General features: G+C 34.4%; 1 protein-coding gene across 1 annotated transcript; it reads left to right on the top strand.

The window, feature by feature from the left end:
• Positions 1–83,459: 83,459 nt before the first annotated feature.
• EMB3113 (Ribosomal protein S5 family protein) lies at positions 83,460–130,127 on the top strand. The gene is made up of 2 exons (XM_089821238.1): positions 83,460–84,252; positions 129,567–130,127. The coding sequence occupies exons 1-2, from the start codon at positions 83,564–83,566 to the stop codon at positions 129,814–129,816; spliced, it is 939 nt and encodes a 312-aa protein (XP_089677364.1). The 5' UTR covers positions 83,460–83,563; the 3' UTR covers positions 129,817–130,127.
• The last annotated feature ends 14,052 nt before the right edge of the window (positions 130,128–144,179 follow it).

Raw genomic sequence — 144,179 nt, 5'->3', positions numbered from 1 at the left:
TATTTGTCGAGTCACAAATAGTGAATGTCGAGCAGCAGACACATTCAGAAGCCGAGCTACAAAATATAGAGAATGTTCATTCAGATTCTAACAATTGTCAACATGAAGGAAATGAAGAAATATCTGATGAAAATACACATGAAGATTCAGATTCTGAAAGAGACAACATGCAAACAAGGAAAGAACTAGTTTTTGTAAAGTATGTGAGAAGACATCATCCTGTAGATCAAATTATTGGAAATAAAGAGGTAGGACCAATGACATGGAATAGACTCAGATGTGAGACATGTCTGCTTAGCAAAATGGAACCAAAAATAGTAAGTGAAGCCATAAAAAATGATGATTGGTACAATGCTATGAAAGAAGAAATAGAACAATTTGAAAATAACAAGACATGGACCTTAGTCTCAAGAAAATCTGACAAGAATAAAATTGGAACCAAGTGGGTGTTTAGAAACAAGTTAGATGAGAATGGTGAAATCACAAGGAAGAAGGCAAGACTAGTCTGTAAAGGGTATGCACAAGAAGAAGGACTAGACTATGGAGAAACTTTTGCTTCAGTTGCCAGAATGGAAGGAGTAAGGACCTTACTAGCATATGTAGCCTTCAAAGGATTTAAAGTCTATCAAATGGATGTTAAGTCCGCATTTCTAAATGGTATAATTGAAGAGGAAGTCGACATAGAGAAACCAGAAGGATTTGTTGATGAAAATAACAAAAACAAGGTATGCAAATTGCATAAGGCTCTATATGGATTAAATCAAGCCCCTAGAGCTTGGTATGAGAGACTTCACAAGTATCTAGTGCAATAGGATTTTAAAGAAATAACAAAAACATGTACATCAAATCAGAAGAAGGTGAGGATATCCTTGTATATGAAATCTTTTTGGATGACATAATTTTTAGAGGAAAGGAAGCACTTTGCAAAAGTTTTGCTGACAAAATGAAACATGAGTTTGAGATGTCTATGTTTGGAGAAATCAAGTTCTTTTTTGGATTGCAAGTTCATCAACTAAAACATGGTATATTCATGACACAATCAAAGTACATCAAAGAGATACTCAAGATGTTTGGATTGGAAGACTCCAAAACTATCAGCACACCAATGGAAATAGGACATGAGTTATCCAAAAATGATGAATCAGCTGAAGTTAATCAAAAAATGTATAGATCCATGATTGGAAAGCTACAATATGTTGTACATAATAGACCAGACATAGCATTAGTAGTTTGAATAGTGGCTAGATTCTCTGCTAATCCTAAAGAAAATCATCTCATGGAAGTAAAAAGGATAATGAGGTATCTCAAAGGAATTGTTGATTTTGGCCTATATTACAAAAAGAATGAGAAGTTTGAGCTCAATGCATACACAGACACAGATTGGGTAGGCAACATTGATGATAGGAAAAGCGCAAGTGGAGGAGCATTATTCTTAGGTAAAAGGCTAGTTACTTGGACTAGCAAGAAACAAACATGCACATCTCAATCCACAATAGAAGTAGAATATATGGTAGCAGCAATCAATTGCACAAACATTGTGTGGCTCAAACATCTATTGAAAGGAATGAAAGAAGAGGTAACCAAACGTGTGATATTGTATTGTGATAATACAAGTGCTATAAACATATCCAAGAATCCAGTAATGCATGCAAAAATCAAACATATTGCAATCAAGTATCACTATGTCAGAGAATTGGTGGAAGACAAACAAGTGAAGATGGAGTACATTTACACAAAGGAAAAAATTGCAGATATCTTCACCAAACCATTGCCCAAGGATACTTATGAATATCTTAGAGGCAAGTTGGGGGTAAAGCCCCTAACTCAAGCAGTCCAAACCAACAAAGAAGCTGCACTGCATCAATAGGAGTAGATCATTGAAATATCAGAAGAATGATGTAAAGGATGACAACAAGAATAGAAATTCCAGATCAGTCACAAGCATGGTGATAGAGGAAAAAGACATAAGATGCAAAGCTTACACAAAGCATGTTGAAGATGCTACACCTTTGGCATTTATGTCAAAGAGGGAAATTTATGAGAAACTTATCAATAAAAGGTAAGAGGGAGATGTATGAGAATGTATGAGATCAGTAGTAGACCAAAAAGAGAGATGAAAGAGGGAGATTTTGAAGAGATAAGAAACTGATCAGCAAGCAGCTATGAAGGATTAGGAATATAGAGTAAGGATGCAACAGTCAAGAGGGAGAAGCAAAACAAAGAATTCAGTTTGCATTAGCAAAAGAGGGAGACATGATACAAAAAGGAAGATATATAATGACAACAAGTTTTCAGTTTGGTATATAATTTTGGTGGTAACTAAGTTGATCAGCTCAATCAATTGATCAGTTTGGTTTACCATCAATGCCAAAGAGGGAGATTTTTGGAAATGATTGAAAAGATCATTAATGAAGAATGATGGAACAGGTAAAGAATGTTTTCAATCATTTTTTTGTCATTGATGTCAAACTTGCTACTTACAGGAATGACAATTTCTTAAGTGATCCAAATACTATCAATTGGTTGATTGAGGAGGAGGCAATCAATAAGATGTAACTAGAGCACCTAGAGAAAGGTTAAAGTTATGATGTTGTAATGAAGTATAAGGATCAGCTAAGCCATTGATGAAATAGTGTATTGACGACATACTCTAAGACACAGGGAATGGACACACTAAGACACATCAAAGATGTAAGGTTTAACTAAGTCATTTGTAGAACCTAACTAAGTCCATTTGTGAGTGTCGAGCAAGCTAGTTAAAGCCAAGCAAGTTCAACTTCATTGTGTGTCGAGAAATCCTTTGGGTGTCGAGTAACACAAAAGGTGTTGAGCATCAATAAATGTAGTAGAAGCCGAGTAACACAAAAGGTGTCAAGCATTAGTAAATGTAGTAGAAGCTGAGTAACACAGAAGGTGTTAAGAATTAGTAAATGTAGTAGAAGCTGAGAAACACAGAAGGTGTCAAGCATCAATAAATATAGTAGAAACTGAGTAACACAGAAGGTGTTGAGCATCAGTAAACCAATGATGCCGAGTTGCTACATTATTGATAAGACAAAAAGATTCGCCAGATAGTAATGATAAGTTTGTTACATTGAATTTTTTGAATTAGTTGGATGATAAGGATGATGATTAGATGTCATAGAATTTCATGTAAACCATGCAAACCAATATTGAGTGAATACTTATGGACTTATCATGAAGTTTCTGAAAGAAACAATTTGGAGGGAAAATAATATTGTTCTCTCAAACCAAATCAAATTGATGAGCAAGAAGATTTGAGCTGGAAATAAAGAATAGAACTTCTTTATAAGGAGTTACAGATCAGAGATCAAAGTGTGGTCATGCGAAGAAGCCAAGAGAAGGCTAGTGTGAAGTGTCAAAAGGAGGACATAGTGAGGAGTAAGTACAAAGGATTAAGACTCTGAGTTGATCAAGTGACCATAGAGTGCATTGGCATAATGAGTGGAAGAACTCAAGGAGACAGATCTTGAAGGGTGGACAAGATGTCAACACTGCAAGGAAGCAAAGCCAAGCAAAGAAAAGAATTGAAGAGTGATCTAAAATTTGCAAGGTTAGAGTTGCAATCTTTATCAGGTCAAAACCTTTCTAATACTTTCTTACCATTGTATCAGACATTGAAATCCTACATTGCTAGGTTAGCTTAATAGCTAGGTGGGTAAGCCTCAAGAAAAGGATAGAAGATCCCCAGGAGAAGGATAAGAGATCCTCAGGAGAAGGATAGGAGATCCTTAGAGAGGGATAAAAGATTCTTTTGAGAAGGTGACTGTAAATCCCATGGACTTGGGTGGGCCTAACAGCTCTATGTAAATCCTTTAATAGGGTGGCATTATAAGTTGAATGTTCTTAAGTCCTCTAATAGGGCACACTCCTAACAGGGTGTAGAAATCCTTTAACAAGGTCACATATGATAGTGTGTAAAGCCTTTAACAGGATAAGCCTTTAATAGGGCAAACCATCAAAAGTGGTTGAAATCAATTGCGCAGTAATTTTGTGGGTGTCATCCCCACCCCAGTTTTACCTTCTTATTCCTAGAGGATTTCTGGGTCACCAAAATTCTTTGTGTTATTAGGTGATGCATGTTTAATTTTTATAATTGTTTAATGTTTAATTGCATGCATGATAATTTCAATTATATGCCATTAAGGATTTGACAGGAAAGTAAAAAGGCTAGTACTTCTGATTCACCCCTATTTTATTAAAAATTTGTATTGGACATTATTGGACCTTGAATAACTGATTCACCCCCCGTCTCAATTATTCTAAAAGAATTCTAACAGTAATACTCACTTGAAAAAGGAAGATGGTGAATATGGCCAATGTGAAACCCCCCAAGGCACTTTATAATGTAGTGTGAGTACAACAAAACAAAAAGATGTACAAGATCCCAAAATGCAATAAAGTGGCACATTATCTCAGTGTGTATGCAAAAATACCACAAAAGAATGTCAACAAAGATCAAAAGAGACATAAGGCTAATACAAGAGATAGTACAACCCATAAAAAATCATCTAAAGCAACTGATCTTCAGACTTAAAACAACCAAGATATCCACCAGAATGCAAATAAGCAAAAAACTAAATGGGATGTACCTAGAGCAAAATCTAGAAAATTGAATGTCTCAAGATAGTATTCTTGGAGTGCAAAATAGAACCACTGAGTTTAACTATGTGAACTAGCAACCAAGTACCATCAAAATTCCAAATATATTGTACCACCATGACATACTCGGAACCATATTTTTGGCAATATCTCGTTTACAAAAAATGGAGTCTAGATGAGCAAGTTACGGCCAAAAAACCACATGTAGGTCGAAACAGAGTTGGAAGGGAAAAATAAAAATATGCATTTCCTTGGGATCCATGCCAACATGCATCTAAAAGTGAGTCTACCAGCACCAAAAATACCTCAAGAAGCATGCCAACTTCATACAAATATTGTCTCAATTTTTGTTCAAAAAAATTCAACTCCCATTCCAAAAATCTCGATATGTGTATCAAAAAATCTTAATTTTTGCACCCAAAAAATTTGATTTCTATGCAAAAAATGTATAAATCACCACCTTGAGAAATGTTCCCAATCTCAGAGCAATATTTTTTTGCCTCAAAATCCAACTATGTTCAAATTAGACAAATTTTATATGTAAATAGGGGTTTTTGGGTGCTTGCAGCCCAACGGTGATGTCCATTTGGACTCAAAGTGGCCCAAAAATTAGTAACCCCCCAAACGAATATAAAAATCATCTAAAAATTAAAACCCTCTGAAAGAAAAAACATAGATCTAAAAGCCAAGCCAAACTTCTCATAAACAAAACATGGGCATGAAGATCTAGAGCTCTGATACCATGTTGAAGTTGATGATAGATCAACCCTACAGCTCCCAAGAATCACTTGCATGCAAACACTAGTCATGGAAAGAGAGAAGAGAAAGCTATGGAGGTTGGAATTCTCAGATCCACATATGAGACATTCTTGATGAGAAAAAAGAGAAATTGTTATTATCAAAAGTGAATTAATAAATGCAAAGAGATCAATCCTTATAAAAGGAGATCAAGACCCCAACAGGTAACTAACCTAGGTTGCATGATAATAATTAATAAAATAATTTATTATTAGATGCCCAAAGTTTAGCTTAAGTAAACTAGAGATAATAAGTGACTTGATAATTAAATCAATATGAATTAATTAATAAGAAAATACTTTATTACTCTAACATTCAGTGATGGATTACTAGTGTAGGAGCACCCCAACAGGCTCATGAACTCATGAAGATAATGTACCAAAATAATCATGTAGACAATGAACCAATAAGATCATGAAGACAATGTAAACACCCATGGAATTCCATGAGGTGAAATAAAGACATAACTCTCATTAATGTAATAGATTAGGGTATTAAGTCAATATGGCCCAAGATGTAAGACCATTGTGCTTATTGCATTATTATAAGACATCTTGGAAAGATGGCCATATGGTTCCATAAAAGTGTAGGATATGGCTGATCTAGGGTGTATTAGTCCTAAAATATCCTTTGTACTACATATATCAAGCTATAAAACCTTGGGAAGGTCAATTGCAAAAAGTTGAAAGCTTGACAATAAAGTTGCAAATATTGTCAAGTTGACAACTTTTAGCTAGATGAAAAATTAACTCCCAAATGGCCCCTTAATTTTAAAAATGGTTTATGACCATTTTTTGATGCCATTTTAAAATGTATTGGATCAAATCTAAGAGGGTGTGTAATTTTTTCATGTAGTTTGAGGTATTAGAACAAAAATACAATCAAAGTTTCTTTGCATTTCTCTATTTATTTTTGTTACTTCTAGAATGTATAGATTCATGGGAGTTTTAAACTAATGGGAACACTAAAGAGAATGTATTAACTTTCATTTGCATCAATTTGGAGGCTTTGAAACCAATTGGGCACTGAGATCTACTCAAATTTGTGAAAATAAGTCCAAACACTATGTCCATAACTGACATTTTCACCATTTGTTTTTAACGAACATTAGGGAAATATCAAGGTGGTCAATGCAAATTATATTTCTTCTATTAGAATTATTAGAATAACTGAGGGGGGTTGAATTAGTTATCCTCAAGTCCAGATGTACCAAAATCAACTTTTAACAGCTTCAAACAACTTGATCTAAGTTAAAAAACACACTCAGTCAATAAAGAAAATTATCAGTGGTTTAATATTCTTTAACTCTCTATTATGTATGTGTATTGGTTAAACATAAAATAAACAACTATAAAAATAGCATGCGTAAAGTAACATTCATACAAGTAAATGACACTAGGATTTACTATAGAAATCCAATTTGAGAAAAACCACCAAGTAACATACTACCACTTTTTCTCTCTTCTAAAGTGATCTCAATTAAGATCCACCCTTCTTAAAGGTTACAAAACACACTATTAAATGTCACCTTGTTAAAGGATTTAATCACCCTATTAGAAGTGGTTTGGTTAGAGGACTTTAGATCATTCCATTACAATGCCACCTTGATTAATGGATTTACAAAATGATTGTTAGGTCAACCTTGATAAAATTATTTTGACTTCCATAATGGTTAGAATGTAACAATAGGTTTGATCTATAAAATAGAACTTACTTTGTAGATTTAGATCTCCATTTTCTCATTTTTTGGTTCATCGATTGGCCTCCATTATCACCTCCATCATTGATCTTCTTGGCACCTCTTCAAGAAATCACACTTCACTACTCCCTTCACTTCTCCTCTACTACTCTAATCTTCATGGGTTCTCCTTAAGATCTCCAATAAACAACAAACCAACCTTTGAAAACATCTCTTATTCCTCCTTATAAAGATAATTTTGATCTTTTTCTACTTAAATATCATCATAGATCTTAGGGTTAGGTTATATTCATCAAATCCTTCCATCATTTTACTATCCTTCTTGTTACTTGAAACTTCTAGAAATTTCTCATCAAATCCTTTCCATATATTGGTTAACAAACTTTCATCATGTGTTAAATATGTCATCTCATCAATTCTTATCATCAATGTGTCTTGACTAATCCAAAAATTCTTTTTGTTGTAGGAAATCCCTTATTCTTTTGTCTAGTCATCATTGTATAGTTCAACATACACTATTCTATCTTTCTTGGTCATTATTGATACTCGACTTATACTATTTATTCAACTTCTTCTTAAGTTGCTTATTCTTTTGTTTCAACTCCTTCATTGACTGACCAATATTTATACTCGATCAAGCTTAGAGTCATACTCAACTTCTTGTCATCTCACTCATACATCAATTCACTTGTCTTCTTTACTTCATGCAATGATTAAACAACACATTGTCTTGTCAAGGACTAACTTATCAAGTATCAATTGTAGTTCCATGATGCTTAACTTCTCTTCTCAATAGCTTGACTAGCTCACCTTGTTAACTTCTCATTTCAAATCCTCTTCATAAATCAAATGATATGGCACTCTACACTGTTAGTAAATGTCTCTCTAGTAGATTTTATGTCAATTACAACATAATGATTGTTCCAATTTTAGTTTTGAACAATCCCTCTCTTTGGTAATGATGGAAACATCTCTAGTTACCATGCAAACCAAAAATATTCATTATGTCTTCTTTTGAACTTGTACTACCAAGTCCCTCTATGTATGTTCTCTCTTTCTTAGTTTCATTTTGATGCTTATCTATGTAATCTATAGATACTCCCTCTATGATATTGATTGTAGATATCTTCTTGCAATTCAACTTCTTTTTCTAGTTTCTAAATGACAACACCTCTAGCAAAACATGTCTCCCTCATTGACAATAATGCCAAAGACATCGACCATTCACATACATATCTTCTCTTTGCTTTAGGTATACATAACATCTTTATGTTACTACTCTGACTGATATAGAAATATCACTTCCACTTGTTTTCTTTGACTCCTTACAATTTCATCTACTCCATGCTTCATTCCATCTTTTCACAATCTTCAGGAAGATCTTAAAGTGTGACCTCCTGCATCAATCTATAAGATATTCTAATCATAATAAGTGATGCAATTGTGCATCTATTCTTAGTTTTACTTAGGTAGGGTAATGACCCCTAGCTTACCACTTAAATATTAAAAAACATCCTTAGGTAGTGCCTTTGTAAATATGTTAGCTATCTATTCTTTTTTTTTCACAAATTCTAGTGTGTCACTTCTTTATCTTGCATTATCTCTCTCAAATAATGATACTTTATCTCAATATTTTTAGTCTTTGTGTGCATCATAGGGTTATTGGATATGTTTATAGCACTTGTATTGTCAAAATAAATAACAACAAGTTGAGTAATTTCTTCCTTCGTACCTTTCAACAATTGCTTGATCCATACAATATTAGAATAATTGGCTGATGCAACAACATATTTAGCCTCTGTTGTAGATTTAGAAATATAGTTATGTTCTTTCTTGTCCATGAAATAAATCTTTTCCTAGAAAGAAAGCTCCTCCCCTTGTGCTCCTTCTATCATCAACATTTGCAGCCCAATCTACAATAGTGAAAACCTTCAACTCAAACTTGTCATTTTTCTTATACCATAATCGATAGTTTTATGTTCCTTTCATATATCTTAGTATCCTTTTCACTATCATCATATGATTTTCTCTAGGATTAGAAGAGAATCTAGCAATGATTCCAACTGCTAATGCAAAGTCTCGTCTGCTATCTACAACATATTGCAATTTTTTAATCATTGACCTATATAATGCTTGATTGACCTCAGCTGAATCATCATTCTTTGACATTTTATAACTAGTAACCATAGGTGTTCCAACTAGTCTTGAGTCTTCCATTCCAAAAGTCTTCAATATCTCCTTGATATTGTTTGATTGTGTGATGTATGTTCCACCTTTCATTTGATAAACTTGTAAATCAATAAAGAAATTTTACCTCTCCAAACATTGACATCCCAAATTCCTTCTTCATTTCATTAGCAAATGACTTACACGTTGAATATTTTCCTCTAAATATGATATCATCAACAAAAATTTCAGCTAGCAATATCTCACTTTCATATTCACTTTTCAAATATAGATTGCTATTGTCATTAGTTCTTTCAAAATTAATTTTCACTAAAAAATTGTGTAACCTTTCACACCATGCTCTAGGGGCTTGCTTCAAACAATATAATTCTTTGTGTAGCTTATATACCATATTCCTCTTGCTATGATCAACAAATCTAAAGCAAGCAAGGATGAATAACTAGGGCCAAAGGCTCACCCAGCTATCCAAACCACCTTGCAAGAGTTAACACAATGGAAGCAAACACAACGAACAACAATCAAAGGAGGAATAAGAGAGAGATAATTTTATTGATTCATCAAAACATCTTCATACATGCCCAGTCATAAGGCCTTATGGGTTACAGCCAATTACAAATACATTCACATTCAAAGATCCAACTACAAATTTGCACTTCCAATTTTACTCTGCCATCTACTTCCAAAAACTTCATCTTTCCAAAACTTTTTTCTTCCCCAAAAATTACCTAACTCTAAGCCTAAACACTCTATATATACTTTCCAAAATAGCTTAAAGAAGATTCTAGAACATATAAAGGCCACAAGTCAGCTCTTTACAATTATTAGCTACCTAACAGAAATTAAATGCAAGCAAAGTTGGCCCAAACTAGAACCAGACATAGGCAACTCAGCAAATAAAAACTAGCACTCAGCATCCACACAAGCTTGGCATCCAAAGGATTCACTTGGCAACAACTACAAACTCGGCACCCAAAGGAATACTTGACATCAACAAGAATTTGGCACCTAAAGAAAATCACTCAGCATCAATAGGAACTCAGCACCCAAAGGAATACTTGGCATCAATAGGAACTTGGCACCTAAAGAAAATCACTTGACATCAACAGGAACTTGGCACCTAAAGAAAATAACTCAACATCAACAAGAACTCGGTACCAACAGGATCTCAGCATCAACAGGAAAAATGAACAAAGAGTACAGGGTTGCAAGAAACCCAGGATGCTCCTACATTAGACAACCAGGATTGGAGAAATGATTCTCTTGAATCATGAAACTATCACAACCTGAGTTGCATCCAAATCAGATTGAGAAATCCATGTAGCATCTTCAGTAGGTCTATTCTTCCACTTCACAAAATACTCATAGTAATCCTTTTCTCTTGTGCTCTTACAAGTTCTTTGACTCAATATTTGTTCAACTTCTTCAATCTATTTCTTAGGGTAACCATCAGGTATAAAAACTTCATCATTTGACTCATGATACTTGTACAAATTAGCAACATTGAATATAGAAGATATATCCATGTCGTCAGATAACTCAACTTCATAAGCATTACCACTATCGAACTTCTTCAAGATCTTATGAGTTCCAAACTTCCTCATCTTTAGCTTACTATATGTTCTAACTAGGAATCTTCCTTTCTTCAAATGAACCATCACCTCATCACAAACTTCAAAATCATGATGCCCTCTAGACTTATCAACATTCTCTTTATACCTCTAATTACTTTGTTCCAACCTTAACTTCACTTCCTTATGCAAAGACTCCATAAAATCAGCAAATTCTTCTCCTATAGAAGTTCTCTTTTCTTCACCAGAAACATTTGTCAAATCTAATATACCTCTAGGATGCATTCCAGTAACAATCTAAAAAGGTATCTTCCCTGTACTCCTATTCACAAAATTTTTATATGCAAATTCAGCTTATGCCAATACCATCTCCCAATTACTTAGCTTATTCCCAACTAAACATCTCAGCAAATTACCCAAGCTTCTATTCACAACCTCTGTCTATCCATCTATCTATGGATGGAATGTAGCACTAAACTTTAATTTAGTACCCATCTTCTTCCACAAAATCTTCCAAAAATAACCAACAAACTTACTATTTGTATCAAAAATAATACTTCTTGGTAATCCATGCAATCTCACAATCTCTTTAAAGAAAATTTCAGCAACATGCTTAGCATCTGATGTCTTCTTACATGGTATGAAATGAGCCATCTTAGAAAATTTATCCACTACAACAAATATGGAATCATGCCCTTTCACTATCTTAGGTAATCCAAGAACAAAATCCATATTGATGTCAGTCCAAAGTTTATCAGGAACAGTAATAGGTGTATACAAATTAATATTTTGACTCACCCCTTTTGCAACTTGACAAACTCCACAACTCTTTACAAATTTTTAAACATCATTATACATTCATGGCCAATAATACTTCTCTTTTGGAAAACTCAATGTCTTATCAATTCCAAAATGTTCAACTAATCCACCACTATGATTTTCCTTAATCAGATTCAATCTCATAGAACTTCTAGGAATACACAACTAAATACCTTTAAACAACATACTTTCTTGAATGAAATACTCATCATACTTACTTATGTGATCTGTCAGATTTGGTGCTCTGCACTCTCTCCACGCCTCAAAAAAATCAAGATCAGCATCATACAACTCTTTTATTTCATCAAAACCAAGAATTTCAACCTTTATTTAAGTCAACAAAGAATGTCTTCTACTTGATGCATTAGCAACTCTATTAGTAACTCCACTCTTATGCTTAGTAACAAATGTGAAACTTAGCAAGTACTCAACCCACTTCATATGTCTTTGATTCAATTTATGTTGACTTCCCAAGTATTGTAAAGCTTTATGATCAGTATATAGTACAAACTCTTTAGGAATCAAATAATGTCTCCACTTCTTTAATGCTTGAACAATGGCATAAAACTCTTGATCATACACAAAATACTTTCTTTTAGCATTATTCAACTTTTCACTAAAGAAAGCATCAGGTTTACCTTCTTGACTTAATACAGCTCTATTGTGTTACCACTTTCATCACATTCAACTTGAAATACTTTGTTGAAATTAGGAAAAGATAATATAGGTAATTTAGTAACCTTTTGTTTCAAAGTCTCAAAACTCTTATCAACTCCATGTGTCCACTTGAATTCCTTTTTATCTCCCCTCATTGTTTCAATCATAGCATTACAAATAGAATTGAAATTCCTTATAAACTTTCTATAAAAACTAGTCAAACCATGAAATGATCTTACCTTGCCCAGATTCTCAGGTGTAGGCCATTCCAAAATTGATTTAACCTTCTCTGGATCCATCTTCAATCCATTAGCTGAAATCACAAATCCTAAATGCACAATCTCCTATTGCATAAAAGAACACTTTCTTAGATTAATCAACACATTTTCCTCTTTCAACCTCTTTAATACTTGTTTAATATGCTCAAGATGTTCTTCCTTAGTCTTACTAAATATCAGAATATCATCCAAATAAATAATCACAAACTTACCCAAAAAAAATTTAGAACTTCATTCATCAACCTCATGAAAGTACTAGGTGCATTAGTCAAACCAAAAGACATAACCAACCATTCATACAAACCATCTTTTGTCTTGAAAATAGTCTTCCATTCATCACCTTCTTTGATTCTTATCTAATGATAGCCACTCTTCAAATCAATCTTGGTCAAATACTTTGCTCCACTCAAACAATCCATTATGTCATCCATCCTCGGCATAGGAAACCTATATTTCATTGTGATTTTGTTAATAGCTTTGGAATTAGTACACATTCTCCATTCTCCATTCTTATTAGGTGTTAATATATTAGGTACAGCACATGGACTCAAACTTTCTCTAATCAAACCTTTCTACAACAACTCATGCACTTGTCTGTTAAGTTCTTCATTCTTTGTAGGTGTCAATCTATACGGTGCTTTGTTTGGAAAACTAGCTTTAGGAATCAGATCCATACAATGACTTATACTTCTTATTGGAGGTAAACCATCAAGAATATCATCAATAATAATGTCTTTATACTCATTTAGCAATTTTTTAATTTCTACGGGTACTCAACTATCACTATCTATTATCACTCGATCATTACTACCAACACTTGGTCCTCTAGGAACTGTAGCAAAACAAACTTGATTCTTCTTTACTTCCTTTTCAAATTGTTTCCCATTAACTATGCAAACTTTTATTGCAGTACAATTGACCCCATCTGGACTTCCAATCAAAGGCAACAATGTTTGCTTCTTCCCATTTACCCAAAGAGTATATTGGTTTAATCTTCAATCATGTATAGCATATCTATCATTTTGCCAAGGTCTACCCAAAAAAATATGACAACAATCCATGGGCATAATATCACACAAAACTTCATCAAAGTAATGTCCAATTTTGAACTTCATAAGGCATTGTTCACTTATCAATATCTTATGCTCATCTTTGATCCATGAAACATGATAAGGTTTAGGATGCTTCAGCTGCTACAATTGCAACATTGTAACCAGCTCTTCTGATGCCAAATTTGTAGAACTTCAACTGTCAATGATCACTTTGCAGCATTTTCCAACCATCTTAAATCTAGTCTTTAAAAGACTTCTCTTTAAAATAGGTCCCTCATCACTTTCCTTATTACATAATGTAATTCTGACCATCAAATTTTCTCTAGCCTTAGGTCCACTTGGTGAACCCTCATCATCTCCTTGAATCACCATTTATGTTACCTTGCCAACTTTTAGAGGATCTACATTCAAAATATCTATGTCCCTCTTTACCACATCTAAAACAATTACAATGAAATCCACCTCTAGAATAAGAATTACCTCTTCCTCGGTAAGATCCAGTACCTCCTTGGTAAGAATTACCACTTTTCCATTTGGTCTTGCCTTTGTCATCATTCTTCTATTCAAATTTTCCCTTATCCAGCATAAAATTGTCAGATCTGCCACCTTCACCATAAGATCTACCTCTGCCTCTTTGGAATCTACCACCTCTACCTCTTTGTCTTTGTTCATGCTTCTTTGCTAAGATCTCCTCAGCTTTCAAGGCATATTGATATGCTTCTTCCACACTTTCCAACTTCACAAAACTTATTTCATCTTGAGTTCTAGATCTCAATCCATTTATGTACCTTGCAATTTTCTCAACATCATCATCCACATGTCCAAATCTAATGTCCAATCTATAGAATTCCTTAGTATATTCTTTCATAGTCATGTCTTTTTGTTTCAAATTTTGCATCTTTCTCAACAAGCTAACCTGGTAATCAGTAGGAAGGAATTTGTTCTTTACCTTGTTCACCATCTTTGGCCAAGTTCTAATCTTCTCCTTGCCTCTCCTTTGTCTATCTGTTTGTAAATGTTTCCACCATAGGGATGCATGACCTTTCAACCTAGTGACCACAATCTTCACCTTTCTATTATTAGGAGTCTTTTCATACTCAAAGAACTTCTCCATATTAGAGATCCAATCCAACACAACATTGGTATCCAGTTTTCCATCATAAGGAACAACTTCTACAGCAGGCTTTGATTTTTCCCTAGACAACACTTGCAATAATCTTTTCGCATCTCGATCTTCTTCAGGTTCTAGATTATGGTTTGGTGTTGCTATGTCATCATCACTTACTTCATCAAGATGTGCTCCTCTCCTCTAGGCTATCTCCATATCATCTAATATGGCTGCAATTTGTCTCAACTGATCCAATATACCATCATCGACATTTCTTCTACCACAAACCATCTTTACAAATCGAGTTCCTCCAAGATCATAACCCTCTGCAAGTTATAGGTCAAATCTGCAAATCTGCCACCCTACAACCAAATCCAAACTATGGTTCTACATGATCCAATCTCCATAAGGAAAAACCTCAAGCTCTAATAAACTTTGCCCAACCAAGGTCTTGGTATAAATTGCCTCACACTTCGATGATCTACTTGTACATTTAGGAATAATGCACTCTGATACCAACTAACGTAGGCAAGGATGAATAACTAGAGCCAAAGGCTCATTGAGCTATCCAAACCACCCAACAAGAGTTAACAAAATGGAAGTAAACACAAGGAATGTCAACCAAAGGAGGAAGAAGAGAGAAATACTTTTACTGATTCATCAAAACATCTTCATACATGCCCAGCTGTAAGGCCTTCTGGGATACAACCAATTACAAATACATTCACATTCAAAGATCCAACTACAAATTCGCACTTTCAATTCTACTCTGCCATCTACTTCCAAAAACTTCTTCTTTCCAAAAATTTCTTCTTCCTCAAAACTTACCTAACTCTAACCCTAAACACTTTATATATACTTGCCAAAATAGCTTATAGAATATTCTAGAACATAGAAAGGCCAAAAGTTGGGTCTTTACAAATATTAGCTATCTAACAAAAATTAAATGCAAGCAAAGTTGGCCCAAACTAGAACTAGACACAGACAACTCAACAAATTAAAATTGGCCCTCGACATCCACATGAGCTTGGTATCCAAAGGATTCACTTGGCACCCAAAGGAATACTCGACATCAATAGGAATTCAGCACCTAAAGAAAATCACTCAACACTAATAGGAACTCAACACCCAAAGGAATACTCAGCAACTAAAGAAAATCACTCAACATCAATAGGAACTCAACACCTAAAGAAAATCACTCAGCATCAATAGGAACATGGCACCAATAGGAACTTGGCACCAACAGGAACTCAACATCAATAGGAAAAATGAAGAAAGAGTACAGGGTTGCAAGAAACCTGGGATGCTCCTGCATCAATGTCCTTCATGTTGTTCAATGTAGACTTCTTCCTCCAAGATTCCATTCAAAAATGTATTTTTGACATCCATTTTGTTTTCTTTGAATCCTTTGTAAGTAACATATGCAACTAAAGTTCTTACTCCTTCCAACCTTGCAACTGGGGAAAAATTATCACCTTAGTCAACTCCTCCTTCTTGTGCATATCTCTTACAAACTAGTCTTTCATCATTCCTTGTGACTTCACCATTCTCATTCAACTTGTTTCTAAATAACCACTTGGTTCCAATCACATTCTTATCCTTTAGCCTTGGTACCAGTGTCCACATCTTTTTTTTCTCCATTTGATAAATTTCTTCATTCATTGCCTTGATCCAATCTTCATTCTCCAAAGCATCTTTAACAAACTTGGCTTAAACTCACATAATAAACATGTATTAGTCTTCAATCTTCTTCTTTTCATGAATCCTGAATCTTTATTTCCAATGATTTGATCTAGTGTCTAATGTCTTCTTACATACTTTTCCAAGATAGGTTCGGATCTTTTTTCTGCTTGCTATGGTTTATTGGGTTTTGCTTGTTCTTCTTCCTCAGGTATTCCTAGCTACAACTCAGCCTTCTCTATCTAATAGTTGGTAGTCTTTGTCTATAACTTGACTCCTATCTAATGCTCAAAAAAACTCTTTTGTTGAACCTCAACAATTCATAGCTACTAATGCTTGACAATCACCTTCTATGGTTCAAGTAAGGTACTAGGTTCACCTTCATACATAGAGACAAAAAAAAATTTAGTCTCCAAGTTCTTTCTTGTATTCTTCTTCATTCTTTTATGAAAATTCATCAACTCTAACATTTGCACTTTCCACAATTTTTTTAGTGTTAGAATCAAATACTTATAAGACTTTCCTTTAGCAGAGTATCCTAGAAGTATACCTTCATTGCTCTTTACATAAAGTTATCCTTTTCTTGCATCTTTCAATATGTAAAACTTACCTCCAAAAATTTTGAAATAATTCACATTTGGTGCATAGCCATACCAAAGCTCAAAATGTGTTTATTTTGCACCTTTCTTCACTTGAACTCGATTCAGAGTATAGACTACAACATTTACAACTTCTATCCAATACTTCTATGAAACATTCTTCTCCATCATTAGTGTCCTTGCATAGTCCATGATTGATTTATTCCTTATTTCAACTATACCATTCTATGGTGGAGTCTTAGGTGCACTCATTTGGCTCTTGATTCCTTTGTCATTACACAATGTGTTGAACTCATCTGATATGAATTCACCTCCTCTATCCTTTTCAACTCTATCTAAATAGCACTTAAAATTTTGGAAAGCATCATGTTTCTCTTTAAGAAACATCACAATCATCATTCTAGAAAAATCATTTAAAAATAGCATGACATATTTATCACCATAATATCTTTGCACTCCAATAGGACCACATAAATCAATATGAACAAAATCTAAAATATCATCAAAAGAATAATTCTTGCTCATGAAACTAGACATTGTCATTTTACCCATTTGACATTGTTTGTACATCACCTTATCAGATTTTCTTAATCTTGGAAATCCTCTAACTCTTTTTATCTTACTAATGATTACCAATTTATCAAAGTTCACATGACATGGCCTCTTGTGCCATAACCAAACATCCTCAAATTGTTTAAATAGACAATTATGTTCAAATAGGTCTAGATGGAGCAATTTACCTCTTGTTTTATCTCTACTTCCAATTAGTGCACTAGTAGCATCATAGATATTTTCTTCCTTATTTTGGAAATCAACTTGGTAGTCTGACTAGTCAATTGTGTCACATTCAACAAGTTATGTTTCAAACCTTCAACCCAATATATATTTTCAAAATTGATCTTATCATTTAGTATAATTGATCCTTTACCTTTCACATAACATGGTGCATCATTTCCAAACTTAACACTACTTCTGTTATAATATTCTAACTTCTCAAACTTACTTGTATCACTAGTCATACAATGTGAGCAATAATTATGAATTATCCATCTTTCATTCTTACTCACATGTGAAATCAATAATCTTTTATTACAACATAAACAACTTCTTCATCGTGATCATCAAAATCACAATTAGATCCATCGTCTTCAATAATGTAACAAGATTTCTTACCTTTATATGTGTAGTCTTTGTTACCTCAGTTGTCTCTAATGTCTCTTCTTCCTTAGTACTTGAATTATTTCCTTTCATCCTTGTTATATTTGTTAGAACACCTTGCAGCAATATGACCAAATTTGTTATAGGTAAAATAGATAATAGGAAGTTTACCTTTGTATTTGTCTTTTCCTCTTGGTATCCTTCTAGCCAATAGTGCTTCAAGTTCATCAAGATCATCATCTGATTCACTGTCACTTTCCACATTTATGCTCTTATTTTTTCTCTTAGATCTATCAAGGGGTAGTTGATCTTTAAAGGCATATTCAATACCAACAGGGGAATCAAAATTTGACAACTTAAATGAAGTGAATCTACCAACTAGACTATCAAGGTCAGATCATTATCAAGTGTAGATCTCAACTCTTGAATTGTAGAAACTCTAATAGCATAGGTAGGTAGTAAAGTCCTTAGTACCTTACTTATCATAGTCTTATTAGATATCTCTCCTCCAACACCTCTAATAGAATTCACCTTCTCTTTGATTTGGCCAAAATGTTGTGTAATGGTCTCACCTTCCTTCATCCTCATATCATCAAATTTACCTCTCAAGCTTTCTATCTTAGTCCTCAATACATTTTTGTCTCCATCATGGATTTGAGTGAACTTATCCTACATTTTCTTTGTCATAGTGCAATCATTCACATCATCAAATTCAACATAACTTTGGTTTGTTGCAAGTTCAATCATCATTTGGTTATGCTCCTTCTTCTCCTTCATTTGCTCAATTGTCATAGGTCTAAGTATCACAATGTATTCATTGTTGAGATTGTATGATATACAATGTCCAATACCAAATAAGTGCAACCTCATCAAGCATTTCCATGCAAGGAAGTTCCCCTTGTTCAACGTGGGTATCTCTCTCTTGTACATCTTGATCTTTGACTATAAGTTCCTTCAAACTTTCCTTACAAGCACTGGACCTCTTATGCCAATTTTTAGAATGATTAGAATGAATAAGAGGGGGTGAATCAATTATCCTCAGGTCTAGATATACCAAAACCAACTTCAAATAACTTCAAACAACTTAATCTAATTCATAAATCCACTTGGTCAATATAGAAAATTATTAGTAGTTTAACATTCTTTAACTCTATGTTCAGTATATGTGTGTCGACTAATAGTAATATAAAGAACTATAAAAATAGCATACATAAAGTAACATTCACACAAGTAAATGAAACCAGGATTTAATGTAGAAACCCAATTTGAGAAAAAATACCAAGTAACATGTTACCACTTTTTTAATCTTCTAAAGTGAGCTTCATTAAGATCCAACCTTGTTAAAGGTTACAAAACACATTGTTAAATGTGGCCTTGTTAAAGAATTTAATCACCCTATTAGAAGTGGGTTGGTTAGATGAATTAAAACCATTCCATTAGAATATCACTTTGATTAAAGGATTTAAAAAATGATAGTTAGGTTAACCTTGATTAAAATATTTTGATTGCCACAATGGTTAGAATGTAACAGTAGATTTGATCTGTAAAACATAACTCACTTTATAAAGGTAGATCTCTATTTTCTCATTGGTTGGTTCATTGACTAGTCTCCATTATCATCTCCTTCACAAATCTACTTGGCACCTCTTCAAGAAATCACAACCTTAGAAAAAATCTCTTATGCCTCCTTAAATAGGTAATTTTGATCTGTTGCCACTTAAACATCACTGTAGATCTTAGGATTAGGTCAGATTCATCGAATCCTTCCATCATTTCATTCTCCTTCTACTTACTTGAAACTTCTAGAAACTTCTCATCAAATACTTGTCATAGATCGGTTAACAAACTTTCACCATGTGTTAAATATCCTAGACCATCAATTCTTATCATCCACATGTCTTGACTAATCCAAACATTCAACTGTGTCAACCTCAAACTTGATTCTTTTACAAACTGTAACTTCTGTTGTCTCTTGGAAATCATAAAGTTCCTCTACTCGATCATCATTGTGTAGCTCAACATATATTATTCTTTCTTGCTTGGTATTCACTATCTCCTGTGGTCATTATTGACACTTAGCTTATTTTATTTTTTTGGTTTCTTGTTTAGTTCCTTAATCTTCTAGTTCAGATCCTTCATTGACCAACCAATACTAATACTCTATCAAGCTTAGAGTTTTACTCAACTTCTTGTCATCTCACTCATACATCAATTCACTTATATTCTTTACTTCATGCAACAATTAAACAACACATTGTCAATCAATGACTAATTTATCAAGTGCCCATTGCAGTTCCATGATACTAAACTTCTCTTCTCAATAACTTAACTAGCTCACCTTGCTAACTCCTCTTTTCAAATCCTCTTCATCAATTGAATGGTATGGCACTCTACATTGTTAGTAAATTTCTCTCCAATAGGTTTGACATCAATGAAAACATAACAATTGTTCAAATTTAGTTTCCAACATTTGTTGTTCATTTGCAAAAAAAATTCAAAATCCTAAGATAACTTTGACTCCTAGGCAAGCATCCCATTGTGATTTCCTATACAGTATTAAGGGAAAGTTCTTGAAGAAGGATGTTGGGGTGGAACCAAGTATTAAAACCTTATAGTTAAGGTTTTAAAATGTACTCAACCCTTTGGAATGGTTGGATTGATTAGTGATCCAGAGTTCAAGACACTTGATTTTTAAATTAGGCTTAATTGGCTCAATTAGGCATGTGTGATCATCCTAAGTCGAAACCCTCAGATTTGAAGTCAAGGAATGAAACTTTGGGATTTAATGTAAATCATTAAATGGTATCTAAAACTTCCATCATTTTCCTAGGTCATTTGAGATATTGAGAACTTTTTTGGTAAAAACTCTTTGAGAGGGCAACAAGAGAAGTAAGTTGGTAATGAACCAAGTGTCCTTGGGATGATTGAGAAGAAAATTTTGTGGCTTGTAATAATTCAATTAGACCACTAATAGTCTAGAGCTTAGAATATTCCATCCTAATCATAGGTTAGAGTTGAGGCACAAACCAAATCTATTATTGTTCCTTAAGGATGATTAAACAAATGAGAACCTTTGTATGGATCTTGTCACAAAAATGTGACATGAATATACAAAAGTATTGAATGAGTCATAAAACCGCTTTGTAAATGGGAGGTCCTTATATTGGCCTTTTGAAGTTGGGATAATAATATAGGTCTCCAAGCTTCTTGTTGTGACTCTATATCGCTTACATTTGGTTGTTCCTTCAAGCAGATGTTTTAAGACTATTTTACTATTAGTATGTTGTTAACCTTATAGATCTAGGTTACAATTTTGTAAGGACCAACATCCTTTTTATTTCTTCTAATTAATATAAAAAATAAATTACTTAACAACCTTATAGAAGATCTTTCCTTACAAATTGAGGGTTATGACACAACCTTATCTTTAGCTACCTATTTGTCAAAATCTAATTTTGGTATAATGACAATATAATTTAAGGACATCTTACCTTAAGTTTGACTTGATGTTTAAGGATAGTGATACAAAATAATGATACCAATAAACTCAATGTTTGAGTTCATTTCCTTATGTGGGGCTGATAGTAATAGGGGAAGTAATTTTATATATATATATATATAGTTGTTAGATGTAATTTTTTGGGGAGGAAGCTTTTTTGTTGTTGATCTCGGATTGGTTTTGACAAGTAAGTGTCTATACACTTAAGTAATTTACTTAGTTCATGTCAAACAAGTAGCATATTTCAAGCATAACATGTATAAGTTAGAGCATACCAATTCAATAGTGAGTGTCGAGTCACTCAAGTACCAAGAAGATAGTATATGTTGAGTGATTTAGGAGCCGAGCAAACAATGCATGTTGAGTCATTCAAATGTTGTGTGATAGTATTGAATTCAATAAGTGCTGATCATTAGGGACTTCAGATGTTGAGTAACATAGTTTCATCATAGTTTTTTGTATTGGCGCAAACTACTACGTAAACCATTTTTGAGCTGACTTACAAATTGAATTATGATATTTTGGTAATAAGGATGAATCTTAAGTTGGAATCCATATGCATTACATGCACCCAATTAGGTAAAGGTAAGGTTTAAGTGGAAATATGGGTGAATCACAACCATTGATTCATACCTAACCCTAAGTCACCTAGGTCTTTTAAGGAGGAGAAACCCCAAACTTTCTATGAGCATGAAAGGGAATGAATGAATGATCAAGGAGAGTTTTGCATGTGCAAACTAAGAAATTCATGGTGACCAAGGTATTATGATTTGAATTGTATTGTAGAATCAGTTAAAGGAGAAGAGAGGAAGGAAATAGTGAACAGTAGAAAGACATCTAATCAAGAAGGACCAAGTATACATCAGTTTAGAGTTGATATGTCATCAAGCAACAAAATGCTAACTACAGGATCATTGCTAAGACATTCTAATAGGTGAATCAATTAAATCTCTTAACAAAGTAGTCCTAATAGGCTATATTGAAATCCTCTAACAAGGTTCTTACTTAATTTTGATTTGAAGTCCTTCAACAAGGCACACTTTTAATAGGGTGTTGAAATTATTTAACAAGGTAAGACCTGACAGTCTTTGTAAGCCTTTAACAAGGAAAACCTTTCATAAGGTAGATCATGGTTCATGATAAAAAATTGTAACCTTCATTGGATACACTTTATTAGTATAGTAATGAAGATTTGTGGGTGTCACCCCCACCCTAGTTTTACCTTCTCATTGGAGGGTTTCTGGGTAATCATATCTTGTGTCATATGTGTGAATGCTTACTTGTTTACATGCTTTAGATGTGCATGCTTTACATGGTATTTCAATTTATTTATTAAATATATGAGATGGATGTGTGGTGAATATTTTATAGGTCAAAATTTTGAAGCACTAATTCACCACCCACCCCCACCCCCCGCCCACCCCCACAAAAAAAATGGAAGTTTTGCTTTCCTATTGTAATTCAAAAAATTGGTATCAAAGCTTAGTTCTCTAAAAGAGAAGCTTTGTAACTTTGAGGAAAGATCTTGGAAATGGAAGTCTACAAGCTGGGAAAGATCATTGAGAATTAGGGAATTGAAACACAACTCATTCTACATCAGTTGAATGAAGTAAGAGATGATCTAAAGAAATCACTAAAGAGATAGAAGGAAATCACCATTGAGGAGAATGACACACAATACAGAGAGATGGACACTACTAAGCTTTTTGCAAATGGAGACTCCAATGAACTTGATGCATCAATTGTAGATCTAATGGAAAAGAACATAACCCAAGTTGAAGAAATTGGAAATCTCAAGATAGAACAAGAATCACAAGCCATATTACTATGTGAGGTGACCAAATAGAAAAAGAAAGTAGTGGAAGAAAAAGCCATAATTGAAGATGAAAAATGAGTTTTGACCAACAAATTGGAAGAGAGATCATTAGAGGTAACCAAGATTGCTAGCGTGCACATAGAATCTTTGGTTCAACTAATGAATGCCAACCATGAAATGAATACCAAAGACATTGAGATAACAACACTAAAGTTGTAGAATGAATAGTTGAGCAATGACCTAAAAAGGGAAAAGGAGTTTGTTGAAAGTTTCAATAAACTGAGTAAAGCCATCAAGTACTTTGAACAATTGATGAGATCATGTATATCTAACAATGATACATCTAGGCTAGGATACACAAGTACTAAAGAAGGACAATCATCCAAAAGTGTTGAAGAAAGGAGTAGCAATGGTAAGAATTCCAAACCTACTTGTCATAATTGCGGTAAGAAAGGACATACTGCCAATGTGTGTAGGAGCAAGACTGTAAATTGAAATGATAAGTAGAAGAGCATGGGTCACTGCCATAAGTGCAGCAAATAAGGTCATCAAGCACATGAATGCAGAACCATGACCATGAAAATTTAAAGGTTTGAAGGATATTGTTACAACTATCAGAAGTATGGACATAGAGCTTTTCAGTGCAGATCCAATCTAATATGGTCATCAAAAAAGAAAAACAAAGGTAAAGAACAATGACAACTTTTATAATTAGGACTATAATATAAGGTATAGTCTTCACTACTATCAAGAGTATCAACATATTCCTAAGAATTGTATTAGAACACACTTCAGGAATGACTACAAAAGGTGCTTGAGTCAAACCACATGTTTTAGTCATTTGAAGACTAGTCACATCAATCGATATTTTCCAACAAGGTCAAAAGCACCAAGTTGTGAGTTCAATAAAGGAAAAGGCAAGGTAGATATTGAAATTTTCAGAAATGAAATGAAAAAGACATGGAAGAGAAAGGAGGATTGCAGCACATCAAGTGGAGAAGGGATCACTTTACCCAATGGGTTAGGTCATCACACCTCATCAAACTAAGCAATCAAGAGGGATGTGGGAATAAAATTTAAAAGTTATACCATACATCAGTTCCAAAGGATTTAGTTCTAAAAAGGTTATAGAAGCATGAATAAAGATGCAAGGTGTTATTAGGAATCAAAGAAAAATCTTTAAGTTTTGTCAGTCTTTCATGTTATTGCCAAACATGAAAAGTTTCCTATGGTTGTCAAGTGAAATTCTAGTCGATGTTGAGCTAAAAAATTGGCTAGTTGATGTTGAGGGTGTAATGATGGCCAAGTGAATAGAAAGACAAGTGGATGTCAAGTGAGCTAGAAATTAGTTGATGCTAAGCTTACAGTTGTGTAAACACTCAACATTAATTGTAGTGTTTTAAAGTGGTATTTGATTGATTTCTACTCATTTAACATCATTCAAATTTGAGAGAGAGCAAGAAATGCTAAAGGTGATCTGGAAATTTTATCTGAAGTGGTTGCAAGAGATTTGATCAATTGTTTGACATCATTTCATCAGGATTTACAAGGTATTTATCATGTATCGAGCTATGTTGTTTCATAATTTGTAAACCCTAGATTTATATAATGGCATCTAGTTCTTCAAAAGAAAAAGGTGTAGAGGGAAAAGAGGTTTTAAATGTTCAGTTGGTTAGCAACAAGATAAAACAACCTATTTTCAAGGCCATTCCAGACATAGCATACAAACAAGATCCCTCTGGTGTGTTATCTATGATACCATCACAAGTTTTAATGATTTAAGATGTCAAAAAATGTTATAATTGTAAGATTGGTAATATTGGTGACATGGAAATTAGAGACTCATATGGAAAACAATGTGAAAATGGTGTGTTGAGGGAAGAATTCAAGATTGTAGAAAAGAAAGAGTTAACTTGTGCCCTAGATTTTCCTAACATTTTGAAAACTGAGTGGATCAGGATTGTTTTGAGTAGAATTCATGATAGCTTAGTGTGGTTAGATAATGGATCAATCAAAATCACAAAGAGGATAATTCATAGGGTAACATGGTATCCAACCCTATATCAACCAAAGACTATGAGAAGTGAGTCCAAAGAAGTTATTGAAAAGAACATGGGAGCTGTGTGGAACAAGAGAGGAATGACCATAGATCACAAATCCTCTAATAGCTTTTGTAGTAAGGGTAATTGCACATAAGTTTTATCAATCAAGTAGATTGAACAGTGTACCCTGCATTGCAATGGATATGGGCTACAAGATTGTGAAATAGGATCATACATATGATCTTGCTGAGCTGTAGCTACAACAATTAGTTGAAAACCTAGGAGCAATAAGGAAAACAAAGAGTGCTCAATATAAATTTAGATCTATTTTGGTATGTATCTTATTTTATTTACAGAACACATTTCCTACATTTGGTACTATTGCATGGAAGACAAATAGGTATGTTGCAGTTCAAATAGGACAGTTTATTGAATAGTTAGGTGAAAATTTTGAGCCAGTAATGACTAGTTATTTTGAGGATTTCAAACAATCCATGAAGAAGAGATTAAGAATTTTAGTATCATTAGTGGAAACATATTATGATGATGTTTGTTTCCTAGTTGATGGTGATCACACATTTGTTCAAGCAGCAATTCCTAGAGTGAGATGGCTAAGGAAATTAGGTTATGAGATTAATGTTGATGAGGCCTCCGCACCAATCACAACATTGCTTGCAGAAGAAACAGACAAAGATGCCAAATTTTTTGGTAACTATGAGTTGGCCAAATCAAAGATTAATATGGAGTTGAAGACTTCTTCTATGATTAGAAAGAAGGATAAATTGGTGAAGAATCTAAAAGAGAAATTTGGAGAAGGTGTCAAGGAGGAAGAAGAAGAGGAAGAGGATGAAGAGGAAGAAGACACTCAGATTCAAGCACCACTTGCAGTGACACAAGGACAGGGTGAAGATCAACAAGAGGAAGAAATAGAGATTGCAAAGGTGTTGAGGAAGAAGAAGTTGAGGAAGAACATATTCCTAGTGATTAGAAAAAGAGAAAGGCCAAGGCACAAATAGTGACAAGACCTAAAAATGTTGCTAAACCAAGCCAACCCAAACCTATAACACCTACCACAAGGGCCAATACATGTGCCATTACACAAAAGACTAAAGAGAAAGCCAAGCCTACAAATCAAGAAGGTGCAACATAGAAAATACCCAGAGGAAAATATATTTCTCAAGCTGAATCTGATGAGGAAAGAACTAAATCTGATGAAAATAGCCAATTCCAAGTGGTGAATCATAATCCATCTTTATATCTAGATAACTAATGTGAGAATGTTAGAAATAACATTGATTTATCAGGTTTCTCTCACATTTATTTTGAAAATCTTAGAAAAGTTTAGAAGAATCAAGTGGAGGAGGCAATATATGTCATGATGGCTACTTTCAAGAAGGCCCCTCTAGAAATTTCCAACTCCATTCTTAGTAGTTTATATGAAAGAATTGAGCAAAAATGGCACTATTTTTTAGATATAGAGAGGAAAATTAGAGAGACAACCCTCACTCAAGTTATACTAGAACTTAGCAAGGCACAAATAGGTAAAGCCATAAAGAAATATGTTGTTGGATTTGTTCCTAAATATAGGGCATTCAACATATTATAGAACAACATAGAGGATGTTGTAAAGAAGACCACATAGATGTGGAAAATCACATATGGGCTAGCCATAGTCAAAGAAGGTGAACAAGAACCTATTGAGGTCAAAAATGATGAAGATGATGACAATGAAGAAGGCAAAGTTGAGGGAGGCACTGATATGAACATAGATGATCAGGCAACAACTGAGGAAGAGCAACAACAAGAATAGAGTGTACAAATACACAAATTCTAAGTGTCAGCCCTCCATAGGTAATAAGTGTAAATACTAAAACTATTATAGTAAAGGATGTTTCAGATTCTACTACTTAGAACATCAATCCCCTAATAGAGGAATACTTGAAAAAGATACTTGATCAATCTACACTACAGGCCAAATTATGTGACAACCCTATATTGGTGAATATAGATGAAATTCAAAAATTAGTGACTATAACTACAAGGGAGGGGGTGAAAACACAAGAACTACCTACAATCACTCCTCAAGTCACTAGTGTATAACCTTCACAAACCTTGGTTAAAAATCAAAGGAAGGAGATAGTAGAATGCACTATCAATACACACAGTTGGCACTCTAGTCTTAGAAAATGCACCAAAAGTTGAAATAGAAAAGTTTGAGACAATTGGAGAGGAAAAAATGAAAACACAAGTCACTAATGAGACACAGAGTCAAATAGATTAGGTAGATTCACCTGTACCTCCAACACAACAACAAGGTGCAATGCAAATCAATAAGGTAGAAAAAGAAAAGCCTAAAGAGACTATTTTGACACCTAACCTGAAGGAGCTAGTAGAAATTCAAGCACTAGTAACTTTACCATAACCTAGTACTCTTTCCAGTCAAACTCTTCAGAGGCTGAGAACAAATGCAACATCTTTACAATTCTCAGTGTTGAGTCCAAGTTCATCTAAGGTAGAAGAGGTAATAAACTATGGAGATGTTATCCTAGATGAAGAAATTATATTGCCGAAGTTTGATCTTGCAGCAATAATAATTGAGCAAATGGGTATGCTTCAAGAAGCCCTAGCAAGAATGAAACATCAAGAACTACTCAAAAGTGAGCATAGGTAGAAGCAAGATTTTCTTGATATCAAAGATATCTTCTTGGATGCATTTAGTCTACCTACTCCAGACGAAACAAAGCCACTTATTGAACAATTGACTAACATAGTGGACAAAGTAAGTGATACAAATGTTGATACTAATGCAAAATTATTAGAATGGTCTAAGAAGAAATTTCAACATAAAGTGAATGAGAAGATATCCAATGATATAACACTTACACAAGTTGCATTGGCAACTAAGATAGAAAATGTGAAGAAGGTATTAGAGAATATTTTCTCTCTATACACCAAACTGTGTAATCTTGCACTCTTCACACAAGAAATAAGGAATCACATCCTAAGCTTGGAAAGTCAAATGCAGTCATCCAGAGCTAAATTGACCATGACTCTAGCTCAAAGTGAGAAACACTTCAGGACCCTATTGCAAACCCAGAGTCAGTAAGTACCACTATCTACAAATGAAGCCAACATATGGGCTAAACTGATAAGCATCTAGACTACATTGACTCCTCACATGGATATTCTACACAAGGAGTTAGGTTGCATAGAAGTTCTTATGAAGAAAGACCCCAATCTTTCTACATTAGATGGCCTAGTACACCTTGCTACCAAACTGGCCATCCAAATCAATTCTTTAGAGGTAGCTTGTGATAGTTGGGATGTCGCTCTTAAGATTATTCTTGAGGTCCATAAATCCTTTTTGGATAAACACACTATTAGTGTATAACTCATTGACATCAGTGTTGAAAAGAGGGAGTAAGAGTGATGGGGGAGTGAGAATGTATTTGAAATGCAAGTATAGGGGAGCAAGAAAGAGTATCAACAATTGAGGCAAATGCAAGAAAGAGTATCAACAATTGAGGTAAATCTACTCAACAGAAGAGATTTTGTTATAGAATAGAATAGATCAAACAAATTAGGGGGAGTACAATATTTTTGAGGTTTAAGTTGTTGCAAAAAATTTCTATTTTTGAAATTTTGTACAGAAGCTTACTAGTTATGTTATGTTATGTTATACTTGTAAGAATAAAAGTATTAGTACATGACCACGTGTTTTTGACACTAATGTCAAAGGGAGAGATTATTAATCTTAGATTAGTTTTGACAAGTGAGTGTCTATACACTTATATCATTTACTTAGTTCATTCCGAACAAGTAGCATATACTGAGCACAACATGTATAAGTTAGAGCATGCTGAGTCAACAATGAGTTCCAATTCACTCAAGTACCAAGTTGACAGTATTTGTCAAGTGATTCAGGAGTCAAGAGAATAGTGCATGTCAAGTGACAATATTAAAATTGGTATGTGTCAAGCATCAGGGACTTCAGATGCTGAGTAACACAGTTTTTCCATAGTTGTTTCTATTGGCACAAACTACTATGTAAACCATTTTTGAGTTGACTTATAGATTGAATTATGATATTAAGGTGATAAGGATGAATCTTAAATTGGAATCCATATGCATTACATGCACCCAATTAGGTAAAGGGAAGGTTTAAGTGACAATATGGGTGAATCACAGTCATTGATTCATACCTAACCCTAAGTCACCTAGGTCTTCTTAAAGAGAAAAAACCTTAAACTTTCTATGAGTGTGAAAGGGAATTAATGAATTATCAAGGAGAGTTTTGCATGTACAGACCATGACATGCATGGTGACCAAGGTATTATGATCTAAATTGCATTACATAATCAGTTAAAGGAGAACAGAGGAATGAAATAGTGAACAATAGAGAGGCATCTAATCAAGAAGGATCAAGTATACATCAGTTTAGAGGTGATATATCATCAAGCAACAAAGTGCTAACCACAGGATCAATGTTGATACATTCTAAATGGTGAATCAGTTAAATATCTTAATAGAGTAGTCCTAACAGGCTATATTGAAATCCTCTAACAAGGTGCTTACTTAATTGTGAGTTGAAGTCCTTTAACAAGGCACACTTTTAATAGGGTGTTGAAATCCATTGATAGGGTAAAACCTAACAATCTTTGCAAGCCTTTCATAGGGTAGATCATGGTTCATGATCAAACATTGTAACCTTCATTAGATACACTTTATTATTGCAGTAATGAAGATTTTTGGGTGTCACCCCCATCCCATTTTTACCTTCTAATTAGAAAGTTTCTGGGTAATCATATCTTGTGTCATATGTGTGAATGTTTACTTGTTTACATGCTTTAGATGTACATGCTTTACATGGTATTTTAGTTTACTTGTTAAATATGTCAGATGTATGTTTGGTGAATATTTTATGGGTCAAAATTTTGAAGCATTGATGCACACCCCTCTCCCCTCAGAATTTTACCTTTCCTATTGTAATTCCAACATTTTTGTATTCATTTTTTTAACACAATTTCTCCTTGTTATAAAAGGAGATATATTTTTAATTATAAGGAAAATGTTAGATAATGGGGGGTTAAATCAGTTATAACTAATTATCATATGTGCCTTAAAAATGCTGTCCACCAACTTAAACTTCTTAAACTTTTAGATCATTAACTCGATAACCAAATCTAACATTATAATTTCAAACTGATAAAAACTTTGCATCATACAGTTGAATTATAATTGCTTAATATACCAAGTATCAAAGTAAACGTCCAACTTATACTAAGTTACGATATTAAACATCGAACATGAAATAAGCATGCAACACAATAATATTTCATACATTTTGACACAAGTATTTAACATGGAAACCCTACAAAGGGAAAAAAACACCTGAGAATTGACAACCCAAATATTTTCACTCTTTTAAACTGAGCATTATTAGGATCTAACCTTGTTGATATTATATACATACTTTTAATGTGACCTTGTTAGAGTATATACACCAAAGATCATCTAGATCTTATCACTCCTTGACATTTCTAAAGGATGGCTTGCTCTAAGTGGCATACAAATGCACACATTAATGTTACCATATATGATCTCAAAATATTGTTAGGTCCACCCAGTTAAGAGATTATTCTTCTACAATAGTAAGAAAGTAACAATGAAATTATCTCTTAGGTTTTAGTACTATACCTTGCTTGTTCACATCTCTACTTTAGTCTATCTCTTTCTTTTGATCCCTTTCCGGCCAATTCTCACACTTCACACATCAACTTAGCACTCTCTTTACTTGATCTTGATGATACTATTATGTTTGGTCACTTTCTAACTATTTTCTTATTCTTCAACAATCACTAACATTAACAAAATCAACAACAAGAAACATCTTGTTCATTTATAAAACTTTTATTGCTCCAGAATATTCTAGGTTTTCTTGCTTAATCAAAGTCATCAAATCTTCATCAAGTATGAATTCATTGAATCTAGATCCTCAGGAAATATAATTCTACCTTGAAATTTGTGCTCCATTTCAAATTTATAAATCACATTCATCTTATTTTCTTTGAATTTCTCCAACAGTCAATCTCATAACTAACTTCATCCTTATCCTTGAAACTTCTCAAACTTTCTTAGTTTTCATCAAATGTCAGCCTTAGATTTAATATTTTCTAAACTTTTTTCTTCATGTTCATACTCGGTGGAAATTACAACTTGCTTGGTCAATAATAGACTTGGTTAACACCATGATTACTTGTTTAACACTAAACTTCTTCACTTCTTTATCAAGTGCTTAATGAAAACTGTAGTAGCTCAATTAATATTGTATTCCTTCATTCACTGACCAAATTCTTGGTTAAACATCTACATTAAGATCATGAAAATATTGAAACGAGATTGTTGAAATGAAGAAGATTGATGAAATATATCATGGAACAATTATTATTTTGTCACTGATGTCAAACCTACTACTTGTTGGTGAGACAATTGCTTACTTTGGTTTGAATGCTATCATTTGATTGATTGATGAAGAGGATTTGAAAAGAAAGGATAATAAGAGAGCCTAGAGAAAGGTTGAGTTATATGGTGTATAAAAGGATCCCAAACACCAAGCAAGACATTGATGATATAGTGTATTGTTTATCTACTTAAGGCTAAAGTGAAAGGATACTTGACAAAGACTAGAAGAAGGCTAAGTCAAGAAAAGTGTCTACCAAGCTTGACTAAGAAAGTCAGTGCAGGCCAAGAAAAAAGTTAGTTGAAGCCAAGCAGTAAGTTTAGTATGTGTTGAGAAAAGAGAAATCTAGTTGGTATCGAATGAAGAAAGTTTAGTATGTGTCAAGCACTAGTAAAGACCTAGTGTATGTCAAGAAACCCAATGTTGGTCGAGCATCAGAAGATAGTGTTTGCTAAGCAAAGAACTTGTTATTATTGAGTGCAACTAAAATGAGTTTAATCAAAGATTTGACAAACCCAAGCTGAAAAAGTTGATTTCTTGAATTGTGTGAAGTGTTTGGAAGATAACTATGATGAGCTAGTGGCACAAAATTCAAGATAAACTATTTTGAGGTGAATTTAAAAAGGATTGTAGAGGAAGTTTCTAGAGGGAATAAAATGGAAAGATGGGAAGATTTAATGAATCTAAGCTAACCCTAAAATGGATGATTGTGGTTAAGCAACAAAAGATATAAATTCTCTATATAAGGAGATAACAAGCCAGAAGCAACTGGTCATGTACAAGAACCTGAGAAAGATAAGAAGTATAGGGTGTTGCTTCATATGGTGGCCAAATAAAAGAGTCTACATATGGCATACTAAGCCATAAGGTTTAAGGAGATGAAGGATTGAAGGGTGAAAAAGCTATTAGAGATGAAAAGAATAAATGCAAAGTAGGATGAAGGACTGAATATGAGATCTATAATATGCAAGTGAGTTGTTTTATTATCAGATCAAGTCTTGTTGTTACTTTCTAACAATTGTATCAATCTAGATAAATTCTTTAGAATAAGGTTGACCTAATAGTCATTAGTAAATCCTTTAATAGGGTGACATTCTAATGGAATGTTCTAAAGTCCTCTAACAAGGCTCACTCCTAATAGGGTGATTGATATCCTTTAACTAGGTCACATTTAACAATGTGCATTGTAACCTTTAACAGGGTTGGCTCCTCACAAGGCTCACTTCAGAGAGTGAAAATTGGTAGCATGTTACTGGTGGTTTTTCCCAAATTGGTTTTCCACATAAAATATTTGTGTGAAAATGTGTGATTGATTTTGTGGTATTACATGTTTACATTTTTGCAAAGTTATTTTGACCTAGGACAACAATATGCAAAAGTTTAAGATATGTAATGATCAATGTATGCATAAGTATGAGTTGAAGTACTAAAAAAAATTATGTGTACATTTGGACCTTGTATAACTGATTCAGCAACCCCCCCCCCCCCCCCCAAGTTATTCTAAACATTCCAACAATTAGTATCAGAGCACCAAGTGCTTGTAAAAAAGTTTGAAGGTACTTAAAGTTAAAGATCAAGATGTATGGAAAGAAGGTGTCCAACCTAAACAAGGAAAACTTTCATGCATGGAAAATTTTGGCAAAGCTACATCTAGGAGGACTTGGATATTATGCATAGTCAACTATCACCACTGAGCATGTTGATCCAAATGCTAAACAATTGAAACAGAAGAAGGAACACAATTAAGGAATTTTGGAGATTGCATCTACCTTAAGCTAGTCAGAGTTTGATAATATGAAAGGATGTGATTCTGCTAAGAAGATGTGGAATTCCCTTTAGAAGATCTATGGAGGAGACAAAAATGTACTAAGAGCCAAAGCTAAAAGTCTTAGAGGAAAATTTGATGAAATGAGAATGCAAGAAGGTGAGACTATAGTCTAGTGTTGTGTAAGGATCAAACATGTTGTTAATAAAATTCAAGGATCTGATGGGTAGATTGAAGATGAGATTGTGATCAACAAAGTATTAAGAACCCTACTACCTATCTATGTTATTAGAGTCTCTACTTTGCAAGAATTGGGATGTACTCCTAGTAGTAATCTGACCCTTGAAGGACTAGTTGGTAGACTCATTTGTTTTGAACTTTCAAATTTTGATAATTTCAAATCTAAGAATTTTGAATTTTCTTTAAAAGATAAGTTGACACTAGAAGAAGCTAAAGATAAAGGTCAAACCTACTACTAGTGACAGTGATATAGATGATGAAGAAGTAGAAGAACTGGAAACATTAGAAGCATTGTTGGCTAGGAAATTTCACAAAGGAAAAGGTAAATTACCCATCATGTGCTTTAATTGCAATGAGGTTGGCCATATTAAAGCAAGATGTCCTAAGAAGTCAAATAGCAAGAATGAAGACAAATACAAAGGTAGAAAAGGTAGCAGTAGCAAAGGGTATAAGGATAAGGCAAAGATGGTTCGTTACATTGTTGAAGAAGAATCCAATGATGAATCTGATGATCATGATGATAAAGTTGTCTATGTTGCTTTGAAAGATGATTTTGATGAAGATGAGGCAACTAATTGATATCTTATGTGAACAAAAGTGGCAAATGGATCACTAACAATGGATGTTCACATCACATGACTGGAGACAAAAGTAAGCTCATTATCCTTGAGTATTACAATGGAAATAGTGTTAAGTTTGGTAATGATGCACCTTGTCTAATAAAAGGAAAAGGATCAATAAGATTGACAAACAAGATCATGTGTGACAATGATTACTATGTAGAAGGACTTAACTATAATCTATTGAGTGTGTCATAATTGAATAATTCAGGATGCAAAGTTGAATTTAATAACATGAAGGCTAAGATATATGAACATGATGGAAACTAATTAGAAGTGGATATTAGAGTAGAGATTTTTGATTTTATCTTGACATGAATGGTAGTACTTGTCTTGTTGTACAATTTGATGATGTGTGTTTATGACACAAAAGGTTATCTCATGTAAATTTTGACAATTTGGTCAATATTGGCAAGATGAAGAGAGACATAGGTTTGCCAAAACTGAAGAAACCTGATAATGTGATGTGCAAGCAATGTTAGTGAGGCAACATGACAAAGTCTAGTTTTAAAAGAATGACTCATACTTCAAAAGAAATTCTAGAATTAGTTCATACTAATTTATGTGGACCAATTGATATGAAAAGATACAAAGGTGACAATTACATTATCCTATTTGTTGATTTTTACTCAAGAATGATGACAGTAGTTTTTTTGAGAGAAAATTTTGATGCTTTTCAAATGTTTAAATTTTATCTAGCAAGAGTTGAAAAGGAAACTGGTAAAAGCTTGAAATGTCTGAGATCTAACAAAGGTGGAGAGTTTACATCAAATGAGTTTTAAAACTCTGCAATGACAAAGGAATCAAGAAAGAAACTTTTGCACCTAGGACCCCTCCACAAAATGGGATTGCTAAAAGGAGGAACAAATCTATAATGGATTGTGCTAGAACACTGATGATGGAAAAGAATGTTTCTTTGAAATACTAGAGAGAAGTTGTCAGTATAGTTGTCTATACCTTGAACTAAGTACAAATTATGAAAGGTACAAATTCTACACCTTTTGAGTTATGGTATGGATACTCACCTAGTGTCAAATATTTTAAAGTATTTGGAAGCAAGTGTTACATTCTAAGGATAATAGAAATGGTAAACCTGATGCAAAAAGTGAAGAAGCTATATTCTTGGGTTATTTCACAAGAAGTAAAGCTTATAAATGTTTAAATACTAACACTAACAAAGTTGTGGAAAGTGAAAATGTAAAGTTTGATGAATATAAAAAAGTACATGAAGATTAACCAAAGAAGGAAACTGAAAATTATAGAACCTTTATATACTAATATGAAGACATGTTTGTTGATGCTAATAATTCTACAAACCAAGTTGTTAATCAACAAGATTCAATGATTGTCGAGTCACATACAATGGATTTTGAATTGCATTCAGGAGCCAAGTTGCAATCAAAAGCTGAGGTACATTCTAATACTAAGATAGTTTACATGAAAGGAATGCTAAGTTACCTAATAGATAAGTGCGCAGGGAATTTGAAATTGAACTTCATGAAAGACCCATTGTAGAAAAGAGAAAAGAGCCAAGGTTGTCAAGGTATGTTAGAAGACATCACCCTATTGAATAAATAATTGGAGATAAAGAAGATAGGCCAATGACAAGGAATAGTTGAGAAATGATACATGTTCATGAAGTATGCATGAGCCTAAGTCAATGAATGATGCATTAGAAAATGAAGATTGGAATCAAGCCACGAAAGAAGAAATTGATCAGATTGAGAAGAACAAAACATAGACACTTGTACACAGACCTGAGAACAAGAATGTTATTGGAACAAGTGGGTGTACAAAAACAAATTGAATGAGAATGGTGAAGTTACAAGGAATAAGGAAAGGTTAGTTTATAAAGGATATACACAAGAAGAGGGAATTTTCTATAGAGAGACATTTTCCCTAGTTGCAAGATTGGAAGGAGTAAGAACTGTACTTACAAAGGTTTTAAAGTTTATCAAATGGATGTTAAGTCAACATTTCTAAATGGTATACTAGAAGAGGAGGTTTACATAGAACAACTTGAAGGATTTATTGATCCAAACAATAAGAACGTGGTGTATAGATTTCACAAAGCTTTATATGGTTTGAAGCAAGCTCCCAACACATGGTATGAAATATAACATAACTATCTTGTGAAGATTAGCTTTGAGAAGTTTGATGACAACAATAATTTATACTTGAAGACTAAAGGAGGTAAAGGAATCTTACTAGTTGAAATATTTGTTGATGATATCATATTTGAAGGACAAAATGCATTGTGTAAGACATTCTCAAATGAAATGATGAAAAAAATTGAGATGTCTATGTTTGGAGAAATAAAAAAAAATTGTTGGATTACAAGTATATCAAATGAAATATGGTATTTAAATCACTCAATCCAAGTATGTGAAGGAAATATTGAGAACTTTTGGTATGGAAGATTCAAAACCTATTAGTACTTCTATGGTGATAGGACACAAACTATCCAAAACTAATGATTTTGCTAAAGTAAATCAAACATTGTATAGGTCTATGACTAGAAAATTGAGATATGTATTTCATAGAAGACCTAGCATTACACTAGGTGTTGGGATTGTTGCAAGGTTTTCTGCAAATCCTAAGGAGAATTATTTAATGGTTGTTAGAAGGATTATGAGACTTGAAAGGAATAGAAGACTGTGGTCTATACTACAAGAAAAATGATAAGTTTGCATTGAGAGCCTATACACATGCTGATTGGGATAGAAAGATTGATGACAGAAAAAGTACAAGTAGTGGAGCATTTTTCATAGGAAAAAGATTAGTCTCTTGGACAAGCAAGAAACAAAATTGTATTTCATAGTCTGTTGTTGAATCTGAATATGTGATTGTTGCAGTAAATTGCACAAATGTTGTTGGATTAATAGTTAATCAAAGGAATGAAGGAAGAAATCATTGAACCTATGGTACTCTATTGTGACAATACAAGTGTTATAAACATATCTAAGAACCTTGTGATGCATACAAAGACAAAGCACATCACAATCCAGTACCATTACTTGAGAGAGTTGGTTCAAGACAAAGAAGTGAGAATGGAATATGTGAATATAAAAGAATAGATAGATGATATATTCACAAAGGCTTTACCTAAGGATGCAAATGAATATCTTGAAGTAAAGAAGGAGCTTAAAACAAAAGATTTACAGTCACATGCAAGGTGATAGAAGAAGAACTTGAATTGATTATGTCTATGTGTATATATGTCAAGTCTTTGGCATTATTTTCAAAGAGGGAGATATCAGAATGAGGGAGAATATACAGAGCATTGTACGAAGAGAATATACTGAAGGAGATATCAGAGAGATCATATTAGAGAAGGAAGGAGAAAGATTGTTAAAGAGGTACAAGACCAGATGAGGGAGAAATCAAAGTAGTATACAAAGGAAGGAACAAATATTGATAGAGGGAGAAATTTCAATAAAATGTGTTAAGTTTCTTTTTGGTATTGTTATTGGTATTGGTTTGCCATCAATGCAAAAGAGGGAGATTATTGATAGGAGATTGTTAAAATGAAGAAGATTGATTAAACCTATTATGGAACAATCATTATTTTGTCACTGATGTCAAACCTGATACTTTTTGGTGAGACAATTGCTTACTTTGGTTTGAATACTATCATTTGATTGATTGATGGAGAGGATTTGAAAAGAAATGTTAACAAGAGAACCTAGAGAAAGGTATATTTATATGGTGTATAAAAGGAGCACTAATACCAAGCAAGACATTAATGATATGGTGTATTATTTATCTACTTAAGACTATAATGAAAAGACACTTGAGCAAAGACGAGAAGAAGGCTAAATAAAGAAAAGTGTTTGCCAAGTTTGATCGAGAAAGTCAATGCAGGCTGAGAAGAAAGTTACTTGAAGTTGAGCAGAAAGTTTAGTATGTGTCAAGCAGAGAGAAATCTAGTTGGTGTCAAGTGAAGAAATTTTGGTATGTACCAAGCACCAATAAAGCATTAGTGTATGTCAAGCAACCTAGTGTTGATCAAGCATCAGAAGATGGTGTTTTCCAAGCAAACAACTTGTTATTGCCGAGTGGCAGTAAAATGAGTTTAATAGAAGACTTGATGAATCTAAGCTGACAAAGCTGATTTCTTGAATTGTGTGAAATGTGTGGAAGATAACTATGATGTGTTGGTGGCACAAAATTCAAGATAAACCATTTTGAGGTGAATTTAAAGAGGATTATAGAGGAAGTTTATAGAGAGAATAAAATGGAAAGATGGGAAGATTTAATGAATATGACCTAACCCTAAAATGGATAATTATGGTTAAGCATCAAAAGGTCTAAATTCTTTATATAAGGAGATAACATGCCAAAAGCAATTGGTCATGTGCAAGAACCTAAAAAAGACAAGAATTCTAGGGTGTTGCTTCATATGGTGGTCAAATAAAAGAGTTTGTAGATGGCATACTAAGCTTGAAGGCTTAAGGATATGAAGGCTTGAAGGGTGAACAAGCTATTAGAGATGAGGAGGATGAATACCAAGCAAAATGGAGGACTTAATGTGAGATTTGTAATCTGCAAGTGAGTTTTTTTATTATCAAATCAAGTCCTTTTGTTACTTTCTAACAATTGTATCAATTTGGATAAATCCTTTGGACTAAGGTTGACCTAACAGTCATTAGTAAATCCTTTAATAGGGTGACATTCTAATGTAATGTTCTAAAGTCCTCTAACAAGGCTCACTCCTAACAAGGTGATTGAAATCCTTTATCTAAGTCACACTTAACAGTGTGCATTTTAATCTTTAAAAATGGTTTGATCCTCATAGGGCTCACTTCAAAAGAGAGAAAATTGGTATCATGTTACTGGTGGTTTTTCTCAAATTGGGTTTCCACATAAAATCCTTGTGTCAAAATGTGTAATTGATTTTATGGTATTACATGTTTACATTTCTGCAAAGTTATTTTAACGTAGGACAACAATATGTAAAATTTTAAGATATTGAATGATCAATGTATGCATAAGTTGAAGTACTAAAAAGTTGTATTTATACATTTGGACCTTGGATAATTGATTCACCACCCCCTCCCAGTTATTCTAAACATTTCAATAGTAAAGAAATCAAACCAACATTATATTGTCAAAGTCTAACTTGTTCAAGTACCCATTGAATATCACACAGTTATCAACACTTACATCATCATATTTTCTCCAAGTCATTTTCATTAATCATATCCTCTCCATCAATTGAATGATATGTCACTCTGCTAAATTAGCATAATTTTTAACCAATTAAGCCTTGACATCAATGACAATATAACAACTGATACGACTCTTATACATATATTAACAACATTATTAGTTAGGGCTAACAATCTCCCCCTTTGGCATTGATGGTAACACATACACATAAAATATATTCCATTACATAGCATTATATCATGATATAATCAAATTTCGACATATATTTAGATTTCTAACTTCATTTAGGATATCTACAACAGGTTTAGCATCAAGTTCTTTCAAACAATTTCCCACTTTGATAATTTTTGCCCTTAGGGTGTACTCTACATTTTAGTAGCATCTCTTCATATCAGCTTGTAGAATTTGTAGAACTCCTCGCTGGAGTATACCAAAATTCATATGTCTCCCCTTTTACAACAATCTTCATGCTTCTTGTTTACATATTCTCTCCCTTTATATGCACTCTCCTCCTTATTGATTTTCTCCCTTTTGTATATAATTCTCTATGATTCTCCTCAAAGATTATCTCCCCCTTTGATAACAATGCCAAAGGTAACTATAAGTTCCAATGAGAAACTTATAAGAAGTGTAGTAATACCTTGTACCTTTCACATACTTATTACATCAGTATGATTACAATTACTTTCACAACTTCAAGAAATAGTCCCTAAAGAGTGGGCTCTTGCATCAACTTGAGAAACATATATCTAACTATCCATTAATTGATATAACATGCATCCTTTCTTAGTGAATCTTGGATAGGGAAAGGACCCCTAACTTACCTCTTATATACTCAAAAGCATTCTTAGGTAGTGACTTTGTGAATATATCTATAGTTTGATCCTTAGACCTCACATAATTCAACCTTACTTGTTTATCTTGTACTTTCTCTCTCAAGTAGTAATATTTGATAGATATATGATTGGTTTTTGTATGCATCACATGATTCTTGAATATGACTATTGCACTTGTCTTATCACAATAGATAGTAAGAAGATCAATTACTTCCTCTTGCATTCCTTCCAACAATTGTCTGATCCAAACAATATTTGAACAATTAATAGCAACAACAACATACTTAGCTTCAATTGTAGATTGTGATAGAGAGATATGTTTCTTTCTCAACCATGTAATTTGTATTTCTTCTAAGAATAAAGCTTTGTCACTAGTGATTTTTCTATCATCAACATTTCCTACCCAATTAGCATTAGTATAAACTTTAAATTCAAAATTATCTTCTCCTTCAAGTATCTAAATATCCTTTTAATTGTATTCATGTGTGTTTCCTTATGATTAGAGGAAAACCTTGAAAAAATACAAACTACATGTGCAATATCAAGTCTATTGTGCAATATATATTGCAACTTCCCCATCATTGATCACTAGTGTGTCTCATTCACTTCAATAGTAATGTCTTCTTTAGATAATTTACATCCAATGACCATAGGCATACCAACTAGCCTTGACTCTTCCATACCAAATGTCTTTAAGATCTCCTTAATGTACTTAGATTGAGTCACATATATACCAATATTTTTTTTGATGAACTTGCAAACAAATGAAAAACTTCATCTCACTAAACATAGAGATCTCAAAATCATTTATCATTTGATCAAAAAATGATTTTCATAATAAATCATTGCCACCAAATATTATATCATCTATAAATATTTCAGAAATCAATACCTTGTTTTTAGCTTCACTTTTCAAGTATAGGCTATTGTTCTCACAAATCCAATATTGATCAAATATGAATGTAGCCTTTCATACCATGCTCTCAGTGCTTTCTTCACTCCATACAATGTTTTTTTCAACTTGCATACCAAGTACTTCTGATTTGGCTCCATACATCATTCTAGTTTTTTAATGTATACTTGCATGCATTACATGATTCTTGGATGTGTTTATTGCACGTGTGTTATCACCAGTTACTTGCTCTTGCATTCCTTCCAACAATTTCCTAATCCAAACAATATTTGAACTTTTTATCCTTTTTCTTTGTTCAACTTCCATGCATCGCATAATTCTAGGATAAGTTTATTGCACTTATATTATCATAATAGATAGTAACATGATCGGTTACTTCCTCTTGCATTCCTTCCAAAAATTGCCTAATCCAAACAATATTTGAATAGTTAATAAAAATAACAACATACTTAGGTTTACTTGTAGATTGTGATATAGAGCTATGTTTCTTGATCAACCATGTAATCATTCTTTCTCCTAAAAAGAAAGCTCCACCACTAGTATTTTTTTGTCATCAACATTTCATGCCCAATCAACATCAGCATAAAATTTAAGTTTAAAATTAGCTTCTTTTTTGTACCACAATCCATAGTCTTTTGTTCCTTTTAGGTATATGAATGTCCTTTTAACTCCAGTCATGTGTGTTCTCTTAGGATTAGAGAAAAACCTTGCAACAATACTAATTGTATTTGCAATATCAAGTTATTGTGCACAACATATTGTAACTTTCCCATCATTAATTTTTATTATGTCTCGTTCACTTTAGCAGTAGTGTCTTCTTTAGATAATTTACATCTATTGACCATAGGCATACCAACTAGCCTCGACTCTTCCATACCAAATATCTTTAAGATCTCCTTAATATACATAGATTATGTCACATATATACAATCTTCTATTTGATGAAGTTACAAACCAATGAAAAATTGATATCACAAAACATAGAAATCTCATACTCCTTTCTCATTTGATCAAAAAATTATTTGCACAACAAATCATTGCCACTAAATATTATATCATCTGCAAATATTTTAGCAATTAATATCTTGTCTTCAACTTCACTTTTAGTATAGGTTATTGTTCTCACTTGTTCTCACAAATCCAATATTGATCAAATATGAATGTAGCCTTTCATACCATTCTCTCGGTGTTTTCTTCACTCCATATAGTGCTTTGTTCAACTTGCATACTAGATGCTTCTAATTTGGCTCCATAAATCCTTCTAATTATTTAATGTATACTTATTCTTCCATTATTCCATTTAGAAATGTATACTTAACATCCATTTGATATACCTTAATTTATTGTAAATCACTTATGCAAACAGAGTTCTGACTCTCTCCAATCTAGTTATAGGTGCAAAGGTCTCACCATAATCAATTCCTTCTTCTTGGGCATAACCTTTACAAATAAGTATGGCCTTGTTCCTCATAATTTCTCCATTACCATTTAATTTGTTTATGAAAATACACTTGGTTCCAATCACATTCGTGTTTGTGGGTCTCAGCACCAATGTCCATGCATTGTTCTTCTAAATCTAGTCTATCTCTTCATTCATAACATTGATGCATTCTTCATTATCAAGTGCAACTTTCATAGTTCTTGGCTCAAATATACAATCAAACATGTACTATCCTTCAACTTAATTCTTTTCGTGACTCCAACACTCTTATCTCGAATGATTTTCTCAAGTGAATGGTTCTTTCTCACATACTACTAAGGCAAGCTCTGCTCTATGATCTCCAATATTATCTTCACTTGATTGGTGCTTTGAATTCAACTCAGATTGTTTGTCTATGGCTAGGGTAATGTAGGCAAATGATCAATAGTTTTTTTCTATTTCTCAGATACTGCACTAGGTTCATCTTCATAAATATATACAAGATTTTTGTAATGATCAAGTTTTGTTTCTCTCTCCTCATCATTCTTATATGTGAACTAATCAATTCTAACATTTGCACTTTCAATCATAGTGACTGTTGCTTTGTTCAAATATTTGTAAACCTTTCTCTTAGTAGAGTAACCTAGGAAAATATCTTAATCACCTTTTAAATAAAATTTATCATTCCTTGCATCTTTATGAATATAACACCTACTTTTAGAAATTTTCAAATAAACTACATTCGATGTATAAGCATACCAGAGTTCATATGGTGTCTTGTTTGTTCCTTTTTTCAATTGAACTTGGTTGAGAATATATATTGCAGTGATTATGGCTTCTCTCCAAAACATTTGTACAACTCCCTTTTTGATTAGAAATTTTCTAGCATAATCAACAATTAATTTATTTCCTCTCTTTGTAATCCCATTCTATTGTGGTGCCCTCAATGAGATAACTACCTCTTAATTCCACCCTCAACACAAAAGTTAGTGAATTTAGTAGACATAAACTCACCACTTCTATCAAATCCCAAACATTTTAGTTGTTTACCAGTTTATTTTTCAACTCTAGATTTATACCACTTGAACATATCAAATGCATATGACTTCAACTTTATAAACATGACAATCATCACCTTATAATAATCATCAAAAAATAGTATGAAATACCTCTTTCCATAGTCACTCTCAACTCTCATTGGATGACACAAATCAGTATGAACTAACTCCAGAATATCATTACTCAAATGTGTCTTACTTGAAAAACTAGATTCGGTCATCTTATTGAGTGGACATTGTTTGCACATAGTATTCTTATTTTTATATAGATTTGATAAGCCTTTCACTTTCTTCTTAATTTCTACTTACTTTGACCATATTCTCAAAGTTAACATGACACAGTGCCTTATGCCATAACCACACATCTTCAAATTTTTCAAATAGACTTGTACTAATAGTAGGATCAAGGTAAAATACATTACCTCTTCTTTTCTCTCTAGTACCTATCAGATTTCCATCTCATAATAGATCTTAACTTTTTTGTTCTAAAATTCTAGCTTGTGACTTGTATTATTCAACTATGTAACACTCAATAGAATTAACTTTAGTCTTTGAACCCAATATGCATCCTTCCATATGATTGTATCATTTAGCTTAAATAAACCTCTATCTTTAATAGAACATGGAACATCATTTCCAAGTTTAATAGTTCCACCATCATATTCTACAAGCTTATCAAACTTACTAATATCAACAGTCATGTGATGCAAACATTTACTATCAACAACCCATTATCACTCTTACTAAAATGAGAATAAGGCCTTTTTGTTCCTCATAAATTTCCTCATTAGGATCTTATTTAACAACAACACATACCACAAAAACTCCTTCATTCTCATCATTAATGTCTAACTCGATGTGCTCCTCCTTAGCAATGTAGCATGACTTCTACCCTTTGTCCATGTATTCCTTGCTCTTTTTGTAATTGTTCTCCTTCTTATCATTTTGGTCACTCCTATTCTTTTTAGGAAATCTAGTAGTAATATAACCTACGTCATTGTATTTAAAACATATAAGAGGCAATTTACCTTTGAATTTTCCTTTACCTCTAACTAGCCTCCTTGCAAGAAGTGCTTCGATATCATCCATGTCATCCTTTGAATATGAATCACTTTCATCTTTACTTCTCTTAATTTTCTTTGAACTTCCAATCGCTAGTGATCATTGAAAACATTTCCAATCATAGGCACACTATTATCAAATTTACTTAATTCAAATGTAGTCAAACAACCAACTAAACCATCAAGAGTATGATCACTACTAGATATAGTTCTAAATTCTTGAATAGAAGATACTATTATAGCATAAATAGGCAATGGTTTTTTTAGAACTTTACTTACAACTTCTTCATTATTGATGACTCCAACAACAACTTTGATAGCACTCACAATTTTTTCGATTCAATTCTCATACTTAACAATGTTTTCTCCATTTGTCATGCTCATGTTATCATATTTGCCTCTAAGAATTTTTTCTTTGGATCTCAATATATTTTTATCTCCACCATGTACAAGTATCATCTTGTCCTACATTTCTTTAGCAGTACCATAGTCCTTAACATCATCAAACTCAACATCATTCAGTTCAGAAGCAATCTCAATCATCAAACTATTGTGTTCGTTCTTATGGTTCATCTCCTCTACTGTAATAGGAGGGTTTGGAGCATTTCATTAGTTGTCCAGATAAAGTAGAGCATTACATCCAATCCAAGATAAAGATAGCCTCAGTCTTCTTTTCCATGAAGATAATTTCTCCTTGATCAACTTTGGTAACTCTCTCTTATACATTTTTAGATATTTAGCTCAATTCCCTTCAAAATTCTTCCTTGAAGAACTCAACTGTGACACCAATTATTAGATAACTAGGGGGTATGAATGAGTTATAACCAGTTATCCTATAGGCCTTAAAAACAAATTTCACAAACTTAAACTTTCATATCATTAACTTGGTAACCATATCTAACATTATAATTCAAACTGATAAAAAATTTGCATCAAACAATCAACTTACTATTCCTTAATATATTGAGCATCAAATATCTAGCTTATACCTGTAGACACCTAAATTTGATTACATTGCTTTGGTAATCCTATTTATTTATCTATAAGGGCATCATTAATTAAATTCCTATTTAATTAATCCTTTGCCATCCCCTAGCTGATTAAATTAATTAATCATCTATAGTCCTAATTGATAAATCAAATAACCTATTATTTATCAATTAAATCCTATTCTTCTATCTAAATCCAAAGTCCCCATTTATTAAATAAACCTATTTGATAAATAAAACCCTCAAATCTAATAACCCCTAACCTATCCTAAATCCCCTTTTTAGCCTAATCCACCCCATCCACCCATACTAACTAAGCTTAGTCACTAACTCACCCACCCTCATGAATGCCATCCACTTGCAAATCTCTAACATCCCTAATCTAATCCTAAACCCAAGCCTAATCCACCCCCTAATGTTGTCACATTCCCTAAACAAGCTTAAGACTTTCTTAAGCCAAGGAAAGTCAACAATCTCAACTCCCCTCAAAATATCCCAACCACCCAAAAATGAATGCTCTTACAAAAGCCATAAAGACTCTTACAAGCTCTTACAAGCCATAATGAAGGGTCTTTATGAAGATATTATCCTTTGGGCCTCCTTTGTTGACTCATCCTTCCCCTTTCCTCCATCCACTCACCTTGTGACATGTGTCACTCCCTGATTGGTGCTAAACAAGCACAATCCATGTGCTCCCTTTTGAGTGCATCCTAGCCCTCCTTAAGCTTTTATCTTTCCTTCCATCTTAGCCCTCCATCCCTCAAGCCCTTAGCCTATGAATTAAATCCCCTCCCAAGCCATTTCATCACAATCTTGGAGCTAAAGTTATAATGCCTTTTTGAGAGCCAAAAGCCATCAACCATACCCTTATGATGCCAAATTGAGATCTCACAAAGCTACCAATTTTGCCATTTTTCATCTCCATTGAAGCTAGTTTTTGGGAACCTTGAGCATACATCCCAATCTTTAGACCCATCTACCAAGCAAGGAGCTAAATCCCATTGGGAGAGTCCATTCATTTGGCTCACATTTCCAATTGGGGTTTCCTCTTTAGTCTCTCATTTATGTTATGGTTTATATGCTAGTTAATGCTTTTGTTTTTGAATTGATTAGTATTACTTGCTAACATATTTCTCATATACAATACCAAGCTACAACATTAAACAATTAACATGAAATAAATTAACATGCAACACAATAAGTATTCACACATTTTGGCACAAGTATTTAATGTGGAAACCCTATAAAGGGAAAAACCACCTAGGAATCGGCAACCCAAATATTTTCACTCTTCTGAAGTGATCTCTATCTCTTTCTTTTTATCACTTTTTAACTAATTCTCACACTTCACACATCAACTTAGCACTTCCTTTGCTTGATCTTCATAATACTGTTCTTCTCAGTTCAATTTCTAATTATCTTCTTCTCTAAAAATCATCAACATCAACATAATCAACAAAAAGAAACATCTTGTTCATCCGTTACATAGAAAAATATTGTCATTCCAAAATCTTCTAGGTTTTGTCACTTAATCACAATTAGCAGATCTTCATCAAGTTAAAATTCATTAAATCTACATTCTTAGGAAATATAATTACACCTTGAACTTTGTGCTCCATTTTAAATTGATAAATCTCCTTCATTAGATCTTCTTTGAATTTCTCAAATCATCAATCTCATAACTAACTTTGTCCTTAAATCCTTGAAACTTCTCAAACATTCTTAATTTTCATCAAATATTGGCCTCATATTTAATCTTTTCTAAACTTGTTCTTCCTATTCATACTCAATAAACATTACAACTTTCTCGGTCAATACTAGACTTAGTTTGAACTATGATTACTCAGTTAACACTAGAGTTCTTTACTTCTTTATTATTTGTTTAGTGACAACTATAGTAGCTCATTTAATATTATATTCCTTCATTTACCATCCAAATTATCTTTCTTAAACATCTACATTGAGATTGTGTAAAGTAATCAAACCAATATTATACTGTTAGAGTCTAACTCATTCAAGTGCCCATTAAATACCATACACTTATCAACACTTACATCATCATACTTTCTTAAAATCCTCTTTGTCAATCAAATGATATGGTATTCTAGTGAATTAGCATGTAATGTCTAACCAATTAAGGCATGAATGAAAACATAACAACTTATACTAATTCATGCTTGATATTAATTACATTCTTGGCATACATTCATAACATTATCAGCTAGGGAATAAATTGCTTTGCAACCTATTACTGCTCTGCAACCTATTACCGCTCTTTCAAATTTTGAATTTGAATTTGTTCATGGCGAGCCCTAAGCCTTCGGACCCTCCACCTTGCCCTGATCTATAGATGGTGTTAACCTTGTGTAGAGATTTGGAGGTCACGATAGACTAGTGTGGGACCGAGGTGGTGGAGAGGAAGAATCTATCTAACCCTACTCTTTTGGGAATAGGTGGGATTGTTGGCTGCCCGGTGGAAAGTGGTCAGAAGGCAACAGACGGGACCCTTGGAGGTTGGAAGAATGCACTTGTGGGTTCCTAGGTGGTTAATGTTTCTAAGGAGGAACCAAACATTACTCACAATGCTAATGGGCCAATGATCGCCTTCCCAGATACTTGGGTGGACTGCATTACCTCTAGCCTAAAATTTTGTGTTGTAGGGAGATTTGTGGCCTTCAGACCCATAATAGAGATGGTTCATAAGTAGGTTAGCCAAAAATGGAAGATTAAGGGTAGCATTGATATGTTTTCTATGCCAAGTGGCATGTTCTATTTTAAATCCTCTGTAGAGGATTTCAATCTAATACTCTTAGGAACTTGGTATTATGGGAAGCACTATCTTGCACTAAAAAGGTGGCACCTGGGATTTGATGCTAGTATAGAACTTAATTAGCTAGCTCTTTTCTAGGTAAGGCTACCTATATTACCACTAGAATTTTGGGATGAGAAGATCCTAAGGTGGATAGGGAATTCCTTTGGTCACTTTGTGACTATGGACAAGGTGAGAATGCAAAAATCTAGATAGGTGTATGCCAAATTTTGTGTTAATATGGCATTAAACCAGGCTCTCCCAATTGTGGTTACTCTTAAAACTAAATGGGGAAAGAGATACCAACCCATAGAGTATGAGAATGTAGGGCTTTTCTATCAGAAGTGTGGACAATTTGAACACCTTATTGTTGACTGTAAAGCCCAACTACAGAAAGAGAAACAAAAAGAAGGATCCTTAGGAATACTAAACGAGGTTGTTGGAGAACCTTCGAAAGCCCCAAGACTGGAGGAGGAGGTTGCTAATGTTCAAAATATGGAGGATAACATGATTCAGGATACCCCTGCTAAGGAACTTGGGGGCGGAGAGAAGCCAAGTAAGGGAAGCTCTAGAATATAATAGGAAAATGGAAGAATACCCATTCAGACATGGGATAGAGGAATTAATAAGTTCACCCTTGGGGGAACTTAAGGAAAGATAAATGATGGAGGAAGGTGAAATAGTGGCACACCACTCCCTTCCAATTTCACCAGCAAGTATGGGTGAAATGCACTTGCAGGAACATACAGAGGTAGACCGTGTTGCCCAAGAATGGGTTTGCACTACTCTAAGAATGATAAAGACCTCCCCAATAGAGATTGTTGCTAAAGTGATGGTAAGTATAGAGAAAGATAAAAGGAACAAATTCCCACTTCACCGCAAGAGGATGATAATGGAGAACATGAAGTTCAAAAAAGGAACAAAAGGGGAGGGAAGAAACTAGATGTAGGAACTTGTGGGACAGCTAGAAGACCAACTAGCAAAGCAACCAGGACAAAACAAGAAGCAAGGGATGTGGCTAGTGGTAAGTAGCTTACACTGGAGACTATAACAAGAGGTAAGAAATGAAATTCCTCTCTTGGAATATAAGAGGGCTAAATAACCCCCAGAAGCAATATGCTCTAAAGCAGTGTATATTTTAGGAAAAAGTTGATTGTGTGTTAGTTCAAGAAACAAAAATGTCTAGTGCTAATTTTGTTAGACTAGTAAGTCATGTTTGACTAGGGTCTTCCTTCATACATATGTATGCTAATGGAGCCTCAAGGGGTATTGCAACCATGTGGAATGTGTGCTCTTTGATTGGGATTGAGATATGGAAGGATAAAAAAATTATAATAACTGAGTTCCAAACTAGTAATAAAAAATGGGGGCTTATAAATATTTATGCTTCTAATAACAAGGTAGGGAGGAAGGAAACTTATGGAAAGTTGGAAAGGATTATAGAAACAATGAAGGATAAATAGTTTAACATTAGAGATTTTAATACCCCCTATATCATTCAAAAAAGTTAGGGGAAAGTAGAGACAACCCTAAAATCTTGCAAGATCTTCATGGTTTTATGGGAAGAATGGATTTGATCGATGTTGATTTAAGAGGGAACCCATTCACATGGACTAATAATAGAAAAGGAAATGATCTCATCCAAGTAAGATTGGATAGATTGATGGTGTTAGGGAATCGGAATTGGTTGGGTAATTCCCTCTTGGAGAATCTCACAAGAACTGCCTTTGACCATTCCCCTTTAATTTTTCATTAGGAGGATGGTTTAAGAGGAGGACCAAAACCTTTTAGATATGAAATTATGTGAAAATCCCACCTAAAATTCAAAGATCAAGTACAAGAGTGGTGGAATATAAGGATAGATGGTATTGCTATGTACATACTAATGCAAAAGTTGGATAATATAAGGAGGAACGTTAAGGATTGGGCTAAATGTTCCTTTGGAGATTTGCTCAAAATCAAAGGGGAGGTGAAGGAAAAACTTAAAAAGCTACAAAAGGAGATAGCTAAGGGTAATAATCTAGATACTGCTACTCAGGAAGAGGAAGAGTATAGAAAAAAATGGAAGGGCATCATATTAAGGGAGGAATTTTTTTGGAAGAAAAGATCGAGGGTTCAATGGTTAACTGAGGGAGACAGGAATACCACCTTCTTCCACAGGTTAGCCTCCAATCATAAAAGAAGAAACATGATCAATAGGTTAGAAGGAGAAGGGGGAAGAGAATACAAGGATCAAGAGGAGATGGGAAGATATGTGGTAGAGTATTTTTGTAAGGCCTATAAAAAGGATAATAGTATAGGAAATCAAGTTATCAAAAGAAGTTTGATTAATACAATCTCACAGGTGCTGGGAGATGCAAAAAATAATAGCATCCTAGGAAACATCATGGAAGAGGAAGTAAAAAGGGTTGTGTTTTCCATGAAAGCCTATAAGGCCCCAGGACCTAATGGTTTCCCCCTAGCATTTTTCCAACAATTTTGGGAGGTCATTAAAGGTGAATTGATATGGGCCACTAGAGATTTCTTCAAAAAGGGAAAGCTGCTAAAAAGGATAAATAAAACCTTTATTGCCTTGGTTCCTAAGATTTTGACACCCATGAGTCTCCTAGATTTTAGACCGATAAACCTCTGTAACATAGTGTAAGATATTTGCAAAAGTGTTGGTCAATAGGATTAAGCCTTTCCTTGAGAGCATCATAGGAACACCATAGAAGGGGTTTGTACCAGGTACAAAAATCCTAAATGCAGTGATTACTACTCATGAAATCATACATTCTATGGAAAGGAATAAAAAATCTAGTATGGCTTTCAAACTGGATATCTCTAAGGCATATGATAAGGTAAAATGGGACTTCTTGTATGATATGCTTGAAAGAGTGGGGTTTAATGGTAGAGTCATAAATCTTATCAAGATGATGGTGGGGATGGTGCAGTATGCAGTCCTTCTAAATGGCTCTCCTTGGGGCAATTTCAATGTGGAAAGAGGACTAAGACAGGGTGACCCACTATCTCCTTACTTTTTTTATTATGGTGGCAGAGGTGTTGGGGAGATCATTTTCTAAATTGGTTAATTCAGAATGTGTTAAAGGAATAAAACCTACAACTACTATTGATACTAAAGTGTTACAACAATTTTTGTATGATACATTTCTATTTGGTGAATCCTCTATAATGGAAGCTGAGGCATGGAAGAATATACTTACAAATTATGAAGATAGTTCAGGACAGCAAATAAATTACTCTAAAAGTAAGCTTTATTTTTTAACACGGAGGCTGTTGTGCAGACGAGGATAAAGAACATATTAGGCTATCAGTTGGCCAACCTCCCAAACACCTATCTTGGACTATCGTTAACCACTAAGGAGGTGACCAATGAATTTTTGAATACTATTGTTGAAAGAATCCAAAAGAAGCTTGCAGGATGGAAGGGGAAGATTCTAATTAATGATGGTAAATTATAGTTACTCTCTGTGACTCTACAGGGCATTCCAATCTATTTATTATCCTTTTTTAAAATTAACCAAAACATGGCTGACAGAATAGAGAGAATATAGAGGAACTTCCTTTGGTCAGAAATGAAAGACAAGAACAAATTAAACTTGGTCAATTGGGAGGAGGTTTGTAAACCAAAGGAGAGGGGGGGATTGGGAGTTAGAAGACTTTGAGATCTGAATAAGGCTCTCCTTGCAAAATTTGGATGGAGACTGGGAGAAGACAATACTGATTGGAGCAATATCATGAAAGCTAAATATCTCTCAAACTCCCTATTCACCAATAATCTCTTTAATAATGACCTCCCAGGAGGCTCCAAAATTTGGATGAATATTGTTAGGAGTATAGGTCTACTGAAGGAAGGGGTAAGATGGATTATGGGAAATGGGCATAACATCAGAATCTGGGAGGATAACTGCATGGGAGGGAAACCACTGGTTTATAGTAAATTTAGAGGACTAATGGAGAAATTGAAGGAGGATATGGTTGATTATATTGACCTAGGAAGAAGGTGGAAGAAATTGCAAAATGATATGTATTCCCAGGAGGATATTCAACTTCTTAAAGAACTGGAAGAATCGATGGAAGCACAAAGAATTCCAATCCTAATATAGGAGGATAAAGTGGTATGGGACTTAACTCCTACTGGAAATTTTACAATCAAATTGGCCTACAAACATCTATGGAGAAAAGACTTGTACTCCCTAATATGGAGTAAAGTTTGGATAAGTAATCTCCTTCCCAAAATCTTTTTTTTTTGGTGGGCTGTTCAACATGGTAAACTTCTAACATTGGACAATCTGGAAAAAAAATGGTCTTTATATACCAAACAGATGTTATATTTGCAAAGAAGAAGAGGAGAATATCCCCCACCTATTCCTTAAATGCCCTTATACTTTAAAGATTTGGGAGCTAGTATGGGAGAAATTGGGATTGTGTTGGGTGTTGAAAGATAACTTATGTCAATTTGTGGAAAACTAGGACTGTCCCTTCTATCACCCTAAGTCAATACTCCTATGGAAAAGTGTCCCACCATATATTTGCTAGCATATCTAGAAAGAAAGAAATAATAGAATCTTTCGGGAGGAGGAAAAAACAAAGGAGCTAGTTATAGGAATTATGCAGAAACATTGAAGGAAAATATAATGATTGCCAAATGTAAGCTTCCAAAGGAAGAACCAAGTAGAAAAGAAAGCCAAATAGCAGAAAGATGGGGTATCCAAGGGGGTTTTAACCATTTTGATAACTCCAAGGTTTTAAAGAAACAACAAACAAGATGTAAACCACCAACTTTAACATTGTTTAAGCTAAATTTTGATGGTGCTGCAAAAGGGGGTATAGGAGCGATGGGTGGAGTGTTGAGAAATGAAAATGGTGAAGCACTACTAGTCTATTATGGGAATGTTGCCGGAGGAAATAATAATCTGGTTTAAGCAATGGCTTTGCTTTGGGGTTTGCAATTGATAAGAGAAATGCATTTAAAGGAAATAACTATAGAAGGTGACTCCAAATTAATCCTTGATTTGGTGAAGGGAGTTTCCAAACCAAGTTGGAACATCCAAAATGTTATCATGGATATAAGACATATCAGAGACAAGATGGAGAAAGTCCAATTGTAGCATATTACAGAGAAGGAAATAGGGTGGCGAATGTTGCTGCCACCATGGGATTTGAATTAAAGGAATTTATGTGTTGGAGAAACATAGAAAGTCTGAAGGAGGAAATAAAGGCCTTGGTAGGCAAGGAAAAGGAGGGGAATAAAGTTAAGTATGGTTAGGAAAATAAGGGTTAGTGCCAATTTTGGCAACATTATACCTAAGAAGATGAAATTTGCTAAATTTAATAAAAAGTTTAAGGGGAAGCTAATAAGATAGCACCATCTGATTCGGTTATCAATGGAGGTGATTTGAGGTGGTAGTTATTTTTCCATTATGGTAACATAAAGCAAAATTTGAATTACTTCCTTTTTGAAAGTACGAAAAATTGTAGTACCAAGGCTATCAGTGAATTCAGGGATGTTAAAGTAATGATGCTAAGTACGTGTGAATCCCATCATAAAATTGATTAGGATTTCAAAGTGTTCCAAAACTAGTTTGGGAGATGATTAAAACCCCTATAGGTTTTATTTGTATTATTGTTGTGCTATTAGTGATTAATATTTACAAGAAGCCTGACGCAGGGAAGTTCAAATGCAAATTGTTGAGGTTGGAGGGTTGGAAATTAGTGAGGAAGAAATGGGTAGAGACTTGGATAGACTAGAACCATCAAAGGTTGAATTTTTTTAAGACAAAATGGCAACTTGGTTTCTATTAAAGGAGGGAGGATTTTTTCCCTACATGTAGGCAATGGCGGGATATGACAAAAATTGTGCACTCCAATTTGTGAATGGGTGGAATGATCACAAGGTTACTATAAATGGCATTACTTTTCAAGTTAATGAGGAAGTAATCGCAATGGCCATTGGGCTGTCCATGAATGGGAAAAAATGGAGGAAGGTCACGAAAATGGTGGACAAGGCTAGTATGATCAATTTTTTCATAGAAGATGAAGAACCAGTGCATTATAGGGGAGGATTTAGGAGGGATAAGCTATCGGCTCCGTGGGAGGACATCTACCTGGTGATCATGAAATACCTTATGCTGGAAGGCAAGCTTGGAGTTTACTAGTACTATCACTTTCCCTTGCTCAATCATTTTAGAAAGAGGGCTTTCATTTCTATTATGTTTTTTCTTTTACATTCTCTGGAGGATATGGTTAGTGATGTTAGGGAAAAAAGGAGTAAGGGTCAAAATTTTACCATTATCCACCAAGATCTTATTTTTAGACTATATCAGTTCCACCTTGCCCTCTGTCCCCTTAGGGTTATAGTGGTTGATAACTAGTGCCACCACTAGAATTCTCTCCCCCCCCCCCCCCCCCCCGATTACCAATATAGGTACCAAAATTTACACCCTGCAACCCTCCCCTAGTGGAGATAATAAGAAAAATAAAAAATCTGAGTGGGCCATTGAACAAAAGGGTTATAAAAAAAATTAAGGTAGAAAAGCCTGTGGAGGTGGAAGTTGAGGATTCGGAAGAGGAGGGAGGAGGAAAAGGTAGGAGAAGGTCGGGAAGGCTTGCTAAAACCTAGGTTAGATATAAACAAAAGTCCAAAAGATATAGGGTGGAAGAGGAGGAAGAGGAGAGTTTTGGGAACAATGAAAGGGAGCTGGAGGAGGAGAATGTCTCTAACTCCAAGAGAGAAAAAGAGGAAGGGAAAAAAGAAAAAAGTGAAAACTCGGTGGATAATACCTAGGTGTCTGCTAGTAATATTGAGGCGTCAGCTGGTAAAGACATTACCACTAAGACTCATGTGTCGGCCAACTTCACTCTCTAACCCATTACTTTCTGTGAAGATAGTAACAAAGTGGACACCTCCCCCATCACAATTTCCTCTCTAATTAAGGAAAAATGTAATTTTTCAACTAAATCTCAAGTTTTGTAGGATGAAAACCAACTAATAAAGACTAATGAAGGGACCAGAAAGGTGGATAAAGAAAGTAAGGAAAAAGAAGAAGAACAAAATGAAAAGACTACATAGCTAGAAACAAGAGTCAAAACCTTGGAGGAGGGATTCTACACATTCTCTAAATTTGCACTGAAGGTCACTCATGCAGCTACTACCACCCTCCAATTGCTAGCATAGGAAAAGGATGATTCGAGGATAGACATGGAAGATAATAAGCTCCTCTATAAGTTTCTTGTTGATCACTGGGCTCAGGTTCTTCTAGCTAGGAAAGGAAAGGAAAAAGATGAGAAATAATTTGGTTGTTTCTTAGGGGATCTATTGATCCTAGTTTCTTTTTTTTTATACTGCTTCATAGTTTGATGGTTTTTAGTTGTTACTAAGACTTGGGTTGGCTTGTTTATGCCAACAATTTTTTATTTAGAACTTTATAGTTTTTTTAGTACTGTAGTTTAAATTTTTTTGTTATTGGTTGTGTGTTTTTTTTGGATTGGGTTGGCTTACTTTTGCCAATAGTGGTTATTTTGAACAATCCTAGATGGTTTAATCATTACAAGCTTATGCTAGTCTTGCTTACTTCTCACTAGATTTTGTTGGTTAGTATAGTATGTGGTTATGTTGCCTCTAGTTTATTCTATAGGTGTTTGTTGGTAGTTTACTAGTTACCAACTTTCTTTTTGTAAGGGTCAACCCCCTTGTTTTGGATGCTTTATATTTCAAAAACATTATCAACTGGGGTTAATAGACAACTCACAACTTTTTCCATTGATGAAAAAGGGGAAGATTCTTCGCATTGGAATGTTTTATTTTCATTTACGTTAGGTTTGTTATCCTTGATGTTGTCTAAAGTCTAGAAGTTACATATGTATCATAATTTGTGTACAAAGAACTAAAAGTTGTGATCAAGCTTACATATTTTTGTTATTTACAAAGGTTAGAAGGTATGTTGAAGAGATAAATCATTGTATTTAACAATAAATGGAAAGATTTAAATTCAGTTCAAGTCATATAATACTTTAAGATGAACAATATCAGTTGTCTATGGGGTATCCAAGTAAGTTGTCTATGGTTGTATGGGGTAAATTTGAGTATTTCATATCTTGTCTATAGATTTGGTATTGATATTGATCTTGTTATTTGCTCATATAAATAGTTGATTATGATTATTCTAATGAACAGTTTGAAAGATTGTGCTTTAATTTTTTTTTATCTTGGTACATCAATGTATTTCAACTTGTGGCTGGAAAATAGTGTAGATATATTTTAGAAGATTCTATATTTCACATGTTTTGGTTTGAGTTTCACAATAATAGATGTTTGTCAAAATATAGAGTAAAAATGCACATGAATGCTTTGCATTCCTTTCTATTAGATATTTTGGTTTTGTGACTTAATAATATGAGTATATTATGATCAGATGTATGTTTTGCATCACGAATATCTTTGGAGGATCACACTATCTTTTGAGCTTGTTTGGATAACATACTTAATAGATTCATTTTTTTAGGTTCAACGCAAGGCATTTTGGAAACCACAATAATGTGTGGTATCATGATGTATATTTATGATCTTAATGAGGATGTACATTCATGATATAACACTTCATACATTTCCTTTATTCTTTGCATGCATTGGAGAATGTGTTTGGGTTGATAGTCTTCATGTTACACACTACATTTTGTTTGGTCAGCTTAATGGATGTAATTGGTATTGTGATGGATATATACTGCCAGAACTTCAAAGAATATAAATAGAGATGACATGAGATGTAAATAAGATATAGGTAGAAAAACTTGAGATATTTTGAAGTGTGGAATACTAACAGAAATGAATTAGTAAAAGATTGAACACATAATTTTGTAATCAACATTTTGGGAATGCACTTCCAATCAAATAAATCAACAATATTCCCCATTATTAGTTGTAATGTATCTTGCCTAAAGAAATCAAAATATTTAATATTTGTAAGTCCTTTTGTATGTCACTCATTTATGTACAAATTTTCTTATAGGAAGCAATGTGATTCCTTAGCACTGTCCCTATATCAATCATTTAACTAATTATTCATCTTGTATGAGTATGATTCATGTTAGAATGATTAGCATAAATTGAGGTAGGAGAGGGGGTGAATCAATTATCCCTAGATCTAGATGCACCAATTTAATATTTAACAACTTCAAACAACCTAATCAAACTCATAAATCCACTTGACCAATATAATGACTCATCAGTAATCCAAATTATCATCTCACACTTAGCTCTCTATTTAGTATATCTCAAATAATAGAAACATATAATAGTAAATATCATGAAATGTGAAAACAACATCCGCACAATTATGATACCAATAAATAACATAGAAACCCAATTTGGAAAAAATTACCACGTAACATGCTGCCACTTTTTCACTCTTCTTAAGTGAGCTCGATTAAGAGGCAACCCAGTTAAAGGTTATAAAACACACTATTCAGTGTGATCCTCTGAAAGGATTTAATCACCTTGTTAGGATTGGCCTTGTTAGAGGAATTTAGAACATTCCATTAGAATTCCATTGTAATTAAAGGATTTACAATATGACTATTAGGTCAACCTTGATTAAAGGATTTCACTGCCACAATGGTCAGAAAGTAACAGCTAGGTTTGATAAGATAAAACACAACTCACTTTGCAAATTCAAATTTCCATTCGACTCATTCCTAGTTCATTGACTAGACTTATTCACATTCTCCATTTTTTATCTGTTTGGCAACTCTTAAAGCAATCACAAATTTACCAACTTTTCAATTCTCCTTTACAACTTTGTTCTTCACTTTTTCACACATTTCCTAGCCAAAAACACTTTAAATTCATATATATCTCCTTAAATAGATAGGTTAATCTTTTTCTACATAAACATAAACATAGATCTTAGGGTTTGATCAGATCCATTAAATTTGTCCATCATTTTGTCCTTCTACTTCTTCCTTGAAACTTCTAGAATCTTCTCATTAAATCCTTGCCATATATCACTTAACAAACTCAATTCGTGCATTAAATATGCTAGCTCATCAATTCTTAACATTTACACATTTTGACCAATTTGTAAAGTCAACTATGTCAGTCTCAAATATTGATTCTTTCAAAAACTATTAATTTGTTGACACTTGGTCATCATTATGTTCTTCATCTCGGTCAACACTAGGTAGCTCGTTCTTTACTGTTTTGTCTTGCTCATATTATATTGGCTTGCTCGACCTTCAATACACTTGATCATAACTTCAATTTACCTTTTTCTTTATCGACCATTACCATCACTCAGCTAGTACTATTTTGCTCAGCTATTATTGAAGTTCCTTAATCTTTTGCTTCAACTTCTTCATTGACCTAGTAAACTATCACTTGGTCAAGCTTAGTGTTTTACTCTCCTTGATTTTCATCGACCATCTCGTTCAAATTTTAACTTAACTTTCTTCTCCACTTCATGCAATGATTAAACAACACATTATCTTGTCAAATATCAACTGATCAAGTACCTATTATAATTTCATCATACTTATTCTTCCTTATTCAACGACTTTTCTAGCTCATCTTGCTATTCCTTCTTTTCAAATCCTCTTCATCAATCAATTGATATGACACTCTACACTATTAGCAGATATCTTACAATAAGGTTTGACATCAATGAAAACATAACAATTGTTCAAATTATAGTTTCCAATAGATTCTTACCATAGTTTTTTTTGTTCTTTGGGTTTTCCATGTAAAAATATTGATGGTATGTTGCTCTTTGTATGTTTTAGTTATTGAATTCTTCACATAAAATGTAATGAATATGTGGATACTAATCTATTAAGTCTTAGTGTATATTTATTCACCCCCTCCTCCCTTCTCTTAGCATCCATAAAAATCAACACAATTTAGTTATGGCTTTAGCTAAATCTCTCTCGATTGCAATGATATATAAGGGACTTACTAGAAACAAGTTTGTTAATGTGTTTGTGAATATCACTCATTCTTAATATGTTAACAAAACCGTCCTATTGAAGGGTAAAGTGATGTCTAAATTATTGTTGTTTCTACAACTATCCATAACACCAACAAGTATATAATTTTCTTATATATTTTGTTTCCATTGAAAATTAAATAAAATTTTAAATCCTTAAATCTTTTGTTGAAGTTGTTGAGCCCTTTAATACACAATTCTTGTCAGCTTAAAATTAAATAGTTTCAAATGTTGGCTATTATTTTTTGGAAACTTTTTATAAGTAAATTTTAGGCTTTAAGAATAGTAGCTTCGTATTTCTAGAATAAATTATTTAATTAAATATATTATTTCCATATTTCTTATTTACCAATTCATCATTTATCATTTCCTTTCCTTGATTATTTATATTTTAGATAAAAAATTAGGGACTTCTTTTTAAACAAAGAATAAGATAACTCGTAGAAAAAAATTCATCTTGTTTGTGAGAATCAAATCATTAAAAATAAAATGCACGATAGCCTAGCAATTATATTCTTTTATCACCACAAACTTTACACTTTAGTAAAAGCTTGTTTGTACCCTACATGATCATTCAATAATTCTTCAACAAATACATTATTTTCTACAAGAACTATCATACGATTAGTCTAACAACAAATTTCTTTAAGTCTAAACACTAAATTCTACAACTTATCAACTTTTAATGCTATCAGTTAACATAACTTACTCCTAATTATGAAACTAGAACTAGATCGCCTTCCTTCAGTACCTTGATTTTCCTCCTAAAAGATCTTGCTAGAAAAGTACTAAATCAACTTTAGTAAGAATAAGGCAACAAAGTTGTAATAAGAGAATTATATAACTAAAAACTGCACATAATATGAAGACTCCCTACTCACTAAGAGATAATGGGTAGACATATTATTATTAACAATTCAAATCCTATAAGTGCTACATTAGATTAATGAGTGACAATTACATAATAGAGTTATTAGAACTAGAGGTTTTATCAAGATTCCTCACCAATCACTAATAGAATGGAAAACCACAAACACAACCAATAGCATTGACTAAAAGATGAAGAAAAAATAAATGTGTTGGAAGAGCACTATGGAGCTCCACATAGAAAATAATAATGGATCAAAAAAATCCAAGTGATAGGATGCCTAAATTATTAAACTAAAATACATGTAAATAAAATAGACATAAAGATATCACATAAATGATCATTAGTTTATTCCATTAATCATCAATTTAAACACAAATTAAATATTTATATCAAAATACTATTTCTAATTTAATCCTTACTAATCAATCTACAATACTAAAAGGTAAAATTATGAGTCTTAGTTTATCACTAGTATCTATTAAACATCAAAACACTGTAAGTTTTTTTGCATAAAATATAACAAATAACAGATCAAAACTAAGGGCTCATCACTAAGAGCTTACATTTAATAGTTAATTTAGGACAATATTTTAATAATATTGTTGAATGTGTGGGGGAAAACTTTGGGCTTCTTCTTCTCATTTAAGAAAACTCAAAAGCCTTACCTTTAATGGGGATTTTGAGTTAATAGTCCAACATTGTCTCTAGCAACTAAGTGACGAGTTTATCCAAAATTTCATTTCTCCAAATTAGTTCTTAAATATATTAAAAATTTGACAAAACTAGTTGTTCTATTTTCTACCAAGGAGGAGCCAAGTGGGAGAAGAAGATGAATATGAGGTTTTATTGATGTACAAATTAAGTTGTAGGTATTTGTCAATATGACATCTACTCTTTTAAAAAAAAAAAAAAATTATTGGCATTGCTAATGGACTGATCTAAGAGGAAAATTGTAGTTTCTCTTTTTCTATAGATAATAAGTGCATCGTATCTAACCACAATTATAAGGGCGTAACTTAGTTTCAAATATTTTATTTCAATGATAGCTTCAGACATGGCACCTTGTAATTTTTAGATGATAATTAGATTGCTATCTACTTGGCCAAGAACCCTTTAAATTATGAATAAAAGTAATAATGATGTGTAGTATCATTTTTTTTCTAATTTATGATTAATTTAAATGGCAATTATTGAGAATGGTGACACTTTGGAAAAAATCTTAGACTTAATGATCAAGCTCTAGAACATGAAGAAATATAAATAGTAATGATTTGATATCGGCATTTCTCATTACTATATACCTATGATACCTTATGATTTTACAACATTAAAAAACAAGTATATATATGTTAAGTATTTTTTACATCTTCTAATCCTTATAAATTTATTGGTATTAAAATGTGTTGTAATTTTGAACCCACATTGAGTGTACTAACATCCTTGGGTGAATTTATGAGATTTATTTGTATGATAAAAATGTTCACTTAGAAGACTACTCATGATATATTAGCCTCAAGTTCTAAGAGCATAATAATGGGGGATGCAAAGCATCTATGAGAAATTGAGTGACATATAAGTTGGATATTCTTGGAAGTTGAAGAGTCATAACTTGAGTCACTATCTTTAGTTGCATAGACATTAAGATTTGTGAGTAGTGAATTCACTATGTATTGAGGCTTGTTTTGGCTATGTCATATCAAAAGATTTTGTGTAGAGAGATGTTGAAATTTTGTTATAACTATTTTAACATATGGGCATCATACTTTATGGTATATAAAAATACTATTTTTTTTATCTCTATATTTGCATTGAATGTATTACTAGTGTTTTTCTCATAAGTTTTCCCCTACTATAGGTTTATCAATGTTGTTTCCCTCATTAAATTTTAATTTTGGTTGGTAAGTATTAAATTCTATTAATTTTATAATATAACTTTATGCAGTATAAATAGTTTTTGAAATTTAGGCATTCCATTTTACCATGAAACCCACAACAAAAATCTTACTACTTCTAATTACTGCTTCCCCATCCTAGCAAAATCTAGTAGTTGATCATGGACAATAAAAAATTTACAAAATTTGGTGATGCCACCATATCCAACTGTTGCCCTACGAATACCAAATTTTAATTTTCAAACCCTACAAAAAGTAGAGCATTTAAAAATACAGATTTACAATTTCAAATAAAAAAATTCAATATGACAACAATGTGGAGCAATCATACATGAGGAATATCCTTTTCTACATCAACTTAGATAACACCTTGTGATCTACCACACCTTTGCCTATGTCCAACCTTGTTGCTCCTTTATTGTCATACTCCAATTCCACCCCCTCACCAACCACATGTGATGTTTCACATTTTCTACTCCTACCACATCATCCACCACTCATGGTATTTTTCCATCCTCTATTGCATCCTTTTCCTTGAGTACTTCTTCCTAAACCCTCTTGAAATTAGTGGACAATTCTATTAATTTTATAATATAACTTTATGCAGTATAAATAGTTTTTGAAATTTAGGCATTCCATTTTACCATGAAACCCACAACAAAAATCTTACTACTTCTAATTACTGCTTCCCCATCCTAGCAAAATCTAGTAGTTGATCATGGACAATAAAAAATTTACAAAATTTGGTGATGCCACCATATCCAACTGTTGCCCTACGAATACCAAATTTTAATTTTCAAACCCTACAAAAAGTAGAGCATTTAAAAATACAGATTTACAATTTCAAATAAAAAAATTCAATATGACAACAATGTGGAGCAATCATACATGAGGAATATCCTTTTCTACATCAACTTAGATAACACCTTGTGATCTACCACACCTTTGCCTATGTCCAACCTTGTTGCTCCTTTATTGTCATACTCCAATTCCACCCCCTCACCAACCACATGTGATGTTTCACATTTTCTACTCCTACCACATCATCCACCACTCATGGTATTTTTCCATCCTCTATTGCATCCTTTTCCTTGAGTACTTCTTCCTAAACCCTCTTGAAATTAGTCTCCATACCCACCATTTTATTCACCTTTATTTCTATAGAAAAATTCTTTTCAATAATTGGCCAACTTAAATTTGAGCACACTAGAGTCAAATTCATTTTTGTTTTACCCAAATTGAATGATCTTTTCTTAGCTAATGGTGTTCGTGCATCACCATCCACATGTTCTTAGCATCAAACTTCCTCATTTATCTGCTCACACCAACCCACCAAAGAAGAAAGGGATGTATGTATGGAGGATGCATAAGGATATGTACCCAATCTCCTCTCTCAATATTGAAATATATTCCTAGCTCTGCATATTTAAGGAGGGAATCTAGACCTTTCTTCCATTCCTCTCTCTTTTTCACCTAATAACCAACCTTCTCAATTCATCAATGTCACAAAAATCTAACCCCCGTGCATACAAGAATGTTGGTGCTAAATTTTTAATTGGCGATAATATAGCAAATTCCCAATAAACCTCACAGTATGATGAGAAAGAAACAGTCATCTATGATGAATGAATTCTTCAACCATTAATTGGAAAGTTTTCCCCAAAAGGCCACCTATTTCTTTCTTTCCATATGAGAAAATTTGGCTTCCATCTATCAAGAGCACTTAGCAAACATCACCACAAAAAAAATTTAAAAATGGGATTCCTACTAACTTTTTATACAAACCATGATGGTAAAAGTGAGCATTTACTCATTGTACTATAAATTTTAGAAAATCCACCAACCTCATTCCTTTATTAATTGCATCCCCTCATTTATCCTTTTTCATCATCCTTAGGTGAAATATACACCACCTCAATAACCACCAAATCACTTCATCATCACATCATCATCCACTCAAGTCCCTTCAATTGCCATCTTGGAAGAGGTAGCTCAGTTAGGTGCAAAGTCAACGCCACCTCATTATCACAATGAGGTCACATTTGTTATCATGCCAAGGTGCTAAGTTGATACCACCTCATCAAAGCTATAAGGTTCTTTACATTACCACTTTGGATAGAGAATCAACCCATGTGTTATCTTCCCTATAAATGTGTAAAATGCTAAAGTTGTAGAAACTTGCTTATTTCTATGATTGAAATAATGTTGTCAATAATTTTCTAGACATGGGTACTTCTACTAGTATATATGTGAAAACCTTCTTTGTCAGGAGCATGCATAAACAATAAAATGTTAGTAGCATGTTCATATAACAATATTAAAATTAAGATAACTACTAACTAACATTATTTTTTAATACTAATGTAACTGATAAACAAGAGTCACCATGCAACCTCAAAGAAACTCAACAAAGGCACCCATAAGAGGCCTTGTTAGTGTGCTTTATATTGTGGGATGTGAATGTGCTCTCCCCAAACACAACTATGAATCCCAATGTTATGAAAATGAAATAATGAATATAAACTTTTGCTAAATGATCAAGAATGCTTAAAGAGATGGCTATGGAAGGAACCATCCTTGAGAGCACTCAATGGATAATGAAAATGGATGCAAGAAATAAAACTAAGAGTGCAACTCTATCATGAACATGCAAGCATAAATGCAAGAAATCTAACATCTACCAAAGAGTTAGTAATAATCACTAAAAAGCTCTACACTTAAACTAGCATGATAACAAGCATATGAAGGAGATGTGAAATGTTTGAGACAAGGACTCTATTTATAGATTTGAGAGAGGCCTTGGGGAGGTGGCATCTATATGGTATCCATATAGGTACCACAAGGGAGACACATGGACTCAGGGGACAAGCCATACAAAGGTCAACATAAGCCTTTTGGATGAAAGGGATGGCTGAAGGTTTGCTCACACATGTATGAGAAACCTTGGAGAAAGGAAAGGGGGACAAGTGTGTAAGAGTGCAATATTTTTGGATAAAATGATAAAATGGAAGCTTTATTGGATCTTGAGTTGCTCATACATGTGTGAGCAAATACTTAGGGACTAAGATGTGTTTAGAAAGGTGTTCAGGATTAGTTAAGTGTGATTAATTAATGCATAGGCTTAGAAGGATGAGAGTGATGGGTGTAGACTAAGTTTTAGGATGGGATTAGGATAAAATTAAATAGGATTTAAATTAATTATATGATTAAAGAATTTAATAAAGTGGAGGGAATTAAATAAATTGAAATTTATTTGAAAGGGGATCTACGGACCACTATGCATAAAATAAATTTAACACATTAGAGGGGTTGTACTTAAATTAAATTTAAATACATTAGGAAAAAGAACCTATTTAATTAAATAAGTAGAAGAATATGACAAATATAATTAATTAATTAATTAATAATTAATTATAATGTCAAGGGAAATATTAAATAAATTAATATAGTAATTTGGCACAATTTTAAGTGTCTACATTTTGCCCCTCTTTGATGTAGTGTCAAAATGACATTATATCAAAGAAATTAAAATATAGGTCACCCTAGAGAGGATAGGAGTCCTAGGAGTTGTGTCATAGAGACAATAGAGGAGGAGGGTGCCCCCTTGAGGAAATGGGGTGAAAAAAGGAATATATTTTGACCCAATTTCTCGAAAATAGAAACATGAAGGAAAAGGGAAGGAAAAAGAGGCTTAAAAGAGGGTCTTGTATGACTTGTTGGTAATATCAAAATGAAGTAGGGTGAATTGGATAATGATTAATCTAAATACATCCTAAGTACATGAATTCATGGGATTCAGTTGTGTTCATATGGGAGAGCACACCCTAGTTTGATATTGCAAAAGGAGTTATGCACCAAAGGCTATAGTAGCATAGATGACAAGATTCCTCTACATGGACTCGACTCTCAACATAATAGAGACTTAGGACAATAGATTTGGTTTTCATAGTCATGATGGAACAAATGACATATACACACTAGAGATGTTTACGCACACCCATATTCTTTTTAGGGATATTGGTGGAAAGTGTGCTAACCTGATTCCCCTAGTGAGCAATGAATAACCATAACTTGAAACTAACATAGATGTGGTAAATAATCATGAAAATAGACTATATCACAAAATGACCTGTGTAATCAGGTTAAGTCATTCAAATGATGCCAAGATATTGAAAATTGAGGCACACTTAAGAAGGCTATCGTTGATACACAAAGATAAAATCAACAAAAAAACCTCATGACCAAGTAGTCATTTAATCAACAATTCTTGCCATGAACTTTTTTCTAGATGGTGAATTGTTTAAGCCTATGTAGGAAGGATGCATCCTGTAAGGTGAAAATTGATTGTTTGATTGAATTGTATTGAAATGTTTGAGATTGTTAATCCATTTCACTTATATTTGTTAATCCCCTACTAAGTGTAATTATTCCACATGTATCTTTTTTGACATTTGAATTACCAATTTGGCTTTTTTGCATTTAATTCATTGTTAGTTTCATCCTCCCTATTTCTAGATTCAATGGATATGATATTACTAGAAGGGTCTCTTGTGACACATCATACACTAAATGGTTCTTGATTTCCTTTTGACACTCCTTTGAAACTTATTTTGACCCACCTTTCTTCAGGATTCTCCCAATCCACCCCATCTCTTCTTTACATCAAGAAGGGTCAACCCTTGGGAGCCCATATCTCCCTCTTTAAATTAATATTCATCAAGTTTATTGTCATTTAAAATTTTGAACTTTTTCAAATGACAATAAAGTTCATTTTTTGTCATATGCTTTTTTAGGTTTGATATTTAGTTCCATGTATTGAATTTTAAAATCCTTACATGTATCTTATCTTTTATATTTCCACCTATTATCATTTTACAAATATAAATATTCAAATATACAAAATTGCAAATTAAATCAATAATGATTTAAAAAATATCAACTATTTTATTAAATCTAAAATTTTAAGACACTCCCTTTGAACTTTCCTAGAAATGACATACCATTTAAGGAAAAGCACCATCCCATTTTTTTCATAGATAGAAATTTAACTAACCAATAATGTCACTTTCAATCTTGTGCATTACAAAATAATGCTTATAAATAAAATATAAAATAGTATGAAGGCCAAAAAATAATTATTTAAAGCTAGGTATGATAACTATGCAAGATATGGAAAACAAAAATTGTGATTGATGAATTAAAACCGATCTTGATAGAGATTTAGAATAGTTGATAAAGGAGTTTTTTAGTTCTAAATATGGAATACATGGAATATATTCTCACATTCTCAAGAAATGTGCATGTTGGCACATATGTTAAAAGTCTTCCCAATTTCCTCAAATGAGCAGGTACAGACATATAGAATCTATAAGAAGTAACAATCCCTTATATATCAACATAACGTGAGACATGGAAAGAACAAGTGCTTAATGGATTTTTCTAGTAACATATTTGATATCACAAAGATATAATTGAAATTAATCCCTTCCATGGAAGTATCCTTTATGATTGTATGATATCTATGTGGAAATGGTAAAGATGCATGGTCATTAATTATGTATATTAAAATATAGTTAGTATACCAAGGTCACATATTTGATATGATATGTGGATATTTTAAAATAGATAATTATTAGTCCTTGTTTATATATAGGCATGGAACTAATGTTTCTAATTGTGTGTCTTAATTAATTTTTATAATCAAAATTTGTGAATTACCAAACTTTAAAAATCATTTATATTTTAATTAATTTTCAATTCATAATTTCTATTTTACGATTGGTTCTTAGTAATTTTTCCAAGGGTAAAATTAATATTTTGATATAAAAAAAAAAGAAAAATAAATATCCAAAATTTTTCTAAGAACCGAAGATCTCTATAAAAGATTTAAAGAGAGTGTCTAAGAACTCAATGTTGCCAATCAACTGTCGATATCTTTCCAATGACCATTCAATATTGAGCATAAACTCTATCTTCTCCTCCAACAAAAAACACACAATAACTCTACAACAAGAACCCAAAAAAAAAAAACCAAATATAGAGATCTACAACCCAAGCGTTGGCTTTACATATGTCTTTGACAATTAGATGGTTGTGTCCAAAGTTTTCCCAATAATAATAAACAATGGTGTCAATTTTACTTTATAAGAGCAGTTGCTACAACATATTAAATGGTATGATGAAATGATGTCGTGTACATTGTCAAGGGCTTCTACTTCAAAGTCGAAACCTGTTGATTTTTCAGACTGCTCCTACTCTTGTTATAAATACATCATGAATTTGATGATGAGAAAAAGATGGGCTTCTATTTCAAAGCCAAAACCTTTAGTCCTGGATGATCTCCATCCACCAAAAAACCACGAATGAGCTCTCTCACTTTTACCACATTGTTCAATGTTATCACTAAAGCTAATTCTATATCTTCTTACTATTACAACAATACCCAAAACCCTTCAAATCTCTAAAGCTTGTTTTATTCAACAGACACAAGTAAGCTTGGTACATATACAATGTCTATGCAGATTAGCCTCGGACATCGCTTGAATTCCAAGAACTTACACAAAACATAGTAGAGAAGGCCCCTCTTAAGATTAAACTATAGGACTCTTACTTTTAGTATACATAATGTATATATTCCTCTTGGACATTGCCTATAATTTAAACATGTACAATGTTCCTAAAAAATATAGGTAGGGGAAGAGATAGGGGTATAATTAAAAAATGATCACTCATGTATCAATAACTGATTACACATGTACCAATAGCATGTTCTAAATTTTTCTTTGCATTTAAGAAGTGAGAAATTTCTTTAGAGATTCCTACTATGGTTGGGCAGTTTGTAATTGCCGAGATTCAAACTTTGGACCTACAATTTCAACTTTGAGTAACTAAAGTAATTAACAATTATGAATTGCAGGTAGGAGAAATTATGATGACACGTGATAAGGGGTTGATTTTAACGAGGATGGTGGGAACATGTGGCAAAAGCTAATGGATGCCTCAAAATTTGGGTTTTGTAGACCACCTATCCATGACGTATACTTACCAACTTGATATCTATAATAATAGTTCTTAGTGGGTAGAGAAAATATTAAAACACATAATCATATTGAGTATTTAAAATATTATAAATCTCATTTTAAACTTTTTAATCACATAAAAAAATGAACTTTATAAAAACTTTTATTTTAAACTCTCTAATCTCATATTTGAAATTTTTAAGGTAACGTTTGGGCCTTATAATATTTTTTAACAGTTTCAAGAATAATTTTTTAAATTATTATTTTTAGTTTATTTAAATAATAAATAGCTAATACAATTAAAAAATTTAAGAGTGTATGTATAGATAGATAGATAGGTAGATATATTACTTTTCAATATATTTCACAAGATCTTAATATTTCCATTATTTATATTTATTTGTGTGGTTGGTTTAATATTTCTAAGACATGTTATTTATTGTTCTTTTGTTTTAAAAAAATTGTAAATTAAACAATTATATTAAGAAAGATAGTATTTTTTAGTTGGATTAAGGAATATGTTTAATGAGGAATAGAATATGACTAAGTATAGAAATTTTTTAATACTTTGTAAAAGAGAATAGTTCTTAAAATTCTTATGTACATCTTCTTTTAACTTTTTCACTTGAAATGTTGATGCTAACAATTCACACACAATTTAATTCATAAAGGTAATCAAGCAAAATATAATTTACTCATTAAAATCATGTAATTTTCACAAACCATGAATCCTAGATGTGTATTTTTCTAATTAATGTTTAGAATCACATGTAAAGCCTCATCACTCAAAGTTGAAGGACAAGACTATTATAGACTAAAGATACAAGTAAATATATTACAACCATGTTACTTGCCAACACGATCTCTTTTACTCTGAAGATGATTGTAAATATAAGCTAAATATAAATTTTGCTAATATGTGTTGTATGTATACCTAGCTTTACACCCCTCCTAGTTTTGCTAATGTAAGTCACCAAAATCATAATTTTGTTGCAAACATTTTAGATTTTTATATATTAGTCAACATTATAAATAGTTTTAAATTTTAAAAACTAAAAACATTGGTAAAATTTTTATCTATAAATAAAAAATAAAGTAAAATATAGTAATCTTGTCATCCACATATAAAAAATTGTTGAAAACTACATCCTATTTTGTAAATAAGCTCTTACTATGAATGTTAAAACTTGAAACTTGTAATCCTATCATAAATATCTAAATTGTAAATAATAAATAATCATAATAAATGTTAAAGGTTAGTCATAAATGCAATAGTCAATCTGATTTAACTTAACCCTAACCCTATATTAATTCAAACTAGACCCAAAGTAAAATCAGCCCTAAAAAAATTGTAGAATAAGTGTAACATGCAAACTCTAAGTTAATTTAACCTAAAATATAAAGTAAACTAATTATTTTGATTCCATAAATTTTAATTTTGAAGAATATTTAGTATTTACAAAATCTTATATCTTATGGTTTCTTAAACAATGATGACAATTATATAGGGCCTATAGACAAGTATACAATGCATGGTGAAATGCATCAACAATACTAACGATAACCTAAGACAAGCACATACAACCCATGGTGAAATGCATCATCTATTTGTATTTTTCCTAAACAACAGGTAGGAACTCTAGCTCTACCAGAGCTCTTATTTTTTGAAATATTAATTATGATCATAAAAATGAATGATTTAATTTTTAGTATTTGTAACTTTTTCGATCATCTTCATCTTCTTAATCTACTTATGTTTCTAAAGGTTAAGTTTGTGAGAGTTATAAGGTCCACCATCATATCGTTACACAATATTTCATTGATAATTACGTGTATGTAAATATTTCCTTTGGGTATAATCAACTAAAGATGTGTTCTTTGTAATTACTTAGACATCTCTTTGAATATCTTATATTATGCCTACTAGAATTTGAGGGTCCATTGTCATATGACTACATGACATTCTTTTGCTACTCACTTGCATGTGAATACTTTTTTATTATTAACATTAACCTTAATGTGTTTGTATGTAATATTGACATGAAATGTGCTAGTATATCCTTGGGTTTTTGAGAAAAATAATAATATATTCATCGTGAACATGCTTGAGAGGATTGTCGCTGTCTATTTCTACTTTATAATATTGAGGCACTAGAAATTAATTTCCTTTGTTATTAATACCTTAAGATAAAATAATGTTGCTCTTTATAACATCTTGATTTTATGTTAATATTAACTACACTTGCTTGTATTATGTCCATCAATATAATGCCAACCACAAAATTATTAAATATAAAATATTAGACATAACTCTTGATGTAAAAACAAGTTTTATGTTACATAATGTGATAAGTTGTAAAATAAATCGAAATACCATGTAGGGGATCAACCTATAAAATAGTAATGTTCCCTTCATTTTAAGTGAATGATGGCATGAAAATAATTGATAGTATTGACATTATGTATATGCTTGTGATTTATTCTGATAAGAAGTGCTAAGAAGGTGTAATTGATTGATTATTGACTCTTTTCATCCCCTCCCCAAATGGCCTATATTGAGACAGTGAAATTATAGTCTAAAAGGTAGGACAAAGTAAAATTGTTAGATATCATATTATCACCAAGTTCCTTATTAGACAAATCATTATAAAATCATGAATCATTAGTTTTTATTCATAAAAAAATATAATGATTAAAAAATATAATGATTATATGTTTATAGGAAGACATTCTTGTCATTATTTAATGTAACAACATTATCAAATGAATTATGATACCTAGTTGTTCATAAATTAAACTTAGACCCAATTTGTCATTATGACTCATAAGAGTATAATTCTCACAATTCTCATGAAAAAAACCAACAAAATGAGAAAGTGCTAATACTTATTTTTATTAAAGATGAGAAATTTGAAACACATTAAAGAAATATAGCCATTAAATCTAAAATGCCATCATTTTAATACAAAGTCATGTTGTTCTTGTGTATTAAATAATTTGGTGTATAAAATATTAAAATGCATTGGCATCCTTCACTAAATAATTTTTAAAAAACCAACAAAAAGAGAAAGTGCTAATACTTATTTTTATTAAAGATGAGAAATTTGACACACATTAATGAAATATAGCCATTAAATCTAAAACACCATCATTTTCATACAAAGTCATGTTGTTCTTGTCTATTAAATATTAAAATGCATTGGCATCCTTCACATAAAAATGAATGAAGGATAAAAAATAAGAGTTATTTGCAATTGATACATAAACTTTTAGTTTGAAAAGTCCACAAGGAAGGATATATAGAGTAAAAATTAGACAAGGGCTAAACCTTGCCTAAGGGAATACATGCACAAGGGGGAATCAAATCTAGAAGTTGAAGATTTGCAACTCAAAAAATATATAAATGACGCCTAGGGGAAAATTCTAGGTGGTATAAGATCACATCAGTTTACCAATCACATAAAAAAAGAACATCCTAGAATAAAGTTTGTAGTTTAAATAACTAGTTGAGAGACACATGTAACAAATAGATCATTCATTTAATTAGAGCAAAGATGCTAAATTTAAGAGACAAAATATTCTAAAATAATCAATTGGCTAAAAAGTGACATCATGCTCACTCGGAATTACTTTTTCATTGATGTTGATTATTGAAACATATAAGAATTGGCCTTAGGGCAAAATTCACCCAGGAACTAAGAACTCAAATACAAGCACAACTATAGACCAGAAAGAGAGAGTATGATTAGAATGACGATATATTCATTCAATATGCCTTCATGAGAGTACACTAGGAGTGCCTGTATATAAAGGCCTCTAAGACACATCTAGAATGCCTCAGAATCAACTACATGATAAGTCATACAACCAAACACATGTCCACCAGATATGGGTTATCCTCCATTAAGCACAGAAGTAAGTGCGATGATGAGAGGATAAGCCTGCAAGGGTGTAACATGCAAATTAGTGTTGTAGATAACATGTGCTAAAAAGGGAGTGCAAATAACTATGTTGTCAACATGACAACTCAGCGAATGATGCAAATTCCAGTGTTGTAGACACCACGTGCTAAAAAAGAGTTGTGTACTTTTGTGTTGTCAACATGACAACTCAAAAAGGTGCATAAACTCCCAAGTGTCTCACAAAATAAAATAATAAAATAATGCATTAACCTAAGTAAACTTCAGTAAGTTTAAATAGTAAATATGTATTTACACCAACAAGACATAATGACAAAGATAAAGAAACTATAATGAATACTAAGTTTTATCGATGCTAGGATTGGCAAAACACAAATCCAAAATGACATTCCCTAATGTAGTTTTTTCTTCTATGAAATTTCATCTTAGGATATAAATATGTTTGTTGAACAATACTCATGTCTAAAATTTTTGATGCAAAATGCATAGTTAGAGGCCTATCATGTTTAAAGGGAATGACATTCCACTTTCTCGATGACAATTAGGCTACTAGATTCATTAATAAATATTTACAAAAAGAAAATGAGAATGCTAAATATTTTTAAAATAAAAGTAGTCGAAACAAAGGGGCTGGCCCATTACAAACAAGTTGGACGACTACTAGCAGATAACCATCTAGAAACATAACTAACCCCTAATGCTTTTTAAAACAAAAACATAAGTTTATACTATAATTATAAAAGTAATTATAGGCTTTAAACAAAATTCTTGTCAACAAGCTGAAGTCACTTAACAAAAATAAAGGCTTGATAGCCTTAAAACCGAAAAAGTCTGTAAACCAGCGGATTAACAACATGCAAAAAAAAAAGAAGGGGGGAGCCCTTTAGATTTCTTGACCTCCTTCTTCCCCAAAAGGACATTCACCCTGTATTCTGCTAGGAAGTCAAAAATCAGCTTGGAGTCCTCCTTGGGCAAGTCTCCTTCGGCATCCTTCAACAGACACAAAGTGGTAGCCACCGAATGAGTGACTTTAATCGTAAACTTGGTTAATAGTCCCATTCTTTCCTCCAGTGCCTGGATTCTCTCTTGTAGCTCATTACTAGCCTTATCTGAATGACCCAGATGTCTGTCCCTGCGAGCCTGAGTATCCTGCACAATTAGGGGGTTAGTGGCCTTTATGGAACTTGCCTTAATAGGGGAGGAGATCGTAACAGGGGAAGGCATCCTATCCACCATTTTGGGGAATTGATCTTTTGTTAGGTCCACACACTCGGGCACAACCATTGCTGAGACATGTGACAACTCCTTATTCTCCTTGCCATTACATAAGTTCAACTTGGAGGAATAAAAAATCTCCTCTTCAAGCTTCTCCATACCTCCCACTCTAAAGTTAACAATTTTCTCCTTCATTCTTCTTTTGTGGCAGCTAAATGTTGATTATTGAGTAGAGTACAACAAAATAAGTTTGAGATTGAGTTGCTACTTAGATTGAGAGTGATTGAATTTGTGAATGTAAGATACCAAAAATAGATGATGTGTAATGCCTACCCCTAGTTTGGTTTCATATTTTTGCTAGGCTTCCAGGAGTAAGCCTAAGTCTAAGGGGAGTGGATGTAATGCCTACCCTTAGTTGAATTTTCTGTTGTATTGTTAGATTCTTTGAAGTCAATTTTTTTATTGTGTTTTATGATTATCAATACTTGGTTATTGGATTTGATTATATGTCACTTCATACTCAATTGATTTATGCGATGAGTTATTTAGTTATTTCAGGACTATTTTGATGATGATAGATATGTTCATTTAGTGACTTTCAGTTATTTTATGATGTTAGAAAAATGATTTATATGCAATTTCTATGGTTACTTACCCCATACTTGCATGTGTATGGTGTACTTGTCTATTTTGCTTTATGATCAATGTTGTTGATATGTTTGAGGGAGGGAGTCGCAGTCACTTGCTAATTGGGACCTACACGATGTACCACTTTCTACCATTGCTTGTTTAGTTTAGAATATATGAGTATGTACATGTGTGAATTTTATGTAGATTACAAGTACTAGGTATCGACTTCCCTAAATTGCCAAGATGAGCATACCCTATCGCTATATCTCAATGGTATAAGTAGGGAGATAATTCTTGAGTCCAAATCCTAACCTAAGCCAATTGTCCTATAAAGTAGGACAAATATATGAGTTATTTACCCATCCAAATTGCTTAAGTGACATGAATTTGTGATTTTGACCATGCAGTTTGATTATGTTCTTTGGCTTTCAGTTGAATTTTTGTATTTAGTCTTGTGGGTATGTGATGATTTTATGTTTTAATTAAATCAAATTAAAAAATAATTTAATGATTTAATTTTATTGGAAATTCTATAAATAAAATTTAATATTTAATGAATTGAGAAATTAATTAAATAAAGGAATTAAATTTAAAGATTTTATTAAAGTTCTAATTTTGGTGTTTTATATTTATTTAATTTAATAATAATTTATTTAGGAGTTTTATTTTAATAATAAACTCTAAATAATATTATTAGTTAAACTAATAAATATTATATTAAAGTGTCTCATGATTTAATAAGAGAGAGAAAGCATTAATTTAATAAAGTTTATTTTAACTAAATTGCTTAAAGCTTGTGCATGAAATTAAAATAATAAAATAAAAAAGGAAAAGGGTTTTCGCGTGATTACAAAATTGAAGCCCTAAATTGGGAAAAACTCTTTATTAAAGATTATAGCTCATTTCTCCATAGACAAGTTTAGAGGAGCCAATTTCTAAAAAGAGGGTTTTCAAAGGAAAAGAAAAATTCTTGCGTGTTCTATACATTCGTTATTTTAGCATTAGATCTAGGTAGGATCTTGTGAGTTTGTGCAGCAACTGATTGTTCTTTGATTTCTTTGTCTTCTTCGTGTTTAAAAAAATTATTTTTTAGAGTTTATTTGGGTTGAAACCCTTGTATGTGATTTTAACATTCTTAGTTTGAGAAACCTTTGTATATGAATTGAGAATCTGAAACCCTTGTTGTGAATCTATTGGTTTCGTTTCTAAAAAGGTCTATAACCAAATGAAGATTGAAACCCTCGTGTATGAATTTGATTGTTCTTCATTTTTGGAAACCTTTGTAAGCAATTTGATGATTTGAAACCCTTGTGTATGAATTTGGTTGTTCTTCATTTTCAAAAACCTCTATAAGCAATTTGATGATTTGAAACTTTCATTGTGCAAATTCTATAGATTGGTATTTTTTTTAATTCGGTAGGGTTTGGAAATGAAATCTTGATTTGAGTTGTAAAATTTGATTGGTTATCTATATTTCTCCCATCAGATATGTATTAAAAAATTATTAAAAAGAAATATGGTAATACAAATTACCACAGTAAAATATTTACTGTGATAATTCTTATCACATATTACAAAACCGTGAAATTGCTTTTTATGGAGGGGCAAGCGTCTTATGTTTTTATTAAAAAAAATTATAAAAATAATAATAATAACAATCAATTTGGGTGGGAGGGGGCCACCATCTCCCCACCCCCTTTCTCCCTCTCGTCTTCCAACGTAGGCAATGATTTATTGCTGCAACAACAACAGGTATTGCTGACGCAACAATACTCTGCTGTGACAGTTTATATTAACAGGTTAACAGGTTCTAAACACATTTTAATTTTGTATTATTATTTTTAATATTTTTTTGGTATTTTCAAATTGATTAAAATTTTATAAATTAATAAATGTTTTAGTATATATTTTTAAATTGTAATATTAATTAAATTAACAATGTTTTAATTGTGAAGACCTAAGGTGGAATGGGTTTATGGAGCAGTGCAAGACTCAGTTTGGTACTTTGGTTAGCAATTACTAGAAGGATGATTCATGGGTGAATCTTCTTAGGGTGGATCTGAATTTGGCTGAGCTTGCAAAATGCTTGAATGCTTATTGTTTGAATCATGAAGAGGATGTTTTAATTTGGAAAAAAGGATCCTAGTGGCATGTATTCTATTGGGTCATCTTATGCTAATTCTTTTGAGGATCATGACGTTCCTTGTTCGATTATGGCTTGGGTGAAAGGTATGACTCCTAAAATTAATATCTTTTTTTGGATTCTCTTGCAAAACAAAATATTAACTCTTGATAATCTTAAAAAGAGGGGATTTTTCATTGTTAATCGATGCGTTCTTTGTAAGAATGATGAGGAATCAATGGATCACATTATGCTCCATTGTTCCTTTACTAATAAGGTTTGGGATATAATTTGGAGTTTAATGAACATGGACTGGGTCCCTCATGCTACAATCCAACTGTTCTTTTCTTCTTGGAAAACTCCTTCTAAGAACCCTCTGATTACTAAATTGTGGGATTTTATACTTCCTTATCTTTGTTGGGGTGTTTGGAAAGAACACAATGAAAGGATATTCAGAGGGGTGGAATCCAATCCTATTCAGGTTTTTCATAAAATCAAGGTCCTGCCGCATGAAAAGATCAAAATTTGTGGTAAGGTACATCAACCTTCTAATGAATGGGATGTGGGGGTGATTAATAATTGGAATATTAGGAGTTTGATATTGAACACAAAGGATCCTAACCCAAGGGAAAGCACTAGATGGGATTATCCTCCAACCAACTGGTTCAAGTTGAATTTTGATGGGGCCTCGAAAGGGAACTCGGGCATTGCGGGTTGTGGAGCGGTGATTAGAAATTCTAATGGTGATTTTGTTGGTGGTATGGCAATACCTTTAGGGTGTCAAATCAATCACGTGGTGGAAGGCTTTGCTGCTCTTTATGGTCTTATTTTTGCCAAAGATTTGAATTTGAAGACCATTTGGATTGAAGGTGATTCCCTTAATATCATAAACTGCTTAAAGAAAATTTACCCACCTTCATGGACTATAAGCAATATTATTTCTAAGGTAGGCCATATTATTAATTCATTTCAAAATTGCATTATATCCCATAATTATAGGGAAGCAAATGGCTTAGCCGATTGGGCTTCAAATGTGGCGTGTTGTAATGATCAAAAAATCATATGGGATTCATATGACACTTTACTTGTTGATGGCCGCGAACATGTGAAGCATGACAAATGGATATCCCAACAAAAATCTCTTAATAATGATGCTATCAAGGAATTATGATTTTAACTTCTTCGAAGTGAGGTAGGCAATTATTTTTGGAAATGTGGGTAACTTGCATAGATTATGGGTTACTTCTTTCTATTTGTGTTTAGGTTTTGGTGAGCACAAAGTGTTTGGGATTTTTCAGTGTGAGCAAACTAGTGCTTCTGATTGTAGAGTGTTTGGGGTTTTTCAGTGTGAGCATACCAGTGCTTGTGTTGTAGAGATAATGGGGGGAAAGAGGAAATGCGTTGAACTGCCCACTTGTGCGGAATGGAAGAACAAAACAGAGGTTTGGGATATCCTCAGGCATGGCAATTTTATCGATTACATGGAGAGACTTAAAGGAAATAACCCCACAATCACGCACCACTTTGTAAAATCTTTGAAGGATGGCTTGATTTTGGTCGAGAATCAAAGGATGGAGGTTATGGAAGATAGCATCACAGAGGCTATTGGTTTGGATTTGGACGAGATGAATTCCTATAGGGAAAGGAAGTTATTAGAAAAGGCAATTGATGACTTTGTCGAGACTGAATAGGAAAGAAATTGCTTGGTTAAGATAGGTAATTCTTACTTCAATTCGGCTTCTGTGTCTCATCCGTGGTGGTTTGTTTTCTTTGTCATTATGGAATATTTGACTTTGGATGGTAGATACACAAAGTTGTATCGTTACCACTTTGTGTTGGAAAACCATTTTTGCCATAATATTAGGGTGAATTTTCCTTCCTACCTGCTGCATTCTCTTGCCATCTCTACCCAAGCCATTCAACATGACCCAACTGGAGAACATGTCTGCCATGAAGGGCTTATGGTTTTGATCATGAATGTGCTCAAATCTAAAAAAATCCTGAAACCTAGTAACTTTAAAGGGGGAGATCAAGACGCTGAAGGGAGCATTCAAGACAAGGGCTACGACTCTGATACGCAAGACGAGACCGAAGGAGGTCTACCGAGCCCAAAAAGAGGTTTGGGTGGTAGCAATAAGAAAAGGAAAAAGAATTCTAAGAAGGAGGACTCTGACCGGGAGAGGGAGGATGATTTTGTTGAAGAAATTGTCAGAGAGCACATCAAAAATAGGGGAGGCAACAAAGGTAAGGGCAAGGGTTGTCATAATGAGAGGGCCTCTCCTCTTTCTGATGATGAGCCTCTAGCTCAATGCTTGGGGAAGAAAAGGAAGTCTGTGTGGCGATAAGATAATAAAAATGTTAAAAAGGTTAAATAGGATTCTAACTATGCTGAGGATGATGAGCAAGGGTCTAAATCTGATGGGGGTGATTATGCAGGCAGTGGGCTAGGGTCTCCTAAAGTCTTGTTTGGCAACCCTAGTTCTATTCAGAAAGACATTGGCATCTTAAAGCATAAAATGTTTTTGCTGAGCAAGGAAATGGAGCAATTTACCAAAACGACCAGAGGGGAAAGAACCTTAGGACAACATATTGATAAGCTCTCGGAGGTCATAGGAAATGCTGAAGAAGTGAAAAATCTTATCCATAAGATTCCTATGTTAGAAGCTAAGCAGAGGGTTATGGACAAGGACATTAACAGTATCCAAGGGAAGGTGTCTAAACTTGAAACCAGGCTAGGCAACATGGATATGTAGCTTAAGCAAATGGGGGATAAAGTAACAAATTTCTTGAAGAAGAATGAGGTAGATAAAGGCCAGGATTCTCCCCTGGAGGTTGATTCTCAAGGACCTAGTATGTGTACTTGGGCCCATTCAAAGAAGATCGAGGAAACCAGTAGGAAAGATGAGGTGAAAGCTGCTGCTGAAACCATGCATTCTCTAGTGGACTAGGCTGTGAATCTGATCAATACTCCTTAGTTGGTCGGTTGATGTTCCTTTATTGAACTTTTGCTATCTTTTCCAGCACTTGTCCTCTCTGACCTCCTTTTGTTGTTTGAGGTCTGTTTCATGTTTGTTCTTGGTTTCTTTTCTCTGTTGTTTTTTTCTCCCGCTTCTCTCTAGAACTCTGCTGTTGTAAAGGTTTCAGGTCCTTTACAACCTATTTTTACTTAATCAAAACAATGTTTTAATTGTTATTAATTAATTAAAATTATTATTATATTTAAGGCTTAATAATACCAATTAATTAATTTTGTTATTATGAATTTAGATTATATGCTAGTTTTAAATGACAAGTTTGGGGATGGTTTTTGTTTTAAACCAATAAGATTATTTTTGAATTATTTATTTTAAATCTAATGACACTTTAACTAGATGATTATTATTTTGTGAAATGAGAAATCTAGTAAACTTGGGTTTTGGTTGACAGTTCAATGCCATATTTAAATTGACTTTTAAATAAGATTTTTTGAATCTATTATTCTTGTGAGTTCAAAAACGTTAGTGAATCAACACCAGGGAAATTATATTATTCGAAAACCTTAGTAGTTAACATACTTTGATAAGACGGAAACTAAAGTGCTACTTGTATATCGAATCTTGTGTTATGGAAACTAATTGAACTATGAAAACTATATTTAAACAACTTTTTATGATTTATTGAGTGTTGAGACTCATGTGGACTGGAGAAATTTAGCAAATATGTAATACTTGGAAACTTGAAACCTTAGTGAAAATTGAACTTTTGTGCTCTCAAAACCTAATGAATTGTGAAAGTTACTTTTACATGTGCTTTGTGTGATGTGTGGTTTACTATTATGGGTTTCAGGTTTGACTTAGTACTTTGAACACTCAAGATGTTTACCAGAGGCTTAGACTTTTTGTTCTGTGATGATGTTATGTACATGATCTTTTATACTCGACCATGGTGATGTGTAATGTGTGTTTTGTGATGAGTTTGATCATATGTTTTTTTGTGCTTTCTAGTTTCTCTTGTGTAGAACTAAAGTGAATGATGTGACTTTTTTGGTGTAACCTTTGAGTCGTAGATCAGTTAGCTTTGGATTTCTTCCCAATTGCTTGTATAGGACTAAGGTGATTATGTGATTTGTTTTTGGTGATGTCATGGGTTGGTATATGTGTACTTGATTTTGGATCAGTCCTATTAGGATGATTATATTGGTGAAATCTATGATTTTGATCAGTGATATTTCAATGCTTTCTAGTTGCTTGTTTAAGAACTGATGTATATTTTATGATATTATGAGATCTACTTTTGCTAAGCTTAGGGTAGGTTAGCTATATGTCATGTTGGGAAGTGGCTTGCAATGGAGGCTAGAGCCCTAAGTGGTTGCTTGAGTAACCCATTGTAGGTTATTTTAATAAGTGATAACATTTCATTAAATGGGTTTTAAATAAATTAATAAGATATGGTGCTACATAAAGTCACTAGGGGGCCGGAGTCTTGTGAGGCTGCTCGGGTAACCTTAGAGTTGACTTGTTATTATGCCTTGTCTATACAAAAGGATATCAATGCCGTATAGAGACACTAGGGGGCCAAAGTCCAGCGAGGCTGCCAAGGTAACCTTAGAGTTGGCTCATGCAATGACACTTGCCCACTTACATAGTAGATTTCCTACATTTCTTGTTGCCTCTGGGATTAGATGATACTTGTGTCTTCGTATTCTTTGAGATAGTTTGCTTTTAGGTGATTCCTTGAACCTAGATGTTGGTTATGATGTGTTTTGATATCCATATGGGACTTCAGTTTATCTCCTCAATGTTGTGGGAGTGGGTCATTTAGGATCCACGAGGTCGGGTGGTAGTGCATTTTTCTTATACCATAAGATCTGACTGTTGGATGGCATTGCTGGATGTGTTTGTGCAGATGTTCCTTTCTTTCTAATCTTATATTTCTGTTGGATGGTTATATCTTTTTATACTATATTGCATTTTTCATAGATCATATGAGATGATGTATTTTATATATTTTTTATATTCTTTGAGCTTATCATACCCTGTGACTTGTACATCAGATGATTAAGCATTTCTGATTATTGTCAGGTGACATCTTATATACTTTGTATATTGTTTAAATGGATTTGTACTTGTGATTATTCTTTGATGTGGTTATGTTGTGTATTGGATTTAGTATTAATTAAATTGAAATGTGATTCAATGTCACGAAACCTTAAGAGATGTAATCTGTTCATGATGGTTGTATGTATGTGAGTTGTTGCTTTCGCTATTTTATCTCTTGTTGTTATTGCTTCTGCTATATCATATAAGTTGTTGTTTATTATCTAAAAAAAAAAAGTTTGACAAACTTAGTGAAACTTTAGGTTAATTTCTTTTGGGCTCCCTGGCGGGGCATTACATGATGAAACTGACATAAGATGATAACTTTAAATATAAGTCTAGATGCAATTCAAAATCTCTTTAATTGAACACATCGATGTACATTATCCTATATTTGTAATCTTAAAAGTAGGTGATTCACTCAAGAGTGAACTAAATACTACAAGTAGTTCAAGTTTAGAACAAAAAACTAGACAACTTAGACCAATAAGCTAATACTTTTAAAAATGAGTCCGTATTTATCTAAAATACAAAATTTAACATAATAACAATAAAAAATTTAAAAATAAATTAAATTCAATTAAAAATTTAAATTATATAATTATGACATCCTTAGAAATATAATAAAAATGCAACTAATTAAAAAAAATCTGCTTTCTATTATTGGCTTCAGGATCGCTTCACCGATGACATGCAATGGAAGAAGAAATAAAAACTTTACAAATTCAAGAAAAATAATGAATGAATTATTTTGCACACCCTTCAGAAAATTAAATTTTATAATCGGTAATGGAGATGAAAATTGAGTTTACAGACTACAGAAAGCAACTACAACCTCGGATTTTTATTGCAGCATTCGCTTGCGTTAGGAACACAGCCCCTTATCCAGAAGGACGATTGCGGGGAGCTTGACCATGGCTACGGCCTCCATTTGTTCTAAATTTTCCACTCTATTAATCTCGAACACCGGTTGCACCAGATTATCGTCCACACCCACTTCAAAATGCTCTGTTTCGTTACCCAAAGCAAAAGTGTCCTTTCAAAGCAAATGTCCAATTCCAGTGACAAGAACAATGGCATACTTTTCATTCGAAGGAAAAGAAGAAACACCAGAAGAATCACAAGAAGAAGAAGGTGGATTTGAGAAAGAAGAAGAGGGTGGGGTGGAGGAGGAGGTAGAAAAACCAGAAGGTGCCCCATTTGTAAGTACATTCTTAGATGATGTAATGGAAGAGTCAGAACTAGAAATTGCTAAAGCCTACGAGTCTATATATGGCCCCGCATACAGTGGAGTCAGTGTGCTGGGCAATGACGTGGATGAGATGGATGTTAGATTCGATTCCAGGGGGGCTAGAAATGTAGAGAGTATAAAGGACAACTTTGAGGAAGTGGTGGTGCAGATGAAGAGGGTGACAAAAGTGGTGAAGGGTGGGAGGTACAGTCGAATGAGGGCTGTTGTAGTGGTTGGTGATAGGAATGGCAAGGTGGGTGTTGGCGTGGGCAAGGCCGTCGATGTCGGTGGTGCCATGCAAAAGGCTGGTGTGGATGCGCGGAGGCACCTCGTCTCTATCCCCTTGACTAACAACCTCACTTTTCCTCACAGGTGGGTTGGTTTGTTTTGGTCATGCGCACTAGTTTACTTCTTGTTTTCTGTGTTTTCTAATGAATTTGCCCGTTGGTTAACTAATTGTCTGGGATTAGGTTAGTTTAGTTCATCCTCCTGTTGAACTTTATTTCAAGGTTCTACATAGCCTCCTATGTGAAAACAAGAAAGTCGTGATCCAGAAATTCGGGTGCCTAGAAATAGCTACAAAAATATTCGGGTAACAGTTGAATAGGAAATTGTTAAGTACCCTGTTTGAGAAGGATAACAGAGTGGATATAAAGGCAGGTTAACTATTCCAAGAGTGACATTTCAATGTGAAGATTAGCATGGGTAAATGGTGATCTGTATTTGAATAGGAAAATAGAATGGATTTCAAGTATGGGGCTCTGAAAGGAAGGGGTGCGGACATTGCAGATAAACCTCTATTTTCTGTTCTACAAATTTTTAAGTCGCTCTATATAACCAATCAAACTCAGCATTGAAAAAGAGCAAAGTATAAAAGACACGCAGCCCAAATAATAATCCTTAACCGACCATAGATCTTCTGTTTTTTAAAAATAATCATCTATATATAGATTAAGTTAAAAGTTCTGTATTTCAAAATTAACCAATTGTCAATGAGCCCACCAGGAATCAAGTCTTGCCGAGTGGAAGGCTCCAACATTGTAAGGGATGAGGCTGGGAATGTGCCCCCAGCGATTTTGGCGGTGTGGATAACCCTCAGTCCTTGGCTCTAAGCCATAGAGGTTTCAGGCACAAGTGTGCCTGTATCGGGTTGCTAAAAACATCTCTGTGGTGGCCTTCGGTGGTTGGTAGCTCGCAGGCTTTGTACCCCTGTTGGGCTGCCTCCCAGATCTGAACCCTCCATCAAACCATTTATATGTAGTTTAACCTAACTAAATGTATGCCTACCTACATCAAAAAGGTTAGCAGTAAGAATTTTGCTTTCTAATCCAGCTCTTTAAGATCTAAAACAGCTAGCTTTATCCATTAGACGGCTCTTTTTTTCACTTAAAACAAGGCAATTACAAAGAACTTGCTATTATGAGAACTATAGTTAAAAAACTGGTCTTGGTGGACCAAAATTTTCCAACCCCACAAGAGTTTAGGCAAATTTCAACAAGTTAATATTTGAATTTTTTAAAATAAATGCAATTACAGTTACAAAATGTGTCAATCAGGTCTATAAAATGTTGCGGGAGTGTTTTCTAATAGATTTAAGTACAGATAGAGCATCTATGTGTGAATACAGTAGCCAGCTGATAATTATTATAAATATATGATGATTGTCTTTGAAAATTGTCATCATGAATTGCATTGCAGAACCCTTGCGCTTAGCTGCAGCTTCGCATTGGGTCTAGAATTACATGCATGTGATGCCACCTTGGTACTAGCTGGTAGTAAATAATCCTCTGCCTTTTGTTAGATGTCATGTTTAATGATGTCCCCCGTTCCAAATCTCCTACTTCTGCTGCTTCTGCACCCTGCATATCTTGCTCCCCTAAATCAGCAATATTTTTTAATAGATAAATTAGATTTCCACAATCCATAATATTGAATATTTGGAAGCTTATGAATTTAATTGTGTAACTCTAGGTAGACTATTTTTTTCATCACAATCAAATTGACAAGCTTTTCAAAAAAATCAATAGCATTTTTAATTAACATAAAAATCGGGTAGGATCATTATCGCCATATCTATAATCTTTTGAGTAGATGTGTCCACCTTTTCTGTGTGAAGCCTAATTATGTGTATTGTGCAAAAGTTAGGTCATTGAGGAATTGCTGACTCAGCTTAATGCACTTTTTTCATGTGGATGGACTGAAGCAAAATTCAAAGGGATACTTTGAAGATTTAGGTTGTATTCACTTTAATCTCTGCTAAGAACCAACAATAAGATAACCAGAAGTTTGTTAAGTAAGCAATATTAATTTTTAATGTAACTTGTAAGATGTAAGTATGTTGGTAAACAGATTGTTCTTTCTTATAATAACTCTCAAAGCGCCCAAATGTGTGAAGAACAATTTAATACAACAGTTGGAAAAATGTCATTTGATGACTAATTTCCCTCTGAATTATAGTACAACGCCCTTGTATATGATTTTCAAAAAATTTGTTTATTTCTAATTCTACTATGGTATGTTCTTGACTAGAGAATAGAAGAGGCAAACCCAATTAGGCCAAGGCAGGACTAACTCAGGTAATGGATTGGTCTTGGGATGGGATCAATTCCAGAAATTCACACATCTTATGAATCCGTGTAATCGATAATGCAATTGTGAAAACTTGTAATATGAATAAAATGTAGGATGAAATGATATGAAGCTAAGATGCAAAACTATGATTTGCACATCACAACTGACATATTTCTTTTAACCTTAGCAATTCTTTGATTACTTGTTAGTTCGTTTAATTGTGTTAATGTTTGGTAGCTTCAGTCGGATAACTCTATGGTTATTCATATAATAATATATGAGATATAATATTATGTGAGATATAAGCTTTTATATATATATATATATATATATATATATAACATAATTAAGTTTGCATTATTAATTATTTGTTTATTCACCCATGCTCAATATAAATGAGAGGATGTTGCATATGGAAAATATATACCTAATTACAGGCAATGCTTAGTACATTTGCAGCAAGGATTTGAGAAACTTAACATGGTATTAGAGCAGGAACAAATATCTGGAATCAGTGTAAGGGTAGAAAACACTAAAGTTTTGCAATCAAGAGGTTGGCAAGTGAAGGAAAAAAAATTGTATCCGTTATTGATGTGCCTGAGGAGCATGCATCAGATTATGTATCAGAAGTATATCACCACTAGAGATGCATCAGATTATGTTGCCACATCTTTTCTCATGGAAACCAACATTCAGAGTGGCTGTAGCACGAAGATTTCAACTGATGACTCCATGTTTTAATCTGTTGTAGAAAAAGTGAAGAAGATGTACAAATAATGACTACCAAGAATAGAGAAGTAGATACCGTGGGTATTCTCCAACAACTATGGGAGATTGGCAATGCTCTTGGGAAAGCATTTCGATGGAGCAATCTTTATCATCTGTCGGTGGCAATGTTCAAATCAAGAATCTGCAATACTTCTCAATAAATCATTTGTTATGAGAATTTATTTTATAATGAAATAAGTGAATTTGAATAGGCTTGTCACTTCATATATTGCCATAAGGAGAAAACATTGGAAATGAAATAGGAGTGAGGCAGGGCCCATATCCCACAATGTCATATCCTTCTAAAATTACTATAGAGGCAAGCGATTATGAATAAATAGACAAAGATCAATACACTCTGATCAATACCAATAATAGACTGCATAGGAAGAACGCACATGTATAGATGTGTATATGCTAATGGGAGACAATGAGAAAAGACGTTGAATCGGTTCTACTCACCCTCCAAAAGTCAGTTAAAGGATTCTCTTTGATAGGTCATTGATGTGAGTATAAAATTGGTAAGGAGAACGACTACATGGAAAAGGAACCACCATATGGTGAGTCAGGGTCCTTAGTCACCCACGGTCCACAGAAAGATAAGAGAATTCGTCGGTCAAATTTACTATGGCAGAGGAATGAATGAAAAGAGAAATTGTGACCTGAGATCTGGCAACTCATCAGGGTAAGTACAGGTTATACATGTCAGGGTCCCACCGTCAATGGAAAGAGGTATGATGATTTATATATTAGTAATATAATATATGTTATAAGATATTATTAGAAATGATAATAGGAACAAATATATATAAGGAAGGGACATATAAAATTTACTAACAACTCTTAGTTGTAAAATGTAGTTGGTATTATAATTACGGAGTTGGTAATAATAACTTGTAATGTTGTTATGAAATATAATTATAAGGATAGAATTTAGTCTAACTATATAGTGATAATATGATGTCTACCTAATGTGATTACAACTTGTTCTTTCTAGTGTTAAGAGTATACTATAATTGCATATAATGTACATGCGATTATATGCATATACACCTTACCTTGTACAAATAAAATATGTCATTCTATATATATATATATATATATATATATAGGAATGTTATGAATCTCATCAAATAATTGTTAATATAGAAATGATTTAATCTCAAAACTAGAGGTAATTTCTATATTAAGGAATTGATTCAATTATTATTATGCATATATGTTTATTAAAGCATAATTAGTCTCCCTTAATTTTATTTAGAAGAGCTATTTGCCTTGATCTTTTCCTCTGAGAATGTTCTTGCAAGAAAAAGAGGGAGATTAAGATTCAGAGGGAGAAGACTGAGGATGCTATTTGGTTAATCTTTAGTGAACCCGATCTTATTAATTAAGAGGGAGTAGACCATGCTAAGATGATTTTTCTAATGTTAAATAAAAAATAAATAAATGTTGTCACAGTCAAGAGGACTGTGACCATGTGACATTTATATGGGCCTATCCCCTTTGTATATCATGAGGAAGTGACGACTTCCAAATGATCATCACTTGTATTTGGGAGAAGTTGTTGTAAGGTGACGATCTTACAATCAACTTGTATTATGATATCTAAAACATTTTGAGTAAGTGGTGAATATCATTGATATTCTGGGAGGCCAATAGTCTTGCTATCAAATGTGATATCTAAACTTTGTTTTTGAGTAATTGATGAATATCGTATGTTGATATTCTGGAGATCAATACTTTTGATATCGTATGCGATATTAATGATGGAAAACTTCTGAGAAATTACCAATGGTGTAATATTTGTCTTGTGTTTATCCTCCCTTGCTAAGAGGGAGTGTTAATGTTTGGTAGCTTTAGTCGGATAACTCTATGGTTATTCATATAATTATATATGAGATATAATATTATGTGAGATATAAGCTTATATATATATATATATATATATATATATATATATATATATATATATATATATATATATATATAACATAATTAAGTTTGTATTATTAATTATTTGTTTATTGAATGCTCAATATAAATGAGAGGATGTTGCATATGGAAAATATATACCTAATTATAGGCAATGCTTAGTACATTTGCAGCAAGGATCCGAGAAACTTAACAAATTGAGAAACAAAACTTTGTTTGTCTTCAGATTTCTAATCGAACTTGAAAGAAATACACAAACTAACATACAGTAAATCAATGGTATCAAACACTTTCCTTCTTGTCTCTGTAACAAAGAGTATTTCACACCAAGATTTGCCGACCTTTTCATTAACTTAGGAAATTACATATCTAGGCCCCCTCTTAGGAATCCTGGCCAATTATAGATTCATCAATTACATTAACATAGAACTTGAATCGCTCAGAAATCCAATAGTCATCAATTACGATCCAATACATTAGAGAAAGAAAGCAGAAATGGTTAGAAACCCTCAAAATGGTTCATATTCCTTTCTGATCTGTAACAGTCACTCTGGTGCCAAAACTATATAATTCGTATCCTAATAGTCACAACAAGGTTGAATCTTCGCCGTCGATCTCCTATCAACAATCACGATTTAAACATGGCAACCCTTTCATCTTTACCTTGTCACTTCCTCGGAACCGTCCATCATACAATACTTTTGACCCATGCGATAATGTGATGACTATCTTGGGTTATTGTTCGCAGCTTGGCAACTTAAAATCCTTTAACTACATTACTATCTGCGATGTTGTGGTCACTAATTATTATTTCATTTTGCAGCTTCGCAACTTGAAATATTCACTCATGGCTTAACCGTGCAACAGTGCGATCTTTTAATTTTGATTGTTTTGGCTCTTTATCACCACCTTTGCAACCTGAAACATCTTGAATGCCTTCTAGCTTGCAATCGTGCGATAATTGTTGAACTTAACTGCTGCTGTCTCTCGCACCTTCGCAACCTTCTTTAAGAGTTAACATTAACACCTTGTGATGTTGCGATCATTAGCCTTGACTATCATTCTATGCTCTGTGCACCATTGCAACTTAGGAACCTTCAAACTAGGAACAAGTCACGACCATGCAATCATTGATACCTGATTTCCACTATCATTCTTTGATACTCTTTTGCCTGTGTCGGAAAATCTACCTTCATGGGCCAAAACCCGCCGAGGAGAAGGCAGATTGGAATTTCCCGTAGGAGTTGCAATATGAAGATTGGGAATTTGAATTTCATCTTTGAGGAAATGCATTATGTTGTGAGTGAGTAAAATATGATCTTTATTGGGTTAGGTACTAAAACTTACCCATTAAGAGACATGAATTTAGGATAACCCACCTGGTTCACCAGAAGAGAAAGTAGATGAGGAAAACCCGATAAAGACCTCCTAGCCTAAGGAAAACTAGACCTAGAATCATCATAAGATAATCAGATGAATACCACTTTTAACTCGACATCTAAGGTTCATTTGCTTTAACAAGTGGAGAACAAAAGTGGGTGCAACGAAGTAAAGGCTCTAATTTTTGTTATTGGTGTCTAGATGGATCTCTACTTGAGATCAAACGTCAAGAAAAAGAGCCTTCCTCTATTCTGCTTATAATTTTCTAGCTTTGATACAATGATGTCACCATCTTAACCTTGGGTGTCATCCTCTCAGTGTAGAAGATTTTCGGGTTGAGGTGGTGCACTTGTGTATGAATGAGTTGGTGAAGTTAATTTTTTCACCTTCAACCAATGATCTCCCAAATGGGATAGAATCTATCTTTATCCCCATTATAGTAGTTTTGGATGGCCTCTTTGATCTCTTTGGTCTTATATGTGGCCTTATAAATGTATCCCATTGGGTCTTGATCCCCATCTACCAAGGGCAAAACTCTCACCAAAGATTTTGACATCCACAAACAGACAAATTAAAGCTGTAAATCTACAATGAAAATTAACAATTATTAAAAATAAAAATAAATGATTCAATTTGAAATTTAAGTTGAATTTTGAAGTAAGCTTTATGATCTTTGCAACTCTGTTTTCAAATATGTTATAAAAAAAAACTCTTTTTGTGATGTTCTCTCCATCAACCTTCTTTGAATATGTTGAGTCCATCCTGCTTGATTTATAAACAATTTCTTTGATGATAGCAAAAAGCAGTTGATGCTTTGCAATGTGTCTCTACACATGAATGGATTGGTGGAATTAATTTTTTCACCTCCAATTAATGATATCTCAAATGGGATCAAATCTATCTCTATCCCCATGGTAATAGTTTTGGATGTCCTCTTTGGTCATATGTATGACCTCATAAATGTATTCCATTATGTTTTAATCCCCTTCTTCTAAGTGCAAAACCATCACCACAGATTCTGATATCTACATAGGAACAAATTTAAGTTGTAAACTACAATGAACATGAATACTTTTAAAATGTGAGTAAATGATTAAATCTGAAACTTAAATTGAAGTTTGAAGTGATCTTGATGATTTTTGCAGCTCTTTTTGTAAAAATGTTATCAAATATCGTTTTTGTGGTCCATTTTCTATTGACCTTTTATTATTATTTTGAGTCCAACCATGTCTCTACACATGAATGGATTGGTGGAATTAATTTTTTCACCTCCAATTAATGATATCTCAAATGGGATCAAATCTATCTCTATCCCCATGGTAATAGTTTTGGATGTCCTCTTTGGTCATATGTATGACCTCATAAATGTATTCCATTATGCTTTAATCCCCTTCTTCCAAGTGCAAAACCATCACCACAGATTCTGATATCTACATAGGAACAAATATAAGTTGTAAAACTACATTGAACATGAATACTTTTAAAATGTGAGTATTAAATCTGAAACTTAAATTGAAGTTTGAAGTGATCTTGATGATTTTTGCAGCTCTTTTTGTAAAGATGTTATCAAATATCGTTTTTGTGGTCCATTCTCTATTGACCTTTTTTATTATTTTGAGTCCAACCATGCCTGATTTACAAATATCTGTTAAAATAGTAGCAACAGGCTAGTAATGCTTTGCAATGTTAGGAAGTTATTTGCAAGCCTTTTGACATCTGGTCAGACAAGCTTATTCTGCTTGGTGTGTTATCGCATAAGTTGAGAAGCCAAGGGTGATTATAAAGATATTTTGTGATGCTCATTCTTTACGACTAGTCTCAATCAATCAATTTTTCCTATGTCTTTGAGTAAAAGTTCAAGGTAATGTGCTTCATAAGCAGTCTAAAAGAGTGACAAATGTTTCTTTTGAAGCAATTCCTAGCCACACGCGTGTTGCTGCATTACTACCGACAAACTTGAACACATTTTCTATGTTTACATCTAAGACAACATCTTTCAACATTAGGCTCAAAGTCTTGCTGCAGTCTTTATTTTGGTAGAGGCATCCTAACTTCAGAGAAACCATGTCACCATTCGAAACTATGAAAAATTTGATGTGTCCTTCTCTTCTCTTCATCCATCCACCCATTTGAAAAAATGACACATTCAAACTTTTGTCACATCCTCTTTTGTTCTTCTACAGTTATCTTTGCATTTGCAACATCTTGGAGCAACTTCTCTATAAAGTCTTTTAGAGTGGACAATGTATACCCTTTCCTTGCAATGGTCAATACTACCAAATTCTGCTAGTATTGGATATCTGCCACATGGAATGGAATCTTATTGTAAAACTAGAACTTTGTACACATCTTAGTTGCCTCTTGGTGCACCTTCTTGTTCTACCTTTTACCTTGCAATAAAGGTTGTGCTCTAGGTATGCTTTAAGGTACGAAAAAGCCTATTATTGGGGTATGCTCAAACTGGATGAGTGGACGAGTCTTGCATACTTGGACCACGGCTAGACTCCTCCATGTTAGACATATCTACATTTGTTTCTGTTGACATGTCAGTATTAATGGTTGTTGGTATGGTTGCTTGTGACCTCACCCTCAATATTTTCTTCTAGTCCAACAATGCAAGGATTGCTTGCATCTCTCATTTTGCCTCTCCTATGTTTGGGCATTGTAGCAATATATTATTTGAGGTAGTTGTTGCCTCCATTAAGCTTTTTTAATCGTAAGAAACAAATCACACTCCATGATGTTGGTTTCACTATAGCATAGTTCCAAGTAGGGTTATAGCTTCCACTAGCTAATGCTGAATCTAATGCGAAGTTGGATTCCATCCTCTTTAACTTACAACATGTTTATATTCATTGAAATACTGACTCAAACACAAAAGATAAAATAAAATACATATGTAAGATGCATTTTAGACTGACATGGCAGTTGATTGGCAATTTCATTCATTGATTTGACCAAAATAACGTTTTTTGACTCTAATGTCAAACCCTTTCTTCAAGAATAAAAAACCCAGCAATTTCATTAAAGAAACAGCACAAGTCAGCAATTTCATTAATAAAATAACATAAGTCAGCAATTTTTTGTAAATTAAATTATTGCACACTAAATTGTAATCTAGAACAAATTTGGATGGTTGAAAGGAAAAAACAAAGAAAAAACTAATTATCGCACACTAAATTGTAATCTAGAACAAATTTGGATGATTGAAAGGAAAAAACAAAGAAAAAACTAATTCGGGAATTAAAATTTTTCAAATCCTCACCAATTTTTTGTAAATTAAATTATCGCACACTAAACTGTAATCTAGAACAAATTTGGATGATTGAAAGGAAAAAAAAAAGAAAAAACTAATTCGGGAATTAAAATTTTTCAAATCCTCACCAATTTGCTTAAGGACGCTCAAAGTATGCAAAAATGCCGTGTGAGAAAGATGTGTGAGTTTGGGGTTTAAAAAGAAGCTTTTTCAGTATACTTTCCACGTTTTTACGACATCCAATGAGTTTTGGCATGGGCTCATTGAGAACTTTCTTGAGTTTGGTGCTAAAACTTGCTGAAAACTTGAACTCAATATGCTGCGAGTAAATGTTGTAAATACTTGCCCAACCAATCATGCAAATACTCTCTTCGGGTATTCAGTAAGTGAGCTTGTTGCAACGTCCCCTTTGTTATGAGTACCCAACTTCTGCCCTCAATCATAATTATTTAAAGCTAGTAGGGTTTTGGAGATACTTTTTTGCTTTGATTGAGATCTTGCAAGCAAGGGATCATTTATAAATATAATTTATAAGTACACGTTCTTGAGTTAGAAATAAGCATATTGGAAATGCAGATTAAATAAATAGATTAATTGACTCAGAATTAAGATGTCTTAATCATAGGAGTAATAAAGTAGGTTGACTTGATGCGGTATCCTTGTTACTCCCTACCCTTGGCCCATGAGCAGATACATCATCTTTCTTCGCTTCATGTGGCCCATGCCATCCACATGAGGTGGCCTAATGTAGTGCCCTATTGCCATTACCCTTTGATCTTGTTACTTCTACCTTGCCTCAAATGATTGAGCATCTTCATGCTTTCATTCACCATGATAGAGGCTATGAGGAGTTTCACAATGGGAGTGCCCTGATAGTCCCTACTTCCTAAGCCAAAGGCTGTCCCCTTGGTCCCTCTTTGGGCCATGGGACTCTTTGCTCACTTAGTTACTGGATTCGTGCCCAGGAGCTTGGATTCAGATTCGGATCTGGATTCATGCCAAGATTCGTCCAGATTCAGGCAGGATCCTTGTTTTGGACAGTGGATCCGCCTGGATCTGCGGACTGCAAATCTAGACGAATCCACAGTCCAAAACAAGGATCCTGCACGAATCTGTCACGAATCTACGTGGATCCTCACAAATCCATCACGAACCCACATGAATCCGTCATAAATCCCCAAGGACCCATAGGCCAAACTTGGAATAAATTTATATAATGGGAAAAATAAAAAATCACGAATCTACGAATCCGATTCATGTGCCCGAATCAGATTCATATGCCGAATCGGTAATTAAGCTTACTCACATATGATGATGCGGTGGCATGCTTAGAAGGTGATGTTGTCACTATTATCTCCAGTCTCTAATCCCTCCATTTCCTTATAATGGCTGATTACAACAGTTAGAAAGTACATATAGTATGCAGCAAATATTATAATATAATATTCTCAGATTGCAATGCAATATAATTAAATTATAATTGTAAATATTCAGTAAATGAATAATTACATAGTATCATGATTCAGAACTGCATAGATAATTCACTAAAGATAGTCATAAGCATATTTCTAATGCACTGTATGTGCCCTATAATATCCATACCCAGATTGCAGGTCTGAGTTTATCAGCTGTTCTTTCTTATTGTCTTTTCTCCTTTTAATGATTTTGGATGATACCTTCTTTCCTCTTAAAATATCCTTTAATATTGCTGGAGGATTGTGTCTTTTAGGTGGTTACCCTTTTCTTCAAGCACCGGTGTCTCTTTGTTTGTTTGGTGATGCCTCTTCATGAAGGCACCTTTCCCTAACATAAATTTAACAAGTTATTCTTGTTTCGCCAACCGATTTGGGAGCAACCTAATTCTCGTTTCACCAATCGATTACTGAAATTGTGAAGTCTTACATTTGTAAGACAACTTGATAACATGGTTCTGCTGTCAGATCGCGGACATGACAGTCCTGATTTGTTCGATGATTGTATGATTATTATAGATTGAATGACTTGATAGAATAATTGATTGTTGGTCTGTTTGCTCGATTTCCAATTGATGTTTGATGGATGATTAGGTGATTGTTGATTTAATAGATTGATGCTTGATTGCCGAATTTTTCGGTTCCTTGATCCCAAGGTGAAGTGATGATTGCTTGCTTGATCTTGCTGATTGATTGATATCATGAGGGTTTAGTGATGGCTCGATTCATGAGTGATGTTTGATATGTAATCCTTTAATACTTGGAATTAGTTCTCCTTTTTACTTCCTTGGTGTTACCACCTTTCATAAGATTTGAGTCATCACTTTTCATTGTTGCTTTTTAGAATAATAAATAATTCTCTAAATTCATCTCCCTTGGATGTCGTCTTCAAATGAATCCTTGTGCCTTTTACATCTGCCAATGAGATGGAGAGTCACACCTCTTTACCACACCCTTCACAATCACCACCTTTTGAGAGAGTCACAACCCTTCATCCTTTATGCCCTTTGAAACAATTACAACCTTTCTTAATACCACCCTTTGAAAGAGTCACAACTCACAACCCTTCATCATTTCTGCCGTTTGAAAAGAGTTACAACCCTTCATAATTGTCAATCTTTAAAAGTGTCACAACCCTTCACAACTATTGCCCTTTGAAGGAGTCACTTTCTTATTTCATCTCATTTCTTTTTTTCTCTTCCTTTAATTCTTACTTGATTCTTAACTTCTTTCTTCCTTCCTCTCTCCTTTTGTCTCCCTACCTTCAAATGAAGTTCTCATCTCTCCCTTGTATATCTCATGTTTGATGGAGACACAAGTTTTCCATTCATGCCTTTTGACCTTATGTTTTAATTAACTAAATTTTAAGAGTTATTCTCTTATATTTTAAATTTAATTATTATTTAATCCTATTTGAAGAAGGGAACATGACATTTGTAAACTTTGTGTAGGACAAACAATCCCCCTTGATTTCTCCACTATGCCAACACTGCAGTTTACTTCTATATTTAGCTTAGTTACCTAGGTTCACTAGGTTGCCCTCAGAACCACGTCTAGGTCCGAAATAGTTTGGGGGTCTTGGTCTAGTTCAACCAAAATTCGGTTAGGGTTCCATTTTGCGTGGGGTGGTTCGAACCTACAAGTATGAAATTCAAACCCAGGTGAATTTGATGAGCCTAGTTCAAATTTACATCGAACCCGGGCGAATTTCCAGCAAAGGGCAGCTTTTAAGTGGTTTTTAGAACATATTTGATATTTTTTTGAGTTCCGCAGCCCTACAAAGTGAATGTAAATAGGTTATTTTGGCCGTAGCTCTATTGCTGAGTCAACTAATGTGGGAGGACTAGGAGGAGTAGAAGAAAAAGAAAATGAATATGATGAATATTAAAATTTAATACATAATGATTAGTCGAAACTTGAGCTTGAAACAATGATACTTGAACTTGCTGTGTTATGATTCATGGATCGTGATTTAGTTTTAATGTTTTGAATCTTTAATGTTGAACTTAAAAATTGGAATATATGATGGTATGAGCTTGATTCATGATGCTATAATTACAACTTACATGTTTAAAGTTTATGCTAATGGTGTTTTTGTTGTTTAAATGATTAAATCATATGATTTTATGATACTCTATGCTTCTAGGCTTCATCAATATGTATATATATAATTTTTTATAATTTTTACTTGTTTTTGTACGAACGAACCCAAAACCCTTTCCAAAATTTTGTCGTACCGGCAAACTGGTTCTTCGAACCCATATTTCGAACCAGTAACTAAGATATTTAGTGTCATGTCATCCACCTCTTGTTTTAATTTTCCAAACTTCCTAGTTCAGAGTCATATAGGTTGTTCTGTTTTATTTTAGCAAGTTGGCCGTCATGATTTAGGTATTGTAGAATCTAATTGGCATTCCCAATTAAAAAAATGAATTGAACCTTGCAGCAGCCAATTGTGTGTCCAACTCATGGTCATTTTGTTATTTTTGCTTCTTTGGCAGTTTGCTTGGTCCTGTTGTTGTCCGTTGTCATGCTGATCATTGTTTGTCCTATTAGAATGTAAATAAAGATTGGCCATAGTAAAAATATGATTGATGTCCAAATGATTAGGAAAGGCAGCCAGATAACCATTTTCATTTGTTTTCATAATTTTGCAATGCATAATTTACTTGGGCTTTAGCTTGTTATAAGCACCTTGAAGATAGCTCTTCTTGCGCAACCATGATCATTTCCCCTTCTTGGAGGATTTTTTTTCTCTCCTTAGCAAATCATCATTTTTCTTATGTTGCTCATTCATTACTTGCAATTTGTGTCAAACTTGTTGATGTATCTTTGGAATGCTCTTTAGAAAATATGCAGCATCTTGGCTGTCTTGTAGACCTATTGGTAGATCAAGTCTATAGTTCTTTCAATAATTACATCATGCATGATCTGAAATGTCGATTCACATATAGATTTGTTATTGCTGGAAGTTTTAGGCAAATTTCCTTTGGCATAAGACTGGATCCTATTGTACAGGGTTGTCACCATCCAAACATCTCAGTAAGTTTCCTAGGACCTTATTTACCACCTGTGTTTGACTATCAATATGGGGGTGATATGCTTGCAACCTACTATGCAATATTTTCCACAAGGTATTCCAAAATTAGCTTAAAAACATTAGTGTCCCAAAAAGATGCACCTCCAAATCAAGTGTTACTTTTTCTAATTATACTAGTAGTTAGAACTTACCTTGTCTTTTCAGGGAAAGGAAAAAAGTGTCAATTGTAGGGTAGTTTAGTTGTGTTAAAACAATTGAGTTGTACTAAGAGAGTGCTGCTTGTTTGATGCTTTTTTTGTCTGTTTGTTCAAACTTCGGAGTAGGAAGCTTAGGGGATTGGGAATCGAAAAGGAAAAGGGAATATACTATGTGTAACATGTTTTTTAGTTTGAAGAAAAGAAGACCATCACCCATATTCCTTTGACCGCATCTGTTGATAGTGTGTTCTCATTTCATAGTCTGCTTTAATTGTTTATGAGCTTCAGTCTTCAGCTGGGCTTGGAGTCTAGACTCAACACTACCTCTTCCCCTCTGCCAAAAGCCAACTTTGGCTTTTCTTCTCTTTTATCTCACCTGTTGTTGGACTTCTAAACCAAACCTTTACTTTTGTTTATACAGTAGAGTTGTATTAGAAGAATGCTGCCTGTTTGATGTTTTTTTTGGCTACTTCTTTGAACTTTGGAGTAGGCAGTTTAGGGGATAGGGAATGAAAAAGGAACAGGGAATATAGTATGTAATGTGTTTTTTTAATTTGAAGAAAAGAACACCATCACTCGTATTGCTTTGACTGCATGTGTTGACAGTGTTTTCTTATTTCATACTCTGCTTTGTTTGTTTATGCATTCAGTTTCCAGTTGGGCTTAAAGTCTAGACCCAACTCTACCTGCTCTCCACCAACGAAAGCCAACTTTGGCTTTTCTCATCACTTGTCCACCTGTTGTTAGACTTGTAAACCAACCATTTTGGGTAGTTAGCTGTGTTAAAACAGTAGAGTTGCCTTAGGAGAGTGCTGCTTGTTAGTGCTCTTTCTGGCTGTTTCTTTGAACTTTGGAGTAGGAAGTGTAGGGGATAGTAAATGAAAAAGGAAAGGGAATAGACTATATCAACATGTAATGTGTTTTTTAATTTGAAGGAAAGAACGCCATCACTCATATTCCTTGGACCGCATGTGTTGGCAGTGTTTTCTCATTTCATATTCTGCTTTGTTTGTTTATGCATTTCAGTTTCCAGTTGGGATCTGAAAAAGGAAAGGGAATTAGACTATCTCAATATGTAATGTGTTCAGATTTGAAGAAAAGAACACCATCACTCATATTCCCTTGACTGCATGTGTTGACAGTGTTTTCTCATTTCATGTTCTGCTTTCTTTGTATGTGCGTTTCAGTTTCTAGTTGGGCTCAGGGTCTAGACCCAACTCTGTCTGTTCTCCTTCACTGAAAGCCAACTTTGGCTTTTCTTGTCAATCATTCCACATGTTGTTGGACTTCTAAACTAATCATTTAGGCCTAACTGCAGCTCCTTTACTCTTCTTTTAATATTTTTCTGTATGTATTGGGTACCAAGTTGATTACTCATTCTTCTCATGGCTGCCTCTAAGCTAGCTTTCATTCCACCACCCTTCTGTTGTCCTTACTGCGGCATCAAATTTTATAGTAGCTTCATCATTTATAAGAGTTTTAGAAAGTTATAACTCTACTTCACTAGTCCTTGTGAGGTCTTCAGATACTCAATTCACTCGACCTTGGAAAGCTTCCTCTTGTGCCTTCTTGACCTCTATTGCACCTGCAGACAAACAAAATAAAACAGAAATCTAGGTAATAAAAAATTCCATAAATGTTTCTTCCTTATTTGAACTATGCCACTCCAGCATCCTTTCTAGTTCTCCCTTGCAGCTTGTATCTTTTCCATTGCTTATTCCCCTATAAATTTATAACTGATCATCAAGATCGCATTTTCTTCTTTAACTGTTTTTTGTTGCCTTATTAGCTTCCTGCATGCATACAATATGACACCCTTGACATTCATCCTCCATAATGTCATAGTCTTTCAGAAGAAATTCTTCTCCACACCAACTAGCTTCATTCTCAGCAAGCTTGGGCTCCTTGTACCCTTTTTCATTCACACTACTACCCATGACTTATTAGCTTCCTGCATGCACACAATATGACACCCTTGACATTCATCCTCCATAATGTCACAGTCTTTCAGAAGGAATTCTTCTCCACACCAACTAGCTTCATTCTCAGCAAGCTTGGGCTCCTTTTAGCCTTCCATGACGAAATTTTCTTCAATCTGGTTCCTTGCTGCTGCCTTATCTCTAACACGAACTGCTTCTACAGCTAGAATATCTTGGGTGATCTCTAGTGAGGTTGATTCCTCTTCATTGGAGTCTTCCAAAACTTATCCTTTTCCACGGTGATTATCAATACTTTCACCTTGATCTAGGTATCATAACTCAACATCTTTATCCATTTAGTTGCTTTATCTTATCTAATTTATGCTCTGGTAATGCAGATTTACTCTTCTTCATAACTTAAAACTTTATCAGAAACAAAGTCCCTAATATTAACCTTTCTCTCTCTCAAACTCTTTGCAGAGTACATTTAAGGTACTTCCATCCGCTAGTTCCTCTATTGACTTCCTAAGGGATTTAATCTTTTCTTGTCCATATGATTTTATCCCTTGTCCAATCATAGACTTGATGTCTTTTCTCTTTGAAGACATCTCTTTCTCACAAGTTGAGTACTTATTGCCACCGATATCTTCTGTCTTCTCACAACGCTTGAGTGCCTTTGCTTCAACTTTCTTTTTATCTGCTTCTAATTATTTTGGGTTTGCTTAATTTCTTATTGTTTTACTGTCTGAAAACCTACCATAATTCCTCCAACTCAAACTCCGAATTTTCCAGCTTGTGTCACTCTTCTTTTGTTTGTTTTTCCTCATTCTTTGTTTATTTTTTCTTTCCAATAATTATCCTCTTTGTCACATCATGTAGTAGCTCCACCTCTACATCCATTGTAATAGCCACAGCTCTCCTCTGAGCTCTTTAGTACTATCTTCAATACTAAGTAAGGCTATCCTACAAATTCTCTTCTAGCATATCTTTGGATGCTTTGAGACCAAACTGATGCAAACAAACCCATTGTTCCTTTAGATTGACACTTATTTTTGGATGCTCTGTTCTTGCAAATCAATAGTTAAATTAGATACTGAAACAAACAAAACATAATTAGATTCCTCGTTACATCAAAGTTTCACTTATGGATAGTGTTCAATACAGATTGCTTAGAACAGGGAAGACTTGATGCACATTGTGCCTTATTTTGTCATAATAGTTGTTGTTTGAGTGACAAGATTTACAGTTGTTGGTCAACACAATTGTTAACAACTGAAACCATGTTCATTACATCACTACCGAATGATAACAAGGATTAACATAACAATATTGGCTTACAGAACAATACATTTATCTATCTACACAGTTTATAATAACATCACATATTAAACTTGATTTCATATCTAGATGTTAGAGACAAAGCTCAAAATTGGCACATTCAAGTTTCAAAATTGATAATGTGTATCAATACCTTGTATCAATATTGTGTATTTGATGTCCAAATGTCAAATGGCAAAAACACATCCATGTCTGTGTTAAAATAAATAAAATATTACAGAGAAAAATAATTAAGAAACAGAATAAAGAAGCTTGGATCTTCATCAGATCCTGCTCATTGAGCGTGGAGACATCCTCAACAGTACTATCATGCTTTTCGTCTCTCAATGGCAGCTACAGAAGGTACTGTTAAACTGTACATCAGGAGGTGGCGTGTCTGATGCAGAACCAGTGGCAAGGATTTAACTCCTTATGACAAATTGTCAAATACTTTGCAAGGTTGCAAATTGCTCAATACTCTTTTATGCATCAAAATGAGTCAATAGGCTAAACTAAGTTTTTATCCTCCCAAGTGTCCAACTAGGGTTTCTAAGATCATAACTTACCAAATGTCCATCTTCTAGGCACACCCAAAATGCTGATTGATTAGGCCTAGTAGCAATTAGGCCTCCAGCGGCTGAAAATTAATGTATTCTTCGAGTTTTCCCAAATGACCTCTAAAACAAAATACAGAGTGAGATGCCCATTTGCCCCTTCTCCAACATACCAAAAACTCAGCGTATCTTGTTTGTTGGGTGGATATTTTGCAACCAATAGTCTTGGGTAAAAATCTAGTCACAAAATAGGATGACCAGCCACAGCATGTGAGACAGAGTCTCTCCTAACTTAAAGGGAAAACTCCCCCTTCTTACCGTTCCTTAGATCAATTCAAAGTAAGCAAGAAGTCGAGAGATTTTATAAACAGGGTGTTACCAATATCCGTTCTTAACTTTCAAGAAAGGATCCACTTACTCGTAGAGCGAATAATGGGCAAGGTGAATCTCTAACTACACTTCTATCAAGAGCTGGAAATAGTGATACCGATAAACTTTTACTAACTCAAAGGCTAGCTAAAATGTACCGGTTTGGCTCTAAGTTAGGTTGTACTTTTATATGGAAAAAACTTTACAATTAGAGCAAAAAAACTCCTTGAAGTAATAATACTTAACTATTTTGCGAATTAAGAAGAAAATATAAGCTATAGACAAAGCTTCTAGCTATACACTTTCACAATTGCTCCTGGTCAGCTCTGGCTCTAGTTGTTTTGTAACTCTTTTCTATTCAATTCACTAGAACAATTACCAATAACACAAGACAATATCAAAGACAACTTGGATGAATTATAGACAAAGCTTACAATTCACACAAATAACAATCTCATTTAATCAAAGTTAAGTCTCAAATGTTCCTTTGTATTCACTTTCTCTCAAAATAGTGCATACACAAACAAAGTTATGCTGGCACAATTTCTCTAGAGTTTTCTTGCATAAAGATAATGATGATTTTACAATGAAGGGGTACTCCTTTATATAGGCATGGGAGTTGAAAAAAAGGTGGAGGAAAAAGTGGGAGCAACTCAACCAACTTTGACCTAGTCTAACTATAGAAGAAAATAAAAGGTTACATGCAACTCACATTACATCCTTTTACATGCATGTAATTCACATTACATGTAATTACACATCTTCATGCAATGCATCCTCTCCAACTACAAACATGAAAGAAGAAGAAGAAGATGGAAGAGAAGAAAACAATCCTAAAGGGCCTTGTACTTGACGATGCACTCCTAGATGATCATAGGATTGAAAGTTTCTCTATTTTGTACTGGAAACTTGATGTGATCCATCTTTTCTTGCTCAAGTTGTCGTGAATTCTCCTTTATAGATCAACACAAACTAGATTCTTTGACACTTTGAAAACTTTCTTGACGATGTCCGAATGTACACTCGGAACAACTTTCCATCAACACCTTTAACTTCAAGTGCTTGGTGCATGGGAATGCATGCAAATGGAGATTGGTGACTTTTACAAAGTGACTTAGCTTTCAAGATGTTATTGTATGAAAAATGAGTATGTGTAAATGCAACATGTAACGGGAGGTAGAGGGTGAGATGAGATGCAAATGCGAGTAAAAGATACACTTTACACGTATGTGCGAATGAAGGTCAAGATGTAAAGCATGGAAAGATGCGGAAACATGTATTTACTCATGTAAGCGCAAATGCATATGAAGAGATGAAAATGAAAAATAGAGGTCAGATGATGAGTTTTGTAGTCACTTTTAGTGAAAAGGAGAAGTCAAAGTACATGGGAAGTGAAAATGACATTTTTTGACTTTCCAAAATGTGACTTTTAATCAAAATCGGACCTTCTGGATGCAATTACATGTAAAACATTTTGTGTAATCGTGTCATGCGAATGGAAGCAAAAAGTGAGTGGGTGAAAATGGAAGTAGAAAATGGGATTACATGCATATGCAAATGGCGAATGATATGGAAAAATGTAATCGCATTTCGTTGAGTGAAAGATGAAATGTCGTGACCTGGAAATGGAATGTGAATGATGATGATGCTTTCGCATGAAATGAAACAAAAACAAATTTTTGGGAAAAAACTTGTAACTTCTCCAAGTGGAGAAAAACCAGCAAACAAACGCAAAACACAAAATGCAAAAGAAACAACATACCTTAGGAAAATAACTCAAACATGCCAAGATGCAATGCACTTCAAAGCTCAAATTCAAAATTGGGACTTGGGAAAGAACCAAAAACATGAAAATGAAAGAAAACTTCATATTTAAAGTGAAAATGCACTTTCCATGGCAAAGATCTTCACAAATGGCAACCATCTAATAATTTCATGCATAAAATTAGCAAAGATAAGCATGAATTAAATTACAAGAAGGAAGAAGTCCACTTACATGCCAAATATGAAGGAAAAAGATGCTCTTTTGTTTGAATTTTTTTTCAAAAATGGTGAGACCTTTTCCAACCTTACAAATTCGAATGAGAGAGGGCAGAAAACAAGGAGAATTTGTTGCAAAATGCGAAAACGTGCCCTAAACACCCTCCAACTTCCAACGTTTTTAAAGATTCAAGCACATGAGGTGTTTTTAGAAAAAAAAAACGTGTTTCACCATGGATTTCCAAATAAAACGTTTTGGTGTTTAAACAACAAAATATGAATCAAGATGCAATGTAATCACTCAATAAGGGCAAAACGATTTATCTCCATGCAAAAATGTTGGGCAAAAATGAATTTTTTTTGGAATTTTTAACAAAAACATGCCCTAGATATGAACTCGCAAAAACGGTTTTCAGCACATTAAACTCATTTTTGATTGAAGCAAAATGATCACCAAGCAAAAACGCCTTGAATGCAAAAGATTTCATTCAAATCCATGAAGAAAATCTTGAGTTATGGCCAAAATCGGATTTTTGAGTAGCAAGAACACATTTTCTTCTCAAAATCGGACTTTTCAATGAGCATAACACATTTTAAAATATGTCTCCATGCAAAATGACACTTTTTGGAGTGCATTACATGTTTTAAAACATGCTCATGGGCAAAATCAGACCTTTTGAGGTCATATGCATGTTTTAAAGTGTCTCACCTTTTTGATGTTTAAGCATAAAAACTCTATTTTTCATGTCATTGCATCAAAAAGGTCCAGTTTCATGAGCTTTTGATGTAACGGCATGAAAAGTATCCTCAAAAGTCAGTTTTATATGTAATGACATGAAAAGTTTATACTTTTTATAGTTTTTACATGCAATTGCACATAAAAATTCCACTTTTGAAGCCTTTTAGTCATGTATTTCACTTAAAATTATAAAAATGTCATCAAATGGGTCAAAAATAATATTCATTTATCATATTATTCAATAATAATACATAAACATCATTTTAAAGTGACATTTAAATAAGTGTTTGATTTTAAAACAAAAAATTTAAAATGTAACTATATAGTTATATAGTTACTTCAAGTGAAAAATTAAAAAGTAACTAAACTTAAAATTATAACATAAAGTGCACTATAGTCACTTTAAGTTATAAATTTAAAGCAAAAATAACTTAAAAAACATAACAAAAAGTGAATATAATGTTATATTTTCAAAAAGTGAATGTCAAAATGAAAATGTAACATCATATTTTTAATTTGTGCTGTTGCACTTAAAATGTCTACTTTTGAGGCGCTAAAATGGGCATAACTTTTGATTGACAACTCCGATTGACCTCTAGATTGGACCGAATCGTTACAAATTTAAAGTAAAAGTAACTTTAAAAACATAACAAAAAGTGAATATAATATTATATTTTCAAAAAGTGAATGTCAAAATAAAAATGTAACATCATATTTTTAATTCGTGTTGTTGCACCTAAAATGTCCACTTTTGAGGCACTAAAATGGGCATAACTTTTGAATGACAACTCCGATTGACCTCTAGGTTGGACCAAATCGAAGGGGAAATTGAAAGATATGACATAAGAAAAACCAAAGGACTAAAAAGAAGCAAAAGAAAATTCAAAAGCAAAGAACAGATTGTGAAGGCTTCAAAAATCAAGCAAAGGCTCGATAGAAAACAAAATGAAAAAGACTTGACGAAGACCTTTAGTAAAAGAATTTGATATTCGAATTGAAATGGATCAATTGATCAACATTAAACAATTAAATATCAAATTCAAGCTTAGAGAAACGTGAAATTAGCTTGGAAAAGTTTCGTGCTGTTACCAACATTTTGTGGTCACAAACTGCAAAACCACATTGTTTTGGACCAACTTACTTTGATTGCTGGCTGTGACAGATTTAAGGCCTAAATAAGGCCAGTTTTACAAAGAAACCCCCTTTGAAACTTAATACCCAACCTTGCCACTTTGTACAGAGTGTTGAATAGGTCTCAATTAGGGGATCTGCAATCAATTTGCTCCTATAGGCTTTTTGACACCAAAAACCCCAATTTTGTCTTCAAACCCTCACTAAATCTAGGGCTTCTTCAATCTCGCCCTTACCACTCAAATCTCCACCAACCAACGATGGATTCACCTTCTCCTAGGCATATAAGTCCACTTCCAATCATAACATATAGGCCTCCAATGGCTAGATATGCTACTGCTATAGACTACCAACCAAAATGTGTTTCTTCAAACACATGTTCATCATGGTGATCACCAAACTCTTCACACTTTCCTGCAAATTTGTGTTTGTTTGACATCTTACATGTTAAGACATGATCATTTCATGGGCATTAGGCTCTTACATCCAATAAATGATCATTCTTCTATGTGGAAATTCAAAACTGGTTAGGAAATAAGGCAATTCCCTTAGCCCTGTCAACAAATTGATGAGTAAATGAATTCATAGAGGCTTAAGTTAATTAACAAAACTTCCATAAATTTTTTTTGATGAGTGAAACAGACACCTAGAGCCTGGTACCGTAGGCTGGATAAATATTTGATTGGTCAAGGATTATAGAAAAGTTGGACATACAACAATCTGTACTTCAAAGTAGATCCTGACATAATTTTGATTGTTGTGGTCAATGTGGATGATATCATCTTCAATGGCAAAGATGATCCGTGTAAGAAACTTGTTGAAGATATGCAGAAGGAATTTGAGATGTCTATGATGAGTGAAATGAATTTCTTTCTTAGATTGCAAGTGAATTAGAACATCAAAGGTATCTTTATCTCTCAATCCAAGTATGTAAGGAATTGTTAAAAAAGTTTGACTTAGAAAACTCAAAGCCAATAAGCACCCCTATTGTTACCGATTGCAAGTTGACTAAGGATGATGACTTATTGAAAACATGCAAGTATAGATCAGTGATTGGAGGTTTGTTGTACCTGACTGCATCTAGACCAGATATCATGTATGCAGTATGTTTGGCAACCAAATTTCAGCAAGAACTAAAAGAATCACATGTTATGGTGGTGAAGAGGATCTTCAGATACTTGAAAGGGACCGAAGATTATTAGTTATGGTATCCAAAAGTATCAAATTTCATAGTGACAACATACACAGATACTGATTGGGAAGGATCTTGGGATGATTCAAAGAGTACTAGTGGGGGAGCCTTCTTTCTTGGCTTTCGGTTAGTTGCTTGGTCAAGCAAGGAGGGCTCTATAATTCTTTCAATTGTTGAATTAGAATATATTGCAACATCCTCATGTTTTTCATAGGTATTAAGGATGCATGAATCTTCGAAGAACATAGGAATCAATTTTTTTTGATCTATTTCCTATCCTATGTGATAATGGTAGTGTTATCTGTATATCAAGGAATCATGTAGTGCATTGTAGAACAAAACAATTGGTATTAGATATCACTTTATTAGAGAAAAGGTTGAGGTTGGAGAAGTTAACCTAGTGTATGTACGAACAAAGGAACACATCAGAGATATATTCACAAAACCTTTGTCTAAGGATACTTTCAAGTATCTTAGAGGGAAGTTGGGCATTTTGTCCCTTCTTGGTGCTAATTGGTGAGCACTGGTATGCGCATTGGTCTAGTGGTTTTGCACATCTATATCTTTTTGGGTCAATGTTAGTGTGCTTCCTTTCACGGGGAGCAGTGCGTGTCAGTAAGGGGAATAGTAGTTTTTTTTTTTGGCCCTTTGTCATTGTTGTCGAAGGGGGAGAATTTTGGTGTTTTGGTATTGATTCTGGTGATCTTCTTTCTATGCTTTGTTATTGATGAATTTTTCCATCAATGACAAATGGGGAGATTGTTAGAATGTGAGGTTGATGTTTGCCATTGATGTCAACATCTTCTCTCAAACTTTGGTGTGTCAGTGGATGTGTAACGACAACTTGGTGTATCAGTTGGTTGCATATTGATTATCTTTCACTGATAGCTTTTGTACTGGGCGATGTGTTTTAGCATTGGTTGAGCATTGTCTTACCATTTCGTGCCTTGGTGGTGGTATGCATCATTCTCATTAGATCATATTTTGGGTCAATCTTGTGTGATGTGTGTGTGTTGGCATAACTATCCCAAAGCCTAACGACTGAGCGGTGTAGTGGCTAGTGCACTCAATTATGACTATGTTGTCATTGATGTCAAGACGAAGAAGGAACGGCGACCGGTATAGAGTCATGACCGGTGAAGCGCATTGAACTTATATGTGCGACTCTAGTTCACAAGGGTGATTGGAGGAAGGAGAAGAAGCCCAACAGAGGCAATGGTAAAGGACTACCACTCAGATGAAGTCATGTTAAGTGAGTAAGAACATGAAAGAAGATGCCAAGTAGTCAAGCAAGATCGTGTGACCGGTAGTCACATAGGATGGATTGGTCAGGTCAACATAAAGAAGCATGTAACAGCCACGTCATGAAGTAGGTAGAAATGCACTCATCGTTGCATTTAATGGTGCTAGTATTGTCATGTCAAGAAACAATCGAAAGAATCCAAATTTGAATTCTTTCCAGTGATGCAAGCCATCATCGTCATAGAACATTGGGGACTTTTGTTCGTACAGGCTACATTTGACAAGAGCGAGACATGATAACAGGAGGGGACAAGCTAGGAATAGGCTTGAGAGTTCAAATTTTGAATTCATAGATTAAGGTTTCGAAGAAGAACAAGAAAAGACTATAAAGGAGAACGATGCTTCAAGAGAAAAGGCTAGATTGCACAGCAAATAGCAAGGGAGCCACAGAGTTGAGCTAAGTGTATTCTTGGAGTGAGAAGTGTGATAGTGTGAAGTCACGAACAATGTGTCGAGGAGAAGCTAGTGAGCCCGAACTGCACAAGTGAGAAAAGTGTGCAAGAGCAAGCAATGCCAAGCACGTAAGTGATTGTGTCTAAGTCGTAGAGTTGAAGGAGAGCAAAGCATAGTCCTAGACAGGTCCAAGGAGCATCGAGGGCTCTGTGCTTGAGCTAAGTGTAGTAGCTATTTTGATTAGATCACCCCCTCTGCTATTTACTAATCTCTACAACAACAAATCCCGTCGAGGGTGGACCCTAACAGGTTCTTTGTATTGAATCCCCTAACAGCGTGACACATTAGCTTGTGTTCTGAAGTCCTTTAACCAGGTTACTCTTAATTGGGCAAGACTTTCACATGTCTCATCTAAAGCCCTTAACCAGTTGGCACCTAACGGTGCCCTTGTAATCTTTTAACAGAGATAAACTCTTGATTGGGTACACTTCAAGAGAGTGTAAGCTTTGTGAGGATCCACTCACACACTGTGGTTTTCTCCCTAGTTGGGTTTCCACGAGATAAATACTATGTTATGTGATGCTATGATTGTTTTCATTGTTTATGCTTAAAAGATAGGTCAAAGAGAAAAGTTGAAATTACCTAGTGTATAATGATTCTCTCCCCCCCCGCATACTTGTTAGCAAACCAACAACACGTGGTTTTGATTTTGGTCCCAAAATTTCTTTTCCTAGTGCATTCATCATAACTGTTGGCACCATAGTTGTGTTGTATTGAATTGCTTGAGGATTGTTGTATTGCTCGAGGTGGTGTATCCTATCTCAAATTTGTTTTAGCCGATTGATCTATGGTGTGCATCTAGTATAGATAAAGTATCATTTCAAGTAGGGTATGCAAGTCCGTGTAATCAAGTTTGTGTATATAATTCATGTGATCTTGTTGCTTATATGTGAGCTATATGTGATGCAAGTGCAAACTTAGTTACTTAGCTGATTCGAGGAGGTGTAGATAGTAGTAGACTGTAATTGTAGAGGCTCAACAACAATACTTAGTGGTGGTTCTTATTTTATCTTTCATGTGAGCTTTATTCTATCGACAACAAGCCTTATTCTATTAACAGAGAGCCTTATTGTATTTCTAGGTAGTAGCCACCCTAGTAGTGAAGCCTATTGACAATACCCCTTAATGTTGGAGCGAGCATTTCAAGCAATTAACCTTGTACAAAATCACCTTAACTAGTATCACCCTAACTAGTGTTTATCATTTCATGAGAAATAGCTTCTAGTGGTTTTTCCTAGTTTGGGTTTTCTATGTAAATCCTGGCGTTGACTGTGTTGGTGTTCTATGTTTTCATGCTTATCTTTGTTTTGGTAATTTACTATTCTTCAACCAACAAATCTTAAGTGGTGGTTGTTGATTGTTAAGTATTAACTAACAGATCAAAAATTTTAATAAGAGTGGGAGTAATTTCACCCTCCTCTCAATTATTCAACTTGTTCGACACTAAGTCCCAAAAATATTTCTTCGGCTTGACCTAATGATCTTGCCAAGATGCTTTTTGTGTGGTAGGGGGCCTACACCCAACTCACCTATGACCCCTTTGTTGTTTGGGTGTTCCGGTTAAACTTTCTACATTGGGCGCGTTTGACTCAATTGTTTAAACTTAAATCAATGCTAGATAGATAAAATTGACTTCAAATAGCAACAAGACTGCAAATTGTTATAATTTTGACTTGCTTAACTATGAAATTTATGATTATGATATTCCAAAACAATCATCATAATTCAAAATAGCTATCAATTAGTGAGTACGTATTGTATCCCCTATATAGCTTCACACGATAATGCGGTTTTGTGGTCCATTTGTATTGAAGATTCAAATTTAATAGAAAACACTTTCTTGCGGTTTTAGACTCTGTGTGATAGATTTTGTAATTGAATTTTGCAAAAGGAATTTGTTTTCTCAAGAAATTTTAGCTTTTTTTAAGTTGCTGATTTTTTCCTAGTTCAATTTTTTTGGGCATTCTAATTACTTTTTGAGTCCAAGTCTGCAAACTATGTCTTTATAGTGTGACAAAACATCCCTAACTTTTATTGCAAGGCACTTTAGTGACAAGCATTGCCTTGGAGAATGAATAGGGAGATGTGATGGAATCTTATTTCTAGACACCAAGATTTAATTTTTAGAGTAGAAAAAAAATCTTTGATCTAGTTTTGCAACCAATGGTTTTATTACACAATTGTTGGGGAGGTTATGAAATTTCTGGTCAATTAGTCGGGGTGGTTTTTTCTAGAAAAGAAGTCAACAACTTAACGTTTACTCTTTTGATGCCAAATTAAGAGTCTTTCCTTGTAGGGGGAGAGATGTCTTGCATCTATTTGAAGACATGAAAAAGTTGGATTTGATCTTCAAAGTCATTCTATAGTAAATGTTTCTTTGGTTGGAAAAGCATAATCTATCAAATTACAAAGCATAGTACACAAGGTTGAGAGTACAATTAGAGGGAAGTTTAGAGAAAATTACACGACTATGTGATTGGAAGTATTCAAAGCCATTGAGCATTAGACAAATAGACGATATATGTTGTGAATTTCTTACACTTGTAATTGATTGAATATTCCAAGGGGGAAGATAATATTGCTACTTCTGACCGGTTTTGTTTATCTTGAGCATTCCTAGATAAAACTTATGCTTCTGTTTGGATAGATTTATTTTTTTATTTATCTTTGCATTTTGTATGCATATTACAATTCCAAGTTGTAAGGAAGTTCACTATCAATTGAACTGAATTGTTGCATAATATAGTTAAAAAATTACTAAAACTAATTAACAAAAGAACGATCTTGTACTTAGTAATTATTGCTTGCGTTTAGGGTCCGTTTGGTTCGTGGAATTTAAAAAACCAGGATTTCTACAAACCTTGGTTTAGCCAAATCAAGGTTTTGCAAATCTTCATTCTGATTGTTGGGATTTTACTTGAATCATTTGTTTCACTCCGAAGATGTGTGTGAAGACACATTTTTATGCGTAATCTTGGAGTTGAAGGCAAATTTCAAAAAGTAGTCCAATCTATTGTTTTTACACTCCTTAAAAAACGTAACCAGGTTTTGATTTTCAATTCCTACTTGCTAGTAGGAAGTTGGAAAATCTGGTTTTGAGGCAAAATTGGAAGTCCGATATGCTAATTCAATTTTGCCAATTTTGAAACAAATGCAAAAATTTTCAAATCCGGATTTTGAAAAAGCCAATTCCTGTCATCTTCCAGGAACCAAACGGTTAGAGAATAGGTGATGCAAGAAGAGGGATTTTGTTTTTTAAACCGAGTTCAAATTTTCCGTGGCAAAACATTTTTAAACTTACCAAACTTCAGGGCAAATGTGCAGGCCTTGTTTGCATTGCCTTGTCTCAAATGTTGACAAGTCTATAGAGTTCCTGGTGAATCCTATAACATGGTTATATTATTTAAGCTAATATATTGAGAAATGAGTGGCTTGGATCAAGTACTTCGAGAAATAGATGATGCAAGATGAGGTAAGTTACCAAATTCTTCTTGGAAATCTTAGGCTTCTAGTTTGGTTCAGCCCAAATTTTTGTCCAATTGCATCTGCCTTGGATCTGTGTCGGGGTACCACATTTAGCCTGTGGGTTATGTCTGCTAGACTTGGGGAGAGTTTTGACAAATTTGCAATGATTTTGACATCAATGACCAAACCCGAGCAAAATTTTGATAGTTTTTTAATTTCTTAAAAAGTTTCTTTTGGTCTATTTTGGTGTACTCTCCAACCCTAAAATAGATCCCTAAAAAGACTAAAAAGATGAAACATATCTCATTTGCACATTTGTGAATGAAAAAGAAAACTCTTGGCCTTCATTGGTAAACTTTCTTGTTTGCTTGCCATTTCTCAAGGAGTGTTGAAGGGTGATTGTTGTATGCTCTAAGCTGGTTTGTGAGCAATTCCTATGTTGTTGCAAGTGTTGAAAACTCCTTAAAGACATTGAAGAGGAAGATTTCAACAAAAGAGGCAGGTTTTTGTTAACTTCATTTGTTTTTAAACGTTTCCAAGCATTTTTTAACAAAATGAAATGAACTCTCTAGTTTTTATTTTAGTTTTTCATTTTGGTTTATGGCTTTGTATGTTGTTGATAGATTCATAGAATGGCAAATGCTTCTAGCTCTAGGAACTCTTGGTTCAAAATAAACCGGAGCTCTCCACTATAGACATTGTCAACCGACTGGATGGTCCCGGCGGTGTTTATGTAGCCAACGGATTGACTGTCGTCGATGTTTTGTATTTTGTAGCCGATGGGTAAATAGTTTGTAGCGGACATAATGATTGTGGCCGACGGACTCCTTCGGGAAGGTTCGGTGGATAGTATTTATATCCCGTTTGGGATCATTGTAAATCATTAAATCATCTACTATTACGGATATTATGAAGCATAATGTATGTCTGGCATGTGCGAGTATAATTCTGCTATTTTGTTCCATTGTCTGTATACGCCGATTTCTTTACCAATACGGTAAACATTTGGCGCCGTTGCCTTATGAATCTGGAAGGTGGGAGGAATGAAGATTAATGCCAAATCAGCTTAACAAGGATCGAAATAAGGCGAAGGGAAAAGATGGAATCCGTATTGCACAAGAACATTTAATTCTGGCACAGCAGGCAGACCGCCGAAGGAGATTCCAGAAGATTGCCGACGGAAACAGGAATGCGGAGGCATTGTTGGAGGAGACTCGACAGTGGGTGGAATTGGTGGAAGAAGCACGAGAGGAGTTCTTGAATTTGTGTTCGCCGAGGGAAGAAAATTCAGACGAAAGAGCATCAACTCGCACGGCTCGCAGTGCCGAGGGAGCACGAGCGTGGAGTGACCTCTTCGTCCGGGATAGACTTCCGCGGGAAACAACTTCAGAAGATCCTTCTTCTTCACCAAGCTTCACAGTTGTCGACACTGCCGGAGTGGAAGTGCAGACCTTCGGTGTGGGAGAGCAGTCCGCCGGTGTGGGAGAGAAGTCCGCCGGTGTGGGAGTGTAGACCGCCGATGTGGGAGTGCAGATCTCCGGTGTGGGAGTTCAGACCTCCGGTGTGGGAGTGCAGACCGCTGGTGCGAGAGTGCAGACCTCCGGTGTTGGAGTAAACAGCGCCAGTGTTGCAGGACCCAGTAACGCCTCTCTACCAAATTCAGTTGTGATGGCGGGACCCAAAGAAAAGTTGCCGAAGTTTGAGGGTGATGGTACAGCCGACCCCATTCGACATTGTAAGACATGTGAGACGATCTGGCAGGCAAATGGAATCACAGATGCCAACGAATGGGTCAAGCAATTTCTGGCAACCTTATGGGGTGTGGCGATTGATTGGTTTTCGGATACGGATCCACAAAAGCTAAATAGCTGGGATAACATTAAAAAGGAGTTCCTGGCGGAATTTAAACTCTTGCGGGATGATAATGAAATTGTAGCAGAGATTTTCAATACCAAACAGGGGAAGCACGAAACTGTCCGTGTCTACGCCAGGAGATTAAAAGACTTAACAAAATGGAAAGCAAGCCGGTGGATGGATTGCAAAAAATATGGTTCGTGGACGGTCTACGCTCGAAATTGCGGAGGAAAATGAAAATTGTGCCACCGTCACCATATGCGGACGCGTATAATAGAGCACTGGACCTTGAAAGTGATCAGAAGACAAAGAAGAAGAAAACTAGCTCCTCTGATTCTGATGATGACGAGCTTGTCGGAGATGATAGCAGCGATGACGAAGGCAGCAACAAGAAGGTTTGTGCCCTACAGAAGGATATGGTTCGCATGATGAAGGAGTTTAAAAATATGCAGAAGGAGCCAAAAGGCAGTGAACTGTGGTGCACGGAGTGTAAGACCGACGGTCATACTAAAGGATCGTGTCCAAAGAACCAATTTTGTGACATTTGTCAGATCATAGGCCATTCCACAAAAGAATGCCCCTTTAACATGAAGACAAGAGGATCTCCGCAGGTGTTTCTTACATAGGAGGCTTCCCCGTTGGGCAGTAGCAGAAATACGAATAGCGCAAGTGCCACATCCGGAGGGTACAGGAATAATAACAGAGGGCAAAATAACAACAATGCAAACAATAACAATAATAATGGTAGCCGAAGTCGAACCCAGTATGATGCAAACGGATGGTCGATCGTTCAATGCCGAACATGTAATTTGTGGGGTCATTTTGAGCGGGATTGTATAGCGGCAAACACACCGAAATTATTATGCAGATGGTGCGGACCCGGCGATCACGAAGATTCCAAGTGTCCAAAGTCTGGAGTAAACTTGATCATTGTCGGCATGGATGTAGAGGAGGTTCTGGCAATTACACGAAGGCAAGCGGAGGAAAAGAGAAAATTGGGGAAAGCGCAGGTGGAAATTGGAAAGGCATTGTCGGCAGGGACATCTCAGTTGAAGGACATCATCGACACCTTGGCAAGGAACTTCGCAGAACAAAACATTGTACGACAGATCTTACAAAGGGAGATACCGGTCAAGATAAGTGACCTCCTTCTCACAATGCCTCAGTTACGGACGACCATTCTGAATCATACACCGTTTTCGAAAGCAACGGAGGACACAGGAAGGGATAGTAGAGAAGTGATGACAACAGACCCAATGCTGCTGGCACTCGCACCCGAACGGCATCCGGCAGTCGTTGAGATGGGGATTTTGGAAAATGTTCTGATAGACACAATTGTTGATGGAGGGTCCGGCATGAATGTGTTGCCAAAGGATACTTGGAAGAAGTTGGGAAAGCTGACATTGTAGCCACCTGCATTTTAGTTGCTCACGGCAGACCAACATGGAATCAAACCGTTGGGAATTTTGAAAGCGCAACCGGTAACCATTGATACCCAACCATTTTTATTGGATTTCGTAGTCATTCCATTGAAAAGAAAAGGATATGATGCTATTCTGGGACGGGATTGGTTGGTGCAAGCAAAAGTAAAACATGATTGGAAACGAAATACCCTATCAATGGAGTGCGGAGGCAAAAGATTCATAATTGACCTGCACACACAAACGTAGGTGAGGAGGCAGCATCGTCAGACTCAGAAGGTGAAGGTGACAGTGATGACGAAAGAAATGACGACAAAGGAAAGAAGAGAATGGAACCGAGCGAAGAAGGAATATTGAGACTAGACGGAGGATTGAATGACGACGACTTAGACTCGGTGAATGGCCTTTACCATTGGCAAATAGAAGACTACGAACTCTTTCCAAGTTGTAATATGCTAAGGGTTGACGAAGGTGAGAAAAAGGAGGAAAATGAGTGTCCGGAGGAATACAGAGAAGCAGATGACGCAAAGGAGGTTACGGTTGAAGAAGGGAAGGACATACAATACAAACCCAGAAAAAAGAAAGATCCCACCATTCGGTACATGATGAACGGACCGCACAGGAGGAAAAGAACGTATCACACCATAAAATTACTTGAAGGGTACCGATAGCAAGGAAATAAGCTAGATGCGCGATGATCGCAGACACAGTGGGTGACGGAGGTAACACAGAACAAACATAAGGCGTGGCATGACAAACTCAGTAGGTTTCAGCTGGGGTAGTTGGTACTCAAGTACGACGGTCGGGATGAAATGAAATAGGAAAGGTTTAAGGCAAGATGGGTTGGACCAGATTAGACTCGGGAGGTCGGTGACAATCGGGTGATAAAATTGGAGACATTGGACGAGCAAGAGGTGCCTCCGGTGGTCAACGGATTTAAATTGGAACTATATGATGCCAGGAAGACTTCGTCGCTGTCACAGAATGGCCAGTTGACTCCGTTGTCGTTGCAGAATGGCAACGCCTGGAGGCAAAGTTGAGGTGTTGTCTTTCTATTTTATTTTATTTTTGTCAAAAAAAAAAAAAAACTGGAAAAAAAAAAATTTGAAAAAAAAAAAAAACTGGAAAAAAAAAATTTGAAAAAAAAAAAAAACTGGAAAAAAAAAAAATTTGAAAAAAAAAAAAAATTCTGGAAAAAAAAAAAGGCCTCCGTGGGCACCTGGCCGCGGGAGGTGCCCCACGAGTGGTGTTCTGCGGACCTCCTCTGCAGGAGGTGCCCCGCAGGCACCTGTCCGCAGGAGGTGTTCTGCGGACCTCTTCCGCGGGAGGTGCCCGGCCTTGCTGCGACCCTGTGGGTTTCTCATTTCCGTGTGCTTCTTTTTCAATGATTTTTGCCGCTTGTAAAACAGTCTCCCGCCACTGTTAAGCAATCTCCCGTGGTGTTATGGTTTATGTTTATTTTGGCGCCGGATGGCAGTTTGCAGTGGGGGGTTGAGATAAGCAACTTTATTTTCTGGGAAGGAGGTTTTTTTTTTGAGGTTGAAGGATTGGCGTTTATTATTTCAACAGATTTTTCGGCTCGGGCGACGATTTGATTTGGATACGGAACGCACGCTAGAAGGGAGCATGTGCATGTCGTCAATCTAGCAAGCGACAGCTTTGGCTTTGGGTGAAGGTTTGAGTTAGCAGTGGGAAAGGTGTGTGGCGGACTAGAAAATTTTAGTTGGAGGATTGGAATACAGGAGGGGGAAAGAGGTGTGTGTAAGCCTGGAAGCCATGGAAGCAGTCAGAAGTGAGGAGCTATTAATTTAAAAAAAAAAAAAAAAAAAAAAAAAAAAACGATGACAGATTCAAGTTGTTTGGAATGAGTAGTAGATGATGCCAAAGGAAAGGGGAAGCATCTGTGGTTGCCAGAAAGAGTGTAGAATCGGCAGAAAATGACAGAAATGGTGTGTTCTGTGCAGTTTTGTGTGGGTTTCGAAGTGCTAATTTGGTCTTGGCAGGGAGCGCACTTGGGGCGCTGCCCCAGGACCCCGTCGGGGGCGTTGTCCCCTGGACCTCCAGTCATGACGGATATTAGTCGTGGGAGTCTGACCAGTTGAGAAGAGTTGAAGTTGCTACAGGCATGGACATTCTGTGTACCAGAGGTACTGGGAGTAGGTGTTGGCCGGGAGGCTGTCTTGGTGGATGCGTAGAGAGCTCGGGAGGAGCTAATCATCCAGTTGGAGGCAGTGCCACGACACTTAGCTCAGTGGACCCAGTGTTGGAAGCAGAGAAAGCAGCACGGGTGGCTATCAAGGTCAGCTCGAGGAGACAGTATTGTGTTAGCAGAGGCTACAGATGTAACGGGATGAATGTGGAAGTGATGTGACAGAAGCAGATTTTTTGTTGTAGTCACTCTGTTAATGTATTTTGTTTGTTAATTTGTTTCAGATATTTTGTAATAGTCGTCAGGAGACGACTTTTCTGTTGGGGGGGATGGTGTCAGCCGATTGGATGGTCCCGGCGGTGTTTCTGTAGCCGACGGATTGACTGTCGTCGGTGTTTCGACGACTAAATAGTTTGTAGTGGACATAATGATTGTGGCCGACGGACTCCTTCGGGAAGGTTCGGCGGATAGTATTTATAATCCCGTCTGGGATCATTGTAAATCATTAAATCATCTACTATTACGGATATTATGAAGCATAATGTATTTCTGGCATGTGCGAGTATAATTCTGCTATTCTGTTCCATTGTCTGTATGCGTTGATTTCTTTACCAATATGGTAAACAGACATATGTAGAAATAGTTCAATAACTACTAGGTGGAGGAGATTTTCTTTGGATTTGTAGCCATTTTAAGGAGGAATATCAAAACTCTTATAGTAGAGTGAAAACACATTTATGCTTTATCCCTCAAAAAGGCATCAAATTTTGTCCAAGTCAGCCCAAAGTTGAAGGGAAGACAAGCAAATGAAGTGAGATCAATTAATGAGACTCTATTGGACAAAGAGTGAAACATTTAGACGACTCCTTGAAGTTCATCAGGATTCATGGATTAAAACAAGTGTGTCCATAGTATTTGATGGATGGAAAGATACAAGAAACCGTAGTTGCTTATGAGTACAAGGCGGCCCTTATTAGACTCTTTCCCAATCACATACAACCTATGGTGAGGTCTAAATTCACAAGTTTTGTAAGCACCAATGATTTTGGTGTTGATGTGCTTCAAGACAAAGAAGTTGCTGATGCTTATAAATGGTGGTACTTTGATGGAGAAATATACCAGCACCTACAATCCATTGCCATTGAAGTTTTATCAGAAGCAAGTTCTTAATTCTTAAGATTCTAATTTCCAAATTCTTGTTGATGAATATTGAATAAATATTTTAAATTTTTTTTTGTACCTCTCAACTCTCTAATTTTAGAACAAAGATCTTGATAGGTTGCTAATTCATCATAATCAGAGAGAAAATAGAGCACATACTCCTTTATCCACTCAATAAAACACCATAGACTGCATTCCAAGAAGGCAGGAAACTTCATCTGTGTGCATTCAAACTTGAGGCTTCTAACACTGAAAGACAATACCTACAAAAAAGGGGAGGCAAAACAGTGGGCTGTTGAATCAGACCATGTGGAGTTAGATGATTCAATTGCCCACCTTGGTGCATGTGAAGTTGATGATGATGATCATGAGCTAGCTAGTGATCACGAGGCTGCTCCTAAGGCTAATATTGTTGGTACTGATGCAAGGGGCGCTGTTTGTGCTTCTAATCTGCCACAGCAAGAGGATGATGATATGTTTGACGAATTTCGATGATGTTTTATCAGTGATGGCTGATTGTTAAGGTTGACATTATAATTTTTGAACTGAAACATTGATATGATGGTGTATTTTGGCATTTTACTATATTATTTTGGGCTTGAGCATTAATATATATGGTGGTGCATTTATCTAATTTTCCAAACTATCAGCATAGTGGTGTATTATGAAATTATTTTCTGCTGCATATATGTATATATATTTTTAGTTTTATATGTTTTTGTATAGACAAACCCAGAGTGAACCCGAGCCCACCCTAAAAAAAATTGATCAAATCCAAATTGGTATCCAAACTAGACTGGCAACTTAGATGTAATAACCCCAATAGGTTATAACTTCTTCAAACACCAAAAATCTTTATACTTTAGTTGTTTGACATTTCGTCAAACACTTTGTAAGCAAGCTCTGATACCACTGTAATAGTCCTGCTCAATTCCGACCTTAAAATGCTGATTGAAGGCTCGAAGAATTCTGTCAAACACTTTGCATACAAGGGATCATATGACTGATATAACTTTTCAGATTGCTGCAATGACTCTTGTTTCGGTTTGCATCAAAGAGAATGCTTACAAAAAAGACACCAGATTGTCTAAACAATGACCTAACATGAATGTGCAACTAATTTTGACAATATTCAATACAAATATGTGACTTAACTACTTGCAATATGTAGCTACAGCAACTAGTAATTATGACAAATACTTTGGATGCAACCTAAGATGGCATTAATGCACTTACAACCAAGTGTCATTAATATAAACACTTAGTATGCAAAATTATAACATTATTTATGCCAAAAAGAGAACTTACAACCAATTGATATTTTGTCAAACAATTGGAATGCAAACTAATAAGTTGATCATCAACTCTAGGTTTGCAATATAGATAGTCTAAAAATTACAACGCTCTTTCAATTGCAAAATCCTAGCCTTCCTTTGATACCAATAATGCCAAATGGCAAACAAAGACAAGTACAATGTGAAATAGTGAAGTGCTGAAGCTATATTTTGTAGTCAGCTGAAAACCTATATTTCTCAAAAAATATGCCAAATGAGAAGTGAAAATATTTCCTTCAATGCTACCCCTTCTGCTTTGTTTTTTTTTTTTTTTAATTTATTTATTCTGATCTGCTTTTTCCACTTGCTCTTTCCGGATTTTGCTTTTTTCATTTTGCTTTTTCGAACTGCTTTTTCGGATTGCTTTTTTTTTCGGAACTGCTTTTTCGGACTGCTTTTTTGGCCTACTTTTTTAGTTTTTTTTTTCAGCCTGCTTTTTCGAACTGCTTTTTCGGCCTGCTTTTTCGGTTTTGCTTTAAAATGGCTTCCTATAATTTCAGACCTGCTAGAAATGACCTTCAATAATTTCGGCTCTGCTAAAAATGCCTCCTGAAATGTTGAAATGCTGAAAAATGGCCTTAGGCCCAATGATGCCCTAGCTGAAGTATCACCTCCAAATGTGCAACCCTTCAGAAGATATTTCACTTCCTCAGTTATGCAAATCCAAGGGAGTTTTCGTTCCCAAAGATCAATTGACTATCTGGAACCACTTGGCTCCACAATAGACTATGTGACTGAATCACAATTTGATGTCAAGAGAGAAATAAACAACTGGATGATTAGAATGAAGCCCGGGGTGCCTATTTATTTATTTTTTCTCCACTTTCTCCAAAAACTTCTAGAACATTATTTTATTTTATCTATTAAGTGACTTTATAAAATATTTTATAATTCAAGTCACTTTATTAAATTAATTAAATATAAAGTTACCTTTTAATATTTATTTATTTGATAACTTTATAAATAATTAACTTAATACCACTTATTTATTTAATTAAAATAATTAATTAGTCATCCTCATAAAATATTCATTATTTTGGATAACCTAATTAATTAAATTAATTAAATCAAATTGCCTCCAAAATGGGGACATGACAGTTCACCCTTCTTAAAATTGCTTGTCCCCAAGCAATGGCTGAACAATAAACCACTCAATCCGCTTGGATCTCAAATGTCGTCATGAATTATACTACTGTCAATTAACACAGGCTCCTGTAATATCCTTTGCAATATAACCAAGAGGAATCCATAATCAAACTGACAATTACAGCTCAAGCAAACTCCAAAATCACAACTGCCACAGTCAGAAACCCACGAGACACAAACTCTTAGAAAATCAAAACCCAAGTAAAGTGGACAAATCAAACTGCCAACACAGTAAATACCATCAACACATCCCATTGGCCTATACGGAATGTACAATCCAACTCTGCAACAATGGTGAACGCTCTTGAATGAAACTGTACCAAGTATGGAGAATCCACACACTGTACAACTCCTGCAGTCAACACAACTCTGCAAATCACCGGCCACTGTCTCATAACCATAACTCCCATGCACTGCTGATGGTGAAAAGACATCACAAGATAAACAGCAAGAAATGGAACCCAAACCAAATTTGCCTACCATCAACTCCTCAACACAAATATCAAATGCTAACTGATGTACATACCCTGCAGTATAATGCTGATAAAAAGAACCAACCTCAGTCAACAGCTCACCATGAACAAGTGATACAACCCACTATGACTGATCACCAGCTAAGTCAGGAGATGTCATAGCCAAAGGAGTAGAATCAATAACAACAACCGCTGAAGCATCACTCCCAAACTCCTGCTCTAAGTCATGTATTATCAAGCTATCAACCGCAGAACCTATTGCCATGTCATGCCTATCACAACCTCATCCCGAGGCGTCAAACCGTCCCATAACTGATGACGAGCACTAGGAACCAAAGTACATCTCTGTATCATCATTTCATCAACATGGTCATCAAAGGTAAATTGATGAGCATACCTCACAGTGTAATGCCGATAGAATGCGCCAATCTCAGTCAGTGGCTCAGATTGCAATCCAAATGAAACTAACTGCAATCGATCATTAACCATGTTGGAACTGACTACTACCTCCAAAGACATCACCAAGGGAGTAGTATTACTAGCAGGAACCATGCCAACTGCTGGCTCACCAACATCACACATGATCTTTGATACAACATCCTTAGTCTCCGTGCCATCTGTACTAGAGGCCACCACCATGTCAAGCATACAACAATCTGCTGCAGCACCCAACTTAACTGAACCTGACTCTAGTGGGAACGAACCTGATATGCCAATGTTAGTATCAAGGATGGATGCATCCCCATCTCCACTGTCTCTGATAATCTCGACCATGGACATCCTCGGATCACTAGACACCACAGCTTGTGACTGTACAGAATCTGGTAAAGACTGCAGTCGCTGTAACTCCATGGTCACCTTAGCCAAATGAAACTGTGACTCCTCGAAAGCCAACTATGTACTCTCAAGAATCTCAGAAGTCACCTCGAGCTGCTGAGTAAGCTCACTCACCTCATCTTCCTTGGCCAATAATGCATCGTATGTTGTACTCCCCCACTCCATAAGATAATCTCTGTCGGCTACCAACTGCATATAATTCTATCTTAGAATCCGGATAGCCTCCCATAAAGAGTGGAACTCTGTCAAGAGAAGATAACTGCCTCCCTGCTCATCACTAGTAGGAGAACCCCATCCATAAACTGCTAACAACTGATGAGCAGCATCGAAATGCTGGCAAGCTATAGCAATGTCTCGCTCACTAACTCTCAACTGACTAGACACATGATGGCATTGGGTAGACTGTCTCCCACAAACCTCCTTTGACGCACTGTCTAAAGGAGTATCCTCAAAGTTATTGGTCTCTAGAGTATTACCATCCATATCCTACGAATCAACTCCAAAGTTCGCATCAACATACGGAGTATCAAAAACTGTAGCACGGCTATCCAACTCCTTTGTACCAAAAGAAACTGCCAAGGAAACTAAGTCTTCAAAATTGCCCACTGCATCCTCGTGGATGTCATCAATGCCAATATGATCCTGGGACTCATCTGTACACACTGCCAAATATGAAAGATCATCAACACATTCCAGCAAGAATGGTCGACTGGATATATGAACAAAGCCCAACACCGGTGTATAAAAACTAATACCAACATCGGACAAGCTGCTGGCACAAGAAAAGACAACACCGTGCAATCTGCTAATCAAATCCATGATAGCACCCAAACAATCACTGCTACCAAAAAGTGTTAAAGATCTCTAGTCAACTGAATCCCAAACGCCAATGAAACAATCTCGAGTCCATATCCGTAAACTAGAATCAGCTGGTAACTCAAGCAAACTCCTCAACTGAGTAATATGACCAATACCAACTAACTCCACATACCTATCTGACATTGTCCTTGTATCTTGGATGTGAATGCAAGATGAACTCACAACATTATCAACGACCACATATGATTTACGTGCTGCAGAAAGCTGAGTATCAGGGGTGCAAGATGAAACTAAACTCAACTCCATGCCATGCTTATCCCCATGTCTCTTCCAGTCCTGTAATGCCAATGGAGTATTCACCAAAGAAGCTCGAGTGTCCTCAAGCTTGCGAGAAAGCTTGTCAACTTCCTCCTCCTTTCTCCTCAAGGCATCTGAATAGTCTCCGACAAGGCTAAGAAGATGGTCACGATCTGATAGAAGATGTAAATAACTCAACTTCATCGTTCCCATTCCTTCCCTAATTGCCTGTAAGTCAACACAAGAAGAAACTGTTGTGACTCCTTTCTATCTCTCTTGCAGTTGAATCATCCAAATGTGATTCTCAATCAATCCATGCATCCTGTCATGATGAGATAAAGCCGCGACAATATCTTTGCCCCTTGTCTTCAGCTGGCTTGCCAAACCAAGTGAAGAGCTACTAGTCTCAAACATGACACTATCCCCAACTGCTGTAACTTCATCTAGCCCAATTGTATTGTAATCACTATCTGTGTCAATCACGCAATCCAGTGTGCTTGTGATATCACCTTCTGATGCAACTGGCTCAACCTGTACAACATCTGTAACCCCTTCTGCCTGTGAAGATGATGCAGATAAACCATTACCTGAAGATGTGCTAATGTCTCCCTGTATCGAATCCGCATGTCTGTTAAACTCCTCATACAAGTTTTTGCTTGTCATAGGGAAGGTACGATCCTTAGGCCTATCAATCAGGCTCTTTAACCACGTATGTGCCATAGGTAACAAATTCCTCTCTTTTGTCCAAACATACCATAAGTCTTTTGCCAAAAGTTTAGAAATTTCATCCTCCTCAAACAGGATTGTGAACATGATGGAGTGCATTGATGCCAACACCTTGCTGGGATGAAACTTGTCCATAATATTCCAAAATGTATTAAACATCCTGCGAATGTCACCAATACAACCTATTGCCAGCATAATATTTTCAAATCTACACCTCGCAAATACTTCAAGTAATTTCGCCCTCTATGTGAAATAGGGTCCCGGATGTCCAACTTTTCGAAGCTTTTTACCATGGCATGAAGTATCTCTCTCATAATTTGATCGTCATAAGAATCAAGGCCAGCTATTATCCTCATGATTTCACTAATGCAAGAGAGAGTTGTAAGTCTTATTACCTCATCATGATGTCTCAATAATCGGGGCTTAACCAACGAACCAAATGCTGGAGATAAAACTGTTTGCATAGCTTCGGGTCTTGACTGATCAAACTTGCCTAAATAAGTTTCCAACTCCTCCAAAGTTCTTAGAAGGTCCTCTGTTTGCTGAAATGGACAATCTAATTTTTTCCTTACATTGTGCATTCTTTCTTCCAAATCCTTGTCTCCTATTAAAGCCATACTGATAATTGAATTCAATCTAAAATAACCCAATCAAGCTGGCAGGAAACCGCTCTGATACCACTGTAATAACCCCAATAGGTTATGACTTCTTCAAACACCAAAAATCTTTATACTTTAGTTGTTTGACATTTTGTCAAACACTTTGTAAGCAAGCTCTGATACCACTGTAATAGTCCTGCTCAATTCCGACCTTAAAATGCTGAATGAAGGCTCGAAGAATTTTGTCAAACACTTTGCATACAAGGGATCATATGACTGATATAACTTTTCAGATTGCTGCAATGACTCTTGTTTCGGTTTGCATCAAAGAGAATGCTTACAAAAAAGACTCCAGATTGTCTAAACAATGACCTAACATGAATGTGCAACTAATTTTGACAATATTCAATACAAATATGTGACTTAACTACTTGCAATATACAGCTACAACAACTAGTAATTATGACAAATATTTTGGATGCAACCTAAGATGGCATTAATGCACTTACAACCAAGTGTCATTAGTATAAACACTTAGTATGCAAAATTATAACATTATTTATGCTAAAAAGAGAATTTACAGCCAATTGATATTTTGTCAAACAATTGGAATGCAAACTAATAAGCTGATCATCAACTCTAGGTTTGCAATATAGATAGTCTAAATATTACAACGCTCTTTCAATTGCAAAATCCTAGCCTTCCTTTGATACCAATAATGCCAAATGGCAAACAAAGACAAGTACAATGTGAAATAGTGAAGTGCTGAAGTTATATTTTGTACTCAGCTAAAAACCTACATTTCTCAGAAAATATGCCTAATGAGAAGTGAAGAACCTGATTGTAGATGGCTGCAATAATTTCCTTCAACGCTGCCCCTTCTGCTTTGTATGTTTTTTTTTTTTTTTTTTTGATCTGTTTTTTCCCCTTGCTTTTTCCAGATTTGCTTTTTTCGTTCCGCTTTTTTTTCGAAGCTATTTTTTTGGCTTGCTTTTTCGGCCTGCTTTTTCGCACTGCTTTTTTGGCCTGCTTTTTCGGTTCTGCTTTAAAATGGCTTCCTATAATTTCAGACCTACTAGAAATGACCTCCAATAATTTCGGCCCTGCTAAAATTGCCTCTTGAAATGCTGAAATGTTGAAAAATGGTCTTAGGCCCAATGATGCCCTAGCTGAAGTGACTGAAGTATCACATCCAAATGTGCAACCCTTCAGAAGATATTTCACTTCCTCAGTTATGCAAATCCAAGGGAGTTTTCGTTCCCAAAGATCAATTGACTATCTGGAACCACTTGGCTCCACAATAGACTATGTGACTGAATCACAATTTGATGTCAAGAGAGAAATAAACAATTGGATGATTAGAATGAAGCCCAGGGTGCCTATTTTTTTTTTTCCTCCACTTTCTCTAGAAACTTCTAGAACATTATTTTATTTTATCTATTAAGTGACTTTATAAAATATTTTATAATTCAAGTCACTTTATTAAATTAATTAAATATAAAGTTACCTTTTAATATTTATTTATTTGATAACTTTATAAATAATTAACTTAATACCACTTATTTATTTAATTAAAATAATTAATTAGTCATCCTCATAAAATATTCATTATTTTGGATAACCTAATTAATTAAATTAATTAAATCAAATTGCCTCCAAAATGGGGACATGACAGCTGCATATTGCAAGTAGTTAAGTTTCATATTTGTATTGACAAACCCGGAGTGAACCCAAGCCCACCGTAAAAAAAATTGATCGAATCCAAATTGGTATCCAAACTGGACTGGCAACTTAGAAGATGAGGCATTGTCCCTGAAATAAATTACGAATCTCTTGATTTGCATAACATTTTTCTAACTGTTTGAATCACTGCATGACATGGTTATAGTATCTAAGCTTATATTGAGAAATGGTGCAAGATTGGCTTGGATCAGGCACTTTGAGAAACAGACAATGTAAGATGCATTTTCCTGTGAAATCAATTATGAATTTCTTGATCTGATTAACAAATTTCTAGCTGGTCATAGCACTCCTGTTAGGTATGTAAATAACTAAAGATCCAAAACTATAAATAAATCAAACTGCAATAAAAATGCTCAACTTGAAATGCGATGGTCAGTAAAAAGCACCCTGACATTCAAGTTTTCTGGAAGAATTCCTTTTAGAAAGGGTTACACCATATGTTTTTACTAAATAAAGGAATTACTCCGTATGTAATGGTTGGGGTGATTTCTCGACCCGCACTTCACATTAGGCTAATGCTTTACTCTTCATACCTGCATGGATACCGATGCATCTGGCTGGAGGGTGGAAGTGGAGGCGGGTGCTCACCGTCCCCTCCCCGTCTGAATAATTGCAGGTCATCCACCCCCCTCCTGCGACAAAAAAGAAAAAAACTCTCCTGCTGCTGATGTGGCATTTTTGACAGAAGACATGTACCAGGTAAGTCATGAGGGTAGAAAAAAAGTCTTCGTTTGTGGAAAACACGGAACAGACCCCACAAACACTGCATGACCGGAGCTGGACTTGTGTGTTGTGGCCAGAAAACTCCAAAAACATGGCATATCAGGCACTGAGTGGTAAAAGGACATCTTCGTCAACTCTGCTGAAGGCACCAAGAAAAAATATTGAACACTGCTGAAAATCACCAGTTCCACAGAATATCTCTGTGAATTGATTATGATTAAATTGTTCTTTTCTTTTCTTTTTGTTATTGTTTTAGATTTTTTAAAAATTAACGTATAAAAAAATTAATAATATTTAGCAATATATATATATATATTGATATATAAAATGTTTAGCAATATTATGTATATATACACACACGCTGTCAAATGCATCCGCCTCCCCTCCAAAAAAGATCTCACACCCGCTTCTTGCATCTGCATCCGGTACCCAAATCAGTAACTTAGCATACCTGATCACAAGTTACCAAACTGGCTCAGTATCACTAACCAATTGTTACATGTTGCACAAATCAGCCAGTCCTTTATCTTCATATCCATCATAATGTCATTGACGACAAGAATCCACTCCCTTTTGTCAAAACATTATTCTAATTTTCATTTCGAGCTCTATGCAAAAGAAGATGAAAGAAAGAGGAAGTAGGTTAAGACATCTTAAGCTGTCTCTAGGTCCACAATTTTTGGTAGCTTTTAAACTCACTTTCTTGGCTGCTTGAAACTTAGGCATCTTTAACGAGCCAGCTTCCCTTTATGTCATGAAGTGGGTACCCTTAAATGAGATTGCCGAGTTCTCTGTATTTGTTATGCATTCTCTCTTTCTCTCAACACACATTTATATAGAATTAAATAAATACAAAATAAGTAGGCAATAATTATTCATATTAATTGAAACTGCCAAAAGGCCAGAAGAACAGTACCTGGAATTGTAATATATTAATGTGTCTCTGCACATTGTGTACTTATTTTGATGAACAAAGACACATTAATAGATTTTAATTCTGCTCATTGTTCTTGATCTCTTTGCAGTTTCAATTAAAATGAACAATTATTGCCCAGATTTTTGTATTCTTTTTAGGTACAGACAGAGGGGGAGAGAGAGAATAACAAATGCACAAGAGAGTAGTGAATTGGAAAGCTACAAAAGTTTGTGGACCTGTAGTATATTTATGTATGTATATTTTATTTGGCATCCATTTTATCTCTTTGAAGTTTCAACGAAGACACTCTTTTTGCCTACTTATTTTGTATTTCGGTTTAGAAGATTAATTAGTAGAATAATATTGTATTAATCTCTCTGCTCGTTCTATACTTGTTTCTTTGCATTATGTTTACCCTTCTTCACTATCTCATCTGGATTTATGATTATAGGGCCGAGGGTCATTATGGTGCTGCTAAAGTGATGCTTAGACCTGCTCCCTCTGGTAGTGGTGTCAGTGCTGGTGGTGCTGTGAGGCTTATGTTAGAACTTGCTGGTATACAGAATGGACTGGGAAAGCAATTAGGTTGTGATAATGCTCTAAATAATTGCAGGGCTGTTATTGATGCTTTTTCACAAATGAGGACTTTTCAACAGGTCTCAGAGCTTCGAGGGATACCTGTGGAGGAGCTATGGAAATGATTTTTTTTTCTGTTTCTTTCTGTAGATCCTATGTAAATCCTTAGTTTTGGTACAAATTCCCTTTGATTTTCAGTTTGGAAAAACCTTAAAGGTCTTTGTAAGGGTTTCAAAAGATTGTTGTCAACCTTCTTTAATCTCATTGTGGAATTGAATCGGATGGATAGTTCTGTTTGGAGCACAGATCAACAGTTTTAGTGTTAGTGTTTGTTTTGGATTTCTTTTCAGCATTCTGGGACTTACGTCTGGAGCTTGGAAATTGGACTCCTATGTTTTTTAATTTAAAAATGAATGAGCTGTTCTGGCTTGTGTAAGTGTGAAGTTGGATTCTTTGGAGGGGTCAAATATCTTTTATCCTTTATGCACGTTTATTTAGCTCTTATTTCCTAAGAGTTCTACACTTCTTAACGAACAGTCCTTTTATTTATGTTATTTCAAATTATGACTACACTCTGACATCAGATATAGCTCAGTTTTTTGTGACTTACAAAAATGGTTTTTCAATTTTGACATCTTATGCCTGATTGAAATTTTCATGAATTGGTGCCCGACAGTGATGCTCACATTTACTTAGAATGAGTTTGTATTAGGAAGCTGATAAATATCTTGTACAAATGCCACAGCTGATTTTTCTGTTATACCTGTAGTGATATATTGTATGAGAAAAAAAGATTCACATTTAATTGGTACTATGTTTTAACCTGAATCTTTGCTCTTGAGGCTTCCTGAAGTTTTTTAATAGTTGACCTTTACCTGTTTTTTGATTTAGACGAATGTCTATGAAAATAATTTTTTGTAAAATACTATTTATCATGCTGGATATGCAGTGGTTTGCAGTTAAGAGTTTTTGTTTTGGATAGGACAGTACCCATCCGACATCATTTTCCCTGCTTCCTTGTAACTATCATTTCCTATATGAAACAAACAACCATAATTTTTGAAATTAATAATTCAAAACTCACTCACTCTCTCTCTACATATGTTTATGTATCTACTTGCATCTCTATCTCTAGTTATCCATACACACACACACAAGAGTCATCTAATTATAGAATTAAAAAGTAAGCTTTCAATAAATAAAGATCTGAAGGGAAAAAGTGAATGTCTTTTCCTTCTCCTTTCTTCCTTCTTATCTTTCTCCTCCTCTTCATTTCATCCTTCTCATTCTTATTCTTATGCTCCTTCTCCTTGTCCTTTCTCTTCCCTTTATTATCTTTTCTCCTCCTTAATTATCCTTCCCTTTATTCTCTTTCTTGCTCTTCTCCTCCTCCTCCTCCTTATTCTCCTCTCCTTCTTTTCCTCCTCATTTTTTCACCTTACCTCCTACTTCAACTTCTTCTAAACCTTATTTTTATTCTTCTTTGTCTTCTCCTTCTTTAATTTCCTTTTCTTATCCTCCTCATCAATTTCTTCTTTGTTTCTATCTTCTCTTATCCTTTTCTTCTCCTCCTCCTCCCCGTTTTTTGCATTTTTCTCATCCCCTTCTTATTGTTTTCTTCTTCTTTTTGTTCTTCTCATTCCTTTCTTCCTTCTCCATCTTGTCCTTCTTCCCAGTCTTCTCCTTCTTCTCCTCTTCATCCTCCTTTCATGTCCCTTATTTATCCCCCTTTTCATTCACCTTCACCTTCCACTTCTTCTTTTGCCCAATAATTGAAAACTAATCTATCATGTCCTATATATCCTCTTTTTATAGGAAAATGTCTCCGAATTTAGGTAAATCATTAGAGGCAATTCTTTCTCAAATTTAGTTGAACCACTTTTTTATCTAGTCTACCATTGGAGACATTTATCTATTGTAATATCTGTAGACAATCTAAGTAGTAAGAGTAAATATTAAAACTAGATCTAGATAAACACTTAGTTTACTTATTCTTCTTCTTCTCCTCCTAATCCTTTTCTTCTTGGTGTTCTCCTTCCCCGTCTTATCTTCTTCTTCTTCTCCTCCTCCTTTTCCTCCCATTCCTCCTCTTCCTAATTTTCCTCATCTCCTTCATTTTCTTCTCGTTCTCATTCTTTTCATTTCCTTCCTTTCCACCCTTAGTTTTCCTCTCTTTCTTCTCTTTCATCTTCAAGAGGATTTTAGTTTTATTTGACACTTATAATTCTTTAGAGGGATATTTTTTACCAATAAAAATATATTCCATCTCAAGTTTTGATATCACTTTTGGACTTGATTATGTTAAGTTGGTTTTCACCACTATATAAACAATCACCAAAATGCAAAATATTGCAAAGAGATATAAGTTCTTCCTAAAGGCTTAAAAATTTCTTTAAACACAACACTGATTTGACAATTTTTTTTTATAGGAAATCAATTATTGCTTTTGGATTTAATTGTGACTGAGTTTTTCCATCAACATTTCTTTCTACATCTTGTGCCACTATTTGACCTAGTCAAATAAATTTGCACATTCAACATTATTGATGCTAATAATGTTTATTTTTATAAAGATACTTTATCAAAGATTATACACAATAAAAATTCATTACATTAATTAAGTAGTCATCTAATTTGAACTTCTGCTACAATACAAAAAAATTACCCACCCAAAACATATTTTACAAATTACATCTTTACGTCTATGTAAAAACACAAATTTTTAACATTGCTTATTAAATACACAAAATAATTTTTGCTCTTTAAAGATAAATAATTGTTTGAATTAAATATTAAAATTTAAATGATGCACAATATATATTTACAAAATTTAAATATAAACATGAAAATAGTGTAATATATTATTTTTAAATTATTTAAAATAATTATTCAACGTCAAATTTATATACAAATATAAGATTAAATTAACTTAAATATTAAAAAGTAATATAATATTAAATTAAATTAAATGTACGAAAACATTCAAGAACTCAATGTGTGTTTTTCTTTGATCAAATTTGAAGTATGAACCAATACTTGATATAGGATACACACTAGAATAAACTTGCTTCTAAATTTATATAGTTTCTTTGTGTTGAGATGTTTAAGGCAACAATATGTTTTGTATATGTGGTAATACAATTGTTTGGCTAGACATTGATCTTCCAAGAAATAAATTGAATATTTATAAAAATATCTTATCAAAATTCTAAACATATTTATAATATCAAACTGCAAACCATCAAGTAGTAAAAATTTGAAATAGATATCAAATAATACTACATAGTTTGTCATTGCAGTTAGTTACAAACAAAAGAAAAAAGAAAGACACAATTTCTTTTACCATTGGAGTTCTCTGTACAATGATATCACAATAGAGAGAAAATCATTATAAGAGGCAGCACCAAGTTTTTTTAGATAGTATTTGAATGAATTTTAAAAATATATGTATATGTGTGTGTATATATATGTGTGTGTGTGTGTGTGTACATGTATATATGTGTATATATATAGATATATGTATGTATGTGTATGTATGTACATACATACATACATACATACATAGTTGTAATGTGGAACCTAAGCAAACTCAGAGGTTTATTTGACATGATTTTCTCCCCATATAATTTCTACAAGGGTTTGGGGGCAGCACCCCCAAGACGGGGTCAAGGGGTAGTGCCTCAGGTGTGCTCCTTGTCGTAGTACAGGTGGGGTCAGGGGTTTTCTAAAGCCAAAAATGCCCTTATATTGTAAAAGGTGTCAGCTACTATTTTGCTATTATTCTAGCCCTAATTTTGTAAGTGAAAAAAAATTGTATAAAAATGCTTAGGGTTAGAGATTTTCATAATGTGTGATGTGAAAATTGGTTCTTGCAGTGGTATTGAGTTGTAAGGGATTACAAATTGTAATCAAGTTGTAATCACTGGATAATAATAATATTGGACTTCTTGTTGGTGGATGTAGCCCAAGGATTGGATGAATCACATTAAATATTAGTGTCTTGTGTTCTCTTTCATGCGATTTACTATTTTCTAGTATTGGTTATATTTGCATGTAACTACTATTTCTATCTAAGGTTAATCCTAACAAGTGGTATCAAAGCTAGACGATCATCATTTTTTAAAATTAGACCATCCTCATTTTTTTAGCAATCCTTTGTAGGAAGGTCTCACAGTTGAGTGGGAGCGATGGTAGATGAGGGTAAGCTGAGGGTTGACAAGTTTAATGTGTATAATTTTCAGTTGTAGAAGATGCAAATGGAGGCCTATCTTTATCAGAAGGATTTATGGAAGCCATTGGAAGGAAAAACCAAGAATTAGGGATCTATGACAAATGACGATTGGGATATTTTAGACATAAAGGCACTTGGAAATATTCAATTATGTGTGGCACCATCAGTGGCATTTAATATTACAAAAACAAAGATGCTAGAAGAGTTGATGCAAAACCTAGTGAAATGATATGAAAAGCCCTTTGCTTCAAATGAGGTATTTCTCATGAAGTGTTTATTTAATATGAAAAAGGTGGATTTGTTGTGGATCATTTAAATGAGTTTAATACTATTAATAGTCAGTTATCTTTTGTAGGTATCAATTTTGATGAAGAAATTAGAGCTCTCATGATTTTGTTTTCTTTCCCTGAAAGTTGGAATGGCTTGGTAATGGTTGTAAGTAATCCTATTTATGGATCTAATACTCTAAAATATGATGATGTGATCGGTGTTATTTTGAGTGAGGAAACTCGTAGGAAAACCTCAGGTGGATCTACATCAGGAAGTGCTTCAAACGCACAAAGTAGAGGCAAAACAATTGAGAGGAAATAATTTTGGAAATCGTGGAAAATCAAAAGAAAAGTCAAAGGGGAAGAGGTCTCAAATAGAGGATCAAGAGATTGCTGGTACTATGGGAAATCAGGGCATAAGAAGAAAGATTGCTGGACTCAAAAGAACAATGAAGAAGATAAACCAGCAGAGAACAATGAGGCAAATGTGGTAAGTAGCAAATTCGAAGCGGATGCTTTGCTTCTTTCTTTAGAAAGTATTGATGATTCATGGGTTTTAGATTCTAGTGCTTCATTTCATGCTACACCTCATAAAGGTTATTTTATTGATTATGTCCAAGGGGATTTTGGGCTGGTTTATTTGGGGGATAATGAATCCTGTTAGATTGTTGGAAAATGAAAAGTTAAGAATAAGTTTTAGAATGGGAATCATTGGCTATTATATGAGGTAAGGCTGTGTAAAAATTTAATTTCAATAGGGCAACTTGGTGATGAGGGTTGTGAAGTTACTTTTAATGATAAAAATTGGAAGGTTTCAAAAGGTTCCCTTGTAGTAGAAAAAGGTGTGAAAGTAGGCACCTTATATCTTTGTACAGGTCATATTGTTCCTTCTACTTTGATTGTTTCAGAAAAAAATGAATATTCAGGAACAGTTGCTACAATTGAGCAGGGAGAATAAATAGTTGTTGTAGATTCTGATATAGTGTTGTGGCACAACAGACTTGGGCACATGAGTGAGAAAGGTATGAAAGTACTTCATTCAAAGAAAGTTTTACCAGGTCTAAAATGTGTTAATATTAATTTTTAAGAAAGTTGCATGTATGGAAAAACATAGTGAGTTTTGTGAAGACTGGGAAGGAAAATAAAAATGAGAAATTAGAGCTTGTGCATACAGATGTATGGGAACCAGCTCAGGTATCTTCCCTTGGTGGATTTCATTATTATGTTACATTTATTGATGATGCAACTAGAAAAGTATGAGCTTATTTTCTTAGACAAAAATCTGATGTATTTCAAACTATTAAGAAATGGAAATGCTTGGTTGAAAATGAGACTGGTAAGAAATTAAAATGTCTTAGATCTAATAATGGTGGTGAGTATTGTAGTCATGAATTTGAATATTATTTCTCCACTAATGGTATTTGTAGATAGAAAACTGTTCTAAGGACTCCATAGGAAAATGGAGTGGCTGAACACATGAACAAGACTATAATGGAGCGTACAAGAAGTATGAAGTTGCATGCAAAATTACCCTTAAACATGTGGGAAGAGGTTGTCAATACTGCTGTATATTTGATTAATGGAGGTCCCTCTACTCCTTTGGGTTGTGGTATTCCAGAGGAAGCATGGACTAACACAAAGGTGAGTTATTCTTTTCTTAGAACCTTCAATTGTGAAGCATTTGCTCATATAAATTTTGAAAATAGAACCAACCTGGAAGCTAAGTCAAAGAAATGTGCATTTGTTGGATATGAAATTAATGAATTTGGTTATAGGCTTTTGTATTTTGCAAATCATAAAATTGTAAGAAGCGGGGATGTCATATTCAATGAGCAAGTGTTGTACAAAGATTTGTTGTAGCAACATGAGGAGAAAGAAAATGATTATGTAGTAATGGATGATACTCAAAAAGCTGATATTCTAGTAATTCCTCATGATCTGCAATGATTGCAACAACAAATACCACACACCCCTGTGAATGTTAGATGATCAACAAGGATAAGAAGACCTCCAGAAAGAATTTCTCCTTGGTTGTATTCTATTTCACTTACTATTGCTGGTGAACCTAAATGTTATGATGAAGTTGTGCAGGTGGATACAAAGACAAAGTGGGAGTCTGCAATGAAAGATGAAATGGACTCTTTGTTGAAAATAAGACATGAGATTTATGCAAGTTGCTTGCAGGTAAAAGGGCTTTATAGAATAAATGGGTTTACAGGTTGAAAAAAGAGGATGGAGGTAAGAAAAGATTTAAAGGTAGGTTAGTTGTAAAAGGATTTGCACAAAAAAAAGACATTGATTTTAATGAGATATTCTCTCCCATTGTTAAGATGACTTCTATATACACTGTTTTAAGTGTCATGGCTACTAAAGATTTGCATTTGGAGCAACTTGATGTTAAAACAACCTTCCTTCATGGTGATTTGGATGAAAAGATATATATGGTACAACCATAGGGATTTGAAGTCAAAGGTAAGGAGAACTTAGTGTGCAGATTGAAAAAAAGTTTATATGGCTTGGAGCAAGCACCTCAGAAATGGTATCTAAATTTGACAGTTTTATGCATGAGCATGGATATAGCAGGCATCATTTAGATCATCGTGTTTACTTTGAGAGGTTGGATGATGACAACTACATTATTTTATGTTTATATGTTGATGATATGCTTGTAGCTAGGTCTAACACGGATCATATTAAGGGGCTGAAATGCTAGTTAGGACATGCATTTGCTATGAAGGATTTGGGGATAGAAAAAAAAATCCTTGGTATAAAGATTTGTAGAGATAGGAAGAATAGGAAATTGACATTATCTCAGGCTGATTATATTGAGAAGGTCTTGCAACATTTCTGTATGGAGAATGCTAAAGCTGTCAACACACCATTCCCTAGTCATTTGAAGTTGACTAAGGAGATGTTTCCTAAGACACAAGAAGAGGAGGATAAGATGTCCAAGGTACCTTATTATTTAGCAATAAGAAGCTTGATGTATGCTATGGTATGTATTAGGCCAAATATTGCACATGTAGTGGGAGTCGTTACTAGGTATATGAGTCATCAAAGAATTGAGCATTGAAATGTAGTAAAATGGATTCTTAGATATCTGAGAGGAACATCCAGTAAGAGTTTACACTTTGTGGGCTCTACTATTGATTTATAGGGCTATGTTGACTCAGATTTGGTAGGGGATATTGATACCAGGAGGAGTACTATAGGTTATATATTTACTGTTGGTAGGGCATCAGTGAGCAGCGTTTCTCGATTACAAAAGGTTAATGATTTATCCACTACAGAGGCAAAATATGTTGCTGCTACATAGGTAGCTAAGGAGATGATATGGCTTTAGTTCTTCTTGGAAGAATTGGGAAACCCTCAAAAGGATAATTATTTGTTTACAGATAGTCAGAGTGCCATTCATCTTACAAAGAATTCAGCTCTGTATTCAAAGACAAAATAAATTTATTTGCAATACCAATTCATTTAGTCAATTTTGGATGATGGACAGTTAAAGTTTGACAAGATACATACAAATGACAATCCAACGGATATGTTTACAAAGGTAGTGACAAGGGAGAAGTTGAATTTCTCTTCAGCTTCGGTTGGTCTTCTCAACTGAATAGAATAAAAGAACAATAGAGTCCAATGTGGTTTGATATATTCCAATAAGAGTTATAGGTTTAGCAGTGCTATGATTAGTCTTCAAGTGGGAGGTTATTGTTGTGGAGTTTGATCAACTTCCAAGTGGGAGATTATTGTAGTGTGGAGCCTAATTAGACTCAAAGGTTTATTCAATACAATTTTCTCCCCATATTATTTTTATAGGGGTTTTGGGGCAATGCCCCAGGTGCACTCTGTGTCATAGTACAAGGTGGGGTCAAGGGGCAATGACCCCACAGGGGTTTTCGGGGGTAGCACCCCCGAAGCCAAAAATTCTCTTATATTGTAAAAGGTGTCGGCTACTATTTTGCTATTATTCTAGCCCTAATTTTGTAAGTGGCAAAAAGCTTGTATAAAAAGGCTTAGGGTTAGGGATTTTTATAATGTGTGATGTGAAATTGGTACTTGCAGTGGTATTGAGTTATAAGGGATTACAAATTGTAATCAGGTTGTAATCACTAGATAATAATAATATTGGACTTATTGTTGGTGGACATAGTCTTGGTGTCTTGTGTTCTCTTTTAGATCTACTATTTTCTAATATTAGTTATATTTGCATGTAACTATTATTTATGTCTAAGGTTAATCCTAACACACACACACACACACACACACACACACACACACACACACACACACACACACACACACACACACACACACACATTTCTTTTTAAAAAAATTAAAATTATGGGCTCAAGCTCTATTAAAGACTTCTAGCTTTTGAGCTGCTTGCTCAACTTCACTCTCACTTGCGTTGCATAGGTCACCTTTGGCGATGTCAGCTCCTCGGCCTGGAATAGGTGTTCATTGTGTGTTCAAGAGAAAAAGATGAAAGACCACTATTGGACTGTATTGAAAAATCTATGCAGCCATGACTTCATTTTAGAGTATATATGTGACATAATTAATAAATAGAAGTGATTGCATGAGTGCTCCCTTTCTCGCCTTCAAATTTAACCCATTAAAGCCATCCAATAGTTAGCTAAGCCCAATGTTGTGCCAAAATAAAGAAATTTCTAAATCCAGAAGGGGGAAATTCTCCAAATTGCTACTTCCTACCAAACAACCAACAAATAATTGGCAACTTTTTGTATTAAAATCATAATAGGTATAATTAATTAATTAGAACGACTTATCAAAAAATAAATCTATGGACATAAGTCTTGTCAAAGACTAAAAGAAAATTTTACAGGATCTTGTACATTAAAGAATTCATAATATAAAGCACAATTCTTTCTTATAAAGAAAACATCAATTGACTGATAGTTTTAACTAGAAAAAAAAAAATTCATGGCCAGAAAAGAGACTTACTTGAGAATTTGGAGATCTTTGATATTATAGAAGCTCAATGCATAACATTTCATGAGTTTTGGTGTCAATATTGTCTATAGTTGGGGTTCATGAGTATTTTATTTGTAGGCTTGGATCTACACTTTGCTCCTCTTGGTGGGTAGTGGGGGTCTTTCTCTTGCCCTAATCCTCCAACCTTGGGTGTGTTGGGTGTTCCACACCTAGTTGTGGAGATTTTGTATTTTTTTTTTGTTCTTGACACTACTATGCAAAGTCATATGTTAGAGTGTTGCACACTATACACTCCTCATAGAGATTTGGTACTGAGTTTGCTAAAGTTGTGTGAAGCTCTCCCCTCCACAAAAAAGCCTTTCTCTATTGTTGGTGGATGAGTTTTTGCTTATGTTGCCAAATTTGTAGTTGGCATTCTTTAAATGATAAATTTTGACCTCTTACCCATGTCAAGACATGCATTGTGGTAGTATGTGGCTTGGATGTGGATTTCAGCTACCAATGTTGTAGGTTGCTTTGTGGATTCACTTGATTTTGGCCCTCTCTTCTAGATCTACACTTTTGGGTGTTAGATTCTTGAAGATCTTTAGTCTCTGATAATATTGAGTGTTTCCTTTATAAAAATGAGTTTTTTAAAATTGTTATTTCTTCTTCTTTTGAAGCATGTGATTTTGTGTTAAGTTGTGGGTGTGGGGAATCATTTTCTTAACCAAACCTAGACAATTCTTTTAACACTCTTACTGAACCACTCAATATGTATCTAGTGTGGGTTTGTCTCCCCTATCTTCCCCTTTATTTTTGGGAAATTATTGCATTAAAGACATTGGAAACTCTATTGGTTTATTCTTAAAGGTTGACGAGGCTCTAACAACAATGGGGTTCTCTACCTTTGCTCATATTTTGATTGACATTGACATCTCCACTTCCATTCTATGGGATGCATTTCTCATGGTCCTACATACACTGTGGACTCAATTTTCAGATTATAAGGGCCTCCCCTTTCAATGTGGATCATTTGACTACAGATTGTTCTCTTTCGCATTGTAAAGGTGTTGCCACTTTGTGGAAGAACACAAATGATGCTCATTTAATTGTCTTGGATTTCAACTCTTCCTTTGATGAATCTTCACAAGTCAATGATGACTCCCCTTAGGGCGATGCTCCTACTATGTTGGCCTCCTCAGACTTGGTGGATCTAACTCCACATCTTGCTAATGGACCCTTCTGACTCCACCTCTTTCTATTGGACCCTTCTTTGATTGTTCTTGTTCCTAGTTTGCTCCAACCTTTGGCTAATGATGTATAACATTACTAACACATTTATTTTGGTGATAAATCTCTCACAAAGAGGTTTCCACCACCTTCTCCTTGTAGTGGGGATCCTACTAAAAGTGTAACTTGGACAAATGTTTGATATCAAAATAAAAATCACCATGCAATATCTCATTCACTTCCCCTTGATGTGAGTGAGTTGTCTACCCACTCTTGTTGTGGGCTACTAGCTATGATGCTAGTATGATATTATTGGTTTGTTCTTGACCTTGTTGTAAATAGTTATTTTAGTACGTTGTTCTAATGCCCATAGATTATAGTTTTGTAAGGGACAAGACCTTGTTTGTCATTTATTAATATGAAAAATATTCTTTTCGAGTTGAGCTGGTTCTACATTTTTAAAGATAGATTTTCTCTTCTTGTGCAATGGTTGTTTTCAAATATCCTAGTCGTGAGTGCATGTAGACCTTCTTGTCACTTCCTTGTGCTCCCTGATCGCTATCCACTTCTAACTCCATGGGAGATGGTGTGGTTGTTATGGTGGTTGGGCCTAGCTGTGATGTGACAAAGTGTGTTTCCATAGGTCCTCAGGCTCTAATGGTTGTTTGTTTTTGGACCTGAGTTTTCTTAGCTGAGGCATTTCTTTGAACATGTCACCCTTGTTTCATTTTGTTGATGATGAAGCAATCTTGCGGGAGGCTATGGCATGGAAGGAGATTGTTATGGGGGGTTTGGAGAATAAGAAAGGGGCCCTCTTACGCTTAATCTATTAAAGGTGGGAGTTTGAGGGCTAGGTTTGTTTCAAATCCCTTACTGACTCGTAAATCTATTGCAATTGATTTGGAGGAAGATATTGTTTCATGGATTGTGCAAAGGATTGTGACCCTTGAGGTGGTTGCGGTTGTTTATTGATTCAAGGGTTTTTGACCTTCGCTTAAGGAGCTTCATGATTGGATTGTTAAGCACTAGGAGCCTTATATTTCTAATTCTATCCAAATATTCCCCTTGGTGAAAGGTTTATTTATTTCCATATTTGATAATGCAGATGATAGGAGAACCATTCTATGAGACTATTTCTTCACATGGGAGAATCGCTTCCCTTTGATGATAAAACTATGGCATAAAGATGTCAACCCTTCCACTGAATCTTTTTGCAAAATGCCTATCTAGGTATGACTTCCTAACCCCCCTCTTCATCTTTGACATGATTTGGTTCTTGAGGAAGTTGGTGAGGCTTTAGGTAATTTCTATGTAGGAATTAGACTCCTCTAATATATTGCATTCTACCTATGCTCAGATTCTTGTTGATATTGATACTTCTAAAGGCCCTTTGATGGAGCTTAAGCTATGTAGTCCTATTGGCTCTTGGATTTAGTGTCTATATTATGAAGGTCTTCCGTTCAGATGCAATATTTTCTTCAATACTAGGCTTGTGGAAACTAAGTGTGAGAAAGTCAAATCTAAGAGACCCTCCTCATGGTGGAAGGGTGCTTTGCAACAACATTATATAGTGTCCAAGATGCTTTCTTCTAATTGGGTAGCTCTCTTTGAGGCTATTGAAGCTGACCAAGATGGTTTTGTTGTCTCTTCTCCTGATCATCTATTGGTAGCTGGTCCATGTAAGAAGGATATTATTGTTGCAGTCCCTCCTATGGTTGACTCTATTTGGGAGGTTGCTGGTGTTACAGTTTTTGTTGTTGTTGATTTTGTTAAGGAGGCTCCCAGTATTATAATTGTATGTTGTTGTTTAGAATAATGTTGTTGATCCTAATGCTATATTTTCTTTTGTTGGTCCTATGTTAGGTGGTGCTAAGGCCAATGACTCTATTGTCTTAGCCGATTCCTTGGGCTAGCACTCAATGACAACAAGGATTGAGGAGGGATGGATAATGGTAAAAGAAAAACATTCAAAGAGGTTTCCATCCCATTCTTCTCCTAATGTCCACATGTTGGGGGTGAAGGGGAAATCATAATTATATTGTCCTCTTCTTTTTGTAGGGTGGTTAGTTCTTATCAAGGCTTTTTCTTTTATTGACCACTTGATCATGTGATTGTGTAGGTGGAATTTTGTTTTGTTCTGTTCCCCATCTTCTTTTTTGATTTTGTCTATTGTATCCTTTCCATGTTTCTCTTTGAAGAGCATATTGTATAACTTTTATTTGGTGGTCTAGTTTGACACTTGCATTTTATTTGGGTTTTAGGGCCCCTTGAAAACCTATTTTTTTAATAAAAAACATTCTATTTGAGTTGGGATATCTCATATGAAAATTAAAAACAAAATTAACATAATTTAAATTATTTAATTGTCAACGTGCATGCACATTATAGAAACATTACAATAAAATGCCCAAATGTTGTAAGTGTGTGTGTGTGTGTGTGTGTGTGTGTGTGTGTGTGTGTGTGTGTGTGTGCGCGCGCGTGTGCACATGCATGTGTAAATGCTTTAATTATCAATGCATATGTATATTATATAAACTTTACAATAGAATGGGTGTGTGCACATGTGCATGGCTCAAATTTGAATGACTACTACTACAAGGGGATAATTGAAATGATGGAACCCCAACCAATATTTATAGTATCTCCTCATCAATCCATATAGCATTTTCAAGATCAAAATCCCAACGCAAGGTTGGATTCTAACGATATTGTGGTGTCTATTGATTTTGTAGTCTTAAGACATTATGTATGACCATCAACTTGTCTGATTGTCTAGAGGTAATTTTTTTCTTTTTGACTAATTAGATGAAGTTATATGTGGACCAATTCCTCTGTACACTTGAATAATTGACTACTTGTGAAAGAAGACAAATGACAAGTATCCTCAACTTTGGTGCATGTTTTCCATGTCATATCCACCATCCAATATGTTTAGTTTGACTTAATATATCTATATAGAATCTTGTCTTTATTTTTTGTGGGTTGTACCATGGGAATTGATAAATGCAAGCCACTATATGTTTAGCAAAGAAAATTCCTTTCAATTTTTTTTTTGAAGGACCTTTCTTTCAATTTTTCATCATGAATAATTTGCACTAGAATGAATATTCAAAGGATTTAAGAGGGAATAAATCAATAAAATACTTTTGCAATGCATGTTTGACCTAGATGTTTTACTCCATTGAAAGGATGCAAGCAATTAACAAAAAAAAATCATTATCCCCTTGTCTTGCCTAATATTGCATTGTTGCAACAAGTGGCATAGTCAAAGTTAGAATCTTGGATCTTGAAACCAATGAGACCTTACCTCATTGGTGCCTAATAAATGTTCTCTTTTCATCGATCTTGAAACCAATGAGACCTTTTCTCATGATTCAAAGAAGTTTTCTATACATTGATGTAATCACATTGGCTTGAGAGAGGATTTTTGGGATAGTTTTTATATGGCCTTTGACCAACCACCTTGTAACAATTATGAGGTTTCTTTGTGTCCTGGAGAAATTCATATTGTAAGTTATCCTTGGCTTGAATCTGAACTACTTTGATATGTGACAGTTCCAAGGTAGTGGAAGAGGCTCTACCCATGATAGATCAAGGGCTCAAAGGGTGGTAGACTCTCAAAATAGGGTTTCTATAGCTATTAAACCCATGGTTCACATCATGGTCCTATTAAAATTGAAGGAGTCTATGGAGTTATAGACTCTTCAGACAACTACATCATTGAATGATGTCATCACTTAGCATAGTGCAAAGTTAATGTAGCCTCTTGAAGTACAAGATGATTCAAAACCTACACCACCTACCTCATCATCAGCTG

The sequence above is a fragment of the Cupressus sempervirens genome, chromosome 3 (assembly GCF_028749045.1).
Source record: "Cupressus sempervirens isolate cs-2001-9-10 chromosome 3, ASM2874904v1, whole genome shotgun sequence".
NCBI lineage: Eukaryota > Viridiplantae > Streptophyta > Pinopsida > Cupressales > Cupressaceae > Cupressus > Cupressus sempervirens.
Note: the sequence above shows the minus strand (reverse complement) of the source record. Positions and strands in the feature narration are given on the sequence as shown.

Coding starts and splice junctions, on each gene's coding strand:
- EMB3113 (XM_089821238.1), top strand. CDS start 83,564: ATGGCTACGGCCTCCATTTGTTCTAAATTTTCCACTCTATTAATCTCG. Junction 84,253..129,566: donor AACCTCACTTTTCCTCACAG/GTGGGTTGGTTT, acceptor TTATGATTATAG/GGCCGAGGGTCATTATGGTG.